This window comes from Aquarana catesbeiana, linkage group LG07 (genome assembly GCF_042186555.1).
Source record: "Aquarana catesbeiana isolate 2022-GZ linkage group LG07, ASM4218655v1, whole genome shotgun sequence".
In the NCBI taxonomy this organism is placed as follows: Eukaryota; Metazoa; Chordata; class Amphibia; order Anura; family Ranidae; genus Aquarana; species Aquarana catesbeiana.
In genome coordinates, this window is record NC_133330.1 from 144,521,073 (window position 1) to 144,665,251 (window position 144,179).

Below are 144,179 nucleotides of genomic sequence, written 5' to 3' on the forward strand. Positions count from 1 at the left end.
CACATAAAAGTTCATTGATAAAAACTGCATGGGAATTCCCCACATGGGAACCCCGAATCAAAATAAAAAAAAAAACTGGCGTGGGGGTCCCCCTAAATTCCATACCAGGCCCTTCAGGTCTGGTATGGATATTAAGGGGAACCCCGCACCAACATTTAAAAAAAAATGACGTAGGGGTCCCCCTCAAAATTCATACCAGACCCTTATCCGAGCATGCAACCTGGCAGGCTGCAGGAAAAGAGTGGGGACGAGAGAGCGCCCCCCTCCTGAACCGTACCAGGCCACATGCCCTCAACTTAGGGAGGGTGCTTTGGGGTAGCCCCCAAAACACCTTGTCCTCATGTTGATGAGGACAAGGGCCTTATCCCCACAACCCTTGGCCGGTGGTTGTGGGGGTCTGCAGGTGGAGGGCTTATCGGAATCTGGAAGCCCCCTTTAACAAGGGGACCCCCAGATCCCGGCCCCCCCCTGTGTGAAATGGTAAGGGGGTACAAAATTACCCCTACCATTTCACAAAAAAACTGTCAAAAATGTTAAAAATGACAAGAGACAGTTTTTGACAATTCCTTTATTTAAAGTCTTCTATTTTCCATCTTCTATCTTCTTTCTTCTATCTTCCTTCAGTTTCTTCCCCAATCTTCCTTTTCCTCCAATCCTCTGCTTCTTTCTCCGGTCTTCTCGTCTGGCTTCTCCCTCCACGGCATCTTCTTCTCTTCATCTTCTTTTCGGGCCGCTCCGCATCCATGATTGGATGGAAGGCTCCCACTGTGTGACGCTTCTCTCTTCATCTTTTTCTCTTCATCTTCTTGTCTTCATCTTCTTTTCGGGCCGCTCCGCATCCATGATGGCATGGAGGGAGGCTCCCGCTGTGTGATGCTTCTCGTCTTCTGACTGTTCTTATATAATGGAGGGCTATCATGGATGCGGAGCGGCCCAAAAAGAAGATGAAGACAAGAAGATGAAGACAAGAAAATGAAGAGAAAAAGATGAAGAGAAGAAGATGAAGAGAAGAAGATGCCGTGGAGGGAGATGCCGGACGAGAACACCGGAGAAAGAAGCAGAGGATCGGAGGAAGAAGAAGATGGAGGAAGAAACCGAAGGAAGATAGAAGAAAGAAGATAGAAGATGGAAAAAAGAAGACTTTAAATAAAGGAACTTTCAAAAACTGTCTCTTATCATTTTTAACATTTTTGACAGTTTTTTAGTGAAATTGTAGGGGTACTTTTGTACCCACTTACCATTTCACACAGGGGGGCGGGATATGGGGGTCCCCTTGTTAAAGGGGCTTCCAGATTCTGATAAGCCCCCCGCCTGCAGAACCCCACAACCACCGGCCAAGGGTTGTGGGGATGAGACCTTTGTCCTCATCAACATGGGGACAAGGTGTTTTGGGGGGCTACCCCAAAGCCCCCCCAATGTTGAGAGCATGTGGCCTGGTTCAGGAGGGGGGGGCGCTCTCTCGTCCCCCCTCTTTTCTTGCGGCCTGCCAGGTTGCGTGCTCGGATAAGGGTCTGGTATAGATTTTTGGGGGGACCATACGCCAATTTTTTTAAAAATTTTGGCGCGGGGTTCCCCTTAAAATCCATGGTATGAATTTTGAGGGGGACCCCTACGTCATTTTTTTAAAAAATTTTGGCGCTAGGTTCCCCTTAATATCTATACCAGACCTGAAGGGCCTGGTATGGAATTTAGGGGGACCCCCACGCCAGTTTTTTTTTTTTATTTTGGTTCGGGGTTCCCCTGTGGGGAAATCCCATGCAGTTTTTATCAATGAACTTTTATGTGTATTGTCGGACCGGCAATTCATTAATAGCCACGAGTAGTTTTAAATGACTTTTTTTCCTTTGAAATGTCATTTTGCTGTCAGACTGTTCTAAACACAGGAAACATGCGCCCCTTTACAGGCATACTATAGACACCCCCCAGGTATGAAATTTAAAGAAATATTACACTTTTATTGTTTGACTTTAAGCATTATTAAAATCACTGCTCCCGAAAAAACGGCCGTTTTTAAAACTGTTTTTGCATTGATACATGTCCCCTGGGGCAGGACCCGGGTCCCCAAACACTTTTTATGTCAATACCATGCATATAAGCCTTTAAAATTAGCACTTTTGATTTCTGCCATAGACTTTTAAAGGGTGTTCCGCGGCTTTCGAATTTGCTGCGAACACCCCAAATTGTTCGCTGTTCGGTGAACTGACGAACAGCCGATGTTTGAGTCGAACATGAGTTCAATTCGAACTCGAAGCTCATCCCTACTCACAACTGATTGGTAGGTTCTTTTTATCAACTTATTGTTTGTTTAGACGTTGACTGTATCGGTCCACCAGATGGTGCTTTAAGACTAGGAATTCTTGTTTTAGGTCTTCTGGAAATAAAATTGAATTTATTCAATTTAACCTTACATGAGACATAATATTTTTATCACTAGGTTAAATCTAGATATATTATTCCCGGTCCCCGATCCCTGATCCCCGGTATGGATCATTGTATTTGTGATGTTAATTGTTAGTGTTCTATCATTTTCGTTTACAAAAGTTTTATTTGGACGTTTGGATGAACAGACATTCGGTATAAAATGACATCAAAATATTGCATTAAAGTGATTGGTTGTATACAAAGAAGGAGGATATTTAACATCGTATAACAGATGTGGTCATATACAAGGAACGAAGGTTTGTATATATAAAAACAGAAAAAGGTAAGACATAACATAGCATTCTCATAGGGTAGTGAGAGAAGATGATAATAGTATGTTAAAGACAGTTAGGTTGGGTTCCAATAGGCCCATTTCTTTTTGTGAATGTGGATAGTATCATTAAGGGTGTGATAAATCCACTCAGATAGTCTAAGGAGTTCCATTCTATTTATTACTTGTTGCCATGACAAATTAGTGGATTTCCAATTATAGGCCGTCATCCAGTGTATGGAACTGCATAGGGAGTGGAACAGTCTCAGACAGGGGGTAGGTATGCCTGGTATATTAGCATATAGCAAGCATATCTGAGGGAAAAGGGTGATTTTTTGTCTTGAGGATTGTTCTATTAAATCAGATGCTTTGTGCCATATACTGTTTATATGGCTCCAGCTCCAAAAAATGTGTAAGAGGGTACCAGAATCCGAGCATCCCCTAAAACAATTGGGGGAGATGGATGGGTAGAAAGTGTGAAGTTTTGAAGGGGTAAGGTACCATCTAGAAAAAATCTTAATTGGAGTTTCTCTAAAGGTGATAGCTCTATTACATTTGCGTAGATTTTCTGACATGGAGTGCCAATCCTCAACATTAATCGAGACATCCATATCCTCTTCCCATTTAAGCATTTGGGTAGATTTATCTGGAACTCCAACACTATTAATATAACAATACAACCTGGAGATAAGGCCTCTGTCTCTAGAGGATAAAATACATATATGTTCAAAGGTTGTGTATGAAGGATGTGTATTTAGTGCAAAATATTTAGCATAGAAGGATTTGATTTGTTGGTATCGTGGGAGTTCATCTGCAGGTAAATTGTGTGTGGCTTGAAGTGCGGGGAATGAGATAAATTCCCATTTTTGCTGAAGAGATCTCAGTGTAATTAAATTTTTGTCAATCAAGGTAGAGAAAGATTGTCTGTTATTATAGGCACCTATGAATCTAGGATCACCTAAAAAGGAGGCCAAAGGTGGTGTGTCTGAGGAGAGTTTGTAAATGTCTTTATATTTAGTCCATAACTGATAAAATTGAGCTATTATAATGTTTTGTTTCATAAGTCTGCTATATGAAATAGAGTTGGACCATAGAATTCCTTGTAAATGGAATGGGAGGATTGAGATGGATTCAAACAACTTCCATGGGGTGTTTATTGAGGGAGTGAACCATTGGGTGAGTTGTGTAAGTCTTGTGGCTAGGTAATAAAGCCACAAATTTGGAAGGCCTAAACCACCCATATTATGTGGTCTATGCATTAAAGCATAACCGCATCTCGGTTTTTTATCTGCCCATATGAATTTGTTGATTTCTCTTTGAAGGAAAGTTAGTTTAGATTTGGGAACATTGATAGGTAGGGCACGAAAATAGTATAGAAGTTTAGGAAGGATCGTCATCTTGATAGCGCATATTCTACCAAGGAAGGAAATATGAAAGGAAGACCATGATTTTAGGAGGGATGTGATGTGCGAGAACAATGGGATATAATTAGATTTATACAGAAGGTTGTGAGATGAGGAGATTGTGACACCTAGGTATTTGAATGAGTTGGAACACCAATCAAATGGGAAATTTTTCGATAATAGGGATTGGAGATTTTGGGAGTAGTTAATTGGTAAAGCAGAACATTTATTGGAATTGATTTTGAGGTCTGAGATGGATTGGAAAGATTTAAGTTCTTTTAGGAGGGATGGAATAGAAGTGAGGGGGTCTGTGAGGAATAAAAGAGCATCATCTGCGTATAGGCTGAGTTTGAATTCTCTATCACCCTTAGTGTAACCTTTTATATCAATGCTATTCCTAATCTTGTGGGCTAAGGGTTCAATTGCCAAAGCAAACAGTAGAGGTGAAAGGGGGCAGCCCTGTCTGGTGCTTCTACTGAGGGGGAAAAAATCAGAGTTGTGTCCTGGGAGTCTAATTCTAGTTTGAGGGTTGTGGTAGAGTGCATTGAATCCTTGTAAGAATTTTTCTGAAATTCTGTATTTGGGTAATAGATAATTTAGATATGACCAGCTAACGCTGTCAAACGCCTTATGAATATCTAGACTGAGAAGGCATATTTTGTGGGAGGTTAGGTTGGCATCTTGGATAATATTGGTGACTAGTCTAGTATTATCGACTATCTGTCGACCAGGGATAAAACCGGTTTGGTCTATATGTATTAAATTAGTAATGACTGCTGCTAGTCTGTCTAAAAGCAACCTACCAAAAATTTTAAGGTCATTGTTAAGGACTGATATAGGTCGGTAGTTTTGGGGTAGAGAATGGTCTTTAAGTGGTTTGGGGATAAGGGAAAGATTTGCTAGAAGCATTTCATCTGGGAAATGATTACCGTTAAGAATATGGTTAAAGAGTTTGGATAGATATGGGGTTAGGAGGGAGGAATATTTTTTATAGTATGATGATGAGAAGCCGTCTGGGCCAGGGGCAGTAGATGTTTTAAGAGATTTAATAATTTTGCTTATTTCTGCTTCTGTGCATGGTGCGTTAAGGGATTCTATTTGAAGAGCATTAAGAGTAGGTAGTTGAATGTTGTCTAGCCATGATTTAGAGTGTTGATCAAGAGATGGTTGTGGGCTACAAATTAGGTCTTTATAGAAAGAGGAAAAGATTTCCAGCACACCTTGCGGATGGGTGATCATATTTCCAGTATGATCTCTAAGCTTATATGTATGAGGGGGTTTATGATCATGGTTAAGTTTTTTGGCGAACATGGCAGAGGGGGAGTTACTGTGTAGTATGAATTTAGCTTTTGAGAATCTCAGGGATTTTTCTGTGTTTGCTGATAATATTTGATCTAGAGCTTTGCGTTTATCTTGAATTTGTTTTGTGATTTCTTGGGTGGAGTTTTGTTGTAACTTGTTGTAGAGAAGGTTTAGGTCTCTGGTAAGATTTTTTATGTTTGTGAGTTTTTCTCTATTTCTTTTGGCTGCTATGCTGATTAGATGGCCGTTTAGAACTGCTTTGTGAGCTGTCCAGAGAGTTGTGGGGGAGATATCATCAATAGCGTTTTCAGTGAAATAGTTTTCAATGTGTGATGAGATAGTTTGTGTTATTAAAGGGTCAGTTAGAATAGAATCGTTTAGTCGTAATTGTAGGGGGAAGGAGTTAGTCCTATATGTGATGTTTCAAAGTAGGTAATATCATGGTCAGACCAGGGGCAGGGATGGATAAGGGCGTTGGAAGAATTAGCCAATAATATGGGGGTACAAAAGATATAATCCAGTCTAGCATAGACGTCGTGGGGGTAAGAATAGTGTGTATAGGCTCTAAGCCCTACATTGTGGGATCTCCATGAGTCTATAAGTTGAAAATTATTTAAATAACAGTTTATAGATTTGGAGAATGCTTTAGAAGAGGGGGAAGTTTTACTTCTGTCTAGGGTTGGGTGTGCAGTTAGGTTAAAGTCGCCACCTAGAATTATATGAGGTGAGCTGTATTGGTCAAGCTTATCAAAGAAATTTGTGAAAAAGGTAGATTGAGATTCGTTTGGGGCATAGACTGAAGCTAGTGTTATTACTTTATTATCAACAAGACCTTTAATGATAATATATCTACTATCGACATCTTTATATATGTTTTGTATGTCTAGGATAATGGTGTTGCGTATAAATATGGCTACAACTCGAGTTTTATTGTGGAAGGTGGTGTAATAAAATTGATTGTATGTCTTGTCAAAATAATTGGGATGGTTATTGGATGAAAAGTGGGTTTCCTGCATAAGGATAATATCTACTCCCAATCTTTTATAGTGTTGGAAAGCTTTTTTACGTTTGTGGGGTGAGTTAAAGCCCTGGACGTTATGTGATATTACTCTAAGGACCATTATATGTGAGGGGGTAAAAAGCTTATGAATAAAATCCAACATGAGATATGCTATATACAAAAATATTTTTGGTGTGTGTTTGGTAAGTGTAGTATTAATGTTTCTGGAATGGAGGGGAGAAAAGTAATGTGAATACACAAGGAATACTATGTATAGTAAAACATACCATGAGAGTAATGTGCCATAATAAGAGCAATAATACCAACATTAAGATCTTTGTGGTCGTAAGATGTCATGAAAACTTCAATTTTTTAACAAAATTATGTTTTTTGCCTTAAGGGCAATAAAAATGTGAAAAAACAAAATATAAAAGAGTAACAAAGGGACAAGAAACATCCTGTCACTAATAAATGAATTAACTTCAAGAGGACAATACAGTCCTAGTCCCGCGAGTGCCACCAGGCGCGACAACAAAAATCAGTGGTGCCGCAACTGATAACACAAGCAGGATGGGGGACAATCCAGCGGCGGCAGATGTCACAGGCCTTAATACTGAGATAATTTAAAGTTTCAAATACAAAACCATATAAAGTAACCAGGGGGGAAATGAAGATTGCAAAGAATGGGGGGGAAGGGAAAGGGAGGAGGAAGGGAGGAGGGGGAGGGGGAGGGAGGGGGGAGGGGGGGAGGGGTAAGGTACCAGATGGGAGGCGATGTTGTCACCTCCCCTCTCAATGATGTGTATGAGAGATATCAATTAACTTAAAACTCTAAACAAGGGAGGAGGTTTAAAGTGAAAGTCTGTTTAAACAAACAAAAAGAAAAAATAAAGAGAATCCTTCTCTCCTCTACCCTTTTCTTCTTCTTTCTTCTACCCCAAATTTTGAGGGGGATATGTGTTGCTGGGGACTACTGGACTTCGTCCGGGGGGAAAAAAAAATTCCTGAGAGAAGAGGAAGGGTCTTGAGATTCCAATTCTAGAGGAGGAGCTATTTAAGATGCCAATTGGACAAGGACAAACTTGATGGCAGTCAATTGGATAATGTTATGTGAGCATGAAAATCCATCCTCAAAATGAAAAAAAGAAAAAAAGAAAAAATAAGTCACTTCCCCCTGTCTACATTACCAGGGGAAAGAAATTCCTATACAACAAAAGGTTGGAGATGTGTTGTATGTGGTCATGAGGGGTCCTCTTGGAATGGTTGACGCCATCTTCTTTGGTTGTTTGCGATTCATCTGGAGGAAGGAGTGGACCAGATTGGGGATGGTCTAGGAGATGATGGGAATCTGTTGGGTGGTTCCGGGTCCAGGAGGCCCAGCTTTACAAGCAGTTCTTTGCCTTTGATTATATTGTAGACTGTGTATGTGGATCCGTTGTATGGGATAGTGAGCTTGAATGGAAAGCCCCATCTATATTTTATTCTTGCTGCTTGTAAGATGCTAGTGACATCCTTCATCCTGCGTCTCCTATCTAGTGTAGCAGGGGAGATATTTGGGTATATCTGCAGCTTTTTACCATCCAGAGAAATGTCAGGAGAGTTTCTTGCAGCACGCATGATGTCCTCTTTAACCAGGAAGTCCTTCATGCACATGATAACATCACTGGGTGGCTTGATAGGGGTGGGTTTGGGGCGTAGTGCCCTGTGGATCCTATCACAGACAAATGCTGATAAAGGTTTATCTGGTAGAAGGTTATGAAATATTTTAGAAACTGTAGGCATAAGGTCTGTGACCGATTCTGGAACGCCGCGTAATCTGATGTTATGGCGCCTATTTCGGTTATCAAGATCCTCAACCTGGGCTTGCATAAATGCAAAGCTGTCTGCTAATGTTTCATAATCCTTCCTTAGATCATTATGGGCAAGCGACAGTTCATCATGTTTTGTTTCTAGTATGTCAGTACGACTGCCAATGCTAGCAATCTCTTGTGACAGGGCTGTAGTGGATTTATGGACCTCACTTTCAATCTTGTCCACTAACTTCTCAAAAATGGTAGTCAGACTAGCATCTAAGTCAGCTTTGGAGAGGGGAGATGTGTACTCACTGATCCCAGCATTAGATGAGAGACTGGATGGGATGGATGCAGATTTTCCTGAGGCCGCCTGTGAGCTGGCGCTGGCGCCATCTTGAGACATTCTCCTGTGCTTTCTGTCTGCAGCGTCTAGCAGAAAGTTAGTTAAGTGGTGTTTGGAGCATTTAAAATGTCCCCATTCTCTTCCAGGCATGGACCTCTGTGTCCTCTAGCAGATGGTGTCACTTTCGCCTGGGTATGAGCGATGTAGCCCTGGTGTTTTAGGCCTGTGATAACCTGGACCGACGGAGCTGTGATCACCCACGTCCGTTCCGCATCGCGCCGCGCATGCGCCCCCAATGTTCTATCATTTTAACCCTGTGATATTTGTTAAGGGTGTCCGATTTATCCAGAGATCATTTTTTTAGGTATTATTAATCCTCGAAGGATATCTGGATGAATATCATATCTTCGCCTCACTTCTAAATCCATATAATTGAAACACAATTATTTCTTATTTTAAGTGATATTTTATGATAATACATATATATGGTGCTATATTTCTTGTCGTCATTGAGTCCTTTAGATAGTAATATGACCTAGATATGCATAAATCGAAAAGTGTTTTTAAAATTTTATAGTTATATTAGTATTCTTAAGCTATTAAATTAAAGAGTCCACCAGCGCACATGTGCCTCCCAGTCTCCCAAGTGACATCATACACTGGAACTGGAAGTACCCAGGTGGCCATTTTGAGTGTTGTATGTTTGTATACTGTGACAGACCTAGCCGGGACAGAGGCTTTTGAAGGGCACTGAATGCCAGCCTCTTGCCTACCGATTATGGGCCCTGGCATTTGGGGGAACAGTGCTTGTTGTGAGCTGTATGCCTGGGGACCCTGAAGATGGTGTTACTTTAGATTCAGGTCCATATCCCCCAAGACACACAGACTCTGGGGACCCTGGATATGCCATTGTGACGGGAGTCACTAATAGGGGCACAAGGTGAATGAGAACCCCACTATGATCTGTGCTAGTCAGACTCAATGCTGTATATATGTATATATAATGTGTGCTGTCTCATTATGTTGTGTACTATTTGCTGTGATGGTTGGGGTGTGACTGTATTCTATTGTCTATTGTGGCTGTCAGCCTCAACTATTATGGGATGTCTAAGTGTCTTGCTGTGAGGAAATAGGGAGTGGGGATTTCTCCAGCAGCCCCCCTGTTAAGACTGTTTTCTGATGAGAAGTTAAACACACCTGACCTGTGTGTCCATTGTCATTGGACAGTTTAACCTGCTCTTTTTTCCAAGGGTGGGGGGAAGTGTTTTGAAGTGGGATCTGTATAACATGTGTTTTAAAAAAGATTGATTCCTGCTTGATCCTCAAGACACACAGAGCCTCGTCTCGTACTTTGGGGGAGAATTATTTGTATGGGTTTCTTGTTCGGCTGATTGAAGTGTTCGGTAGCTGCCTTTGTGTTTGGGTATAGAACGTCCTAAATGACTTTAACCCCTTTCATACTCGGGGTGTCGTTACATATACCTTCTTACCTGTAAGCATATTGGTGGTGAATAAAGCTGTTTTTATGTGATTTTCTGCACTTCGTGTCTTTTAACTATTGATTTATGGGAAGGATGAGTACTGAGAAGACCGGGAGAGAGGCTTAGCTTACCCTGTGCCTTAAAGGATTCATTTTGGTAAGGTGTTTAGCACATATAAAGGTGGCAGGCAGTGTGGGAATGATGGATTTGCACTTTATGGCTGGTATTATTGTTGAGCACTGAGAAGATTGGAAGAGAGATCTAAGATTACCAGATTTTATGCCATAAAGGACCTATCTCTGGTAAGAGGTTAGTACACATTAAGCTGGCATGTGGTGTGAGAATCATAGATCTGCACTTTATTATTGATATAAATATTAACATGTTGTATTTATTTATATGGTTTGTAGTGTTAACCTTTACAGTATTGCACTATTTTGAGTAATGTTCTTTTAAATTATATCTAGAGGAGGAACACTAAAGATGTTTGTGACAGACCTAGCCAGGACAGAGGCTTTTGGAGGGAACTGAATGCAAGCCTCTTGCCCACTGATTATGGGCCCTGGCATTTGGGGGAATGGTGCTCTCTGTGAGCTGTATGCCTGGGGACCCTGGGGCTGGTGTTGCTTTGGATTCGGGTCCATGTCCCCCCCAGGACACGCAGACTCTGGGAACCCTTTATATGCCATATTAGAATAGTGAGTGATTTGTGAGTGATATCGTTGGGACTCATACTGTTAGATTCTAATGTCATCAACTTCAGTCACCTGTCTGTTGTCTGCTATAATGTGTTTATTGTAAATTAGGCCAGTGTGGGCTCTAAGAGTCGTTTCACCCATTGTTGTTTGTGTTAATTAACTCTGCTACTGTGTGAAGCTCGGTGACCACAAGTCTGCCCAAAAGGTCATGTCTCTTAGTCACCTAGGCTATCTAAAGGATTAGATAATTAGCTCATGTTAATTAGGTTAGGTTTTATTCATCCTGCTGTATATATTTGTGTACGATCTCAAATAAAAGGCTATTCCTGATGTACTCCAAGACTGGTGTTGTCTATTTCTTGGGGGTTCCTATAGCCAGATCCATTGGACTTGTGTTCCAGGACTTAGGAAATTGTATACTGACGGAAGCACTCAAGCAGAGTGTGGGACGTTCCGTCACAATTGGTGGCAAGCAGTGGGACGCTTCCTGCAGTCTGGGACATCCAAACCTCCACCTGGATCCAAGATCAGGATATCAGACTTCGGTCACCCCAGCGGAGATATGGACCTGGCATCAGAGTTCCTGGGGCTGCTGCAGATCGTCCTTTCAGCATACACCAGGACTGTGTCTAAGGATGAATACCTGGAGCTCAGGCAGCAAATTCGGGTGGAGCTCTGGATTGGAGCCCTCCAGCTCGCTGGTATAAAACAGGGCAAGTGCTTTCCAACCCAAGAGCAACGGGCCAGTGACCAACAGGCATTGCGGATGGCATTCCTGGGAGAGCGGCCCCAGGAGCAATGGGTGACTGAGTTGGACTGGCTGGTCCAGCAGGAGATAGAGCTGGACAAGCATTATCGGGCTCTGCAATGGCATGCAGAGCAGGGATATTTAGGGGAGACAACAGAATGCTCTCCAGAGGGATATGACTTTGGAGGACCTGGATTGCTGTGGGAGAGCCTTACAGATCGTTTTGTATTTGTCGATTAAGGGGAACCTACCTTTGAGGATCTGTGAGAATATAGAGAGGCTTTGCTCGGTATTGCACGGGTCTCAGAGCTTAAACCTTTTCTGGACCATTTGCTAAGGAAGGAACAGCATCTGGAAAGGACATACAGGAAACTGCCAGAACACGTTCAGCAGTATACCAGAAAATTGGCAGTGGAAACTCCAGAGATTGATGTCCTCAAAACTGAAGTGCTGACAACAGGGCAGAGCTCTGCTAACCTCTGCCCAGCACCAACAGTGGCTTCGGCCTTCTTGAGAGAAGCCTTTCTTCCACAACACTGACAGGGACATGTGATTTTCTGGCAACAGCATCTATGGAGTTACAACAAACTTCTCCAGCTGAAGATCTGGTAACTGAACAGAGGGTCCAAGACCTCTGTCCCACACTTTTAGCAATTCCAGAGACTGGGGATTTAATAGATGTTTCTGTAGAGCAGGAACCTAGCAAACCCCCAGCAGAAGTGCTGGCAACCGGACAGAGGGTCCAAGACCTCTGCTCTACACCTGCAGCAATTCTGGAGGCCCAGCATGAGGAGGTGGCAGTCTATCGTGAGCTGCAGATCAGGATCTAAGGAGAGAATGCAGTCGTCGGCTCACAACTGCAGCTTGATCTGGTGTCGGTGGATGGGCCTGTGGTCTCCACTAACAGAAAACTAGCAGAAGTGCTGGCAACCGGGCAGAGTGCTACCAACCTCTGCCCAGCACCGGCAACAACTGTGGAGTTCCAGGGAGCTGGGGCAGTCGGCCTCTCTCCCCAACAGTTAACTGGAGCAGATGATGTAGGGAAGCTCCTACGCCCAGCTGAACTGCTGGCAATGGAACAGAGCGCGGCTGGCCCCTGCCCTCCACTACCAAACTATGGATTTCCAGTAAAAGTGGATGAGACTTCAGTCTCCACCTGTCTACCCCAGGGATGCTGGGCAGTCAACCCAGATCCCCAACAGCATGACGGAGTGAGCCCTGTCACCCTGTCTTCTCTCCAGAGGCTGAAAGTACTCCAGGGAGAAGGGCCAGTTCAGGCCTGTCCCCAATGGCCGGCATGTTCTCTGAGAGAGGTAGAGGTTGGCTGGGTGAGTAATGCTTTGTTTGGAACAATTTGTTTGGGGTACTGTGTGGGTACAGGCATTAGAGGACTGGAACTATGGGCTAACTTCAGAGTCAACCCGTCTGGGGTCTCCTCCTGTGTTAGTCTTCTGCCGAAAGGGGAGAGATGTCTTTGTGTTTGGGTATAGAACGTCCTTAACAACTTTAACCCCTTTCATACTCGGGGTGTCGTTACATATACCTTCTTACCTGTAAGCATATTGGTGGTGAATAAAGCTGTTTTTATGTGATTTTCTGCACTTCGTGTCTTTTAACTATTGATTTATGGAAAGGATGAGTACTGAGAAGACCGGGAGAGAGGCTTAGCTTACCCTGTGCCTTAAAGGATTCATTTTGGTAAGGTGTTTAGCACATATAAAGGTGGCAGGCAGTGTGGGAATGATGGATTTGCACTTTATGGCTGGTATTATTGTTGAGCACTGAGAAGATTGGAAGAGAGATCTAAGATTACCAGATTTTGTGCCATAAAGGACTTATCTCTGGTAAGAGGTTAGTACACATTAAGCTGGCATGTGGTGTGAGAATCATAGATCTGCACTTTATTATTGATATAAATATTAACATGTTGTATTTATTTATATGGTTTGTAGTGTTAACCTTTACAGTATTGCACTATTTTGAGTAATGTTCTTTTAAATTATATCTAGAGGAGGAACACTAAAGATGTTTGTGACAGACCTAGCCAGGACAGAGGCTTTTGGAGGGAACTGAATGCAAGCCTCTTGCCCACTGATTATGGGCCCTGGCATTTGAGGGAATGGTGCTCTCTGTGAGCTGTATGCCTGGGGACCCTGGGGCTGGTGTTGCTTTGGATTCGGGTCCATGTCCCTCCAGGACACACAGACTCTGGGAACCCTTTATATGCCATATTAGAATAGTGAGTGATTCATATCGTTGGGACTCATACTGTTAGATGCTAATGTCATCAACTTCAGTCACCTGTCTGTTGTCTGCTATAATGTGTTTATTGTAAATAAATCTAGTGTGGGCTCTAAGAATCTTTTCACCCATTGTTGTTTGTGTTAATTAACTCTGCTATTGTGTGAAGCTCGGTGACCACAAGTGTGCCCAAAAGGTCATGTCTCTTAGTCACCTAGGTTATCTAAAGGATTAGATAATTAGCTCATGTTAATTAGGATAGGTTTTAGTCATCCTGCTGTATATATTTGTGTGAGATCTCAAATAAAAGGCTATTCCTGATGTACTCCAAGACTGGTGTTGTCTAGTTCTTGGGGGTTTCTATAGCCAGATCCATTGGACTTGTGTTCCAGGACTTAGGAAGCGGTATACTGATGGAAGCACTCAAGCGGAGTTTGGGAGGTTCCATCACAATGTTGATCTGCTGACCTACCAGGAATGGAAAAATATGCTGTTCTAATTTGATTATTTGGTAAGAGGCTGCACAATGGAGCACTTTATCTCTGTTGATATATTCACATGTGAGCACAATAAAAATATGTTTGTTTTCATTTATTTATAAGATACTACAGTATATGAGTTTTGTTTGGGTTTCATATTTGACAAGTTGAAGATATTTGGGAAGTAAAGGTGAATAAAGAAGAAGACATACAGTTGGTGGTTTTGACCATTTATTGGACCAATTTGGCATAAGTGAATTGGAAACCTGGTTAAAGGCTTGGAAGGTCATTCTCTTGAATTTTTGATCCTTGCGGTATAAACTGTTTTGTCTTATAAAATGGTCAAATTAGTTCAGTTCACTTCCATTTGACCCCTCTCTATTTTTAAGTCACTTGTAGAAAGATTCCAAGAGGTTGTACTTTATTAATAAATCCTTGTGTAACCTTTTCAGTTTATCTCGGTTCCTGAACAATGCAAGGAGCTGACAATGCAAAAAGTGTGATTTCTGCGAGCTGGGTAAACAGACTCAGTGTTATCCCAGTTATAAAATGTTTGTTGTCTTTTTGAGTATTCCATCTATAAATTGTCTAGGGATTTAATGTCCACTGTATGTTTCACTGTAATGTTTCACTGTATGTCTTTGAAGGAAACTCTTCAAGAATCCTTTGTTTTCACTTGTAACACGTGTGGTTTTGAGTTCATCTGAAGTTCAGTTATGCTTCCATTAAGATTTCATATTTGTAATTTGTTGGACCTTTATTGTCCTTTAGTGTTAACCCCTTCACTGCCAGTGACATTTTTACAGTAATCAATGCAATTTTATAGCATTGATCGTTGTATTAATGCCAATGGTCCCAAAAATGTGTCAAAATTGTGTCCACCATAATGTTGCAGTCCCGATAGAAATTGCAGATCGCCGCCATTACTAGTAAAAAAAAAAAAAATTATAAAAATGCTATAAATCTATCCCCTATTTTGTAGACGCGATAACTTTTGTGCAAACCAATCAATATACGCTTATTGCAAATTTTTTTTTACCAAAAATATGTAGAAGAATACATGTTGGCCTAAACTGAGGAAAAAGATTGTTTTTTTACATATTTTTGAGGGATATTTATTATAGCAAAAAGTAAAAAATAATGCATTTTTTTTTACAAAATTGTCACTCTTCTTTTGTTTATAGCGCAAAAAAACCACGCAGAGGCGATAAAATACCACCAAAAGAAAGCTCTATTTTTGGGAAAAAAAGGTCGTCAGTTTTGTTTGGGTAAAATGTCGCACGACCGTGCAATTGTCAGTTAAAGCGATGCAGTGCCGAATCGCACAAAGTGCTCTGGTCAGGAAGGGGGTAAATTCTTCTGGGGCTGAAGTGGTTAAAGGAAGCCACAAACTCAGGGTAACTCAAGACAACAGGTTTTTGCGTCTCCCATAGAGGGTTTGCCCAGGCCAAGGCTCTCTCAGAAAGCAAAGCTTTGCTTCTGTCTTTGGGAAAGGCCTGGGGCAGCATCTCAAAGTATATCTCAACCTGGTTGAGAAACACTCTTCATTGGACTGGATCACCCCCAAATCACTGGGGAAGCGGAGTGGAACCAGACATACACCTTATAGAGTTAATACACGAAGCGGGTGCCTGCACAGAGACTGGAGGAGCAGCAGGGATGGCCTGCAACACAGATTGTACCGGAGCAGTCAAAGTGGGAGATTCCAGGTGAGCCGTGTGACTCAGGAGTGTTTGTAACACCATGGAAAACTGATCCATGCGGTGATTCTGCTCATCCAATCTGGAAAAAATATTACCAACAAGTGGATTAACTGCATCTTCTGAATTCATGGCCTTCGCCTACTGTCAGAAACCATGAATCAGACAGAAGTACATTTAAATCTCACTTGTTTAATAATAATAATAAAAAAAGATAAACAGAGTAAGTAGTCAAAACATAGCCAGCGTTCAGGCACTGGAAAGGATAGTCAGACAAGCCAAAACGTCAGGGAGCCAGAGATGACCGTAGTAGAACAGCAAGCAGGATCTGGAGCCAGAAGGAATGTCAGCCAAGCAAGTCTTTAACAGGAACACAGGAGAGCATCTCTAGAGATGTGACCAAGGCAAAGGTAGAGATCATCTGGGCCGGACAGCTTAAGTAGGCAGGACTGACGAGCAAGATATCATCAACAAGTGAGTCACTGTGGAGAGATAGGAGCTGGCAATTAGCCAACAGCTGAGCAGCCAGCTCAGAGAAAGAAGGGCTGAGTCCAGCCCTGACAGGACATCTGTGATGGAGGGGATCTGTTATGGGGGGCTTTGTGATGGGGGATCTGTAATGGGGAGTCTGTGATGGGGATCTGTTATGGGGGGCTTTGTGATGGGGGATCTGTTATGGGGGGCTTTGTGATGGGGGATCTGTTATGGGGGGCCTTTGTGATGGGGGAATCTGTGATGGAGGGCTCTGTGATGGAGAGGAGTCTGTGATGGGGGAGTCTGTGATGGGGGATCTGTTATGGGGGTCTTTTTGATGGGGGGAGTCTGTGATGGGGGGCTTTGTGATGGGGGGATCTGTGGTGGAGGGCTCTGTGATGGAGAAGTCTGTGATGGGGCTCTGTGATGGAAAGGAGTCTGTGATGGGGGCTCTGTGTTGGAGAGGAGTCTGTGATGGGAGGCTCTGTGTTGGAAAGGAGTCTGTGATGGGGCTCTGTGTTGGAGAGGAGTCTATGATGGGGCGATCTGTGATTGGGGGGTTTGTGATGGGAGGCTCTGTGATGGAGAGGAATCTGTGATGGGGGAGTCTGTGATGGAGAGGAGTCTGTGACAGGGGCTCTGTGATGGAGGGGAGTCTCTGAAAGAGAGGGCTCTGTGATGAAGAGCTCTGTGATGGAGAGGAGTCTGTGATAGGGGGGCTCTGTGATGGGGGGAGTCTGTAATGGGGAATCTGTGATGGAGGAGTCTATGATGGGGGGCTCTGTGATTGGGAAGAGTCTGTGATGGGAAGGAGGGTTCTGTGATGAGGGGATTCTGTGAAATACTAATATCTTTAAGTTGATTAAAATTGTTCTTTATTTTAAATATTGTATTGTTTATTCTTGTTTTGTAGCATGACAAATAAAATGTGTGCATAGGAATTAGTTCATATTTTTTTCAAGCTGTAGTCCAGCCCCCCAACAGTCTGAGGGACCGTGAACTGGCCCCCTGTTTAAAAAGTTTTAGGACCCCTGCTCTAGGGGAATCAAAATGGAAAATGATCTGGGGGTCCTAGTAGATCACAGGCTCAGCAATAGCATGCAATGTCAAGCTGCAGCAAGCTAGGCCAGGAGACTATCAGCATGCATTAAAAAGCATATTCACTTAAGAGATAAAACTATAATTCTACCACTTTACAAACATTTGTGAATGTTTGGTAGAGTTGGGCGAACAGTTTGAGCCATGCAAAAGTTCGGCCCAAACATTGCCTGTTCGTATGTTCAGGGAACACCCGAATTTGCGGGAAGCTCAGCGAGATGTTCAGTACATTCTGGTGCTCTAATTTGATAAAGCAATTTTTTTTGCGTTTTTTTTTGTCTGCCCCCTTTTTTTTTAATTGTCAGCCACAGTTGACGCTGTTGCCCCCCCCCCCTTTTTTTTAATAGATTTTACATTTCTTTCAGCGGCAGTCCTCAATTTAAAGTGCACCAAACACATCTACATATTTCCCAGTAGCTATTAAATTTGGGTAATAAGCCCCCCATCATATCTGGGAGGCCAACAAGGAGAGGCAGACATTCCCTTGACACTATGAGGGGGCCAGCGGCATCTGTGTTCCCAGGCAAAGGTAGATGTGGTCCGTCCTTAGGCAGGGTATAGATAAAGAATAAGGGTTCCCCTAAGCGGACTTTATAGGCACTGATGTTTGAGCTTGATTGGAAATATATCAAAATGTGCAACAGTATAATAGTATACAATTTTTATTAAGAGATAATATTAAAAACAATACAACGAAACATAGAAGAATCTAGGTAGTTCATTTGTGTCATCTTACAAAAATAAGTATATAAAAGCTACTGAAACAATGAAACAAAGGGGAAACTCTTTTCACATCCATGGATTTTGTTGTTGGAATGTCTGATCAATGTCCGACCGTGTGTACGGGGCATAATGCCCCGTACACATGGTCAGATTTTCCGATGGAAAATGTGCGATAGGAGCGTGTTGTCGGAAATTCCGACCGTGTGTGGGCTCCATTGGACTTTTTCCATCGGATTTTCCGACACACAAAGTTTGAGAGCAGGCTATAAAATTTTCCGACAACAAAATCCGATCACGTCAATTCCGACTATGTGTGGACAATTCTGACGCACAAAGTGCTACGCATGCTCAGAAGAAATTCTGAGACGGAACAGCTCGGTCTGGTAAAATTAGCGTTCGGAATGGATAGAGCACTTTCGTTAGGCTGCAATGTTTAAAATTGTTTGTTGTGTCTTCCAAAATAGGCCTATTGCAGCCTCCTCCAGGTTACTCCTCTTCCTGTCACTTTGTCTTTGAAGGTGGAGGGGAGGGACCTGGATATCAGGCAGCCTGCTTGGCCCAGCCACCTCCTGGCTGAGACTTCCCTGTGTATAAAAAAGGGACATGGTTTTAGTTTTTGCTTCATCAATCACAATCATAAATTAGTACTCCAAAATAACATCTATTTAACCTCATTGATTGGACAACCAGAAATATTTAGAAGAATGCTATACCTGGCTCAAGCTGGGCTCCTCCACATGTTGCTGCCTGGAAGGCCCAGGTTGGACATCAGAAGCCTCAGCTGGGGGGGAAGGAAGCGTGGAAGGAAGAGTGGAGAGTGCTGGCCTGGGTTCAGTCTGACCTGCCAGAAAATGGAGCCTGTCATAGTACCACAGCTTGCGGACATAAATGTCATCTGCAGCTCCTGATCTCTGGGAATCCTGGACCTTCTTGTGCTCCCTTAGTGCTCCTCAGGCCACCAATTAGGATCTTCAAATAGGTGATGTCTGCCGTGGGGATCACGACTTCACAAATTGCATCAACTTATCCAGCGCTGCCTTCCTCTTTGTTTGTTTCTTATAATCAGGGTGGTTTATCTGCTACAGACAAGGCAGCTCCCTGAACATATCTATGAAGATTGGCATAAAGTCATGATCCTTCAAGATATCCATTTTAACTGCAAGACACAACACAAGACAAACCCTAATGTCAGCCTAAAGTCTTCTAAACTTGTGCAAATACAGGCCTAAATCTAGAAGCAGTATAGGCCCAATGTTAAATCTTACCTTCGATATCACAATCGGCGCCTCCATTACCCCTTCCTCCGCTCACAGATCGTACTTACTACGCACGCGTGTTACGCTTTATAGACACTGCGCATGTGTGAAACTCCGCCCGCCCCTGACGTTCTTTCTAGTCTATTCCCCGCCCCTTCTCGTTCGGCGCAGTGGGGGAAGAGCACATGGTGGAGACAGAGCAGGTGTCTGTTAATTACAGCAACGAGGAGGAGGAGGAAAGCCCGGAGCCTGAAACGTCCCGATCCAGAAGGAGACTGTCACGGACACTGGCTGCAAGGACCTTTTTCTGTCCACATTCACCCTGTTATTTGGTATTGCTATATTAATCTTTTTTTTGTTACATTTTTGAGAGACTATTTTCTGGGACTTGCCCAAAGACTATTCTTGGTTGTTAATTCTGAACAATACATGATTCTTGAAAGAGCTGATCACATTGACATGCGGAGACGAATTGTCTGGTCACCAGGGCTGCCTTAAGTGTTGTGTTAATTAACATGTTAATTATATAATTGTCTTTTAAGTTTTTGCTAGAGGGGAGGGGGGGAGTATCCATGAGTCAGCCCTACTTCGTTATCTAACCCCTTGTGTTAAATGTGTATAAAAAGGCTGTGTTCTGTCCAATAAAGGATTCAAGATTCTACAAGCTATTTCGGCTAGACTTGTATTCAGTGCAGCTATAATAATATATCTCTCTGATGGTCAGACTGGAGGAAGCAGTATTACTGACGGAAGCACTCAGCGGAGTGTGGGATAGGATCTGTCACAATTGGTGGCAAGCTGTGGGATGCTTTCTCTTGCCTAGGCACACCTAAATCACCACCGGGACCCCCTGCTCCTAACAGCAGATGGAACATCACTATGCCAGACTCAAGCGCAGCACCTTGAAGGATCTCTTGGAAGCCTGTGGAAAAGTCTCCAGCAACAAATCCAAAGCAACTCTCATCACCGAACTAATGGAGATTGACCAGGCCAGCAACCCACCAGCAGATACCTCAGAGGCGGCAGAGTTCCAGCGTGACGTCCAGTGGCGACTGGCCTTGTATGGTACTCACCCCCCGCAAGAGGTTATCAGTCAAGTGTTACGAGAGGTGTCCCAGCTGCGAATGGCTGAACTCCAGGACCAAGGAGCGTCAGTTATGTTGAACTGGGAAGCTCCAGCAGCCCGCAAAAAGCTACCCTATGCCGCCTTCCACATGTTTCAAGTTAGTGAAGATGAGATGGATGTTTACCTGCAAATTTTTGAGCGGCAATGCGGTCTCCAAGGTGTCAATAAAGCAGATTGGGTCATGCTCCTAGTCAGCCAGCTCACAGGAAGGGGTGTAGAGGCGTACAATAATGTCCCTGACGAGATCAGCCAGGACTATGACCGGGTAAAAGAAAGACTATTGGCTTGCTTGGGCATTACTCCAGAAGCACACTTTGAGGTTTTGCAACCTCCGCCAAAAGGAGAGAGAGCCTTACACAGAATAGGCTCATCAAATGACCCGAGCAGCGGAGAGTTGGATGACCGGGTGCCAAGCTGTTACCATGGCAGATGCGCTCCAGCTAATCCTCCTGGAACAATTCTACGATCATACCCCACATGAAGTTAGAGACTGGGTAAAGGATCGGCGGCCAGTCACAGTAGATGAAGCTGCCACCCTAGCTGACCAATACGTGGATTCAAGGCGGACTGTACAACCAGAGCCTAAGACCCCAGCTCGGCCTGTCCCCAACATTCCATGGAGTGTTGCCCCTCCACACCAGCCGTCGATCCCCGGCCCCACTCAGCTACCATCTTCATGAGGAAAAGGGGACCTCTGCTACAGATGCAACCAAGCAGGGCATGTTAGGAGGTATTGTCCGCAGAATGTTTCCCAGGACGCGCGGAATAACAGGCCCCTTGGACCTGCCCGGGCTGCTGCACACTGTCTGGAGAGAGATGATGTGACTTACCCAAGTGAGGAGAATATTGGAATTCTACATGAGGCAGACCCTGTGCAAGCTGCCACTACAGACAATCGTTTGCACCATCGACAAGCCATGTGGATCAATGGTCGGGCTGCCCAGGGACTGTGGGACACGGGAGCTACTATTACCCTGATACAGTCCCAAATGATAAACCCGGCAAAGCAGACGGGACGGTCTGTGGCTGTGCGGGTGGCTGGGGGAAATGTTATGCGGGTCCCCACTGCCAGGGTTCACCTTGATTGGGGTTCGGGGGACAAAGAAGTGGAAGTGGGAATAATGCAGAACTTACCTGCAGAGGTTTTGTTGGGCAACGATTTGGGACGTTTAAATTCAGCCTTCTCCCTGGATGTATCCCCGGAAGCCTACCCTGTTACCACCCGCCAGCAAGCCCGGGTGGAGGTGTGATCCCTTGAGGATGGGACCCAGGTAAGACCTGTCACCCCTGACCTAGACTGTACTACCCCAGCTATTCCTACCCTGACTTGGGCTTCTCCCCAAGACTTTGCTCAGGCAACTCTTAGCGACCCTTTCCTAGCTAGCTATAGGGAAAGAGCAGGATTGGACCCTGGTAGGTTAGAGAGGGAGCGGATAGAGTGGGTCCAGGGATTACTCTATTGGGTTACTGAGGGAAAGACAGCCTCCCATCCATCCAAGCAGCAGCTGGTTGTGCCGCAGAAATATTGGCATGACCTGCTGCGCATTGGGCATGACATACCCTTTGCTGGACACCTGGGGATGTCCCGGACCCTCCGCCATCTGACTCAGTTGTTTTTTTGGCCAGGGATTACAGGGGATGTCCGACAGTATTGCCGGACCTGTGACACATGCCTGCGGGTGGGTAAGCATGGGGGCCCGCTGAAAGCTCCCCTACACCCTTTACCAATCATTGATGAACCCTTTAGCCACGTTGCCGTAGACCTGGTTGGACCATTGCCCCGACCTAGTCCTTCTGGGAAGAGATATATCCTTACTGTGGTGGATTATGCCACCCGGTACCCGGAGGCCATTCCCCTGGCAAATATCCATGCAGAAACTGTGGCTGATGCTTTGCTCCGGATCTTTGCCAGGGTGGTTTTCCCTTGGGAAATCATCTCTGACCAGGGGACCCAGTTCACTGCTGAGCTCACTCAGCAGTTATGGAGGCTCTGTGGGATAAAGCTCCTACAGAGCTCTCCCTATCACCCCCAGACCAACGGACTGTGTGAGAGGTTCAATGGAACACTGAAACAGCTGCTTAGGACATTTGCAACCTCTCACAGGGATTGGGAGAGATATCTGCCACACCTTCTCTTTGCTTATCGGGAGGTGCTGCAGGAATCTACTGGGTTCTCCCCGTTTGAGTTACTGTATGGGAGGCGGGTGAGGGGGCCCCTAGATCTAGTCAGAGCCCACTGGGAAGGGGGAATTGATCCCCAAGGTTCCTCTATCGTAGCATACGTTCTTGAGTTTAGGGACAGACTGAAGGAGCTCACGGACACGTCCAGGAGAACCTTCGGGCTGCCCAAAGGTGGCAGAAATGATGGTACGATCGTACTGCTCGGAACCGCACTCTGGAGGTTGGGCAGAAGGTTCTTGCCCTCAGGCCAACCAAGCAGGACAAGTTACAGGCCACTTGGCAGGGACCTTACCGGGTTGTGGCAAAGCTCTGTGACACAACCTACCTAGTGGCTAAACGTTCGGATGAAAGAGTCCGACGGACCTTTCATGTGAAAATGTTGAAAGCATACTGGGAAAGATCAGGAGAGGTAGCCACTATATGTGCTCCAGCTGTGGAAGATTCTGAGAATCTTTCCTGCTGGTGCTCCCGGAGCTAAATAGAATTACTGCAGGGATAGAGACGATAAAGCTTGACGACCAGCTAGGGCCGACGCAGAGAGAACAAGCTAGACAGGTCCTTAGTCAGAGAAGGGAAATGTTCTCCACAGTCCCTGGGTACAATACTATGGCAGTGCACCATGTGGAGACCCCGGGACAACAGCCACTAAGACAGGCGGCTTACCGGATACCTGAGGCAGTGAGAGAGGGGATGCGTCATGAGATTAAGGAGACGCTTGAGCTGGGAGTCATTGAGCCATCCAGCAGCCCCTGGGCTTCCCAGGTGGTCCTTGTACTGAAGCTAGATGGCACAACTCGCTTCTGTGTAGACTACCGCAGATTAAATGAGTGCACCACCACTGATGCCCCGGGTCGATGATCTGTTAGATCGCATTGCTTGGGGAAAATTCCTGACAACCCTTGACCTATGCAAAGGGTACTGGCAAATTCCTCTGGATGCGGAATCTATTCTGAAATCGGCATTCATTACCCCATTTGGCTTATACCAGTCTAAAGTAATGCCATTTGGGATGAAGAATGCACCAGCAACTTTCCAGAGGATGGTAGACCAATTCCTTGATGGCCTCCAGGACTATGCTTGTGCATATCTGGACAACATTGCAATCTACAGTGATACCTGGGTGTCGCGTTAGACCGCATCAAAGCTGCAGGATTAACCCTTAAGCCAGAGAAATGCAGCATAGGGATGTCCGAGGTACAGTACCTTGGACATCGAGTAGGCAGTGGACAACAACGACCTGAGCCTGCTAAGATTGAGGCAGTTGCCAAGTGACTGACCCCCGTACTAAAACCCAGGTCCTGGCATTCCTTGGCACAGCTGGGTACTATAGAAAATTTGTCCCGCAATATAGTTCCATCGCTAAGCCCCTGACAGACCTGACTAAGAAGCACCTTCCCCGAAAGGTACTGTGGTCCCCCGAGTGTGAAGCTGCCTTCCAATGATTAAAGAATGCACTAAATTCAGCTCCTGTTCTAGCTGCCCTTGACCCAACCAAACGTTTTTGTGTCCACACAGATGCCTCTACATTTGGGCTGGGGGCAGTACTGAGCCAAGAAGGACGTGATGGTGGTGAGCACCCAGTGGCCTACATCAGTCGGAAGCTGCTACCCAGGGAAGTCGGTTATGCAGCCGTGGAGAAGGAGTGTTTGGCGCTGTTGTGGGCTCTCAAGAAATTCCAACCTTATCTTTACAGACGATCTTCTACGGTGCTCACCGACCACAATCCATTAATCTGGCTTAATCATGTCTCTGGGGATAATGGACATTTGTTACAATGGAGCTTGACACTGCAGCCTTACAATTTTACCATACAGTATCGGCCAGGAAAGCAGAATGGGAACGCTGATGGACTTTCCTGGCAAACTGAACTATAAAACTCTCCCGGACAGCTGACCCGTGGTGGATCTAGTTGGGTCTGCCGGACTATGGGACGGGGGAGGGCACTGTCACGGACACTGGCTGCAAGGACCTTTTTCTGTCCACATTCAACCTGTTATTTGGTATTGCTATATTAATCTTTTTTTTGTTACATTTTTGAGAGACTATTTTCTGGGACTTGCCCAAAGACTATTCTTGGTTGTTAATTCTGAACAATACATGATTCTTGAAAGAGCTGATCACATTGACGTGCGGAGACGAATTGTCTGGTCACCAGGGCTGCCTTAATTGTTGTGTTAATTAACATGTTAAAGTGGTGTTCCGGCCAAAATTATACTTTTTAAATAAAAATACCCCTGTAATACACAAGCTTATTGTATTCTAGTAAAGTTAGTCTGTAAACTAAGGTCTGTTTTGTTAGTTTATAGCAGTAGTTTGTTATTTTATAAACTTACAGCAGACCGTGGCCATCTTAAGTGTGGGCATCTGAAGCCAGACTGTATTTCTTCCTGGATCTCATCCATGCAGATCTCGCACATGCTCAGTGCAGCACAAGCAGTGTAATAAGTTTCAGGTCAGGTTTCCATAGCAATGGCAGTGTCAGAGGAAGTTGCTGCCCCTTCCCAGAAGGCATTGCAAACAGGAAATGATGCGATGGGCCACGGCCAGGGAGGAGGAAGTGAAAAATGAATACAGCAGATATACAGTAAGTGCTGAGAAAAAAAAAAATATCCAATTCGTTTACAGTGCACAGTTTAGTGAGGGATGCTGAAGAGTTGTAAAAGTGGGTGGAACTCCACTTTAATTATATAATTGTCTTTTAAGTTTTTGCTAGAGGGGAGGGGGGTATCCATGAGTCAGCCCTACCTCGTTATGTAACCTCTTGTGTTAAATGTGTATAAAAAGGCTGTGTTCTGGAGGATTCAAGATTCTACAAGCTATTTTCAGCTAGACTTGTATGCAATGCAGCTATAATAATATATCTCTCTGATGGTCAGACTGGAGGAAGCAGTATTATTGACAGAAGCACGCAGCGGAGTGTGGGATAGGATTCCTCACAGAGACGATTTAAGGTATCAAATATGTCCTTTGGGGAGATGTTGGAGATGGTCAACATCCTGAAGAAGGCAAGACTATGACGGGAAGTATGGACCTTACCCCAACCCCAATGTCCGAAAGGCCAAGATCATGGTGAAAGTGGTCAAAAGTCTGCACCGGAATTTCGGGGTACGACGATAGAAAGACAAGCTCAGGAAGTGATGGTCGGACCTGAAATTAAGGGAGCACGAGCAGTACAGAAGGATCTGGAGAGTGCTGCAAAAAAGTAAGTAGTTGTTCTGTGTTCCTATTCTTTATGTTTATTACGTTCGTGCTGCTCCATGTGCTTTTCTTAACTGTTGTCCAGTTTAAAATAGCAACTTTTATGTTCATGGGCACATTATTAGTTCGTATGAAACATTGTTCATTCGGCCTAGAAAACACCATTGTTTTGGCCATATGCATTTGAATACATTTTTTATGGCCTACTTGTCTTAAAATAATTTGGTTGTGTAGATGGGTTTGTAACTAGAATGTAATGCAAACTAGATTCTGTGTAAGGAGAGGACACTCAGCAGCAGTTTTCACAACTGGACGCTGGATCACTAGTGTGGGACACAAGAACACCCTTTTTATTAGGGGCCCACACAGGTGCTCCAGTGTATACTATAAGGGTGTCTCCATCTGTGAAGCTTGTACAAAACAGGTAAGTATTCAAGCTTGACAAAGTACAAAAAAATTTCTTCATCTTGGAACTCTGTCAAAAGAGACAATTGTACCCAACTTCCAAGCAATGTTTCATATTTCCATTTCTGCCATGAAATATCTGTGTGCTAAGTATACCTATTTTTTTTTACATAGGGGATAAAAGACTCGGAGGACACCCCTCATCCGAGGAGACCACAGACCCCCCACCTCTGGAAGAAGGGGAAATCCCACAAAGACAACAGGAGGAGGAGGAGGAAGGAGACGTGGTGGAACTAGTCACCACAACAGGTGAGTGTCTGCGACCACAGGCTCAGGCATATTTATAATACATGGTGTGTTTTTGTTTCTATCTTTTTAGGTGATTGTGATGTTGTGGATCGAGATCATTTCACCTCTGAAAGTGCACAGATCCTGATCGGGGAGATCATGGGGTGTAATAGGGACTTGGAAAACATTCAGAAAAACATCAATGATGTTCAAAAAAAAAATGAAGAACATCATTGATGTTTTAGGGAGAGTTTAAAACCCCTCCAAATCCCTTTTTTTTTTGTGCTTTTTGTGATCTAAAAATTTCTAACATTTTTTGACATATTTGCAAAAAGCCAAATTTTGAAGATGCACACAGTGTGTCAACATGTGCTATCTGCCATCATGGGAGATCAAAGGACGCGTTTTGGGGGTGCAACCCTTTCCTCAATAATAAAGTAGCTGGGAGGAAGGGGTTGCACCCACAAAACACGTCCCTTGATCCCCCGTGATGGCAGGTAGCACATGTTGACATTCAGCAATTTGTGTGCATCTTCAAAATTTGGCTTTTCCTGGGGTGACTTCACCCCATCTGAACGCAATATCAAACACAGTTTGTAAATACTCATGTCTGATATTGTCTTCAAGTTCTACAAAAGTTGAACTTTGTAAGTTCAAGATTTATGTCTTTCTTGTTGGTTTTAAACATGCCTGTTTTATCTTAAATGGACATTCTACTTTTTCTAATGTGACCCAGAAAATTGTTATACAACAAACATGTTGGTTTGTTTTAAAAACCTTTTCTAAATGCACATGTGATTGTGCTGGTATTAAAAAGATTGATAATCAAGAATGTGTGGATTATTGTTTAAACGCTCAAAAACATTTGTTATGCTCTAATTGGTGTTTTCTGTGACAATGGGGGTTATTTCCTAAGGGAAAATCCACTTTTACAAGTGCAGTTTCAGTTCAGTTTCAAGTGCACTTGTAGTGCAAAGTGTCTTTGCCTTTAGTAAATAACACCCAACAGTGCTTTGTAATGTTACACAATTAAGCCATTTTCAGGACTACCCACATTTCAGTCAGGGTCAGTTAAAAGAAACACAAGCAGTAAATGTCGCCAAAGATTTTAATAGTTAAAATGATTTTTTTATTTGAAAAAGGTTTCAGACATTGTCTGGCATATTGATGGCCCCCCCTACCCGCAAAGTATTCAAGGTATCTTAGACAGACCTCACGGGCACTCGGGGGGGCAAGCCAGGATGGCCACTTTCAAATGCCGTCAGGGTTGGTTCATTTGGAATTCCGGCCTCAGACCCAACTGAGCCAGCATAGTTGGCAGAATGTTGCCATAAAAAGTTGTGTAGAACACAGCATGCCAGGATGATATGATTCAGTTTGTACTCCGCCATGTGTATGGGTGTAAGAAATAGGTGGAACCAGCTAGCCATGATTACAAACGTGTTCCCAACCACTCTTCTGGCTCTGGCCAGCCGGTAATTAAAAACCCTCTGGTCCGGGGTGAGGGTCCTCATCGTGAATGGCCGCATAAGATGGTCCCCCAGTGCAAACGCTTCATCCGCAACGAAGATTAATGGGATTCCTTCCGTATTGTCTTCTGGAGGCGGCAAGTCCAAGCTGCCATTCTGGAGACACCTGTAGAACTCCGTCTGGGTGATGATTCCACCATCGGACATCTGGCCATTCTTCCCCACATCCACATACAGGAACTCATAAGTAGCCGACACCACTGCCAACATCACAATACTAATGAACCCCTTATAGTTGAAATAGTATGACCCCGAGTTGGGTGGTGGGATGATGTGGACGTGTTTCCCATCAATTGCCCCTCCGCAGTTAGGAAAGTCCCACCACTGGGCAAAGTGGGAGGCTACAGTCTGCCATTCCTGTGGGTTGGAAGGAAACTGTGGAGTCAAACAAGAAAAAAAAATTATTCATTTTGCACATAAACAGGGAAAGTAGATTAGACACAAACATTCTTGGCCAACATCAAGATAACATTTATTTGAGGGAGTTTTTAAAGACCAAGATATAAGGTACACCTATCAGATTCCCCCTCCCCCCCTCTTATGGCCCATTTCTAACATTATAGGGGGGAGCTCTTGGACAGGTAACCCTCTCCACTTCATTGAGAGATGAATGCCTAAATAATGTGTATTACTTTGGCCAGCCCTTCCTTAGTTACACTATTGACAGCCCACTGGACAGGTAAGAAGTGTCAGAATACAAAGATATAAATACACATTGTACACATTTGAGCACATTTGGACATTCTGCTATTACCTATCAAGATAATAATAGTATACCAAAACTTTAAACAGTACCATTTGAAAGTATACAGGCAGGCCCTTGCACTACATGCTTTGGGTAATTCATCCATACATCTGACCACAAAAGAGATGGGTATAGTGTGTATGGGTTTGGCAAAGTCAGCAGATAGATAATTGAGGATAGATAGAGAATTGGTATCAGCTGACTTAGCAGTTGGGGGGAGGGAGGATTCAAAATGATTTGGGGACCCCCAAAAAAAAGCCTCTGGCACTCTGCCTGAATTTTAAGCACAAATCACATTTTAAAACATTTTAGGGGGTGTTTGGGGTAAAGCACTACTATGGAGCTGATAAAATACATTGTTAAGTGACTACATGAGGTAAATATAGGGCCAGGAGAGCATGCTGGGGAGGTAAGTGAAGGCAAATATGTATGAAGGACAAAAAAATAATTACATAGTTACATAGTTACATAGTAGGTGAGGTTGAAAAAAGACACACGTCCATCAAGTCCAACCTATGTGTGTGATTATGTGTCAGTATTACATTACATATCCCTGTATGTTGCGGTCATTCAGGTGATTATCTAATAGTTTCTTGAAGCTATCAATGCTCCCCGCTGAGACCACCGCCTGTGGAAGGGAATTCCACATCCTTGCCGCTCTTACAGTAAAGAACCCTCTACGTAGCTTAAGGTTAAACCTCTTTTCTTCTAATTGTAATGAGTGGCCACGAGTCTTATTAAACTCTCTTCTGCGAAAAAGTTTTATCCCTATTGTGGGGTCACCAGTACAGTATTTGTAAATTGAAATCATATCCCCTCTCAAGCGTCTCTTCTCCAGAGAGAATAAGTTCAATACATAAAAGTACATAAGTACATAAAAATCCAGCATGCATGAGGACAAAGGGGGCATTCACAGCATATTGCAACCATGGTAATTAGGGAATGAGGAAAGAAATGCAATATATTATCAAACATTAAATACAATAAAATGTGATATTAAAGGATAAATCTTACCTTAATATACTCCTTCTGCAGGACCTGAATGATGGCAGAACAGGTCTCTGGGATAATGATCCCCAGAGCCTGGGGGGAGATGCCTGTCGAGAACTTGAGGTCCTGCAGGCTTCTCCCCGTCGCCGCAGGGTGGAGGCTAACCTCTGCTCTGGAGTGATGGCTTGCCTCATGCACGTATCCTGCCTGCTGATATAGGGGGTCAGCAAAGCCAACAAACGGTGAAATACGGGGTCCGTCATCCAGAGAAAGTTCCTGAAATCATCAGGATTATTCTCACGGAGCAAAGGCATATGACAGAACTGGTCACGCTGGAGCAACCAATTCTTGGTCCATGAACTCCTCCCCACCCTCTTCATGGACTGGACTTGTGTCAAGGTAAGGACCCCAACACCAAGCCCCCGCACAGCACGAACTCTACGAGGAGTACGTATACGCAACATGGCTAGAAAACGGCTCAGAATGAAGTAACAGAACGCACTGAAGAACAGCAAGGCCTGTGAAGAGCGACCTGAAAAACAGCAACGAGCGGACAAGATCACACAGAAAACTCCAATGCGAACTGACTACACGCACTGAAGAGCAGATACAAACCCACAAGCACAAACTGAACAGCAGAAAACGATCTGAAAACCACGAGTCTGAAAAAGCGCGAATCGTCTCTCACCAAACTTTTACTAACACGAGATTAGCAAAAGGAGGTCAAAGGGTGCCACGTTTGGTTTGGACCTGCCCCTTTCTAGTCTCGTCATACGTGGTGTACGTCACCGCGTTCTTGGCGATCGGAAATTCCAACAACTTTGTGCAACTGTGTGTATGCAAAACAAGTTTGAGCCAACATCCGTCGGAAAAATCCATGGATTTTGTTGTCGGAATGTCCGATCAATGTCCGACCGTGTGTACGGGGCATTAGAGTTGGTTTTCAGTCCCTAGAAACCTTGGAAGTAGTATGTGGCTAGGAGAAGGCAGTTCCAGCTAGTGAAATGCTCAGTGACCCCATGGACTCTGCTTCTCATGCCTCTACAAACTTGCTGCTTAAGTGATGCATTTAAAAAAAAATTTAGTCCACTGGCCAAAACTTGCCCAGTATGCAATTGAGCTTCCGGGCTGCCCCTGCATCCAGCGTGCTTTCTGAATGGGCATTCAGTGCTGCCGGAGGTTTTGTGACAAATAAAAGTGCGTATCTGTCCACAGACTCTGTTGGCCGGCTGACATTTGTCAAAATGAATTAGTCCTAGATTAGCAGCAACTATCAAGCCCCTAATGCCGATGTTGCTGATTAAATGTGTTTGGGATCTGGAATCTTTGCAAGACTGTCTACGCTGCCTAGCTTTGTAGGTGTTGATTTTATCTTGAAGTCATTTTTTGGTATAGGTTTCATGGGCACAATTAACCACTTGCCGACCGCCTAATGCAGATATACTGTGGCAGAATGGCACGGGCAGGCAAATCACGTATCAGGTACGTGATTTTGCCTGCCTGCGTCACGCCCCCTGGTGCCCGAGTCGGTCGGCATCATTAGGAGAGTGATCCGTGCTGAGGGGGAGGCCACTCATTCATCGCCACCCCCTCGCGATCGCTCCCAACGAATGAAAAGCTTCCTCTGCTGCTGTAATGTAAACAGTGGCAGAGGAAGTGATGTCATCTCTCCTCGGTCGGTCTTTTCGTTCCGGCGCCGAGGAGAGAAGACATCCAAGTAAGTGCACCAACAGTGGTAGGCCCCTTTAGGTCTAGGGTACCCCCCTAACCCCCCTAATGTAGGTTTAACCCCATGATCACCCCCCGTCGCCAGTGTCACTAAGCGATCCTTTTTCTGATCGCCGTATTAGTGTCACAGGTGACGCTAGTTAGGGAGGTAAGTATCTAGGTTCGCCGTCAGTTTTTGATAGCATCAGGGAACGCCATATACTACCTAGTAAAGGTTTTAACCCCCTGATTGCCTCCTAGTTAACCCTTTCACCAGTGATCACCGTATAACTGTTACGGCTGATGCTGGTTAGTTAGTTTATTTTTTATAGTGTCAGGGCACCCGCCGTTTATTACCTAATAAAGGTTTAACCCCCTGATCACCCAGCGGGTGATACAAGTTAGGTTTTAGGGTCAGATAGGGTCTGAGTTGCCCCAGGCAGTGTAAGGTTAGTGCCTGTACCGCTAACACCCATGCACACAGCATACACCTCCCTTAGTGGTATAGTATCTGAACGGATCAATATCTGACCTGATCAGATCTATACTAGCATCCCCAGCAGCTTAGGGTTCCCAAAAATGCAGTGTTAGCAGGATCAGCCCAGATACCTGCTAGCACCTGCATTTTTCCCCTTTTCTGCCCAGCTCAGCCCAGCCCACCCAAGTGCAGTATCGATTGATCACTGTCACTTACAAAACACTAAACACACATAACTGCAGCATTCGCAGAGTCAGGCCTGATCCCTGCGATCGCTAACAGTTTTTTTGGTAGCGTTTTGATACAGTCACTTACAGTCAGGAGCTTTTTTTACCTGTGAGTCTTACTAGTGTACCACTAAATTTAGAGCCCAAAATGGCAAATCGAAAGTACACTAGTGAAGAGGCCTACACGTTTCTGAGCATGACAGACAGTGAAGAGGAAGTCACTCATCTGTAAGATTCAGGCTCAGAATACGATCCTGTAGAGGACAGCAGCTCCATGACAGATAGCTGTGATGACGGAGTTGTGGTCCCTGCCAAGGTCAGGCGTACCAGACCCCGAACTTATTCTTCTCTCATTGATGTGCAAGAACTGTAGGTCCCTCGTATGGAGCAGAGCAGTACTAGCGCCGCTATTCCTTCTGGTGAACTGGCAAGCACCAGCGGCCTAGTACACCCTGGTCGTAGTCAATCCAGCACTGCAGTATCACGTGTTGATGTGGCGAGTCCCATAGGTGCAGTTCAAGCTGGAGAGGTGGCAAGCACAAGTAGTGTCACGCTGCCACCAAGAAGACGAACACAGGCCCGTCGTGTCCATAGTGCCCTTCCTGCTGCATTCGCCAATCCTAATTGGGAACCCACCACTTCTGCAGCACCCGTACTTCCCCCATTTACTGGCCAACCCGGCATTCAGGTGGAAACAGTTGATTTTATGGCACTTGAATTTTATTCACTGTTTTTCACCGAAGATCTCTATAGATTTATTGTGGACCAAAGCAATTTGTACGCTGGTTAACACATCGCCACTATTCCCCAGTCCTCCCTTGCCAGAGATTGAAGACCAATTACGGTTTTCAAATTTAAGCTCTTTCTGGGCCTTTCCCTCAACATGGGCATAACTAAAAAGAGTAAGTTGCAGTCATATTGGTCTACTGACCCAATTCACCATATTCCCTTGTTCTCTGCTTCCATGACCTGGGCATGATACAAGCAGATCTTGCGGTTCATGCACTTCAAGGACAATGAACTCTGTCATCCTCGTGGAGACCCTGCATACGATTGGCTCTACAAATTTCGGCCCCTCGTAAACCACTTCAACCAACGTTTTGCAGACTTGTTTACTCCCCATCAAGTTGTCTGCGTTGATGAGTCCCTGATTACGTTTTCTGGCCACTTGTCATTCAAACAGTACCTTCCCAGCAAGCGTGCCAAATACAGGGTCAAGATGTATAAGCTCCGTGGTGACAGGGACACAGGCTATACATGTAGTTTTATGGTTTACGAGGGAAAAGATAGCCACGTAGAGCCGACAAACTGCCCTGGCTACATAGGAAGCGCTGGCAAGATTGTGTGGGACTTGATGTCACCCTTATTTGGAAAGCGGTACCACTTATATGTGGACAATTATTACATGAGCGTGCCACTTTTTAGTCACTTGTTTGATCAGCAGATTGGAGCATGTGGCACCATGCGACCTAATCACCGGCCTGCTTCAAGTGTAATAAATTGCTCGCTATCAAGTGGAGGGATAATAAGAATGTTTTGGTTCTTACCTCCCTTCATGCAGACACGGCGGCCCAAATTACTACGGCTGCTGGTGTTGTGGAGAAACCCCTCTGTGTCCACGAATATAACCAAAATATGGGAGGAGTGGACCTCAACGACCAGTTGTTGGGGCCGTACCTAATTGCCCATTAGGCCAGACGCTGGTACAAGAAAGTGTCTGTTTATTTATTTCAACTGGCTTTGCTGAACGCTCATGTGCTATACAGAGCTTCAGGACAGACTGGATCCTTCCTTGAATTCCAGGAAGAGATCATCATAGCCCTTCTGTTTCCAGACGGTGCTCCACCTCACCTTCCCCAACCAAATGTAGTAAGCCGGCTGCATGAGAGGCATTTTCTTTATGTCCTCCGGAGTACCCCTACCCAACGAACCCCCCCAAAAAAGATATTGTGTCTGCAACAAGCGCAGATATAGGCGTGACACATGCTATTATTGTCCCTCCTGTCCTGACAATCCTGGTCTTTGCATTGGTGAATGTTTTAAAAGCTACCATACACTAGTTGAATATTAGCATAGGGTACAGCACTACACAGACTAGGCACACTTTCATAGGGTCTCCCAAGATGCCATCGCATTTTGAGAGACCCGAACCTGGAATCGGTTACAGTTACAAAAGTTACAGTTACAAAAAAAAGTGTAAAAAAAAAAAACACAAAAAAATATATAGAATAAAAAAACAAAAATAGTTGTCGTTTTATTGTTCTCTCTCTATTCTCTCTCTCTTGTTCTGCTCTTTTTTACTGTATTCTATTCTGCAATGTTTTATTGTTATTATGTTTTATCATGTTTGCTTTATAGGTATGCAATTTTTTCATACTTTACTGTTTACTGTGTTTTATTGTTAACCATTTTTTTGTTTTCAGGTACGCCATTCAGCTGCAGAGTGGATTTATTTATCTTGACAGCAACAGCGTTTGCTCCCACGATACATAAAGTCATGACTCCAGCACTGTAGGAGGTGATTTCACCATCACAGTTAAAAAAAAGAGCATATATGTCGAAGCATATATGTATATATAAACGGTGCATGTATGCCCATCATTAGAAGTGGGTGGATGAAGGGAGGTATTCTAATGGTGGGCATACCCACCGATCAATCTCTTTTTTTCGTTCAGCCCACAGGCTGCATGAAAAAAAAGTTTACAATATATGCCCAACAAGGACCAGCAACGTACTGGTATGTTGCTGGACTTTGAGTGGTTATACCAGAATGATGCCTGCAGGTTTAGGTATCATCTTGGTATCATTCTTTTCAGCCAGTGGTCGGCTTTCATGTCAAAGCAATCCTAGCAGCTAATTAGCCTCTAGACTGCTTTTACAAGCAGTGGGAGTGAATGCCCCCCCATCATCTTCCATGTTTTTCTCTGGCTCTCCTGTTCCAACAGGGAACCTGAGAATGCAGCCGGTGATTCAACCAACTGACCATAGAGCTAATCAGAGACCAGAATGGCTCCAATCATCTCTATGGCCTAAGAAACCGGAAGCTACCAGCATTTTATGACTTAGATTTTGCCGGATGTAAACAGTGCCTTTGGGAAATAGGGAAAGCATTTTATCACACCGATCTTGGTGTGGTCAGATGCTTTGAGGGCAGAGGAGAGATCTAGGGTCTAATAGACCCCAGTTTTTTCTAAAAAGAGTACCTGTCACTACCTATTGCTATCATAGGGGATATTTACATTCCCTGAGATAAGAATAAAAATGATTAAAAAAAATGAAAGGAACAGTTTAAAAATAAGATGCCTTTGGGAAATAGGGAAAGCATTTTATCACACCGATCTTGGTGTGGTCAGATGCTTTGAGGGCAGAGGAGAGATCTAGGGTCTAATAGACCCCAGTTTTTTCTAAAAAGAGTACCTGTCACTACCTATTGCTATCATAGGGGATATTTACATTCCCTGAGATAAGAATAAAAATGATTAAAAAAAATAAAAGGAACAGTTTAAAAATAAGATAAAAAAGCAAAACAATAATTAAGAAAAAAAAAGCACCCCTGTCCCCCCCTGCTCTCACGCATAGGCGAACGCAAGCGTCGGTCTGGCGTCAAATGTAAACAGCAATTGCACCATGCATGTGAGGTATCACTGTGAAGGTCAGATCTAGGGCAGTATTTTTAGCAGTAGACCTCCTCTGTAAATCTAAAGTGGTAACCTGTAAAGGCTTTTAAAGGCTTTTAAAAATATATTTAATTTGTCGCCACTGCACGTTTGTGCGCAATTTTAAAGCATGTCCTGTTTGGTATCCATGAACTCGGCCTAAGATTATATTTTTTATTTCATCAAACATTTGAGCAATATAGTGTGTTTTAGTGCATTAAAATGTAAAAAAGGTGTGTTTTTTCCCAAAAAAATGCGTTTGAAAAATCGCTGCGCAAATACTGTGTGAAAAAAAAAAAATGAAGCACCCACCATTTTAATCTGTAGGGCCTTTGCTTTAAAAAAACATATAATGTTTGGGGGTTCAAAGTAATTTTCTTGCAAAAAAAATATTTTTTCATGTAAACAAAAAGTGTCAGAAAGGGCTTTGTCTTCAAGTGGTTAGAAGAGTGGGGGACGTGTGACATAAGCTTCTAAATGTTATGCATAACATGCCAGGACAGTTCAAAACCTCCCCAAATGACCCCATTTTTGGAAAGTAGACACCCCAAGCTATTTGCTGAAAGGCATGTCGAGTCCATGGAATATTTTATATTGTGACATAAGTTGCGGGAAAAAGACACACTTTTTTTGCACTGTCACTAAATGATATATTGCTCAAACATGCCATGGGAATATATGAAATTACACCCCAAAATACATTTTGTTGCTTCTCCTGAGTACGGGGATACCACACGTGTGAGAATTTTTGGGAGCCTAGCCACGTACGGGACCCCCAAAACCAAGCACCGCCTTCAGGCTTTCTAAGGGTGTACATTTTTTATTTCACTCTTCATTGCCTATCACAGTTTCGGAGGCCACGGAATGCCCAGGTGGCACAAACACCCCCAAAATAACCCATTTTGGAAAGTAGACACCCCAAGCTATTTTCTGAGAGGTATAGTGAGTAGGGATGAGCTTCGTGTTCGAGTCGAACCCATGTTCGACTCGAACATCGGCTGTTCGATCGTTCGCCGAATTGCGAACGTTATGGGCCGTTCGCGCTAAATTCGTGTGGCGCGTCACGGCCCATAATTCACTGCGGCATCGCAGTGCATTGCTGGCTGATGATTGGCCAAGCATGCACTATGACCCGCATGCTTGGCCAATCACAGCGCCGTCAGTAGAGAGAGCTGTAATTGGCCAAAGCCAGGGTGGCTTTGGCCAATTATGGCTCAGGGGATTTAGTACACACCCCACACTATATAAGGCCGCCTGCACGGCGGCCCTGTGTAGTGTGTGTTCCGGTGTGCTGAGAGATAGAGAGAGAGAGAGACAGTGTCATTTGATTTGAGTTAGATAGATTAGGCAGAACAGTCAGTCAGTTAGCTGCACTTACAGTGTATTGTGTATATATATGCATCCCAGGTGTTGCATATATATATATACACTGTATTCAGTTTAGCTAGATCCGTTCCTGTTATCTTCTATCTAGACTATTTACATTTAATGCAGTGCGTCCTGCTCACAGTGTTCAGCTAGATCCGTTCCTGCTATTTACATTTAGTGCAGTGCGTCCTGCTCACAGTGTTCAGCTAGATCCGTTCCTGTTATCTTCTAGACTATTTACATTTAGTGCAGTGCGTCCTGCTCACAGTGTTCAGCTAGATCCGTTCCTGCAATTTACATTTAGTGCAGTGCGTCCTGCTCACAGTGTTCAGCTAGATCCGTTCCTGCTATTTACATTTAGTGCAGTGCGTCCTGCTCACAGTGTTCAGCTAGATCCGTTCCTGCTATTTACATTTAGTGCAGTGCGTCCTGCTCACAGTGTTCAGCTAGATCCGTTCCTGCTATTTACATTTAGTGCAGTGCGTCCTGCTCACAGTGTTCAGCTAGATCCGTTCCTGTTATCTTCTAGACTATTTACATTTAGTGCAGTGCGTCCTGCTCACAGTGTTCAGCTAGATCCGTTCCTGCAATTTACATTTAGTGCAGTGCGTCCTGCTCACAGTGTTCAGCTAGATCCGTTCCTGCTATTTACATTTAGTGCAGTGCGTCCTGCTCACAGTGTTCAGCTAGATCCGTTCCTGCTATTTACATTTAGTGCAGTGCGTCCTGCTCAGTGTTCAGCTAGATCCGTTCCTGCTATTTACATTTAGTGCAGTGCGTCCTGCTCACAGTGTTCAGCTAGATCCGTTCCTGCTATTTACATTTAGTGCAGTGCGTCCTGCGCACAGTGTTCAGCTAGAGCCGTTCCTGCTATTTACATTTAGTGCAGTGCGTCCTGCTCACAGTGTTCAGCTAGATCCGTTCCTGTTATCTTCTAGACTATTTACATTTAGTGCAGTGCGTCCTGCTCACAGTGTTCAGCTAGATCCGTTCCTGCTATTTACATTTAGTGCAGTGCGTCCTGCTCACAGTGTTCAGCTAGATCCGTTCCTGTTATCTTCTAGACTATTTACATTTAGTGCAGTGCGTCCTGCTCACAGTGTTCAGCTGGATCCGTTCCTGTTATCTTCTAGACTATTTACATTTAGTGCAGTGCGTCCTGCTCACAGTGTTCAGCTAGATCCGTTCCTGCTATTTACATTTAGTGCAGTGCGTCCTGCTCACAGTGTTCAGCTAGATCCGTTCCTGTTAAATTCCTACTGACCGGCAGGCTTGTCTGGTTACAGTATATAAAGCTACCTGAAGAAAATTACAGGTGTTCTATTTGATCCTATTAGTACCACGGTCAGGCAGCTAGACTATTTACATTTAGTACAGTGCGTCCTGCTCACAGTGTTCAGCTAGATCCGTTCCTGTTATCTTCCTACTGACAGGCAGGCTTGTCTGGTTACAGTATATAAAGCTACCTGAAGAAAATTACAGGTGTTCTATTTGATCCTATTAGTACCACGGTCAGGCAGCTAGACTATTTACATTTAGTACAGTGCGTCCTGCTCACAGTGTACAGCTAGATCCGTTCCTGTTATCTTCCTACTGACAGGCAGGCTTGTCTTGTTACAGTATATAAAGCTACCTGAAGAAAATTACAGGTGTTCTATTTGATCCTATTAGTACCACGGTCAGGCAGCTAGACTATTTACATTTAGTACAGTGCGTCCTGCTCACAGTGTTCAGCTAGATCCGTTCCTGTTATCTTCCTACTGACAGGCAGGCTTGTCTGGTTACAGTATATAAAGCTACTTGAAGAAAATTACAGGTGTTCTATCCCAGCTTAGTGCAGCTACAGGCCATTAGTATGTCTGGAAGGCCAAGAAGGAGAGGCAGACAGTCACAAGCCAATAAGAGAGGGCAAGCAGGCTCTGTGTCTAGTGCTGGTCGTGGAGACGGTGCATCCTCATCAGCACGTGGCCATGGGACACGCTTGGCCTTTTTTTCGGCAGCTGGCCATGTTGAGCCGCAACATGCGGAAGACTTGGTCGAGTGGATGACCAAGCCGTCCTCATCCTCCTCATCCTCTCTCACCCATGCCCAGGGTGCTTTGTCTGGCAAAGCAGCGGCCTCTTCCCTCAGCTCAATGTCATCAGTGACTCCTTCCCTAGCTCCACCATGTCCTCATGAGGATTCCCTCGAACTGTTTGACCACAGTGTTGGGTACATGCTCCAGGAGGATGCCCAGCGTTTGGAAGGCTCTGATGACGATACTGAGCTCGATGAAGGCAGTAACATGAGCGCGGACAGAGGGGGTGCCCAAGAAGGACAGCAATCTGGCAGTCATGCTCCCCCTGCTGCAGCATACTGCCAGGTTTGCTCCAGTGATGAGGAGGGAGGGGATGATGAGGTCACTGACTCAACGTGGGTGCCTGATAGGAGAGAGGAGGAGGAGGAGGAGGAGGAGGAGGAGGAGGCGGCAGCACATCACCAACGAGGCAGGATGCCCTCCAGGGGCCAGCCTAAGGGCAGCACATTGACTGCATCACACCCCAAAGCTCCACATGTGCAGGGCGCTGCAGTCTCTGCGCGTTATTCAAAAAGTTCTTTGGTGTGGGCCTTTTTTGAGACGAGTGCATCAGATCGCACCGCTGCTATTTGCAACATATGTCTCAAGCGTATCTCGCGTGGCCAAAATATCTCCCGCTTGGGTACCACATGCTTGACCAGACATATGTTGACCTGCCATGCAGTTCGTTGGCAAGCGTATCTAAAAGACCCACACCAAAGAACAAAGAGGATCTCTCCTTGCTCCTCATCAGCTGAGATTTCCAACCCCACTAGACCTTCAGTCCTCTCTGAGACCTGCAGTGAGAGGAATGAAGGTGTAGAATTAGGTGTGTCACAGCCAAGTACTTGTGGGCAATCTGCTTTTGGTACACCGACGTCAGATTGTACCAGGCAAATTTCCCTGCCCCAGCTGCTGCACCGCCGAAAGAAGTTTGCTCCCAGCCATCCACATGCCCAGCGGTTGAATGCTAGCTTGGCAAAATTGCTAGCACTTCAACTGCTGCCTTTTCAGTTGGTAGACTCTGCCCCCTTCCGTGAGTTTGTGGAATGTGCGGTTCCTCAGTGGCAGGTACCCAAACGCCACTTTTTCTCACGGAAGGCGATTCCGGCTCTCTACCGGCATGTGGAAGGCAATGTCCATGCCTCGCTGGACAGGGCGGTCAGCGGTAAGGTGCATATTACCGCTGACTCATGGTCCAGCAGGCATGGACAGGGACGTTACCTAAGTTTCACGGCGCATTGGGTGACTCTGCTGGCAGCTGGGAAGGATGCAGGACAAGGTGCAGTAGTGTTGGAGGTTGTTCCGCCACCACGCCTCCAAAATGCTGATTGTGACACACCTCTCTCCTCCACCCCCTCCTCTTCTTCTTCCTCCATGGCCTCTTCCTCGGAACCAGCGGTGCTCCGTAGGCGTTCAAGGGGCTACGCAAGTACGCAGGCCAAAAGATGCCATGCGGTGCTTGAGCTGGTGTGCTTGGGGGACAGGAGCCACACTGGGGCAGAGGTTCTGTCAGCTCTGCAGGGGCAGGTTCAGAGGTGGTTGACGCCACGCCAACTTAAGGCAGGAATGGTGGTTTGCGACAATGGCACCAACCTCCTCTCTGCCCTCCGACAGGGACAAATGACCCATGTGCCCTGTTTGGCTCACGTCCTTAACTTGGTGGTGCAGCGGTTCTTGGGCAGGTACCCGGGCTTACAGGATGTCCTGAGGCAGGCCAGGAAAGTCTGTGTGCATTTCCGCCGGTCATATAATGCCAGTGCTCGGCTGACGGACCTCCAAAAGGAGTTTAACCTGCCCAAGAACCGCCTAATCTGTGACATGCCCACCAGGTGGAACTCAACGTTGGCCATGCTGCAGCGGCTGCACACGCAGCAGAGGGCCATCAATGAGTACCTGTGCGACTATGGCACCAGGACAGGGTCAGGGGAGCTTGGTTTTTTTTCCCCACGCCAGTGGGCCATGATCAGGGATGCATGCACTGTCCTGTCACCATTCGAGGAGGCCACGAGGATGGTGAGCAGTGACAGTGCATGCATCAGTGACACTGTCCCCCTTGTCCACCTGTTGGAGCACACGCTGCGTGGAATAATGGACAGGGCACTTGAGGCAGAACAGAGGCAGGAAGAGGAGGACTTCCTTAGCTCTCAAGGCCCCCTTTATCCAGACAGTGTTCCTGCGTGCCCGCCGATCACACAGGAAGAGGACGAGGAGGAAGAGGAGGAGGAGGAAGATTGTGTCAGTATGGAGGTGGAGCCTGGCACTCAGCATCAGCAGCAGTCTTTAAGGGATCAGTCCCAAGAAACACATGGACTTGTACGTGGCTGGGAGGAGGTGGCTGCGGACCATGTCGTTCTTAGTGACCCAGAGGACTCCGGACCGAATGCCTCAGCAAACCTACGCTGCATGGCCTCCCTGATCCTGCAAAGCCTGCGTAAGGATCCTCGTATTCGTGGTATCAAGGAGAAGGACCAATACTGGCTGGCAACCCTCCTTGATCCACGTTACAAGGGTAAGGTTGCGGACCTTATCTTGCCATCGCAGAGGGAGCAGAGGATGAAACATCTTCGGGAGGCCTTGCAGAAAGGTCTGTGCAACGCGTTCCCAGAGACTGGGAGGTTACAAACTCCTGTTTCTGGACAACGTGTTGCTGAGGCTTCGGTCAGTCAAAGAAGGAGCGGTGGAGAAGGTGGCCGTCTGACCGATGCGTTCAGACAATTTTTTGGTCCGCAGCCCCAAGGTATGATCGGTTCCAGCAACCATCGCCAGCGTCTGTTTTACATGGTGCAGGAATACCTAGGGGCAAGATCAGACTTGGACACCTTTCCCACCGAAAATCCTCTGGGTTACTGGGTCTTGAGGATGGATCACTGGCCAGAGCTTGCACAGTATGCAATTGAGCTACTGGCCTGTCCTGCATCCAGCGTTCTTTCGGAACGCACATTCAGTGCTGCTGGAGGCGTGGTAACCGATCACAGGGTGCGTCTGTCCACCGACTCGGTCGATCGGCTGACCTTCATAAAAATGAATGAGTCTTGGATCACCACCAGCTACCAAGCTCCTGATGCTGATGTAACCGAATAATTTTTTTTGAAATCTCAGATCCCTTCAAAGACTGCCTATGCTGATGCTGAGTGACTATCCCTGAGTAATTATCCTCTTCCTCCTCAATCATCACGCTGATAGCTTGTAAGAACATTTTTGGTTCTGGGCGCCACCACCAGTGCCTAAGGCACACTTTTTCAGCCCCTGTTTAACAGGGGCGTGTAATTACAATTTTTGATGTAATACTTTGCAGCAGGGCTCGTTCCTGCATTCCAACTAGAGTGTCTGTGAGGGGTTGCAGTGTTGTGGCACCAGCACCAGTGCCTAGGGCCCAATTTTTCTGCCCCTGTCTAACAGGGGCGTGTAATTACAATTTTTGATGCAATACTTTGCAGCAGGGCTCGTTCCTGCGTTCCAACTAGAGTGTCTGTGAGGGGTTGCAGTGTTGTGGCACCAGCACCAGTGCCTAAGGCCCAATTTTTCTGCCCCTGTCTAACAGGGGCGTGTAATTACAATTTTTGATGCAATACTTTGCAGCAGGGCTCGTTCCTGCGTTCCAACTAGAGTGTCTGTGAGGGGTTGCAGTGTTGTGGCACCAGCACCAGTGCCTAAGGCCCAATTTTTCTGCCCCTGTCTAACAGGGGCGTGTAATTACAATTTTTGAAGCAATAATTTGCAGCAGGGCTCGTTCCTGCGTTCCAACTAGAGTGTCTGTGAGGGGTTGCAGTGTTGTGGCACCAGCACCAGTGCCTAAGGCCTAATTTTTCAGCTCCTGTTCAACAGGGGCATGTAATTACAATTCTTGATCTAATATTTCACAGCAGGGCCCTGTGAGGGCTTACAGTGTTGTGGCCACAGCAACACCTAAGGCCCAAATTTCTGCTGAGTATATAGGGCAGGACCCTACTTTCAAACATCTAACTTACAAACGACTCCTACTTGCAAACGGAAGGAGACAACAGGAAGTGAGATGAAATCTACCCCTAGGAAGGGAAATTCTCTTCTGTAAGAGTTAATATGGGAAAACAATTTCTCCTTTCCACTGATGCTTTCCAATCCTTGTTCCACAAAAAAACCCAAATTTTCAAAAAACATTTTTCATTGGGACAAAAAAGTGAGGTGAAATCTTCTGAAGAGGAGGAAAGACAGCAAAACAAATGTCACAGGGGTGATAACCCTTCCCTATGTTTTCCAAAAAGCTTAGAAAAGATTTTTTGGCTGGAGCTAAACACGTTAAAAATGTTCAAAATTACAAACAGATTCTACTTAACAACAAACCTACAGTCCCTGTCTTGTTTGCACCGCCTGTATACTGCTGTTCAGAGTATATAGGGCCTGGTGGCCCCACACCTTTCCTTATTTTAATTTGGGTGCGGGGTTCCCCTTAATATCCATACAAGACCCAAAGGGCCTGGTAATGGACTGGGGGGTACCCATGCCGTTTGTCTCACTGATTTTCATCCATATTGCCATGACCCGACATGACATTAAACCCGCAAGCAGTTTTAAATGAGATTTTTTCCTTTAAAAATGACATTTGGTGCAGGGACTGTTCTAAACATGGGAAACACGCGTCACTTTACAGGCATACTATAGACACCCCCCAGGTACGATATTTAAAGGAATATTTCACTTTTTTTTTTTTACTTTAAGCATCATTAAAATCACTGCTCCCGAAAAAACGGCCGTTTTTAAAAGTTTTTTTTGCATTGATACATGTCCTCTGGGGTAGGACCCGAGTCCCCAAACCCTTTTTAGGACAATACCATGCAAATTAGCCTTTAAAATGAGCACTTTTGATTTCGAACGTTCGAGTCCCATAGACGTCAATGGGGTTCTAACGTTCGTGCGAACTTTCGGTCCGTTCGCGGGTTCTGGTGCGAACCGAACCGGGGGGTGTTCGGCTCATCCCTAATAGTGAGTATTTTGCAGACCTCACTTTTTGTTACAAAGTTTTGAAAATTAAAAAAAAAATAAAAATGCATTTTTCTTGTCTTTCTTCATTTTCAAAAACAAATGAGAGCTGCAAAATACTCACCATGCTTCTCAGCAAATAGCTTGGGGTGTCTACTTTCCAAAATGGGGTCATTTGGGGGGGGTTGTGCTATCTTGGCATTTTATGGCCTTCAAAACTGTGATGGGTAGTGAGGAGTGTAATCAAAAATTTACGCCCTTAGAAATCCTGAAGTCGGTGCTTGGTTTTTGGGGGCCCCGTACATGGATAGGCTCCCAAAAAATCCCACACATGTGGTATTCCCGTACTCAGGAGAATCAGCAGAATGTATTTTGGGGTGCAATTTCACATATGCCCATGGCCTGGGTGAGCAATATATCATTTAGTGACAACTTTGTGCAAAAAAAAAGTTTGACATTTTCCTGCAACTTGTGGCAAAATATAACATATTCCATGGACTCAACATGCCTCTTAGCAAATAGCTTGGGGCATCTACTTTCCAAAATGGGGTCATTTGGGGGTCGGGTTTGTGCCATCTTGGCATTTTATGGCCTTCAAAACTGTGATAGGTAGTGAGGCGTGAAATAAAAAATTTACGCCCTTAGAAATCCTGAAGGCGGTGCTTGGTTTTCGGGGCCCCATACGCGACTAGGCTCCCAAAAAGTCCCACACATGTGGTATCCCCATACGCAGGAGAAGCAGCTAAATGTATTTTGGGGTGCAATTTCATTATCATTATTCAATAACTTGGGACAAAAAAATGTAATATTTAATGGGCTCAACATGCCTCTCAGCAATTTCCTTGGGGAGTCTACTTTCCAAAATGGGGTCATTTTTGGGGGGTTTTGTACTGCCCTGCCATTTTAGCACTTCAAGAAATGACATAGGCAGTCATAAACTAAAAGCTGTGTAAATTCCAGAAAATGTACCCTAGTTTGTAGACGCTATAACTTTTGCACAAACCAATAAATATACACTTATTGACATTTTTTTTTACCAAAGACATGTGGCCGAATACATTTTGGCCTAAATGTATGACTAAAATTGAGTTTATTGGATTTTTTTATAACAAAAAGTAGAAAATATAATTATTTTTCAAAATTTTCGGTCTTTTTCCATTTATAGCGCAAAAAATAAAAACCGCAGATGTCATCAAATACCATCAAAAGAAAGCTCTATTTGTGGGAAAAAAAAGGATGCAAATTTCGTTTGGGTACAGCATTGCATGACCGCGCAATTAGCAGTTAAAGGGACGCAGTGCCAAATTGTAAAAAGTGATCTGGTCAGGAAGGGGGTAAATCCTTTAGTGGTTAACACCCAAGGACCAATTTTTCCGCACCTGTTTGACAGGTGGATATAGTTTTAAATATTTTACAGCAAGGCCAATTCTTGCTTTCTTTTAAGAGTACCTAGATAGTGTTACGATGTGAAGGCACCACCAACACCCAAAGCCCATTTTTTCCCACCTGTTACTTCTATCCAAAGTCTGCGAACTAGACACCAGACTTTATCTAAAAACAAATTGTTAATCTTGGCCTGAGTCTACTATAAATTGGCTTCTTCACATAAGGCTTGCTCACTATGGTGCAAAAATGTGTTATTTCCATCCAAAATCTACCAAAGAGACACCAGAATTTATCCCAAAAAATTCTTGTTCCAAATGCACTAAATTGTGGCCTCATAATACATAATACATAATACAGACTGACCCCCCCAGGCACTGTATTTAAAGGATTTTTTCATTTTTATTGTTTCAATTTAAGCATCATTAAAATCATTGCTCCTTTACAAATGATTTTTGCATTAGTACATGTCCCCCAGGGCAGTACTTGGGCCCCCATACCATTTTTAGAGAAAAATGAGATCCCATCCAGATAAACCCAGGTAGCTGCCAACATCCCTATTATTGAGGAGCACAGTGCTAAATAGCAAAAAATGGCCTGGTCATGAAGGGGGTAAAACCTTTTGGAACTTAAAGAGGAGCCCCAGGCTCCCTCTGAAAAAATTTAGAGTCAACAGCTACAAAAAATATAGCTGCTGATTTTTAATATTAGGACACTTACCTGTCCAGGAATCCAGTGGTGTCCTTACCTGAACCGATTTTTTAATCAGCTATTGGGTGCTGCAGCCGCCATCTTCTTGCGGCTTCACAACCAGTTCCCTAATGCGCGAAGCATGCTGCGCTCTGTGAATGAGGCGGCTGTGGGGAAAGGAGGAAGGGGGGCTGAACTGTCAAAACCAGGTACCCGCTTCCCCCTCCCCCAAAAGGTGCCAAATGTGGCAGCGGAGGGGGGGTGGAAGAAACAGACAAGTGGAGCTTGCCCTTTTGGGTGGAGCTCTGCTTTAAGTTGTTAAAGAGTCTCCAAAAATTAGAAACAATAAGCTCAAATTTTTGAGGACACCTGAATGTACAGTACCTTGAAAAAGTATTCATACCCCTTGAAATTTTCCACATTTTGTCATGTTACAACCAAAAACGTAAATGTATTTCATTGGCATTTTATGTGATAGACCAACTCAAAGTGGCACGTAATTGTAAAGTGGAAGGAAAGCGATAAATCATTTTCAAATTTTTTATTAATAAATATCTGAAAAGTCTGGTGTGCATTTGTATTCAGCCCCATTGAGTCAATACTTTGTAGAACCACCTTTCGCTGCAATATCAGCTGAAAGTCTTTTTGGGTATGTCTCTACCAGCTTTGCAGATCTAGAGAGTGAAATTTTTGCCCATTCTTCTTTGCAAAACAACTCAAGCTCTGTCAGATTGGATGGAGAGTGTCTGTGAACAGCAATTCTCAAGTCTTGCCACAGATTCTCAATTGGATTTAGGTCTGGACTTTGACTGGGCCATTCTAACACATGAAAATGCTTTGATTTAAACCATTCCATTGTAGCTCTGGCTTTATGTTTAGGGTCGTTGTCCTGCTGGAAGATGAACTTTCACCCCCGTCTCAAGTCCTTTGCACACTCTAATGGGGCGTACACACGGTCGGACTTTTCGGCTACAAAAGTCAGACGGACGCCGACAGACCAAATCCGGCGGACAATCCGATCGTGTGTGGGCTTTCCCGGACTTTCAGCGGACTTTTCCAGTCGCAAATCTGACGGACTTTAGATTTGGAACTTGCTTCAAATCTTTACTTCGTAACTCCGCTGGACCCAGAAATCCACTCGTCTGTATGCTAGTCTGACGGTCAAAAATCGACGCTAGGGCAGTTATTGGCTACTGGCTATCAACTTCCTTATTTTAGTACGGTGTACATCATCACTTACGAATCTGTCGCACTTTGGTGTGATCGTGTGTAGGCAAGTCCGGTCGTTAGAAAGTCTGCCAAAAGTCCATCAAAAGTCCATCAAAAGTCTGTTGAAAGTCTGTCGGACAGGCTGTCGAACTTTTGTAGCTTTTGTAGTGTGTATGCCCCATAACAGGTTTTCTTCTAAGATTGCCCTGTATTTGGCTCCATCCATCTTCCCATCAACTCTTACCAGCTTCCCTGTCCCTGCTGAAGAAAAGCACCCACCACAACATGATGCTGCCACCACCATGTTTCACGATATGGATGGTGTGTTCAGGGTGATGTGCAGTTTTAGTTTTCCGCCACACATAGCATTTTGCTTTTAGGCCGAAAAGTTCAATTTTGGTCTCATCTGGCCAAAGCACCTTCTTTCACATGTTTGCTATATCCCCCATGTGGCAGCTCACAAACTGTAAATGGGACTTCTTATGGCTTTCTTTCAACAATGGCTTTCTTCTTGCCACTCTTCCATAAGGGCCAGATTTGTGGAGTGCATGACTAATAGTTGTCATGTGGACAGATTCTCCCACCTGAGCTGTGGATCTCAGCAGCTCCTCCAGAGTTACCATGGGCCTCTTGGCTGCTTCTCTGATTAATGCTCTCCCTACCCGGCCTGTCAGTATAGTTGGATGGCCATGTCTTGGTAGGTTTGCAGTTGTGCCATATTTCTTCTCTTTTTCAAATGATGGATTGAACGGTGCTATGTGAGATGTTCAAAGCTTGGGATATTTTTTTATAACCTAACCCTGCTTTAAACTTCTCCACAACTTTATCCCTGACCTGTCTCGTGTGTTCCTTGGCCTTCATGAGGCTGTTTGTTCACGGTGGTTCTCTAACAAACCTCTGAGGGCTTCACAGAACAGCTGTATTTATATTGAGATTAAATCACACACAGGTGGGCTCTCTTTACTAATCAGGTGACATGTGAAGGCAATTGGTTCCACTAGATTTTAGTTAGGGGTATCAGAGTAAAGGGGGCTGAATACAAACGCATGCCACACTTTTCAGATATTGATTTGTAAACATTTTTGAAACCCATTTATCATTTTCCTTCCACTTCATAATTATGTGGCACTTTGTTTTGGTCTATCATATAAAATCCCAATAAAATAAATTTATGTTTTTGGTTATAACATGACAAAATGTGGACAATTTCAAGGGGTATGAATACTTTTTCAAGGCACTGTATAGTAAGTCATTTGGTCCAAATGCTTTATTCACCATTGTTTTGTCCAAATGCTTCCGGGCCATATCAATTTTGAGCCATTGTGGATCATTTGGGGTTATGTCAATACTGTTACCATTTAGGTCTTGAGCTCCACTGTTTTTCTTTTAAATCCCTAGTTCTTTATCCCTAGACACCAACTCAAAATGATACTGTAATAGGACTACATGCTCAGGCCTGACATTTTACTATTAATATATTTGAAGAGTTTTTTGGGGTTTGTCCTGCTCTCGTTTGCAACCTGTTTGTTTTAGATTCTGTTATATTATGTATATAAAATGATAATGGTGTTCCTTCAATTTCATGTTTTTTAAATGTCCTTTTATATATATAAATAGCTTTTTCTAGCTTTGGACGTGAGCCACATATAGTAGGCTTTATTTTCAGCATTTTAAGCGTATTACCTATTTGAATATATTTTGGTAGTATGTTTGCATACAGTCCATTTGAAGCATTTCAATTTCCCCTTCCTACCCAGTCATGCAACGCTGTACCAAAACAAAATTGTTATTATTTTTTCACACAAATAGAGCTTTCTTTTGGTGGTATTTAATCACTACTGGGTTTTTTATTTTTTGCGATATAAGTGAAAAAAGAGTGAAAATTTTGGAAAAAATAACTTTTTTTTAGTTGTCTCTCTACCCTGATTGGGGATTGGCTGTGTCAGAGATTACCTCAACCCCAATCACCCTTTTTTGCTCTCCTAACATTAAAGTGGTTCCAAATCCTTAACATTTTTTACCTTGATGCATTCCTTGCATTAAGGTAAAAAAAAGTTTAGGCATTATCCCCCCCCTTTTCTTACCTGAGCCCTCATTCGTCCTAGCGCTACTGTCAATCAAAGCTAGTGACAAGGGGGCCGGGCCGAGTCACGCTCTCTGTGTCAATGGACACAGCAGCAGGGCTCAGACGTGGCTTGCCGTGGGGGGAACTGGACAGAGAGAAGGAGCCATGAGCGCCGGAGGGGGGCCTCAAAAGTGGAGATTTGCAGTTTCTCTGTGCAATGTAAGTATAGACATATTTTTTTTTAAGTGTTACCTTTACAACCTCTTTAAGTGTTTTTACCTTCCAAACATGTGCTTGTTTTTTATAGCTAACATTACATGATATTATGTTATGGTCACTGTTACCCACTGATACCTTTTTATATGAACATTAATAAGTAGGGATGAGCTTTGAGTTCGAGTCGAACATGAGTTCGACTTGAACATCGGCTGTTCGATTGTTTGCAGAAGATCGAACATTATGGGGCGTTCGCGCCAAATTCGAGCGCCGTGTCACGCCCCATAATGCACTGCATCATCGCAGTGCATTGCTTGGCTGATGATTGGCCAAGCATGCACTATGACCCACATGCTTTTTACCAATCACAGCGCCGTCAGCAAAGAGAGCCATAATTGGCCAAAGGCAGGGTGCCTTTGGCCAATTATGGCTCAGGGGGTTAAGTCCACACCCCACACTATATAAGGCCGCCTGCACATTGGCCTTGTGTAGTGTGTTTCTGGCAAAGAGAGATAGAGAGAGAGAGTGGCATTTCATTTACTTTGAGCAGGCATTTTATTCAGTTAGCTAGATCTCACTGCAGTCCGTTCCTGCTGTACTGTTTCTAATTAGGGATGAGCTTCGTGTTCGAGTCTAACCCATGTTCGACTCGAACATCGTGTGTTCGGCCGTTCGCCGAATTACGAATGATATGGGCCATTCTCGCCAAATTCGAGTGGTGCGTCACGGCCCATAATTCACTGTGGCATCGCAGTGCATTGCTGGCTGATGATTGGCCAAGCATGCACTATGACCCGCATACTTGGCCAATCACAGCGCCGTCTGTACAGAGAGCCGTAATTGGCCAAAGCCAGGGTGGCTTTGGCCAATTATGGCTCAGGGGGTTTAGTACACGCCCCACACTATATAAGGCCGCCTCCACGGCGGCCCTGTGTAGTGTGTTCCAGCGTTGAGAGAGAGATAGACAGAGAGACAGTGTCATTTGATTTAAGTTAGATAGAGTAGGAAGGCGAGTCAGTTATCTGCACTTACAGTGTATTGTGTATATATATACATCCTAGGTGTTGTATATATATATATATATATATATATATATATATATATATATATACACTGTATTCAATTTAGCTAGATCCGTTTCTGTTATTCTCTTCCTACTGACAGGCAGGCAGGTGTTTTTACAGTATTTACAGCTACCTGAAGAAAATTTCTGGTGTTCGTCTGATCCTATTAGTCCTATTAGCTACAATATTTACAGTTAGTGTAGTGAGTCCTCTGCACAGTGTGCACCTAAAGCTACCTGAAGAAAATTGGTGGTGTTCTTCTGATCCTATTAGTATCACAGGCAGCTGTAGTATTTACAAGTTAGTGTAGTGCGTCCTCTGCACAGTGTGCACCTAAAGCTACCTGAAGAAAATTAGTGGTGTTCTTCTGATCCTATTAGTGCAGTACCGCAGGCAGCTGTAGTATTTACAAATTAGTGTAGTGTGTCCTCTGCACAGTGTGCACTTAAAGCTACCTGAAGAAAATTGGTGGTGTTCTTCTGATCCTATTAATACAGTACCGCAGGCAGCTGCAGTATTTACAAATTAGTGTAGTGCATCCTCTGCACAGTGTGCACCTAAAGCTACCTGAAGAAAATTGGTGGTGTTCTTCTGATCCTATTAGTACCGCAGGCAGCTGTAGTATTTACAAGTTAGTGTAGTGCGTCCTCTGCACAGTGTGCACCTAAAGCTACCTGAAGAAAATTGGTGGTGTTCTTATGATCCTATTAGTATCACAGGCAGCAGCAGTATTTACAAGTTAGTGTAGTGGGTTCTCTGCACAGTGTGCACCTAAAGTTACCTGAAGAAAATTGGTGGTGTTCTTCTGATCCAATTAATACAGTACCGCAGGCAGCTGCAGTATTTACAAATTAGTGTAGTGTGTCCTCTGCACAGTATGCACCTAAATCTACCTGAAGAAAATTAGTGGTGTTCTTCTGATCCTATTAATACCACAGGCAGGCAACTACAGTATTTACAGTTAGTGTAGTGCGTCCTCTGCACAGTGTGCACCTAAAGCTACCTGAATAAAATTGGTGGTGTTCTTCTGATCCTATATTAATACCACAGGCAGGCAGCTACAGTATTTACAAGTTAGTGTAGTGCGTCCTCTGCACAGTTTGCACCTAAAGCTACCTAAAGACAATTGCTGTTGTTCTGCTCCTATTAATACCACAGGCAGGCAGACACAGTATTTACAGTTAGTGTACTGTGTCCTCTGCACAGTGTGCACCTAAAGCTACCTGAAGGCAATTGCTGGTGTTCTTCTGATCCTATTAATACCACAGGCAGGCAGCTACAGTATTTACCGTTAGTGTACTGTGTTCTCTGCACAGTGTGCACCTAAAGCTACCTGAAGACAATTTCTGGTGTTCCCATACTAATAAAACTACAGGCAGGCAGTTGATTCTGCTAGCTGCAGTATCAGTATATATATACATCCCGGCTTTGGGAGGGTCTGGAAGGCCAACAAGGAGAGGCAGACAGTCACAAGCCAATAAAAGAGGGCAAGCAGGCTCTGTGTCTAGAGCCAACAGTGCTGGTCATGGAGACGGTGCATCCTCATCAGCACATGGCCGTGGGACACGCTTGTCTTTTTTTTCGGCAACTGGCCGTGTTGAGCCGCAACATGCGGAAGACTTGGTAGAGTGGATCCAAGCCATCCTCATCCTCCTCATCCTCTCTCACCCATGCTCAGGGTACTTTGTCTGGCAAAGCAGCTGCCAACGCGGCCTCTTCCCTCGGCTCAATGGCATCAGTCACTCCTTCCCTAGCCCCACCATGTCCTCCTGAGGAGTCCTCCGAACTGTTTGACCACAGTGTTGAGTACATGCTCCAGGAGGATGCCCAGTGTTTTGAAGGCTCCGATGATGATACCCAGCTAGAGGAAGGCAGTAACATGAGCCCAGAGAGAGGGGGTGCCCTAGAAGTACAGCAATCTGGCAGTCATGTTCCCCCAGCTGCAGCATACTGCTAGCTTTGCTCCAGTGATGAGGAGAGAGGGGATGATGAGGTCACTGACTCCATGTGGGAGCCTGATAGGAGAGAGTAGGAGGAGGAGGCACATCACCAACGAGGCAGGATGCCCTCCAGGGGCCAGCTTAAGGGCAGCACACCGACCGCATCACACCACAGAGCTCCACATGTGCGGGGCGCTGCTGTCTCTGTGCGTTATTCCAAAAGTTCTTTGGTGTGGGCCTTTTTTGAGATGAGTGCATCATATCCCACCGCTGCTATTTGCAACATATGTCTCAAGCGTATCTCGCGTGGCCAAAACATCTCCCGCTTGGGCACCACATGCTTGACCAGACATATGTTGACCTGCCATGCAGTTTGTTGGCAAGCGTACCTAAAAGACCCATACCAAAGAACAAAGAGGACCTCTCCTTGCTCCTCATCAGCTGGGATCTCCACCCCCACTATACCTTCAGTCCTCTCTGAGACCTGCACTGAGAGGAATGAAGGTGTAGAATTAGGTGTGTCACAGCCAAGTACTTGGGGGCAATCTGCTATCGGTACACCCACGTCAGATTGTACCAGGCAAATTTCCCTGCCCCAGCTGCTGCACTGCTGAAAGAAGTTAGCTCCCAGCCATCCACATGCCCAGCGGTTGAATACTAGCTTGGCTAAATTGCTGGCAACTGTTGCCTTTTCAGTTGGTAGACTCTGTCCCCTTCCGTGAGTTTGTGGAATGTGCGGTTCCTCAGTGGCAGGTTCCCAAAAGCCACTTTTTCTCATGGAAGGCGATTCTGGTTCTCTACCGGCATGTGGAAGGCAATGTCTTGGCCTCGCTGGACATAGCGGTCAGCGGTAAGATGCATGTTACCGATGACTCATAGTCCAGCAGGCATGGACAAGGACATTACCTATCTTTCACTGCACACTGGGTGACTCTTCTGGCAGCTGGGAAGGATGCAGGACAGGGTGCAGTAGTGTTAGAGGTTGTTCCACCACCACGCCTCCAAAATGCTTGTAGACTATGGCACCAGGACAGGGTCAGGGCAGCTTGTTTTTTTTCCCCACGCCAGTGGGCCATGATCAGGGTTTGTATGCACTGTCCTGTCACCATTTGAGGAGGCCACGAGGATAGTGAGCAATGACAGTGCATGCATCAGGGACACTGTCCCCCTTGTCCACCTGTTGGAGCACACGCTGCGCGGAATAATGGACAGGGCACTTGAGGCAGAACATAGGCAGGAAGAGGAGGACTTCCTTAGCTCTCAAGGCCCCCTTTATCCAGACAGTGTTCCTGTGTGCCCGCCGATCACACAGGAAGAGGACAAGGAGGAGGAGGAGGAGGAAAAATTTGTTCAACAGGTGCATGTAATTACAATTCTTGATCTAATATTTCACAGCAGGGCCCGTTTCTGTGCCCACCAAGAGTAACTGTGAGGACTTACAGTGTTGTGGCAACACCACCACCACCAAAGGCCCAATTTTTCTGCCCCTGTTCAACAGGTGCATGTAATTACAATTCTTGATCTAATATTTCACAGTAGGGCCCGTTTCTGCGCCCACCAAGAGTAACTATGAGGACTTACAGTGTTGTGGCACCAGCACCACCACCACCACCACCAAAGGCCCAATTTTTCTGACCCTGTTCAACAGGGGCATGTAATTACAATTCTTGATCTAATATTTCACAGCAGAGCCCGTTCCTGTGCCCACCAAGAGTAACTGCGATGGCTTACAGTGTTGTGGCAACACCTAAGGCCACAATTTCTGCAGAGTATATAGGGCAGGCCCCTACTTTCAAACATCCAACTTACAAACGACTCCTACTTGCAAACGGAAGGAGACAACAGGAAGTGAGATGAAATCTACCCCTAGGAAGGGAAATTTTCTCCTGTAAGAGTTAATGTAGGAAAAACATGTCTCCTCTTCACTGATGCTTTATCACCAATCCTTGTTTCACTAAAAACCCCAAATTGTCAAAAAACATATGTCATTGGGACAGAAAGTGAGGTGAAATCTTCTGAAGAGGTGCACAGACAGCAAAACAAATGCCACAGGGGTGATAACCCTTCCCTATGTTTTCCAAAAATAGAATTGTTTTAAAAATAGATTTTTTAGCTGGAGCTACACTTTAAAAATGTACCAGTTCAAAATTACAAACAGATTCTACTTAACAACAAACCTACAGTCCCTGTCTTGTTTGCACCGCCTGTATACTGCTGTACAGAGTATATAGGGCCTGGGGGCCCCACGCCTTTCCTTTTTTTTTAATTTGAGTGCGGGGTTCCCCTTAATATCCATACAAGACTCAAAGGGCCTGGTAATGGACTGGGGGAGGGGGGGTACCCATGCCGTTTGTCTCACTGATTTTCATCCATATTTCCGGGACCCGACATTACATTAAAGCTGCAAGCAGTTTTAAATGACTTTTATTCCTTTAAAAATGTCATTTTGTGCAGGGACTGTTCTAAGCACGGGAAACACGTGCCATTTTACAGGCTTACTATAGACACCCCCCAGGTACGATATTTAAAGGAATATTTAACTTTTTTTTTCACTTTAAGCATCATTAAAATCACTGCTCCTGAAAAAACGGCCGTTTTTAAAACTTTTTTTTTGCATTGATACATGTCCCCTGGGGCAGGACCCGGATCCCCAAACCCTTTTTAGGACAAAACCATGCAAATTAGCCATTAAATTTAGCACTTTTGATTTTGAACGTTCGAGTCCCATAGACTTCAATGGGGTTCTAAAGTTCGCACAAATGTTCAGTCCGTTCGCAGGTTCTGGTGCAAACCAAACCGGGGGCTGTTTGGCTCCCTATTTCTAATATAATTCAGGCAGGCAGTTGATTCAGTTAGCTGCAGTGTATTTAATATATATATATATATATATACAGTCAGACTGGTATATATATATATATATATATATATATATATATATATATATATATATATATATATATCCACTGCATACAGTTTAGCTAGATCTCACTGCAGGTCGTTCCTGCTGTATTGTTTCTAATACACTTCAGGCAGGCAGTTGATTCAGTTAGCTGCAGTGTATTTAGTATATATATACATCCCGGCTTTGTATATATAGGCAGGTAAGTGATTCAGTGATCCGCAGTGCATTAAATGTATATACAGCCTCCAACATATATATATCCACTGCATTCCAGTCTAGCCAAGCCTATATCTGACTGCAGGCCATTGCTGGTGTACGTTTTCAAATACACTTTCAGGCAGGCAGGCAGGTGATTCAGTGATCTGCAGTGCATAAAGATATATATAGATACAGTCTCCTACATATATATCCACTGCATTCTAGTCTAGCCATGCCTATACCTGACTGCAGGCCATTCCTGGTGAAATTTTTCTAGAAAACTTCAGGCAGTGTTTTGCTAATTCAATTTCACAGCATGTCTGGAAGGCCACCAAGGAAAGGCAGACACTCACAGGCCACTAAAAGAGGGCAAGCAGGCTCTGTGTCTACAGCCAACAGTGCTGGTCATGGACATGGTGCATCCTCAGCACGTAGCCAAGGGGCACACTTGTCCTTTTTTTCGACAGCTGGCCGTGTTGACCCTCAACATGCAGAAGAGTTGGTAGAGTGGATCACAAAGCCGTCCTCATCCTCCTCATTCTCTGTCACCCAGGCCAAGACAAGTTTGGCTGCCAATGCAACTGCCAAAGCGGCCTATTCCTTCCCTAGCCCCACCATCATGTCCTGAGGAGTCCCCCGAACTATTCAACCACAGTATCAGGTGCATGCTGCAGGAGAATGCACAGCGTTTTGAAGGTTCCGATGATGGTACCCAGGTTGAGGATGAAGGCAGTAACATGAGCCCAGAGAGAGGGGGTGCCCAAGAAGGACAAGAAACTGGCAGTCATGTTCCCACAGCTGCAGCATACTGCCAGGTTTGCTCCAGTGGTGAGGCGGGAGGGGATGATGAGGTCACTGACTCTACGTGGGTGCCTGATAGAAGGGAGGTGGAGGAGGCACATCTCCAATGAGGCAGGATGCCCTCCAGGGGCCAGCTTAAGGACAGCCAACCGACTGTATCACACTGCAGAGCTCCGCATGTGCAGGGTGCTGCTGACTCCATGCGTTTTTTCAAAAGTTCTTTGGCGTGGACCTTTGTTGAGATGTGTGCAGCAGGTCGCACCGTTGCTGTTTGCAACATATGTCTGAAGCGTATCAAGCGTGGCCAAAACAGCAGCCGCTTGGGCACCACATGCTTGACCCAGACATATGTCGACCTCCCATGCAGTCCGTTGGCAACAGTACTTAAAAGACCCACACCAAAGAACAAGGCAGACCTCTCCTTGCTCCTCATCAGCTGGGATCTCCAACCCCACTACACCTTCAGTTCTCTCAGAGACCTGCACTGAGAGGAATGAAGGTGTAGAATTAGGTGTCCCAAGCACTTGCGGGCAATCTGTACACCTAAATCCAATTGTAGCAAGAAAATTTACCTACCCCAGTTGCTAAAGCGTCAAAAGAAATTCGGTCCCAGCCATCCACATGCTCAGCGGCTGAATGCTAGTTTGGCTAAATTGCTAGCACTCCAACTGCTGCCTTTTCAGCTGGTAGACTCTGCCCCCTTTCGAGAATTTGTGGAATGTGCGGTACCTTAGTGGCAGGTTCCCAAACGCTATTTTTTTTCTCGGAAGGCCATTCCGGCTCTCTACCGGCATATGGAAGACAATGTCTTGGCCTCGTTGGACAGGACGGTCAGCAGTAAGGTGCATATTACCGCTGACTCATAGTCCAGCAGGCATGGACAGGGACGTTACCTTTCTTTCTGGGTAACCCTGCTGGCAGCTGGGAAGGATGCAGGACAGAGTGCAGTAATGTTGGAGCTTGTTCCGCCACCACGCCTCCAAAATGCTGGTAGTGGTGATTCTGCCACAACTCTCCCCTCCACCCCTCCTCTTCTTCTTCCTCTATTGCCTCTTCCTGTGCAGATTTGACCTCGGAACCAGTGGTGCTCCGTAGGCGTTCTAGGGGCTATGCAAGCACTCAGGCAAAAAGATGCCATGTGGTGCTTGAGTTGGTCTGCTTAGGGGACAGGAGCCACACTGGGACAGAGATTCTGGCAGCTCTGCAGGGGCAGGTTCAGAGGTGGTTGACGCCACGCCAGCTTCAGGCAGGAATGGTGGTTTGTGACAATGGCACCAACCTCCTCTCCGCCCTCCAACAGGGACACTTGACCCATGTTCCTTGTTTGGCTCATGTCCTTAATTTGGTGGTGCAGCGGTACGTGTGCAGGTACCCGGGCTTATAGGATCCTGAGGCAGGCCAGGAAAGTCTGTGGGCATTTCCGCTGGTCATATAATGCCAGTGCTCGGCTGGCTGACCTTCAAAAGGAATGCAACCTGCCCAAGAACTGCATCATCTGTGACATGCCCACTAGGTCAAACTCAATGTTGGCAATGCTGCAGTGGCTGCACATGCAGCAGAGGGCCATCAATGAGTACCTGTGTGAGTATGGCACCAGGACAGGGTCAGGGGAGCTTGGCTTTTTTTTCGCCACGCCAGTGGCTAATGATCAAGGATGCATGCACTGTCCTGTCACCATTTGAGGAGGCCACGAGGATGGTGAGCAGTGACATTGCATGCATCAGTGAAACTGTCCCTCTTGTCTTCCTGTTGGAGCACACGCTCTGGAATAATGAACAGGGCACCTCTCAAGGCCCCCTTTATCCAGACAGTATTGCTGCAGGCCCACCTATCACACAGGAAGAGGAGGATTGTGTCAGCATGGAGGTGGAGCTTGGCACTCAGCATCAGCAGCAGTCTTCTAGGGATCATTTTCAGTCCCCAGAAACCCATGGACTTGTACGTGGCTGGGAGGAGGTGGCTGTGGATCATGTCGTCCTTAGTGATCCAGAGGACTCAGGACCAAATGCCTCAGCAAACCTAGGCTGCCTGGCCTCCCTGATCCTGCAAAGCCTGCAAAAGGACCCTCGGATTTGTGGTATCAAGAAGAGGGATCAGTACTGGCTGGCAACCCTTTTTGATTCACGTTACAAAGGTAAGGTTGCGGAACTTATCCATACAAATCATAGTAAAAAAACGCAATGGGCGGGGTCCCGATGACCAATATCGCTGGTCAATTCAGGTAACAGGTTACCGGCTCACCTAATAGGGTGGTGTTCCTTGTCAGAATGGAGAAGTAGTCAAAATAAAAGGGGAGTGGGAATAGGACCCAAGGTGTCCTTACATTCAGTGAAGGAAAAGGAACAAACTGCGGTTTAACCTGATATAACTTTATTAGAACAATTAGTAGAAAAACATTTTAATCATTGAAAGGAAAGCGAAAACAATAGGAGATTGCATAAGGTAAAAACTGACAACGTTGTCACTTAAAAACGCATGCCCATGAGCTCAGCCATATCCCAGTCATCCACACGTGTCAATCATCTCAAGTCATTAAGTTTGACTTAATATACAATGCTTATATATGTTTAGGCGAGGTGAGTTCCGGAAAACCTTGGTAGCACAAGTCGGTACCCATATTGTGCTTAACCATGAACCTCCAGACTCCCTATATGCCTATAGAGCTGCTGCATTAAGTCTTTACAATGTTGAAGAAAGCATTGGTTATCTCAGACAAATAAATGCAATTCTGGCTAGAAAGTATTCCTGATAGTTAGTGAACAGGACAGGTTTGATTTCTGGATGTAGCACTGTCAATCATAGAGAAAATATATAAAAAAAAAAATGCAGCACGCTGTGATGCAAGCATGCGTCTTGAGTCAAGGAGAAACAATAGATCCACAACAAGCCTGTTATTCATTCAGCACCATGTTTCCATGAAACATTAAAGATAGCACCGCATATAGTTTGGATAGGAAAATATAGTCAGCTAAATCAAAACACAGAGCTTCCAAAAAAAAAAAAATGTTCAGGCTGTAATTGCTTGCTGGATATACCAGTTGAAAAGAAACTCACTGTTTAGATGATATTAGATTGCTCCTCAATTGCAGCGACAAGGTGGTGAATCCAGAGTCCTTTTCAGGGATCCACAGGTGTGCAGGATGCGAATCTCTGTATTCCTAGTCCTGGTGACACGCACAGGATGTTATCAACTCAAAACCAGCATGGGGCCTGGCCATTTACTTCGGTTGTTTGTGGATTTCCAGTTTGCGGAGATAGGACGAGGGCTAAACAGTGATGAAAAGCCCAAGTTGGCTATCGGCAGAGGGCATGTGTAGGCGCACACACCGGAACTTATCCAGCCTTCGCAGAGGGAGCAGAGGATGAAACATCTTTGGGAGGCCTTGAAGAAAGGTTTGTGCAATGTGTTTCTGGAGCCTGTGAGGTTGCAATTTCCTGGTCCTCCTGGACAACGTGTTGCTGAGGCTTCGGTCAGTCACAGAAGGAGCGGTGGAGAAGGTGGCCGTCTGACCGATGCGTTCAGATAATTTTTTAGTCTGCAGCCCCAAGGTCTAATTGGTTCCAGCAACCATCGGCAGCATCTGATTTGCATGGTGCAGGAATACCTTGGGGCAAGATCACACTTGGAGACCTTTCCAACTGAAAATCCACTGGGTTACTGGGTCTTGAGGATGGATCCCTGGCCAGAGCTTGCACAGTATGCATTTGAGCTTCTGGCCGGTCCTGCATCCAGCGTTCTATCTGAATGCACATTCAGTGCTGCTGGAGGCTTTGTAACCGATCACAGAGTGTGCCTGTCCACAGACTCGGTTGATCGGCTCACCTTCATAAAAATGAATCAGTCTTGGATCACCAGCTACCAAGTACCAGATGCGGATGTAACCGATTAATTTTTTTATGAATGTGAGATCCCTTGAAGACTGCCTATGCTGATGCTGAGTGACTATTCTGTTATGCTAAGTGACTATCCTATTCCTCCTCAATGTTCATGTTGATAGCTTCTAAGAACATTTTTAGTTCTGGGCACCACCACCAGTGCCTAAAGCCCAATTTTTCTGCCCTGTTTAACAGGTGTGTGTAATTAAAAATTTTTGCTGTAATATTTTGCAGCAGGGCTCATTCCTGCACTCAACTAGAGTATCTGTGAGGGGTTGCAGAGTTATGGCACCAGCACCAGTGCCTAAAGTCCAATTTTTCTGCCCCTATTTAACAAGGGGGTGTAATTACATTTTTTGCTGTAATATTTTGCAGCAGGGCTCGTTCCTGCACTCAACTAGAGTATTTGTGAGGGGTTGCAGTGTTGCGGCACCAGCACCACCACCACCGCCGCCTAAGGCCCAATTTTTATGCCCTTGTTTAACAGGGGCACATAATTACAATTTTTGATCTAATATTTCACAGCAGGGCCTGTTCCTGCGCTCAACAAAAGTATCTGTGAGGCTTTACAGCATTGTGCCACCACCACCACCACCACCGCCTAAGGCCCAATTTTTATGCCCCTGTTTAACAGGGGCACGTAATTACAATTTTTGATCTAATATTTCACAGCAGGCCTGTTCCTGTGCTCAACAAAAGTATCTGTGAGGCTTTACAGTGTTGTGCCACCACCACCACCACCACCGCCTAAGGTCCTATACCTCCTCAATCTTCATGATGATAGCTTCTAGAAATATTTTCGATTCAGGGAACCACCACTGCCTAAGGCCCAATTTTTCTGCTCCTGTTCAACAGGGGCATGTAATTACAATTTTTGATGTAATATTTCTTGTACAAAGGTTTTTATTGAACATAAAGGTCAACAAGAAAATACAAAAACAGTAGTGGACACACCATGTAATCACATCTACATAAAACTGCAGGTATACAGAGAATATGATAGTACTGGACATAACAATTCACACACCTTCCTGATATTCAGGGGTGGTTACCCAAGGTCAACAGGTCTTATTGATATGATGGCATAATAGACTTTATTTGTGTGTGTTTAAGCTTATAGAGCCTATTGTAGTTTAATGGTCTAGAACTGAATGTATAACATAACATTACAAAAAGAGACTATAGGAAGCTGGGCAACATATTCTCTTATGCCATAAAAGTGTTCGCTCAACATGTGTCCAGCGCAACGTTGGGTTGGGCTGTAGGTCAAAAAATCAGGAGAGAGGAAAATAAAAAAATATGTAAGAGAGAGAAGGCTAAGAGAGAAGCAGAGGAAATAGTGCAGAAGAGGAAAAAGAAGTAAGAAGGCGGGGTCCCCGAGGTGGGGGGAGTGGAGGCATCTCAGAGGGAAAGTAACGATGGATTGAATCAGGAAGGGTAGACGTGGGACACCCAGGGTTGCCATGTCCGGAGGAATTTATCATGTGTATCTGACAGCACAGCTGTCAACTTCTCATTAACCATAATATCATTTACATGGTTTTTGACTGCTTCAATGCTGACAGCCGGAGTTTTCCAGGCTTTTGCTATGGCCAATTTAGTTGCAGTAAAAATATGTGATGCCAATTGGCGTTCTGGTCTTAGTAACTCTGTGATTGGTTTCCCTAGGAGGGCCTCATATGGATCCCTCTTTATACTCGTGTTGAAAAGGTTACAAAGAAGTTCATAGATTCTGATCCACAATCTGCATACCCCGGGACATTTCCACCAAATGTGTGCTATTGTGCCTTCCTGGGCACACCCACGGAAACATAAGGGGGAGTAGGATGGAACAAAACTCGCCAAACTAGCCGGAGTGTAGTACCACCTATATAGCACTTTGTAAGCATTTTCTAGGAATAGTACATTTCTGGAACATTTGAAAAGTGTAACAGTTATGACCTGCCAGTCCTCTGGGTCCAATCGTTTCCCCAATTCTGCCTCCCACTGGAGATGATACGGTCTCAAGGGTGGTTTTTTGGAGCCTATTATTGCTGCATATATTGAAGAGATTAAACCCGAGGACTGAGGTCATGTTCTGCATAGACTCTCGAAAGGGGTTAATGTATAGGGGGTTGGTTGTGATTTAATGAGTTGCTGGAGGAAGTGTCGGATCTGCATGTAGCTATAGTGTTCCCTAGGGGGGATGTCATGGGAGGATCGTAAGGCCGCAAATGGGATAATTTTAGCAGGGGTAAACATGGAGTGGATATCTACAAATCCGTTCTCAGACCACTACGCAAATTGCATCAGGTTGTCACGACCTGGTGGAAATAGTGGACAATGAAGAAGGTGGAGTAAAGGGAGGTGCGGGGAGATCAGGCTCGCAGAATATTTAATCGAGTCCCACAACCGGAGTGAGTGAGCCAGACATGGGCCTATATTGACTGGGCAGTGGGCTTTGGGGAGCCAAGGGAGAGAGGCTAGTGGTATCAGGTGAGAGTCCACCAGATCAATGGCTGCCCACAATGGCATCTGCTGTTTCTCATGGAGATGTGCTAGTGGGGCAATAGCTGCCACTGTGTAATAAGCTTGCAGATTGGGGACCATGAGGCCACCACCTATCCTGCGGGCATACATCACCTGTTTTTTTATTCTAGGACTCGTAGAACCCTATATAAGTTGCATAATTTTACGTTGGTGTATACGTATAATGTGGGGCGGAACGTGGACCAGTAATACCCTAAAATAGTAGTGCAGCTTTGGGAGATAGGTCATACGGATAGTTGCGATCCTCCTGAACCAGGACAGCGGGAGGGCAGACCAGGAAGCAAGCATAGCTGTCAGCTTCCCAAAAAGCATGGGGAAGTTGGCTTGATAGAGGCTTGAGTATCTTGGGGTGAGCTTAATCCCCAGATAGGGTAGTGCAGTCAACCATTGAAAGGAAAATGCTGATCTTAAGTTTTCCAACTCAGAGGGCGAGAGATTGATCGACATAGCTTTAGACTTAGAAGGATTGATGGCTAGGCCGAAAATGAGGCAAAGCTGTTTAAGAGGGACACTAGGTTAGGTAGGGTGAGTATAGGTTTAGTAACTGTGAGCAGAATATCATCCGCAAACAGGGACAATTTGTGAGAGGTGCCCTTAATTTCTACCCCCGCTATATCCGGATGGGATTGGATAGCCTCCACCAGAGGTTCCAGTGCCAAAATGAATAGAAGTTGGGAGAGTGGGCAACCTTGCCGGGTTTCTCTTTTAATAGGGAAGGTAGGTGACTCAAATCCATAATATTTCACTTTGGCCTGGGGGGGCATCATAAATAGCTGAAACCCAGCTCATAAAGGATGCAGCAAACCCAAAGTGATTTAATACCTGTATAAGATAGGGCCAGGACAAGGTATCAAAGGCCTTATTAATGTCTAGAGACAAGAACATTGTCTCCAGAGACCTATTGTGAATGATATGTTGTATTTGTAGGAGACGTCGGATAGTGTCGCTGGCCTGTCTCCTTGGGACAAAGCCCACCTGATCTTTTTTTATTAGTCGTGGGAGAAATGAGTTGAGGCAGTTGGTCAAGATCTTTGTCAAGATTTTCATGTCTATATTGATTAGGGAGATCGGTCTGAAGTTAGCCCAGGAGGAATGGTCCTTGTCAGGTTTGGGGATCATTACTATATTGGCAGTTAGCAGATTTGGTGTGAAGGAATGACCTTCTTTAACTGAGTTATACATAGTCGTGAGGTGGGGGGCAATAACATCTGCTAGTTTCCAATAATAAAGAGCCGTAAAGCCATCAGGGCCCGGCCTTTTACCTACCTTCAATTCCTTAATACATTGAAGGACTTCTGAGACTTGTACAGTCCCTGACAAAAGTCTTGTCGCTTGTGTACAAATTGACCTGAAGTGCCGCTAAAATATATTTCTAATCAAGATTTTGTTACAAGAAATGGGTCATTTTAATCCCAACAGCTTTTGTAATAATGTTTCAGTGCAAAACAAAACTGACAAAAAGTATCCTAATATTCACAGCTTGGTAAAGCCCATTGAGTCAATTTTTGCCAAGACATAAGTGTTGTCGCCTTGTTATATGAGCTTCACCTGTGACTAATAATGGATCAATTAGGTCTCAGGTGTGTATAAAAAGAACACCAGTACACTAGACCTTCTCAACTGCAACTAGACCTCTGCAAACATGCCAAAGATTCACCCGGAGACTAAAGTGTTGATTATCAAGAGGCTGAAGACCAGATCCACTGCTGATGTGGCTGACACCTTCAATGTGTCTCAGCGTCAAGTTCAGAGGATAAAAAAAAGATTTGAAGAGACTGGAGACGTTTTGGACAAGGCCAGGTCAGGCCGACCCCGCAAGACAACTGCTCGAGAGGACCATTTGTTGGCTCAAAAATGTCAAGGCCAGCCCCTTTTCCACTGCAGCAGAGCTCCACGAGACCTGGTCACCTGAAGTCCCTGTGTCAACCAGAATAGTTTGTCGAATTCAGTCTCAAAATGGCCTCCATGGTCGATTCAGTGCCCATAAGCCAGCAATAAACAAAAGACAATTGAAAAACCGTGTGGAATTTGCCAAGGGCCACAGCCTGCTAAAAGGATGGACTCTGGAAAAGTCGCAGAAGGTGGAATCTTCTGTTGAATTACACCACAGTCGCAGCAAATATTGCAGGAGACCTACTGGAACACGCATGGAGCCGAGATTCACCCAGAAAACAGTGAAGTTTGGTGGAGGCAAAATCATGGTCTGGGGTTACATCCAGTATGGGGGTGTGCGAGGGATCTGCAGGGTGGAAGGCAACATCAATAGTCTAAAATACCAAGAAATCTTAGTTACCTCTTATATTCCCAACCATAAAAAAGGCCAAATTTTGCAGCAGGATGGTGCTCCATCGCATACTTCCAGCTCCACATCAAAGTTCCTTAAGGCAAAGAAGATCAAGATGCTCCAGGATTGGCCAGCCCAGTCACCAGACATGAACATCATTGAACATATGTGGTGTAGGATGAAAGATGAAGCATGGAAGACGAAAACCAAAGAATATTGATGAACTCTGGGAGGCATGCAAGACTGTTTTCTTTGCTATTCCTGATGACTTCATCAATAAATTGTATGAATCCTTGCCAAACCGCATGGATGCTGTCCTTCAAGCTCATGGAAGTCATACAAGATATTAAATTTGGATCTCACAGCACCACTACTTAATTTGCTGACATATTTTTGGATTTTCAGTAAAGTTGTTCAATTTCTGTATAGGCGACAAAACTTTTGTCTTGCCAAAATTTGACCTGTCTGTCTTGATTAAATGATAAATCGTTTTTCAGTGAAACTAATTTATTTCAGTGCATTAAACATCATTTGGGAGGGCTTTAGCTTTTCATATGAGCTATTTCTAACACCAATTGATTAATTAAAAGTCAGGTTAATAGCAGGAGTTTCTACAAAATAGAGAAGCGACAAGACTTTTGTCAGGGACTGTATGTCTCGGTCCATGAGTGATGTGTGGGCCTCAGATAGGGAGGGTAAAGAGAGATTTGTCAGGAAGTCTTCGAGGGTTTGGGAGGGAGAGTGATCGGGGACTGAATAAAGTTTAGTGAGGCGGTGTCTGAATTCATCCAGAACTCGTTGTGGGTTACCCATGAGGATGTTGTTGTGGGTGCGCAAAGTAATAGGAGTGAATTTTGGGGTAAAACTACGTAGTCTATTAGCCAGCATTGCATTAGGTTTATTGGCCTTGGCATACCATTTTTGCCGGACCCAGCGTAGGGTGCGCTCTGCTTCATCAGTCAAGCACAGATCAAGATCCGTACAGATCTTGTCTAGAAGCCTGCGGTTGTTCGGGGTAAGGGATTGTTTGAAGGCCTCCGATAGGGTCTCCAATTGATGTTCCAAAGCACGGCAGACTTGCGCACGTTCTTTTTTGCGTTTAGATGCAATACGAATAAAGTGCCCTAGAGGACCGCTTTGTAAGCTTCCCAAAGTGTGACCAGGGATGAAACTGACCCTACATTAAGTTTAAAAATATTCCACAGAAGTTTCATGGATATCTTTAAGGATCTCTTTGAAAGAAAGGAGAGAATCGTTCATAATCCAGGGGAGAGTGATGGAGTTTACTTAGGATAGAGTGGAGTATAGGGATGAGCCGAACACCCCCCTGTTCGGTTCGCACCAGAACATGCGAACAGGAAAAAAGTTCATTCAAACACGCGAACACCGTTAAAGTCTATGGGACACGAACATGAATAATCAAAAGTGCTAATTTTAAAGGCTTATATGCAAGTTATTGTCATAAAAAGTGTTTGGGGACCTGGGTCCTGCCCCAGGGGACATGGATCAATGCAAAAAAAAGTTTTAAAAACGGACGTTTTTTTAGGAGCAGTGATTTTAATAATGCTTAAAGTCAAACAATAAAAGTGTAATATCCCTTTAAATTTCGTAGCTGGAGGGTGTCTATAGTATGCCTGTAAAGGCGCGCATGTTTCCCATGTTTAGAACAGTCTGACAGCAAAATTACATTTCAAAGGAAAAAAGTCATTTAAAACTACTCGCGGCTATTGCATTGCCGGTCCGACAATACACATAAAAGTTCATTGATAAAAACGGCATGGGAATTCCCCACAGGGGAACCCCGTACCAAAATTTAAAAAAAGAAATGACGTGGGGGTCCCCCTAAATTCCATACCAGGCCCTTCAGGTCTGGTATGGATATTAAGGGGAACCCCGGCCAAAATTTAAAAAAAAAATGACGTGGGGGTCCCCCTAAATTCCATACCAGACCCTTCAGGTCTGGTATGGATTTTAAGGGGAACCCGGCGCCTAAATTTAAAAAAAAATGGCGTGGGGTCCCCCCAAAAATCCATACCAGACCCTTATCCGAGCACGCAACCTGGCAGGCCGCAGAAAAAGAGGGGGGACGAGAGAGCGTCCCCCCCTCCTGAACCATACCAGGCCACATGCCCTCAACATTGGGAGGGTGCTTTGGGGTAGCCCCCCAAAACACCTTGTCTCCATGTTGATGAGGACAAGGGCCTCATCCCCACAACCCTGGCCGGTGGTTGTGGGGGTCTGCAAGCGGGGGGCTTATTGGAATCTGGAAGCCCCCTTTAACAAGGGGACCCCCAGATCCCCCCCCTGTGTGAAATGGTAAGGGGGTACGAAAGTACCCCTACCATTTCACAAAAAAATTGTCAAAAATGTTAAAAGTGACAAGAGACAGTTTTTGACAATTTCTTTATTTAAATGCTTCTTCTTTCTTCTTTCTTCTATCTTCCTTCATCTTCTTCTTCTTCTTCTGGTTCTTCTGGTTCTTCTGGTTCTTCCTCCGGTGTTCTCGTCCAGCATCTCCTCCACGGCATCTTCTATCTTCTTCTCCTCGAGCCGCTCCGCACCCATGGCATGGGGGGAGGCTCCCGCTCTTCTCTTCATCTTCTTCTCTTCTTCATCTTCTTCTCTTCTTCATCTTCTTCTCCGGGCCGCTCTGCATCCATGCTGGCATGGAGGGAGGCCCCCGCTGTATGACGCGTCTCCTCTTCTGACGGTTCTTAAATAACGGGGAGACGGGGCCACCCAGTGACCCTGCCCCCCTCTGACGCACAGTGACTTGACGGGACTTGCCTGTGACGTCACGGGGAATGCCACAGGGAAGTCCCGTCATGTCCTGTGCGTCAGAGGGGGACGGGGTCAATGGGTGGCCCCACCTCCATTATTTATGAACTGTCAGAAGAGGAGACGCGTCACACAGCGGGAGCCTCCCTCCATGCCAGCATGGATGCGGAGAGGCCCGGAGAAGAAGATGAAGAAGAGAAGAAGATGAAGAGAAGAGCGGGAGCCTCCCCCCATGCCATGGGTGTGGAGCGGCCCGAGGAGATAAAGATAGAAGACGCCGCGGAGGAGATGCTGGACGAGAACACCGGATGAAGAACCAGAAGAGCCAGAAGAACCAGAAGAAGAAGAAGAAGATGAAGGAAGATAGAAGAAAGAAGAAAGAAGAAGCATTTAAATAAAGGAATTGTCAAAAACTGTCTCTTGTCATTTTTAACATTTTTGACAGTTTTTTAGTGAAATGGTAGGGCCCTTACCATTTCACATGGGGGGGCGGGATCTGGGGGTCCCCTTGTTAAAGGGGGCTTCCAGATTCCGATAAGCCCCCCGCCCGCAGACCCCCACAACCACCGGCCAGGGTTGTGGGGATGAGGCTCTTGTCCTCATCAACATGGGGACAAGGTGTTTTGGGGGGCTACCCCAAAGCACCCTCCCAATGTTGAGGGCATGTGACCTGGTACGGTTCAGGAGGGGGGGCGCTCTCTCGTCCCCCCTCTTTTCCTGCGGCCTGCCAGGTTGCATGCTCGGATAAGGGTCTGGTATGGATTTTTGGAGGAACCCCATGCCGTTTTTTTTTTAATTTTGGCACGGGGTTCCCCTTAAAATCCATACCAGACCTGAAGGGTCTGGTATGGAATTTAGGGGACCCCCACGTCATTTTATTTTTAAATTTTGGTTCGGGGTTCCCCTGTGGGGAATTCCCATGCCGTGTTTATCAATGAACTTTTATGTGTATTGTCGGACCGGCAATGCAATAGCCGCGAGTAGTTTTAATTGACTTTTTTCCTTTGAAATGTCATTTTGCTGTCAGACTGTTCTAAACATGGGAAACATGCGCCCCTTTACAGGCATACTATAGACAACCCCCAGCTACGAAATTTAAAGGGATATTACACTTTTATTGTTTGACTTTAAGCATTATTAAAATCACTGCTCCTGAAAAAACGTCCATTTTTAAAACTTTTTTTGCATTGATCCATGTCCCTTGGGGCAGGACCCAGGTCCCCAAACACTTTTTGTGACAATAACTTCCATATAAGCATTTAAAATTAGCACTTTTGATTTCTCCCATAGACTTTTAAAGGGTGTTCTGCGGCATTCGAATTTGCCGCGAACACCCCAAATTGTTTGCTGTTCTGCGAACTTGCGAACAGCCGATGTTCGAGTCGAACATGAGTTCGACTCGAACTCGAAGCTCATCCCTAGTGGAGTACTGTCACAATAGGATCATGATCTGTCCATGGGGTGGAGAGGATAGAGGTCGAGTCTATTAGAGAGAGGTGTTTCCTTAGTACAAACATGTGGTCTATTCTAGAGTGAGAATGATGGGGATGTGAATAATGAGTATAATCCCTACCCAGAGGGTGTAATTCCCTCCATACATCCACCAGGTCATGAGTTTGTAGGGAGTTTGTAGGGAGTGTTCAAATGATTTGGCGGCAGGGGAGGGGAGCTTATGGTCTGATGGGTAGTTGTCAAGAGAAGGATTCAATGACACATTAGATTCTCCTTCTAAAAGGAGGGTGCCTTTCTGGTCTGATTTCAACAGGGAGCAGATGTGGGTCAGGAAAGGTCCCGGAATTTTGTTTGGGGCGTAGTAAGACATAATGGCTACGTCATTGTCTTGAATGGTGCCCTGCAAAATTAAGTATCTACCATTTGGGTCTGTTATTTGTTTACTGCAAGTAAATGGGACCAATTTGCGTATGGCAATCAGGACTCCTCTCTGTTTGGTGGGGCTATTAGCCAAATAAACCTGGGGGTATATTTTTTTTCTGATTACTGCATTGGTGTCATTTTGTGACAGTTATAAGTGGTAGGGCAGTTAGTGTTAGGCCCCTTTAGGTCTAGGGTACCCCTCTAACCCCCCCTAATAAAGTTTTAACCCCTTGATCACCCCCCCGTCGCCAGTGTCACTAAGCAATCGTTTTTCTGATCGCTGTATTAGTGTCACAGGTGACGCTAGTTAGGGAGGTAAGTATTTAGGTTCACCATCAGCATTTTATAGTGTCAGGGACCCCCATATACTACCTAATAAAAGGTTTTAACCCCCTGATTGCCCCATAGTTAACCTTTTCACCAGTGATCTCCATATAACTGTTATCGGTGATGCTGGTTAGTTAGTTTATTTTTTATAGTGTCAGGGCACCCACCGTTTATTACCTAATAAAGGTTTAATCCCCTGATCACCAAGCGGGTGATACAAGTTAGGTTTTAGGGTCAGATAGGGTCTGCGTCGCCCCAGGTAGGGTCAGATTAGTGCCAGTAGCGCTAACACCCTTGCACTCAGCATAAACCTCTATTAGTGGTATAGTATCTGAATGGATCAATATCTGATCTGATCAGATCTATCCTAGCGTCCCCAGCAGTTTAGGGTTCCAAAAACGCAGTGTTAGCGGGATCAGTCCAGATACCTGCTAGCACCTGCGTTTTGCCCCTCTGCCCGGCCCAGCCCAGCCCACCTAAGTGCAGTATCTATCGATCACTGTCACTTACAAAACACTAAACACATAACTGCAGCGTTGGCCCCTGCCAAGGTCAGGCGTACCCAACCCCAATCTTCTTCTGCTGTTGTTGAGGTACAGGAACCGCAGGTCCCTTGTATGGAGCAGAGCAGTACTAGCGCCGCTATTCCTTCTGGTGAACTGCAAGCACCAGCGGCCTAGTACACCCCGGTCGTAATCAAACCAGCACTGCAGTAACACTTGGTGGCGAGTCCCATAAGTGCAGTTCAAGCTGGTGAGGTAGCAAGTACAAGTAGTGTCCCACTGCCACCAAGAAGAAGACAAACACAGGCCCGTCGTACCCATAGTGCCCTTCCTGCTGCATTCACCAATCCTAATTGGGAACCCACCACTTCTGCAGCACCCGAAATTCCCCCATTCACATCCCCAACCAAACGCAGTCGGCTGCATGAGAGGCATTTTCTTTATGTCCTCCCGAGTACCCCTACCCAACGAACCCCCCCAAAAAAGATGTTGTGTCTGCAGCAAGCGCGGATATAGGCGAGACACCCGCTATTATTGTCCCTCCTGTCCTGACAATCCTGGTCTTTGCATTGGTGAATGTTTTGAACGCTACCATACACTAGTTGAGTATTAGCGTAGGGTACAGCATTGCACAGACTAGGCACACTTTCTCTCCCAAGATGCCATCACATTTTGAGAGACCTGAACCTGGAACCGGTTACAGTTATAAAAGTTACAGTTACAAAAAAAAGTGTAAAAAAAAAAGTAAAAAAACAAAAAAATATAAAATAAAAAAAACAAAAATAGTTGTCGTTTTATTGTTCTCTCTCTCTCTATTCTCTCTCTATTGTTCTGCTCTTTTTTACTGTATTCTATTCTGCAATTTTTTATTGTTATCATGTTTTATCCTGTTTGCTTTTCAGGTATGTAATTTTTTTATACTTTACTGTTTACTATGTTTTATTGTTAACCATTTTTTTTGTTTTCAGGTATGCCATTCAGCTGCAGTGTGGATTTATGTATCTTGACAGCAACAGCGTTTGCTCCCACGATACATAAAGCCGTGACTCCAGAGCTGTCGGAGGTGATATATGCCGAAGCATGAGGGCAGCAGGGGCGGAGGAGCGATTTGCTCCTAACTTTTGGGGCGCATGCCCCCATGCTTTGGCATATATAAATGGTGCATGTATGCCCATCATTAGAAGTGGGTGGATGAAGGGAGGTATTCTAATGGTGGGCATACCCACTGATCAATCTCTTTTTTTCGTTCAGCCCACAGGCTGCATAAAAAAAAGATTACAATATATGCCCCACAAGGACCAGCAACGTACTGGTATGTTGCTGGACTTTGAGTGGTTATACCAGAATGATGCCATCAGGTTTAGGTATCATCTTGGTATCAATCTTTTCAGCCAGCAGTCGGCTTTCATGTAAAAGCAATCCTAGTGGCTAATTAGCCTCTAGACTGCTTTTACAAGCAGTGGGAGGGAATGTCCCCCCCACCGTCTTCCATGTTTTTCTCTGGCTCTCCTGTCCCAACAGGGAACCTGAGAATGCAGCCGGGGATTTGGCCAGCTGACCATAGAGCTGATCAGAGACCAGAATGACTCCAATCATCTCTATGGCCTAAGAAACCAGAAGCTACGAGCATTTCATGACATTTCAACATGTAAACAGCGCCATTGGGAAATTGGAAAAGCATTTTATCACACTGATCTTGGTGTGGTCAGATGCTTTGAGGGCAGAGGAGAGATCTAGGGTCTAATAGACCCCATTTTTTTCAAAAAAGAGTACCTGTCACTACCTATTGCTATCATAGGGGATATTTACATTCCCTGACATAACAATAAAAATGATAAAAAAAAACAAAATGAAAGAAAGAGTTTAAAAATAAGATAAAAAAGCAAAAAAATAATAAAGAAAAAAAAAAAAAAAAAAAAGCACCCCTGTCCCTCCCCTGCTCTTGCGCAAAGGCAAACTCAAGCGTTGGTCTGGCGTCACATGTAAACAGCAATTGCACCATGCATGTGAGGTATCACCGCGAAGGTCAGATCAAGGGCAGTAATTTTAGCAGTAGATCTCCTCTGTAAATCTAAAGTGGTAACATTTGAGCAATATAGTGTGTTTTAGTGCATTAAAATTTAAAAAAAGTGTGTTTTTTCCCCAAAAAATGCTTTTGAAAAATTGCTGCACAAATACTGTGTGAAAAAAAAAAAAAATGAAACACCCACCATTTTAATCTTTAGGGCCTTTGCTTTAAAAAAATATATAATGTTTGGGGGTTCAAAGTAATTTTCTTGCAAAAAAAATTTTTTTTTCATGTAAACAAATAGTGTCAGAAAGGACTTTGTCTTCAAGTGGTTAGAAGAGTGGGTGATGTGTGACATAAGCTTCTAAATGTTATGCATAAAATGCCATTCCACTCGACATGCCTCTCAGCAAATAGCTTGGGGTGTCTACTTTCCAAAATGGGGACATTTGGGGGGGTTTTGAACTGTCCTGACATTTTATGGCCTTCAAAACTGTGATAGATAGTGAGGAGTGAAATAAAAAATTTACGCCCTTGGAAATCCTGAAGTGCTTGGTTTTCGGGGCCCCGTACGCAGCTAGGCTCCCAAAAAGTTCCACACATGTGGTATCCCCGTACTCAGGAGAATTAGCAGAATGTATTTTGGGGTGCAATTCCACATATGCCCATGGCCTGTGTGAGCAATATATCATTTAGTGACAACTTTTTGTAAATTTTTTTTTTGTCATTATTTTTTCTTGGGACAAAAAAAATAATTTTCAATGGGCTCAACATGCCTCTCATCAATTTCCTTGGGGTTTCTAATTTCCAAAATGGGGTCATTTGGGGGGGGTTGTACTGCCCTGCCATTTTAGCACCTCAAGAAATGAGATAGGCCGTCATAAACTAAAAGCTGTGTAAATTCCAGAAAATGTACCCTAGTTTGTAGACGCTATAACTTTTGCACAAACCAATAAATATAAGCTTATTGACATTTTTTTTACCAAAGACATGTGGCTGAATACATTTTGGACTAAATGTATGACTAAAATTGAGTTTATTAGATTTTTTTTATAACAAAAAGTAGAAAATATCATTTTTTTTCAAAATTTTCGGTCTTTTTCCATTTATAGCGCAAAAAATAAAAACCGCAGATGTCATCAAATACCATCAAAAGAAAGCTCTATTTGTGGGAAAAAAAAGGATGCAAATTTCGTTTGGGTACAGCATTGCATGACCGCGCAATTAGCAGTTAAAGCGACGCAATGCCAAATTGTAAAAAGTGCTCTGGTCAAGAAGGGGGTGAATCCTTCCGGGGCTGAAGTGGCATAGATAGTGTTAGCATAGAAACTGGGAAACTGGTAATAATACAATCTTCAAGAACCAATTCAAGCTATACTGCTTACAATGTTTAAGGAAAAAACCCACAAAAAAACCCACAAGGTTTAATCGCCTGGGACCCCCGGTCCCCCGAAGAAAACAGTCAAAGACACCCCGCCACTGGGCAGCCGAGCATACCAGCCCGGAAGTATCCTACCCCCAGGCCCCCCAAACCACCAGGCATGAGTGGGGAACCCATGGGCAGGAGCACAGACCACAACCACCCCAGCCAGCCAGTAAAAGATATATCTTCAAGGAGTACATTACCCCCTTGTTGTATGATAGTCCCGGAGGTAATTGTAAAAAGTATGTAAAAGTAAAAAAAAAAAAAAAAAAGAGGGGTGGGGGACAGTTCAGTAAACAAATTCCTGTCATCCTGAATATAGCTGTGTGGAAAGGGGTGTGAAGGTCTTTCAAAATCCGTGCCTCTGCTTATAGCTTAGATGAGGATGTCAACATCCCTGACCGCCATCTCTCAAATGGGGCAGTCCATGGCGGGATGGACATCCTAGGCATTAGAGCTAGGCACAGTGCAGAGAACAGGGATGGCAGGAGTTCCATTTCAGGGTATCACATTGTTGTGGAACAAATATTTGTGGAAAGACCAAGTTTGTCGGCTGCGGTAAGGGTCCAGGCCGCGAAGGAAAAATTTAAGGTCCTACAAGGATGTTGCAGAAGCCGCTTCAGCCATTGTTAGACTTATGGAACCGTTGGGCCTGGAGGTCCCATAGCGCCTGTGATCCAGGTAGGGAGCGCTGGGAGGCTTGTGAGGGTTGGCGAGGAGGCCTGGCAGTTCCAGATTTAGAGGAGGAGGATGGCGCATCTGTAGAGAGCGGGGGCAAGTCCAGTGGCGCCTCAGGTCTGATGGGGAGGTGGCATGGAACTGGCGGCCCAGGTGGGAGAAGTATAGCCTAAATGGAAACCCCCATTTGTACCTGATCCCCTGAGTTTGCAGGACTTGAAGGTAAGGTTTGAGGCCCCGCCTTCTGGCAATTGTGACAGGTGAGAGATCAGCGAATAGTTGTAGGGGGCTTCCTTGGAAGAAGATATCTTGTTGTTCCCTGGCAGCCTGTAGGAGTTTCTCTTTTGTATGGTAGTAGTGGAATTTAATGATGATGTCCCTCAGAGGACCGTCAGAGGGTTTAGGGGCCAGGGAGCAATGGATACAATCAAATTCCAACCTGTCTACCGGGATCCCGGGGGCCAGTTCCTGGAAAAAGGTGGTTGCTGTGCCTTGTAAGTCAGTGATAGTCTCTGGAATGCCTCAGATACGGAGGTTATCCCTGCAGGCCCTATTTTCTGCCTCCTCCAGTTTATCCTTCAGGGCTTCAATCTCAGTAGACATTTTGATAACACGTCGGTCCAATCTCTATTATGCAATAAAAGTTGTCAGAAGCTGATTATTTGGTTGAAGACATCATTTCCGCATAAGCGGTTGTATAGTTAAAGGCAAACCAGGGGGACCATATTTTTTTTGCTAGGTCAGATTTTTGTCTAAGGGAGAGAGTAAGATCTTCCATATAGTATAAATGATCTACCTCCACTAGCCAATGGCGTATGGTAGGTATGTTCGGTTGTTTCCAAAATCGAGGGATGAGAGCTTTTGCCGCATTAAGGAGATGTGGCGTTATAGATTTTTTATATGTTACCACCGGTTTGTCTGTACAATGTAGCAATACAGTCCATGGGTCATTAGGAATCTCAGTACCCTGAATCTCATTAATCCAATAAAGGATAGACAACCAATAAGGGCGTATAAAAGGGCAAAAACACCATAAATGAGCATGTGATGCGTGTTCCCCGCATCCTCTCCAGCACAGAGGTGATGTTTGAGGAAAGGTTTTAGGAAGCAGAGCAGGGGTATAGTGCCATCTCGTGAGCAGTTTATAATTCCCCTCTGCCACTTTAGATGCTCCAGAAGAGGCATGGGCCATTGTGAGAATAATAGCTTTTTGTTCCGGTAGTAATTCTTTTTGTAGATCTTTTTCCCAGTTATTAATGAAGATCGGATCTCTTGAGGGGGCTAAACTGTGCAGGGCTCGGTAGAAGTAAGAAACAGGTTTCTCCACAGGCTGATCTTCATTGAAAGCAATTTCAATGGGTGTCAATTCCGAGATGGACCGTAAAGGTTTTGGGAGAGAATGGACGAAAGCTGCCAATTGGCGATACTTCCAATGGACCATGGGCGGCACAGAAGAAATATGTGCAATTTTATTTAACGGCAATATAACCATTGGGGTGGTTACGTGATGCAATTGAGAGAATGATCCGAAAGACCATGAGTGCATCTTGGGGTCTATGTTCCCAGGTGGGAAATAGTTGTGGCCAGTTAGAGGTAAAAGTGGTGAGTTGTATGACCATTTATTCGCTTTGCATAATGAGTCCCATACCATCAGGGTGGAGCGTGTGAGTGGAGATACTGTTGAAGATACGCTCCTGTATCTCTTGGGTACCCATATTTGCGTGAAAAGGTCAGAGCCACTAAGTTCACATTCCAAGTTTACCCATAGCTTGGAATTTTTATGGTACTTCCAGTCAGAAATTCTGCTCGATACAATTGCCAGAAAATATCTTTTCAAATCTGGGAGGGCTAAGCCCCCGTCCCTTTTAGGTCTAGTGAGGAGGGATCTAGCAAGTCTAGGTCGCCTTCTGTTCCAAACATAGCGGCTAATTAAGGAACTAATAATCGTGAAAAAGCCTACCAGTATACCAAAAGGTATCATTTGAAATAGGAATAGCAACCTGGGTAGTATATTCATTTTTACAACTCCAATTCTCCCTAGCCATGTATGAGCTATATGAGACCACTTCTGTAAATCTGATTTAATCTGATTTAATAAGGGCAGGTAGTTATGACGAAAGAGGGCTGTCAGGTTCGGGGTAAGATATATACCTAGATATTTCATTTTATCAGTCTGCCAGCTAAAAGGGAAGGACTGCTTCAGGTGTTCTACACACTGGACCGGGACTGAGACATTGAGGATTTCAGATTTTGACATATTAATTTTAAAGTTGGATATGGCGCTAAACGACGAGAACTCAGACATAAGTTTAGGTAGGGAAATCAAGGGTTGTTGTATGTAAAACAGAATATCGTCTGCATATGCAGCGTATTTATGTTCGAAGTCTCCTATAGGGATACCATGTATAGAGGGGTTATGTCACACCGTTGATAAAAATGGCTCCAAAGAGAGGGCAAACTAAATAGGTGAAAGGGGACATCCCTGTCGGGTGTCATTATGTAGGGTGAATGAAACACTGAGAGTGCCATTTATGCGCAACTGCGCGGTAGGACAGTTATAAAGAGCAGCAATCCGTGACAGAAGGGAAGAGCCTATGCCGAAATGCGCCAGCATTGCCATGAGGTAGTCCCATGAGGTAGTCCCAGTCCACCCTGTCGAATGCCTTTTCGGCATCTGTGGATAGTAACAGGGTGGACTGGGAGGACCCACAGACCTTTGCCATTAAGGAGAGGGTACGTAGGGAATTGTCCCTAGCCTCCCTACCAGGGATGAATCCTGTTTGTTCATTAGATACCCAATGAGGGAGCAGGGGGAGAAGTCTATTTGCAATCGTTTTGGCATATAATTTGGCGTCTATGTTCAGTATTGAAATAGGCCGATAACTTCCGCAATTGGTTGGGTCCTTTCCTGCTTTAGGGATTATGGTAATATGCGCATGTATAGTCTCGGGTCGAAGGATACCACCATCAGAGGTAGTGTTGGCATAACAAGATAAGCGAGGCAATAAAATGTCTGCAAATGCTTGGTAATAGGCTACCGTAAACCCATCAGGGCCAGGAGCCTTGCCAGTAGCCATACCTTTCAAGGCAACACGTAGCTCAGAAACAGTGATCTCCCCCTCTAGGATAGCCAAGGATTCAGGTGACAATTTAGGTAGATTGGCTTTCTCTAAGTAATTTCTAATGAGAGTGGATTTAGTGACCTGATCTGGTATGGTGTTTTGGACGTGGTACAGGTGTTGGTAAAACGCTCTAAACTCTTTCGCCATGGCTGGAGTATCATATAGCAGAGTATCTGAGGAACCTTTTATTTTTGCTATAAAAGATGCAGATTTCTTCTGCTGTATTGACCGGGCTAGAAGCCTACTCGGCTTGTTTCCCCATTCATAGAAGCGTTGTGCTACTACGCGTGCTTGGTGTTTCTGTTCAGTGTGAAATAGGGCTTTCAGCTCTTCCCTCTTTGCAGTCAGAGTAGTTAGTATGGCTTGGGTTAAGCTTGCCTTGTATTGTATCTCCAGGGCCTCAATGTCTTTAAGTAACTGTGCTTGTTGGAATAAGCGTTCTCTTTTTTTCCTAGCTTACAATTCCATTAATTTACCTCTAATATGAGCCTTATGGGCTTCCCAGAGTATGCCTGGTGATATGTCTGAGTGGGTGTTTTCCTTAAAGTAGAATGATAAATCATCTGCTATTTGTTTTCTATTTATGTCCTCAGTTATGAGGGATTCATTGAGCTTCCAATTAGTGGCCCTAAGGGGTAGTGACGGGATTTTTAGCTCAAGCGAAATCGGGGAATGGTCAGATATGAGTGAGGATTCTATGCGAGTGTTGTTGAGTAGTGAAAGGTGGTGGTGATCTATAAAGAAATAATCAAGCCTGGAGTAAGTGTGATGAACCTGGGAAAGTGAGTGTAATCCTTCGCCCCTGGGTGCATAATCCTCCAAACATCCATCAATTGGGAGTCGTGTAATCGTTTGCGTATAAATGACAAACGATTATATGAAATACTAGATCTCCCTTTAGACGTGTCTATGCTTGGTTCCAACGGAACGTTAAAATCTCCAGCCAGGAGAATGCACCCTTGAGCGAAATCCCTCAATTTTTTTAAGGTGGTGGCCATAAATCCTGCCTGATCTCTATTAGGAGCATAAAGATTTGCTAAAGTGCATGGCATACTACCCAGGCTGCCTTTAAGGAACAGAAAACGGCCCATGGGGTCACATAACATCGTATCCAGCTTAAACGCTGTATTGCAACTAATCAAATGGCCACACCTTTTGCTTTATGTATATCGGAAAGACTATAATACCAAGTAGGGTACCTTTTGGAAAATAACTTTACAGTAGTGGTATGTATGAGGTGAGTCTCCTGTAGAAAAATAATATCTCCACGTAGGCGACTCAGCTCTCTATACAAATTATGTCTTTTCCCTGGAGCATAAAGACCCCGTACATTAAATGAAATAAGTTTTACCGTACCCATGGGGAGAAGCAGGAGGGTTCAGTTGACAATATCTTCTTAATGATATGGACCTGAGGCGGGGAAGAAAAGGTTAGGATAAGGATAGGGGCATGAGGGGGGGGAGGGGAAGGGAAGGAAAAGAGGAAAGAGATTAGCGAAGAGAAAAAGAGAGAGCAAGAAAAAGAGAAAAAAAAAGAGCAACATGTATTAATAGAAAAAAACGACCATGTAAAAAGATGGTCAACATGTGCACGCAGTAAACTGCCGTGCGTGGAAAGGGTGCAAGTGACGCCCAACACCCACACGACCACCGCCCCGATGGGGGCAGAACCCTATGTTGGGGGAGTGAGGAGCTCCAGGCATCCAACCGTGGATGCTAGGCTGGCGTGAGCATCGTCCCGAAGCTCCGACTCCGGCACCATACCTGAAAAAAGTAAAGCTGGTAAAAAGCACTCAATATATTATTTGAATGTTGTATTGTATACCCACAGAGCAACACTTGGCCCAGGACCTGTAAGCATCAACTTTAAATACAAGAACCTTAAAACGTAAAGTAGTCTAAAATATTAAAAATAAATAAAATAACAAAAAAGAGATGATGTCAGGATCAGAGCATGTCCACCATCATATACAGCCATAACAGCGTGGTTAGATGTATCAAAGTCTATGCACTCATCCAGGAACGCAGAACAAAAACTTAAAAAATAAAATTAAAAAGTCAAACAATAATAAATTGTAAAAAAGGGGATACTTGTGGGCCTAAGTGTTCTGGTATAATCAGGTAGTATGAATGGAGTAACCTTGGTAATAAACTATTCCCCCGGGGGTGAGCTCCCAGCGGGGGAGGCTCGGTGTTTGCGGTCCACTTCCTGCCATCTTGGTTCGGAGTTGTTGGGCAGGGTCGGGATAGCCTCCTGCCAGCCAGGTAGTTCAGGCAGTGATATGTTAACATCCATGCAAAACTTCTCAAGGTCCTCTGGGAACCGTAGAATCGCTATCTTACCATCTCTATTTGCGATCAGCGCCGCTGGGAAGCCCCACCTGTATTTGATAGAAGCAGCTCGCAGCTTCTCCGTCAGGGGACGCAAGGCCCTGCATCGTTCCGAGGTTTCCCTGGCCAGGTCCGGGTAGAAAGATAGAATGGCGCCATCAAAATCCAGTGATGTGGCCTCCTTGGCTTTTTTCATAATAAGTTCTTTTTCTTCATAATAGTGAACTCTACAGATGACATCACGGGGGATGTCTGAGGAGAGGTTGCGGGGTCTAAGGGCCCTGTGGACGCGGTCAATTTTTAGAGGGTAGTCATTGAAGATACCCCGGATGGATGGGAGGAGGTCTTCATCACCAGTCGCTTCAAGCAATCCTCTGATGCGAATATTGTTACGTCTGTTACGATTTTCCTGATCTTCGATTTTGTACAAAGCCATTTTATGCACTATTGCAAGTGTGCGGGTGGTGGACTGCAGGTTTCTTATAGCCACCACGTGGCGATCCAAACGTTGCTCTGTCTCCTCCACCCGCTCCAGTACCTGGGAGAGATCGGAGCGCACAGCGAAGACCTCTTTCTTAATGGCCCGCTCTAGGCTCAATAGCATGGAAGTAAGTTCCATTTTTGTGGGTAAGTCACTCACCAAGGCCGCGACCCCAGAATGTCTGGATGTGTTTTCTTCCTCCTCCGTGCAGGCTGAAGATGCCGGCGAGCAATGCCTACGTTCGGGTGTGTGCCGGGGGCGGGGCTTGCGCCGGAGCTCACGCCACGAGGTGAGTGGCCCAGGCCATCCATGTCCCCTGGATCGTCTGGATCCACAGCGAGGAATCCCTTAATCGAGCCAGTTGAGGGTCCTTTTTTAGGTAGGGGCTTGCCAGATCTCTTCCGCATCCTGGATAGAGAAAGGATGGTGGTGAGAGACAAAACGAGTGCTGAAAACTTGGTGTCGGCGCCGGAGCTCGGGAGAGATACGTCCTCACTGCAGCATGTCAAAACCACGCCCCTCTCCCAATACGTTCTGTGCTTTATTCGGCCAGTTTATTCGTCCGCATGGAGCGGAGGTCTCAGGTGGCCATCTCCTTCGCTCACGCGCATGCGCCCTTGATCTAATATTTCACAGCAGGGCTTGTTCACACGCTCAACAAAAGTATCTGTGAGGCTTTACAGTGTTGGGCCACCACCACCACCACCGCCTAAGGCCCAATTTTTATGCCCCTGTTTAACAGGGGCACGTAATTACAATTTTTGATCTAATATTTCACAACAGGGCTCGTTCCTGCGCTCAACAACAGAATCTGTGAGGGGTTACAGCGTTGTGGCACCACCACTGCCTAAGACCCAATTTTTCTGCCCCTGTTTAACAGGGGCGTGTAATTACAATTTTTGATCTAATATTTCACAGCAGGGCCCGTTCCTGCGCCCACCAAGAGTAACTGTGAGGGCTTACAGTGTTGTGGCAACACCACCACACCACCACCAAAGGCCCAATTTTTCTGACCCGGTTCAACAAGGGCATGTAATTACAATTCTTGATATAATATTTCACAGCAGGGCCCATTCCAGCGCCCACCAAGAGTAATTGTGAGGGCTTACAGTGTTGTGGCACCACCACCACCAAAGGCCCAATTTTTCTGCCCCTGTTCAACAGGGGAATGTAATTACAATTCTTGATATAATATTTCACAGCAGGGCCCATTCCAGGGCTTACAGTGTTCTGGTACCACCAACACCCAAATTTCTGCAGAGTATATAGGGCAGGCCGTATAGTATATACAGGCGGTCCCCTACTTTCAAACATCCGACTTACAAACGACTCCTACTTACAAATGGAGGGAGACAACAGGAAGTGAGAGGAAATCTATCCCTAGGAAGGGAAAGTATCTCCTGTAATAGGGCGTACACACGGTCGGACTTTGTTCGGACATTCCGACAACAAAATCCTAGGATTTCTTCTGACGGATGTTGGCTCAAACTTGTCTTGCATACACACGGTCACACAAAGTTGTCGGAAAAGCCGATCGCTCTAAACGCGGTGACGTAAAACATGTACGTCGGGACTATAAACGGGGCAGTGGCCAATAGCTTTCATCTCTTTATTTATTCTGAGCATGCGTGGCACTTTGTCCGTCGGATTTGTGTACACACGATCGGAATTTCCGACAACGGATTTTGTTGTCGGAAAATTTTATCTCCTGCTGTCCAACTTTGTGTGTCGGAAAATCCGATGGAAAATGTCCGATGGAGCCCACACACGGTCGGAATTTCCGACAACACGCTCCGATCAGACATTTTCCATCGGAAAATCCGACCGTGTGTACGGGGCATAAGAGTTAATATGGGAAAAAGGTGCCTCCACTGATGCTTTATTATCATCAATCCTTGTTTCCCTAAAAACCCCAAATTTTCAAAATCCAATTGTCATTTGGACAGAAAGTGAGGTGAAATCTTCTGAACAGGGGTACGGACAGCAAAACAAATGTTACAGGGGTGATAATAACCCTTCCCTATGTTATCCAAAGAGCTTAAAAATAGATTTTTTTGGCTGGAGCTACACTGTATACCTGTTCCAAATTACAATTATGCTGTGATTGGCTACAGCTCTCTTCCTGCACCAAAGCTTCAAGCAATCCTATTTTGCTTGGCAGGCCTCTGGCATTGGTGAACAAACACTTGTCGCATTTTTTATATATATCTTTGGAAACTCCTTATACCTATTATAGCCTTCAGTTACCTAGTTCTACCCTCTATTAGTGTCTGACCCCACACTGACTTGTCTGCCCCATTATAGATTAATCACCCCCCCCACACACACACACACCATCCTAGTTTAAATACTTCCCCAGATTTCCCATAAACCTATTCACAAGAACAGCAGACAACCTTCCATTTAGGTGCAAGTCATCTTTATCATATAGGTTGTATCCCAATGAAATGCCAGCTTAGTGCTTTACAAGTAGGAGGAGTTTAGGGACTTTAAGGAAGCCTAGACCTGGTAAGGTCACGTATTTCCATCCCTATGGGACTTTAAGTGAAATCATGACCCGGTAAGGTCATGTATTTCCATCCCTATTATATCGAGAAGACGGGAGCAAGGAAAGTGGGACTTTAAATGAAGCACATGGTAGCGAGAAGGTAGTTGAGCTGAACAAGGGAATTTTATTCATGTAAATAAACTTGGAAACATACATGTAATGTTAATATCAGGGTAAATGGTTAAACACAATAGCAACAGTCAATGGTGGAAGATTACACATGATAACAAAAAGATGGATACAGAAATGTCATGAACAAGACCATATTAAAATTCCATAGTTCAACAAGGACAAAGTTGGATAAAATTGTGATTGCAAGGTAATGCTTGCAGGACCTAAGGCCTCACTGAACCTGTATGCCCCGTACACACGGTCGGATTTTCCGATGGAAAATGTCCGATCGAAGCGTGTTGTCAGAAATTTTGACCGTGTGTGGGCTCCATCGGACATTTTCCATCGGATTTTCCGACACACAAAGTTTGAGAGCAGGCTATAAAATTTTCCGACAACAAAATCCGATTGCGTCAATTCCGATCGTGTGTGGCCAGTTCCGACGCACAAAGTGCCATGTATGCTCAGAAGAAATTCCGAGACGGAACCGCTCGGTCTGGTAAAATTAGCGTTCGCAATGGATACAACACTTTTGTCACGGTGCAATGTTAAAAATGGTTTAATACAGCGCACTCTCTTCTTCTTTATAATGTGAGAAGAATTAAGTAGTTTTGCTGCTCATATTCACACAGACTTCTCACAAACTTCTTTCTTTATTATTTATCGGGATTCCCTCAATATATTTTGATTTGTCACATCTGAGAAAATAATTTTTGTGTTGTTTTATTTTTTTTTTTATTTTAAGGCATAATTTTTTTTTATTTTTTTTTTTTTAGGTTTGTATTTTTTTAAAGGCTGATCTTTGTTTTATTTTATTTTAAGTTTTACTCCAGAATATTTTTGTGTGTGTTTTGTGTGTCAAGTTGCCACAACACCATTGATATCTTGTATTATTTCATCTCAATGAGATTGTTTGGTGTTGGTGTCTCTTGTTAATTTCACATTGTACTTTAGAAATGTACCTGAATCCTCACAAACAAACTATCCTTTTTGAAGGAAAAAACACATAGGCGAGTATAATTGAAACAAAAATTCCTTTATTAAGGGCTCAGAACCAAACAAAGAGGGAGGCAACGCTGGAGAAACAGCAGAAATTAGCGAAGCCTTGGACCCCCAGGGCAGACATCAATTCTTTAACATCAAAATTGGTAGCCTGAGGAGTCCATATGTAAGGGAGTACAGTCTGGTCCAGAAGTCCCCGAGATCCGGAAAGCAGCAGATGACATCCGTGTCCCCAGGCTGTGGTACTACAACAGGCTGCATCTTTTGCCAGACCAGACTGAACCCAGGGTCATCACTTTCTGGTCTTCTTTCCACCCTTCCTTCCTGGCTGTGACTTTGCTGTTGGAGATGTGGCAGGAGGAGGAGTAGGACCTGGAGGAGGAGGAGGACTATTAGGACCTGGAGGAGGTGGAGGAGGAGTAGTAGGACCTGGAGGAGGAGGAGGACCATGTGTGAGGTCACAAATGTGGGTAGCAGATGTTATTTGGCCCCTCAACCCCTTATTGAGAGCTTCCAACCTTAAGGACTCACACATGAGTTGTTGGCCCTCCTCCATCCGCTGCATTTTGCAGGCACTTATGCCAGCAAAGTCCTCCTCCACAGTGTGGGGGCTTCTCAGGGCCTCTGTAGCCTTCCAAAAGAGGCCTATGGCAGCCTCCTCCAGGGTACTCCTCTTCCTGCCACTTTCTCTTTGCAGGTGGCTGGGAGGGACCTGGATATCAGGCAGCCTGCTTGGCCCGGCCACCTCCTGGCTGAGACCTCCCTGTGTATGAAAAAGAGACATGGTTTTACTTTTTGCATCATCAATCACAATCATAAATTAGTACTCCAAACTAACATCTAATTAACATCATTGATTGGACAAGCAGAAATATTTAGAGGAATGCTATACCTGGCTCAAGCTGGGCTCCTCCACATGTTGCTGCCTGGAAGGTCCAGGTTGGGCGTCAGAAGCCTCAGCTGGGGGGGGGGAGGAAGCGTGGAAGGAAGACTGGAGAGTGATGACCTGGGTTCAGTCTGGCCTGCCAGAAAATGCAGCCTGTCATAGTACCACATCCTGGGGACATAGATGTCATCTGCAGCTCCTGATCTCTGGGAATCCTGGACCTTCTTGTGCTCCCTTAGATAAGTGCTTCTCAGGCCACCAATTAGGATCTTCAAATAGGTCATGTATGCCGTGGGGATCACCGTCTTCACAAATTCCAGCAATTGATCCAGCGCTGCCTTCCTCTTTGTTTGGTTCTTATAATGTGGGTGGTTTATCTCCCAAAGACAAGGCAGCTCCTTGAACATATCTATGAAGTCGGTATCTTTCAAGATATCCATTTTCACTGCAAGACACAACACAAGACAAACCCTAATGTCAGGCAAAACTCTCCTAATCTAGTTACAATATAGGCCTCAATCTAGAAGCAGTATAGGCCCAAGTTTGGCTCTTACCTTCGTTATCATGATCGGCGCCTCCTATACTCCTTCCTCCGCTCACAGATCGTACGTACTATGCATGCGTGTTACGCTTTATACACACTGTACATGCGTGTAACTCCGCCCACCCCTGATGTTCTTTCTAGTCTATTCCCCGCCCCTTTTCGTTCGGCGCAGTGGGTGAAGAGCACATGGCGGAGTCAGAGCAGGTGCGTGCTAATTATAGCAACGAGGAGGAGGAGGAGGAAAGCCCTGATCCGGAAATGTCCCAATCCAGAAGGAGACGATTTAAGGCCTCAAATATGTCCTTTGATGTTGGAGATGGTCGACATAATGAAGAAGGCCAACTATGATGGAAAGCCCCCAACCCCAATATCAGAAAGGCCAAGATCATGGCAAAAGTGGTCAAAAGTCTGCACTGGAATTTCGGGGTACATCGATCGAAAGATCAGCTCAGGAAGCGGTGGTCGGACGTGAAATTAAGAGAGCCAGAGCAGTACAGAAAGATCCGGAGAGTGCTGCAAAAAAGTAAGTAGTTGTGCTGTGTTCCTATTCTTTTTGTCTTTATTATGTTCGTGCTGCTCTATGTGCTTTTCTTAAGTGTTGTACAGTTTAAAATGGCAACTTTCATGTTCATGGGCCCATTATTCGTTCGTATCAAACATTTTTCTTTCGGCCTATAAAACACCATTGTTTTGGCCATATGCATTTGCCCACATTTTTTAGGGCCTACTTGTATGAAAAAAATTTGGTTGTGTAGATGGGTTTGTTACTAGAATGAAATGCGTGTGGAAATTGGCACCACAACAAGGTGAGTGTCTGCAACCACAGGCTCAGGTAAGAGATGGATACTGGCATATTTATAATACCTGTTTTTTTTTTGGTTTCTATCTTTTTAGGTGATCGTGATGTTGTGGATCCAGGGCATTTCACCTTGGAAAGTGCACAGATCCTGATCGGGGAGATCATGGGGTGTAATTTAGCATTGGAAAACCTCAAGAAAAACATCAATGATGTTATTCAAAAAAATAATAACATCATTGATGTTTTGGGGAGAGTTTAAAACCCCTCCTTTGTTTTTTGTGTGCTACAATGTTAAAAATGTTTTAGCTATTTTTAGAAAAGCCAAATTTTGAGGATGCACACAGTGTGTCAATATGTGCTATCTGCCATCACGGGAGATCAATGGATGCATTTTGGGGGTGCAACCCCTTCCTCAATAATAAAGTAGCTGAGAGGAAGGGGTTGCTCCCCCAAAACATGTCCCTTGATCCCCCGTGATGGCAGCTAGCACATGTTGACATTCGTAAATTGGTGTGCATCTTCAAAATTTGGCTTTTCCTGGGGTGACTTCACCCCATCTGAACGCAATATCAAACACAGTTCCTAAATACTCATGTCTGATATTGCCTTCAAGTTCTACCTAATGTGAACTTTGTAAGTTCAAAATCTGTGTCTTTCTTGTTGTTTTGAAACATGCCTGTTTTATCTTAAATGGACATTTCTATTTTTGATAATGCCACCCCAAAAATTGTTATACAACAAACATGTTGGTTTGTTTTAAAAACCTTTTCTACATGCACATGTGATTGTGCAGGTATTAAAAAGATTGTTAATCAAGAAAGTGTGGATTATTGTCTCAACGCTACAACACTTTTGTGGTGATGTAATTGCTGCTTTCTGTGACAATGGGTGTTATTTCCTAAGGGCAAATCCACTTTGCACTACAAGTGCAGTTTCAGTGCATTTTCAAGTGCACTTGTAGTGCAAAGTGGATTTGCCTTTAGTAAATAACACCCAACAGTGCTTTGTATAAGGTTACACAATCACGCCATTTTCAGGACTCACCACATTTCGGTCAGGGTCAGCTAAAACAAACACAAGCAGTAAATGTCACCAAAGATTAGCTTAATTTTTTTTTATTTGATCAAGGTTTCACAAATTGTCTGGCATATTGATAGCCCCCCTACCCGCAAAGTATTCAAGGTATCTTAGCTGGACATCAAGGGGCACTCAGGGGGGGGCAAGCTAGGATGGCCACTTTCAAGCGCCGTCAGGGTTGTTTCATTTTGAATTCCAGCCTCAGGCCCAACTGAGCCAGCATAGTTGGCAGAATGTTACCGTAAAAAGTTGTGTAGAACACAGCACACCAGGATTATATGATTCAGTTTATACTCCATCATATGTATGGGTGTAAGAAATAGGCGGAACCGGCTGGCCATGATTCCAAACGTGTTCTCCACCACTCTTCTGGCTCTGGCCAGCCGGTAATTAAAAACCCTCTGGTCCAGGGTGAGGGTCCTCATCGGGAATGGCCGCATAAGATGGTCCCCCAGCGCTAACGCTTCATCCACAACGAAGACGAATGGGAGTCCTTCCACGTTGTCTTCTGGAGGTGGCAAGTCCAAGCTGCCATTCTGGAGACGCCTGTAGAACTCAATATGGGCGATGACTCCACCATCGGACATCCGGCCATTCTTCCCCACGTCCATATACAGGAACTCATAATTAGCTGACACCACCGCCAACATTACAATACTATTGAACCCCTTATAATTATAATAGTACGACCCTGAGTTGGGTGGTGGGACGATGTGGACGTGTTTCCCATCAATTGCCCCTCCGCAGTTAGGAAAGTCCCACCGCTGGGCAAAGTGGGAGGCCACAGTCTGCCATTCCTGTGGCGTGGAAGGAAACTGTGGAGGGAAAAAAAATAAAATTAGTCCTTTGGCACATTAAAACATGGAAAGCAGATTAGACACAAACCTTCTTGGCCAACATCAAGATAACATTTATTAATGGGAATTTTTAAACACCAAAGTATAAGGTACACCTATCAGATTCCCCCTCCCCCACCCCCTCTCATGGGCCATTTCTAACATTATAGGGGGGGCTCTTGGACAGGTAACCCTCTCCACTTCATTGAGAGATGAATGCCTAAATAATGGGTATTACTTTGAACAGCCCCTCCTTAGTTACACTATTGGCAGTCCACTGGACAGGTAAGAAGTGTCATAATACAAAGATATAGATACACACTGTACACATTTCAGCACATTTGGACATTCTGCTATTACCTATCAAGATAATAATAGGATACAAAAACTTTAAACAGTACCATTTGAAAGTATACAGGCAGGCCCTTGCACTACATGCTTTGGGGAATTCATCCATACATGATGGGTATAGTGTGTATGGGTTGGCAAAGTCACCAGATAGATGATTGAGGATAGATAGAGAATTGGTATCAGCTGACTTAGCAGTTGGGGGGAGGGAGGGTTAAAAATGATTTGGGGACACCCCAAAAAAAAAGCCTCTGGCACTCTGCCTGAATTTAAAGCACCAATCACATTTTAAAACATTTTAGGGGGTGTTTGGGGTAAAGCACTACTATGGAGCTGATAAAATACATTGTTAAGTGACTACATGAGGTGAATATAGGGCCTGTAGACCATGCTGGGGAGGTAAGTGAAGGCAAATATGTATGAAGGACAAAAAAAATTTGATAAAAATCCAGCATGAATGAGGACAAAGGGGACATTCCCAGTATATTCCAATGATGGTAATTAGGGAATGAGGAAAGAAATACAATATATTATCAAACATTAAATACAATAAAATGTGATATTAAAGGATCCAAATCTTACCTTAATATACTCATTCTGCAGGACCTGGATGATGGCAGAACAGGTCTCTGGGATAATGATCCCCAGAGCCTGGGGGGAGATGCCTGTTGAGAACTTCAAGTCCTGCAGGCTTCTCCCCGTTGCCAAGTACCGCAGGGTGGCGATGAGCCTCTGCTCCGGAGTGATGGCTTGCCTCATGCACGTATCCTGCCTGCTGATATAGGGGGTCAGCAAAGCCAACAAACGGTGAAATACGGGGTCCATCATCAGGAGAAAGTTCCTGAAATCATCAGGATTATTCTCGAAGATCTCACGGAGCAAAGGCATATGAGAGAACTGGTCACGCATAAGCAACCAATTCTTGGTCCATGAACTCCTCCCCACCCTGTTCATGGACTGGACTTGTGTCAAGGTCAGGACCCCAACACCAAGCCCCCACACAGCACGAACTCTACAAGGAGTACGTATACGCAACATGGCTAGAAAACGGTCGGCTGCTCAGAACGAAGTAACAGAACGCACTGAAGAACAGCAAGGCCTGTGAAGAGCGACCTGAAAAACAGCAACGAACGAACAAGAACACAATGACTAATGAAAGTCACACGTAGCTTGCTTGCACGCACTGAAGAGCAGATACAAACCCACAAACACAAACTGAACCGCAGAAAATGATCTGAAAACCACGAGTCTGAAAAAGCGCAAATCGTCTCTCACCAAACTTTTACTAACACGAGATTAGCAAAAGGAGCCCAAAGGGTGCCACGCTTGATTCTGAAATGACAACTTTTTATCCAACTTTGTCCTTGTTAAACTATGGGATTTTATTATGGTCTTGTTCATGACATTTCTTTTTGTTATCATGTATAATCTTCCACCATTGACCCCAGTGGTCACATTTGAGACATATTGTTAGCATTATGGGTACTGTTGCTATTGTGTTTACCATTTACCCTGATATTAACATTACATGTATGTTTACAAGTTTATTTACATGAATAAAATTCCCTTGTTCAGCTCAACTACGGTCTCGCTACCATGTGCTTCATATAAAGTTCCACTTTCCTTGCTCCCCTCTTTTCGAGCTTAGTGCTCTAGAAACCCAAATCCTTCCTCTTACATTTGTTATTTAGCCATGCATTCAGATCTCATAGCTTCCCCTGCCTTTCCTGTATTAACCACTAGGCGTTCGCACTATAGCCGAAAGATGGCTACAGCATGGACTCCAATTGCTAGGAGGGCGTCCCTGGACGTCCTCCTGTTTACTTCCGCGATGCGTGCACCCGCGGGCGCGCATCAGGAAAATTCTGTGCTGGCCATGTCCCTTGGACACAGCCAGTCACAGATCTCTGTAAATGGCCAATCACAGCGGCCGTTTACAGCGCAATAACAGCTTCCAATGAGAGATGATCTCAAGTGTAAACATATGAGATCATCTCTCATTGCCGGCTCTCTCTCCTCACACACAGTCTCACAGTGTGAGGAGAGAGAGCCGGCAATGAGAGATGATCTCATATGTTTACACTTGAGATCATCTCTCATTGCCGGCTCTCTCTCCTCACACTGTGAGACTGTGTGTGAGGAGAGAGAGGATCTGTGCTGCAGCGTGAGTGTAAGCCGTTTTGTGATCACCATTAAAAACACACATGAGAGCCCAACAGTGCCCATGCAGTGCCACATCAGTGCCATTGGTGCCACAGTTCTCATCACTGTTAGTGTCACGGTGCCATCTGTCATCAGTGCCATCTATCAGTGTCATCTCAGTGCCATCTGTTGTCAGTGCCATCTGTCAGTGTCACCTACCACATCAGTGCCATCTGTCAGTGTCACTTGCCACATCAGTGTCACCTGCCACATCAGTGCCACCTGTCAGTGTCACCTGCCACATCAGTGCCATCTGTCAGTGTCACCTGCCACATCAGTGCCACATTTCATCAGTGCCACATCAGTGCCACATGTCATCAGTGCCATGTGTCATCAGTGCCATGTATCAGTGCCATATGCCAGTATTACGTGTCATCAGTGCCACGTATCAGTGCCATCTGTAACCAGTGCCATCTGCCAGTGTCATCAGTGCCACCTGCCACATCAGTGTCACCTGTCAGTGTCACCTGCCACATCAGTGTCACGTGTCATCAGTGCCACGTATCAGTGCCATCTGTCACCAGTGCAATCTGCCAGTGTCACGCGTCATCAGTGCCACATATCAGTGCCCTTTGTCATCACTAAGAATGTCACAAAGATTATTTGCAGCCGAGGAGGCATACAATATTCTTGCAGCTGATGAGAGCAACGGGGAGCTCTCCGCTACGGATTCCTCCTCATATACAGATTCTGAGTCTGACATGGACTACCAGCCTGTCCTAAGCAGTGGAACACTGACAGCCTCAGAGGAGGATGAGAGTCCGCCTGCCAGACGAAGGCGTACTGGTGAGGAGGCAGTGCCATCCACCAGCACCGCAATGCCATCCATCAGCGGTGGGGTGTCACCTCAGTCCCAAAGGGTTAGGTCCCATGCCAACCTTCCCTATTCCCTTCAGAACCCCTTATGGCCTCCTCCTAATTCAGGAGATAGTCCAGGTGGACACAGAAAGTTTTTCACCAATAGATTTTTTCAACCTTATTTTTACTGAGGACATGCTTGCATCAATTGTGGCCTAGTGCAACCTATATGCCCAACAATTTATAGCAAGTAACCCAACGTCCTATTATGCCCATCCCTACGAGTGGAGAGCCAGTGGAGAACAGTGGAGGAGTTTTAAAAAATTTTGGGCCTCACATTCTGTATGGGACTAACCAAAAAAAATGTTTTACTTTCATATTGGTCAACCCTCCCCATCCACCACATGCCCATCTTTTCCTCAATAATGCCCAGGGCCAGATATCTCATGATTATGAGAATCCTACACTACAATGACAATACCCAGTGCCCTCCCTGAAATTACCCAAATTTTGACAAGCTTTATAAAATTCGGCCACTACTAAATTATTTTTCTGATATCTTCCGACAGTTGTTTACCCCAGACCAACACATATGCGTGAATGAGTCCCTTGTCAAATTTACTGGCAGGCTGGGCATAAAACAATTTATTCCCACCAAAAGGGCCTGCTATGGGGTGAAGATGTATAAATTGTGCGACCGAGCTACAGGGTATACCTATGCCTTCATGGTATACGAAGGGAAGGACACCCAGCTATATCCCCCTAATTTCCCAGAATACATTGGACCGAGTGGGAAAGTGGTTTTGGGAACTCATAAACCCACTCCTGGAGAAAGGCTACCATTTGTATGTGGACAATTTTTATACTAGTTTGCCCCTGTTCCGCAACCTTCACAGAAAAAACACTCCAGCATGTGGCACCATAAGGAAGAACCGGAAGGGCTTTCGTCAAAGCCTCGTCAACAAGAAGCTAAGAAGAGGGGAGTTGGCGAGTTTACGGAATGAGGAAATTCTGGCTGTGAAGTGGAGGGACAGAAGGGATGTATACGTTCTTTCATCGATCCACAATAATACCTTTGTGAAGATCATCAGGAGGAATGGCCGAATCCAAAAGCCAACATGTATCCACGAATACAACATGTTCATGGGGGGGTGTCAACTTCAACGACCAAATGCTCGAACCCTACCTTGCCACAAGACGACCATACCAGTGGTATAAAAAAGTTTTAATTTATTTGTTTAATTTGGCCATATACAACAGCTACGTTATTTACCACAAATCCACTGAAAGCCCCAAATCCTTCCTTGGCTACCAGGAGGAAATCACCACTGCCCTTGTATTCCCAAACAGCCCACCAGAAACCATTCAATCCGATGTGATTAGCAGACTCTCTGAACGGCACTTTCCTGACAAATCCCTCCCAGACCAACAGGCCAAAAACGGCAGAAAAAATGCCGGGTGTGCACCAAAGGAGGAGTGAGAAGAGACACCACTTTTTATTGTCCCCAATGTCCTTCCCAACCAGGCCTCTGCATAGTTGACTGTTTCCGCCGTTACCATAATTCACTAAATTATTAATGAAGTATGGTAAACATAACCCTCACTTCCTGCCATTTACCTTCACACCCCTTATGCCTCAACTTGCTCTGTAACTGACCCTGGCTTGTTATTCAACCACTCTTCTGCCTACTGATTCTGTTCATACCTCTGCCTGATCTGGAACTGACCCTGGCTTGTTATTCGACCACGCTTCTGCCTACTGATTCTGTACATACCACTGCCTCATCTGGAAATGACCCTGGACTGTTTGACCATCCTTTTGCCGGCCTCTTGGACTGATCTTGCACCCTGCCACTGGACTAGTGGGATTCATAACACAGGGGTCTCACATATGTGAGAGGCTCCAGAATTGTTTTTCTGGACGAAGAAAACTTTTTTGTTTTCTCATTCCTAGATTAGGGTCTGGAGACTCGGAGGCTTCAAAGAGATTTGGGTGGGAGAAGCCTCTACCCCTGTCCCCATTCTGTCCTGGCCCTACTTCTGCCTGCTGCTTGTAGGACCTATGCCATCATGCCTCTGCCTGTCGCATGAACTGACCACACCACACCACATGGATGGACCATGTTCCTGCCTACTACTGGGATCAATATTTTGGCACTGCTGACAATGTCTACCTGCACTGACCCTGAACAGCAGGCAGGGATATGGACAGTATCCCTGCCTGCTGCCTGTACTGACTATAGACAGTGTTCCTGCCTGTTGCCTGGACAATTGTGTTTGTTTTTGCCGACCAAGTCCCTGCCTGCTGCCTGGACCAGTGCTATCCTCCTGTGGACAACTGTGCTACTAAAATCACAGGTAATCTTTTTTTTACCCTTTGCTCAGTAAAATGTATTTTGGGGTGTAATTCTTGGTATGTGCATGTGTCCCTAGAACACCTGACGGTGTTCCTTGTATGTGGCCAGGCTGTGTAAAAGTCTCACACATGTGGTATCACCATACTCAGGAGGAGTAGCAGAATGTATTTTGGCATGTCATTTTTGCTATGTACATGCTATGTGTTGGAAATATCTTATAAATGGACAACTTTGTGTAAAAAAAACTTCTGGAAAAAAAATGAACCATTCAAAAGACTCATTATGCCTCATAGATTATACGTTGGGGTGTTAGCTTTCCAAAATGGGGTCATTTTGTGGGCGTTTCCATTGTCCTGGTGCTCCAGGGCCTTCAAAAGTGTAATAGGTAGTCAACAAGTTAGATGTGTCATTTATGCTCCTAGAACACCTGATGGTGCTCCCTGCATGTTGGGCCTCTCTATGTGGCCAGGCTGTGAAAAAGTCCCACACATGTGGTATTGCCATACTTAGTAGGAGCAGCAGAATGTATTTTGGGGCATTATTTGTGGTATACACATGCCATATGAGAGAAATAACCTATTACAATGACAATTTTGTGGGAAAAAAAATTTCATTTTGCAAAGAATTGTGGGAAAAAAATGACAACATCAAAAACCTCACCATGCATCTTACTAAATACCTTGGAATGTCTACTTTCAAAAAAGGGGTCATTTGGAGGGTATTTGTACTTTCCTGGCTTGTACGGGTCGCAAGAATTGAGATTGGCCACCAGTACATCAGGTGTGATCAATTTTTTATGATTTGCACCACAACTTGTAGACTCTATAACTTTCACACAGGCCAAATAATATCCACTAATTTGGGTTATTTTTACCAAAGATATGTAGCAGTATAAATTGTGGCCAAAATTTATGAAGAAAAATTAATAATTTGCAAAATTTTATCACAGAAACTAAGAAAAATTGCTTTTTTAAAAAAAATTTCGGTCTTTTTTCATTTATAGCTCAAAAGAATAAAAAACCCAGAGGTGATCAAATACCACCAAAAGAAAACTCTATTTGTATGAAAAAAAGGACAAAAAATTAATTTGGGTACAGTATTGCATGACTGAGTAATTGTCATTCAAAGTGTGAGGGCACTGAAAGCTGAAAATTGGTCTGGTCACGAGGGGGGTTTAAGTGCCCAGTTGTCAAGTGGTTAAACATGACACAGGCAATATTTCAGAGAATATAACCTTAAAGGTCCTTCCTTTCGACTTGCAACCTAGTTCTTTAAATGAATTCTTAAGGATCCTCTATCCTATATGCACCCCAGTCCCTCCCTACAATTTATTAAACCCGGTCCACCACCTGCCAAACCCAGGGAGACAGTAAACTGTTTGGTTGAGGTGATCTTGGTGAAAATGTATCCTTCTGATTATAAAATCCTCAACAACCACCAACTGTTAAGGCCTCTTGCATTACCCTCGCCACGCCTAGAAGATGCTCTCCTGGCTGTTAAGGGCAGCATTGACTTGTAGGGCTGCCACCTTTGAGTTTGTCATCTTCATCCGACTTGGCAAATTTGTATGGGTGTTTAACCACTTCGGCCTCAGAAGGTTTTACCCCCTTCATGACCAGAGCACTTTTTGCAATTTGGCACTGCGCTGCTTTAACTGGCAATTGCGCGGTCATGCAATGCTGTACACAAACACAATTTGCGTCCTTTTTTCTCATAAATAGAGCTTTCTTATGGTGGTATCACCTCTGCAGTTTTTTTATGAAATAAATAAAAAAAGACTGAAAATATAATAAAAAAAATATATTTTCTACTTTTTGTTATAAAAAATATAATAAACTCAATTTTAGTAATACATTTAGGCCAAAATGTATTCAGACACATGTCTCTGGTAAAAAATAAAATAAATAAGCATATATTTATTGGTTTGCGCAAAAGGTATAGCATCTACAAACTATGGTACATTTTCTGGAATTTACGCAGCATTTAGTTAATGTCTGCCTATCTCATTTCTTGAAGTTCTAAAATGGCAGGCAGTACAAAATCCCTCCAAATTACCCCTTTTTGGAAAGTAGATACCCCAAGGAAATTGCCGAGAGGCATGTTGAGCCCATTCAATATTTTATTTTTTGCCACAAGTGATTGAAATTTGACAAAAAAAATAAAGAAAATTTTTTTACACAAAGATGCTAATTATTGAGTCCTGAGCTAAAACTAGCTATAAAATCCCAGACCAGAGGGAACAGGGTAAATAAATTAACAGGAGCTGCATATAAACCCTACTGCAATAAACAGGTTCACTGATTAAGATACAGCAAGGTGATCACAGAAATAAAGTGTGTCACAAGGCTTTAGATATACACTCAAAAAGCTATGGACAGCTGTAGGGATGAGCCAAACACCCCCCCGGTTCGGTTCCTGGCAGAACATGCGAACAGACAAAAAAATGAGTGCAAACACACAAACACCATTAAAGTCTATGGGACTCGAACGTGAAAAATCAAAAGTGCTAATTTTAAAGGCTAATATGCAAGTTATAGTCATAAAAAGTGTTTGAGGACCCGAGTCCTGCCCCAGGGGACATGTATCAATGCAAAAAAAAAGTTTTAAAAACAGATCTTTTTTCGGGAGCAATGATTTTAGTAATGCTTAAAGTGAAACAATAAAAGTGAAATATTCCTTTGAATATTGTGCCTGGGGGGTGACTATAGTATGCCATTTTGTTTTTTCTCCACACATAAAGCACATTACACTTTGCTCTTATCTTAGATTTATCCAGCATATAATAAAAAAAAGCATTCTGTCAACATTATCAAAAAGTGTAACACTCATTTTTGTAGTCTTTACATGCTATATCCTCAAATGGTCTTCTGTCTGCACCATACAACAACCTCCTAGCAAAGTTTTCGCTGCACTGGAACTCACATCCTTCTTCCCATACATATTGCCCCGTCTAGCTAATTCTCCTGCCCGAGATATATCTATGTTCCTTTTAATAACCTCATTTGCACCAGCTCCATGGGACTTATTCCTGGTACGTCGAGCCAAGCATCCCATAGTTTGTCAAATTTACCAGGGATCCCCCTATGCTGGTATATGTATTTTTCCATGATAAGCGTCCTACCCATGTGTTGTATCCAAGCTGAAGTCTTTGGCGGAACAGCTGATTTCCAGGTCATGAGGATTGTTTTCCTGGCTTGAAATAGAGCTCTGGAAAAGGCAATTCTCGTCCCCTCCTCCTCTATCACCCCCTCCAGAATTCCTAACAAGCAGCACCCAGGTTCTAAGGGAACATTGGTCTGGAACACTTGGTTTAGTGTGGCCAAAACCTCCGTCCAATATCTGTGTAACTTTGGGCAACGCCATAGGAGATGAATCAAATCACCCGGCTCCACTCTGCACCTGCTGCAGAGTGGGTCAGGTATCTTACCCATTTTGTATAGTTTCACTGGTGTGTAATGTACTCTTAATAGTATATATAGTTGTGAAACCTTTTGTGCTACATTCAGTGAACAAATGCTAACTGCCTGTAAAGCCTCTTCCCATAGCTCCTCCCCAATGGGTCCTAAGTCCGCCTCCCACTGTGCCACTACCTTCATGGGATATCCATCTAGAAAGGACCCTAGTAGCATATTGTAGCATTGGGAAATTACACCTTTAGTGTCGGTCGTGTCTTGCAATATATGAAAAACTGGAGTGGCCGACTGAGTCCACTCCACTGCCTCTCCCTGAGCCTTGACTGCGTGTGAGAGTTGCAAATAATAGAAGAACATGTTTGATGGTAAGGCATATTTAGACTGTAGTTCCCTAAAGGACATCAGAGCACCATTATGAAAAATATATTTCAGATGAGTAATGCCCACCCTGCGCCACCGAGGTCCCTGTTGAATCTTAGCTAATTCTGTATACGAACTGTTATCCCATATCGGACTATATGTCGTGAACCCATTTACATCTTGTAGCTGTTTGGTTTTATTCCACACCTTTTGAAGGAGGGTGTATGTGGACATAAGTTTGTTGGGTTTTTAAAATTTTTGCGCCTCTAATCCCTCGGGTATGGAATCTGCCCCTGTGCCAAGTAGCATAAGTCTAGCAGATGAACCCAACAGCAAGGGATCCATAGCTCCTACCAAGTGTAGCAGCTGTGCAGCAAGGTAATATACCCAAGGGTTGGGGAGGGCAAGGCCCCCCCTCTTTTGGACGCTGCAGCTTCTCAAATCTAATCCGGGGGGATTTAGTGTGCCACAGTAACCACCTGAACAGGGAGTTTACCACTCTGAAAATCTTCAGGGTGATAACCACTGGGGTGTTATGAAGCATGTAAAGGAATTGAGCCATCAAAATCATCTTAATAAGATTTGTTTTACCTGCCAGTGACATTTTAAGTTTATTTCAAACATTTATTTATTCAACTTGCAAAATTCTATTGGTTTGGGGGAGACCAGAATGCCCAGGTATTTGAAGGAGGTCACCATGGGGACTGGGCAAACCTGCCCTACACTCTCCTCATGAGCGCCATCCAGAAGCATTAGTGCTGATTTGGACAAGTTTATTGTGAGCCCTGAAAAGTGGCAGAACTCCGCAATAAGGGACATAGTTTTAGTGAGGGATTCTTCCACATCCTCCAAAAAGAGAAGCATGTCATCAGCATAAAGCATTATTTTCTCCTGCATTTCACCGTAGCGGAATCCCTTTATTTGAGTGCAGTTCCTAGCCTGCGCCGCAAGAGGCTCTATGGCCAGAGCAAAGAGCAGGGGGGACAGGGGACCCTGCCTAGTCCCCCTGCCCAACGCAAAGGCATGAGAAACCCTGTCTGACATGCATATGGCGGCCTGTGGTGTGTCGTACAGCAATCTCACCCACCTGATAAAATCTGGAGCCAAACCCAAATTTGGCCAGCGCAGCCCACAGATACCGCCAGCCCACACTGTCGAATGCCTTATTGCCCTCAAGAGACAACAGTGCTCTGTGGCCGACGGAATCTGATGGGGTCTGCATGTTTAGGTATAGGCGTCTTAGATTGGTCGCAGTGGATGTTCGCGGCATAAAGCCTGCCTGGTCTGGGTGGACAATGGACCTAATTATTTTGTTGACCCTCATGGCCATTACTTTGGCTAGTATTTTGACGTCACTCTGCAAAAGCGATATGGGCCTGTACGAACTAGGATCTAGCGGGTCTTTGCCTGCTTTAAGTAGTAAAACTATATTGGCCCTCGTCATGGTAGTAGGTAACTTCCCCGATTTAAATGAAGCGTTAAAGACCTCAAGTAGTTTGGGCAGCAGCACTTCTCCATATTGGGTGTAGACCTCCATGGGAATCCCATCATCCCCCGGCGCCTTGCCCATGGAGAAGGAGGAAGCGGCCTCACCCAGCTCCTCCAATGTGAATGGTGCCTCCAACTCCATGGATTCCTCCTGAGTCAGAGTCGGAAGGATCATTCCGCCCATATACCTTTCCAGCTCATCATCACTGAAATTATCACATGAATCATAAAGTTTTGCATAAAAGGTAACCAGTTCCTCCATTATTCGTTCAGGGTCATTAACCAAGTGTTCCTGGGAGCTGGAGATTGCTGGGATCTGGCAATCCTCTCCAGCATTCTACCTGTTTTTTCCCCCTCTTCATAGAATGCTTGTTTCGTAAAGAATCTTTTGCGTTCCGTGGTGGATGATCGCACCCGGCCCAAGGAAGCCTGGGCCGAGATCGATGCCTCCCTCGCGGATTCTAATGGATCCAACACATAAGCCAGTTCAAGCCGTCTCACCTGGTCCTCCACCTGTACCAGCAATGCTGATGAGTCACGCTTAACTGCAGCAATTTCGGCTAGAAACGTACCCCTTAGGCATGCCTTAAAGGCATCCCATCGCAACATCAGATTGATGTGCATATGGTTGTCTCTAAAGTAGTATTCAATCTGTTTTACTTCCCTTTCATGTGAAGTAAAAAGCTTCAACCAGAAGGAGTTCAATTTCCACGGTGCCCTAGGTAGGGTTGCTAAAGGACGGGTGACCAGGTGAGCGGCCAAACGCGAATGGTCCGATACCCCCCTAGGAAAATACTCCACCTTAGCGATCATGGTCAACAACTGAGGAGACCCCACGCACAGGTCAATGCGAGACAGTGACCCATGCGTATTTGAGAAACATGAGAACTGTTTGACATTTGGGTGTTTAACCCTCCAGACATCTGTCCAGCCCACCTCAAGCAGCAACCGGCTCAAAATAGTGCCCCTGTTCCCTGTTGGGGGCTGGGCCGGAGGATGCCTGTCCAGCCTGGGGTCCAAGTAACCATTAAAGTGGCCCATGATCAGCATGGGCGCATCAGGTTTATCACCCAAATACGACAAGGGAAGTTGTAGAACCTCTCTAGAGAATGGAGGTGGAATGTAAACAAAAGCAATTATCATAGTTACTGTGAACAGTTTGCAATACAAAAATACGTATCTACCCAGAGGGTCTGTAATTTCATCTAATTCCTGGTAAGCCAAGGATTTGTGTACCAGCACACTCACCCCCCCCGTGAATACGCGGTGTGAGTGGAGTGGTAGGCCTTGCCCACCCAGGAATACCGCAAGAAATCAGTTGTGTCTTTCGTAAGGTGTGTCTCTTGAAGACCCACTATAGCAGGGTGGAACCTCTTTAAACAGGCAGTTATCATTGTGTGCTTCAGCGGGTCGAGAACACCGCGGACGTTCCAAGTCACTATTGGAGTAGTTGCCATGATGGTTGTGTTGGGTTAATGCATTCAGGATCCATATAGCCTGCCACCCCTGACCCAGGCACCCACAGGGCAACAAACATGTCATGCATGCAAAGTTCCAGTATCTTGGCGTAGCTTGGTGGCGTGGTATGGCAATAACAGCTGTGGATAATAAAAATCAAAGTACAGCGTGGTTGTGCGGTGATCAAACAATTGAAGAACTGTTCAGAACTGATCTGTCAGGTGCAATCAGCATACCCGCATGAGGCATAGCCCTTCTCCTGCCCTCCAGCCTCACGCCAAGATATGTTCAAAGAACTCGTGCCAACAGGGCACCAAATAACCAGCCCTTTTAACATGGGCAAACTGTAAATTTGTGAGTCCTCGTGGGCTCGTCTTCCCCACCTCAACTCGAGCTTCAGGTTAATCCAGTGACGACTTGCAAAGCTCTAGACAAGCGCTAGAATATGAAGAATGGTAAACTGTATGCCGGCATATTGCGATATGCAATTATTGAAGAAAGAACATAGGAGAAGCAGTCCGTTTGTCACATACCGGACCTGACATGATGCCAGAGGAACTTTAATCTCCCCTGTCCACTTCTCGGAGCCTCCTGAGATCTTGTTCAATACGGTCCAGCCATGCAGATGCCTCCAGAGCCAATTCAAAGAAAGTGGATTGCCCCCTGGCCGTGACCCGTAGTTTAGCAGGGTACAGCATAGCATAGGTGATCTGAATTTTCTGCAGGCGTTTCTTCACGTCAGCAAACTTAGCCCTTTTGCATTGTACCTCCGCCGAAAAATCAGGATAGAAGGAAATTTTTTTCCCATTATAGTGCACTGCTCCTCTCTCTCTGGCCAGTCTGAGTATAATCTCCCTGTCTTTATAATTCAAAAGCCTGGCCAACATAGATCTCAGTGGGTTGCCAGGGGGAAGAAGCCTAGGAGGTGTGCGGTGTGCACGCTCCACCTCGAACAGCGACGTGAAGGCCTCTTTGCCAAATATGTCCTGAAGCCATGTTTCCACAAATGCCGTGGGGTCCCGACCCTCGACCTTCTCTGGGAGCCCGACGATACAATCATTGTTCCATCTGAGACGGTTCTCAATATCATCTGTTTTGGCATTAGCTTGTGCTGATTGCTGTAAAGCAGATCTGGTGTCTCTAGTAAGGGGGGGTAACAAATCTTCCACCTCTCTTATCCTGCCCTCCACCGCCATGGTCCTCTCCCTGATTTTCTGGAGATCATGTCTCATCAATGACACAGTTTCAGTGAGGCCCCCAAACTGCGCCTTTAAACCCTCTACCGATGTCGTGCATCGCTGTACCGCACGCAGGATCTCATTCAGTGTGGGCTGATGTCTCAAACAAATCAGGAGTGGGTACTGGGGAGCTCTCTAATGGCAGTGTATCATCCCCCGCAGGAGCGCCATTTGTTCCATTATGCCCAATGTCTGTTAGCTGTGACTGTGAGGGGGACAAGTGCTGTGACTCCTGCATTTTCTGTGCGTAGTAGAGCATATCTTTAGTCTGCTCCGCTCTATATTGTTTGGGAGGCTTGTGTGACTTACCGGTCCCGTCCTGCATTCTGTCGGCGCCTCGTGCTGTACGCTGAGGCTGAGGAGTTCCGGAGCCATCTTGGCTCTCCATGGCCGCCACGGCCGCCGCTTCCTTTCCTCCCTTTCAGGTCATCAAGGGCTCCCACAGGCTACGGTCGTCATTCGGCAGCAGTCTGTGTGAGCCAGGTGAGTCCTCGGTGCAGGTTCCGGTTCTGATCTGTGGCAGGATCAGGATCGGTAAAGGATCACTAGCGGGAGCTCCGTGCAGTGTGACCGCTCACATGTCTGACCAGGCCACACCCCCCCCTCCATTTGTAAGTAGGAGTCGTTTATAAGTCAGATGTTTGAAAATAGGAGACTGCCTGTATATACTATAAGCCTTGCCCTATACACTCTGTGGAAAATTGGGCCTTAGGTGTTGGTGGTACCAGAATACTGTAAGCCCTCACAGTTACTCTTGGTGGGCACTGGAACGGGAGCTGCTTTAAAATATTATATCAAGAATTGTTATTACGCGCCCCTGTTAAACAGGGGCATAAAAATTGGGCCTTAGGCGGTGGTAGTGGTGGTGGTGGCACAACACTGTAAAGCCTCACAGATACTTTTGTTGAGCGCAGGAACAGGCCCTGCTGTGAAATATTATATCAAAAATTGTAATTACGTGCCCCTGTTAAACGGGGGGCAAAAAAATTGGGCCTTAGGCGGCGGTGGTGGTGGTGGCACAACACTGTAAAGCCTCACAGATGCTTTTGTTGAGCGCAGGAACAGGCCCTGCTGTGAAATATTAGATCAAAAATTGCAATTTTGCGCCCCTGTTAAACAGGGGCATAAAAATTGGGCCTTAGGCAGTGGTGGTGGTGGCACAACACTGTAAAGCCTCACAGATACTTTTGTTGAGCGCAGGAATAGGTCCAGCTGTGAAATATTAGATCAAAAATTGTAATTACGTGCCCCTGTTAAACAGGGGCATAAAAATTGGGCCTTAGGTGGTGGTGGTGGTGGTGGCACAACACTGTAAAGCCTCACAGATACTTTTGCTGAGCGCAGGAACAGGCCCTGATGTGAAATGTTAGATCAAAAATTGTAATTACATGCCCCTGTTAAACAAGGTCAGAAAAATTGGGCCTTAGGCACTGATGGTGGTGCCCTGAACCAAAAATATTCCTAGAAGCTATCATCATGAAGATTAAGGAGGAATAGGATAGTCACTCAGCATAATAGGATAGTCACTCTTATGCAGTCTTCAAGGGATCCCACATCCATAGAAAAATCAATCGGTTACATCAGCATCAGGTGCTTGGTAGCTGGTGATCCAAGACTGATTTTATGAATGTGAGCCGATCAACAGAATCTGTGGAAGGCACACTCTGTGATCAGTTACAAAGCCTTCAGCAGCACTGAATGTGCATTCAGAAAGAACGCTGGATGCAGGACAGGCCAGTAGCTCAATTGCATATTGAGCAAGCTCTGGCCAGTGGTCCATCCTTAAGACCTAGTAACCCAGTAGATGTTCTGGTAGAAAGGTCTCCAAGTCTGATCTTGCCCCTAGATATTCCTGCACCATGTAATTCTGGCGATGGTTGCTGGAACCAATCAGACCTGGGTGCTGAGGACTGAAGAATTGTCTGAAGGCATCGGTCAGCCGGCCACCTACTCCACCGCTCTTTTTGTGACTGAATGAAGCCTCAGCAACAAGTTTCCCAGCACCAGGAAATTGTAACCTCCCAGGCTCTGGAAACGCATTGCACAAACCTTTCTGCAAGGCCCCCCAAAGATGTTTCATCCTCTACTCCCTCTGTGAAGGCTGGATAAGTTCTGCAACCTTAGCCTTGTAATGTGGATCAAGAAGGGTTGTCAGCCAGTAATGATCCCTCTCCCTGATACCACAAATCCTAGAGTACTTTCGCAGGCTTTGCAGGATCAGGGAGGCCATGCAGCGTAAGTTTGCAGAGGCATTCAATCCTGAGTCCTTTGGGTCACTAAGGATCACATGGTCCTCAACCACCTCCTCCTAGCCACGTACAACTCCATGGGTTTCTGGGGACTGCAAACGATCCCTCGAAGACTGCTGCTGATGCTGAGTGTTATCCTCCACCTCCATGCAGACACAATCCTCCTCCTCCTCTTCTTCCTGTGTGATTGGCGGGCCTGCAGGAATACTAGTATCTGGACAAAGGGGGCCTTGAGAGGTAAGGAAGTCCTCCTCTTTCTCCCACTGCTCTGCCTCAAGTGCCCTGTTCATTATTCCACGAAGCGTGTGCTCCAACAGGAAGACAAGAGGGACAGTATCACTGATGCATGCACTGTCACTGCTCACCATCCTCATGGCCTCCTCAAATAGTGACAGGACAGTGCATGCATTATTGATCAGTAGCCACTGGCGTGGCGAAAAAAAGCCAAGCTCCCCTGACCCTGTCCTGGTGCCATACTCACACAAGTACTCATTGATGGCCCTCTGCTGCATGTGCAGCTGCTGCAACCAACATTGCGTTCAACCTGGTGGGCATGTCACAAATGAGGCGGTTCTTGGGCAGGTTGCATTCTCTTTGAATGTAAGCCAGCCGAGCACTGGCATTATATGACCGGATATAATATGATAATATGAAATTTCTACAGACTTTCCTGGCCTGCCTCAGGAGATCCTGTAAGCCAGGGTACCTTCTCAAAAACCACTGCACCACCAAATTCAGGACATGAGCCAAACAGGGAACATGGGTCAAGTGTCCCTGTCATAGGGCAGAGAGGAGGTTGGTGCCATTGTCGCATACAACCATTCCTGGCTGAAGCTGGCTTGGCATCAACCACCTCTGAGCCTTCCCCTGCAGAGCTGACAGAATCTCTGCCCCAGTGTGATTCCTGTTCATTAAACAGACCAACTCAAGCACCACATGGCATCTTTTTGCCTGAATGCTTGCGTAGCCCCTAGAATGCCTACGGAGCACCGCTGGTTCCTAGTTCAAATCTGCACAGGAACAGGCCATAGAGGAAGAAGAAGAGGAGGGGGTGGAGGAGAGAGGTGTGGCAGAATCGTCACTACCAGCATTTTGGAGGCGTGGTGGCGGAACAAGCTCCAACATTACTGCACTCTGTCCTGCATCCTTCCCAGCTGCCAGCAGAGTTACCCAGTGCGCCATGAAAGAAAGTTAACGTCCCTCTCCATGCCTGCTGGACCATGAGTCAGCAGTAATATGCAACTTACTGCTGACCGCCCTGTCCAACGAGGCCAAGACATTAACTTCTACATGCTGGTAGAGAGCCGGAAAAAGAAATGGCGTTTGGGAACCTGCCACTAAGGTACAGCACATTCCACAAATTTACGAAAGGGGCAGAGTCTACCAGCTGAAAAGGCAGCAGTTGCAGTGCTAGCAATTTGGCCAAGCTAGCATTCAGATGCTGAGCATGTGGATGGCTGGGACTGAATTTCTTTCAACGGTTTAGCAACTGGGGTAGGGAAATTTGCCGGCTAAAATCTGATGTTGGTGTACCGCTAGCAGATTGGCTGCAAGTACTTGGGACACCTATTTCTATACCTTCATTCCTCTCGGTGCAGGTTTCTGAGAGGACTGGAGGTATAGTGGGGATCCCAGCTGATGAGGAGAATGGAGAGGTCCGCCTTGTTCTTTGATGTGGGTCTTTTAAGTGCTGTCGCCAATGGACTGCATGGGAGGTCGTCATATGTCTGGTCAAGCATGTGGTGCCCAAGCGGCTGCTGTTTTGGCCATGCTTGATACGCTTCAGACATATGTTGCAAGCAGCAACGGCGCGATCTGCTGCACATGTGTCAAAAAAGGCCCACACCAGAGAACTTTTCAAAATATGTGGGGAGTCAGCAGCGCCCTGCACCTGCTTAGCTCTGCGGTGTGATGCAATAGGGTGGCTGCCCTTAAGCTGCCCCCTGGAGGGCATCCTGCCTCATTGGAGATGTGCCTCCTCCTCCTCTTCCTCTCTTATATCAGGCACCCAAGTAGAGTCAGTGACCTCATCATCCCCTCCCTCCTCATCACTGGAGCAAACTTGGCAGTATGCTGCAGCTGGGGGAACATGACTGCCAGTTTCTTGGACTCCTCCGTGCATGATGGTGGGGCTAGGGAAGGAATGACTGTTGACATGGAGCCGATGGAATAGGCTGATTTGGCAGCTGCATTGGCAGGCAAACTACTCTGTGCCTGGGTGACAGAGGATGAGGTGGATGAGGAGGGCTTTGTTATCCATTCCACCAACTCTTATGCATGTTGTGGCTCAATAACATGGCCAGCTGCAGAAAAAAAGGACAAGCCTGCCCCACGGCCACGTGCTGAGGATGCACCGTGTCCACGACCAGCACTGTCGACTGTAGACACAGAGCCTGCTTGCCCTCTTTTAGTGGTCTGTGAGTGTCTGCCTCTCCTTGGTGGCCTTCCGGACATGCTGTAAATTTTGTTTATCAAAACCACACTACACCGTATTGTGTACTGTGTACACCACCAGAGATGTAGTAGCAAGTGCACTAAGGATGCACGGTACTGTGTACACCAACAGAATTGTAATAACAACTATGGGTGCACTGTATGTATTGTGTACACCACCAGGAAAGCAGTAGCAACTGCACTAGGGGTGCACAGTAATGTGTACACCAACAGAAGTTTAATAACAACTATGGGTGCACTGTATGTATTGTGTACTGTGTACACCACCAGAAAAGTAGTAGCACTAGCAACTGCACCACGGGTGCACGGTATTGTGTACACCAACAGAAGTGTAATAACAACTATGGGTGTACTGTATTGTGTACACCACCAGAAAAGTAGTAGCAACTGCACTAGGGGTGAACGGTATTGTGTACACCACCAGAAGTCTAATAGTAACTATGGATGTACTGTATGTACTGTGTACACCACCAGAAAAGTAGTAGCAACTGCACTAGGGATGCACTGTACTGTATACACTAACAGAAGTGTAATAACAACTATGGGTTTACTGTATTGTGTACACCACCAGAAAAGTAGTAGCGCTAGGGGTGCACAGTACTGTGTACTGTGTACACCGCCTGAAGTATATTAAAGTACACCAGGAACGGCCTTCAGTCAGATATAGCTAACCTGTATGCAGTGGATATATACTATATATATATACGAGATTGTCTATATATATATATATATATATATATATATATATATATATATATATATATATATTAATTAAATACACTGCAGCTAACTGAATAACCTGCCTGCCTTCTCAATCTAAATGACACTCTCTCTCAGTCCACGCCAACAACACGCTACACGGGGCCGACGTGCAGGAGCCATGATTGGCAAAAGTAGCTGAGGGCACTGGGATTGGCCAAAGCATGCAGGTCATGGTGCGTACATAATCATCATACAGCAATGCACTGCGCTCCTGCAGTGCATTATGGGCCATTACACGCCACTCAAATTTGTCAAGAACAGCCCATAATGTTCAGTTTTCGACGAACGGGCCAACCCGAACAGAAAGCTCATCCCTAGACAGCTGCAGTTAAACTATTTGAGACAAAAAACACAAGCAGAAGGCACTTCTAAGTGCAGTAATATCTGATCATTTTTATTGTCTCAAACAGATTAAAAACAGTTACTGGAAACAGAAGATTTTAAAGCTCATCAGATCACATTTGTGTCTAGCAGGTTCTGTCCCAGAAAAGTGTCTCAGTATTGGCAGCAGCACTGTGTAGGGGATCCCTGGCAAGCCAACAAAGAACCATGTGGTGTAGTAACAGCAAGAGCTGCTGCTCTGTCGGGACCAGTGTCGAACGCAGGACCAAGAAGTAATGTCAGAGTGGGCGGGGCATGTTTCGGAGCATGCCCATTAGCTCCTTCTTCATGCTGTGGACAGTACACACATGAAAACACTATATAAAGGAGCGGGGGGGGGCTATAGTCCGAGGGCCATGACAATAATCCTTAAAGGGCCTCAACACTCAGGAAATATGCAGCGTAAAGGGGCATATCACTAAAAGTAATCGAGTTATAAAAAGGACAGTAAAGAGAGCTGGCAATATGCAGCATAAAGAGGCAGGTTGCTGAGTATAAAAGTGATATCCTTAAGGTGCAAAAGAATACCACCAATCCCCCAGGCCAGCCCATTGTTGCAGCCATGCATAGTATTACTAGTGACATCTCCCAATATGTGAATCAGTTTCTCCAACCCTTCACCCAATCACTACAATTATATATTAGAGACGGTATACATCTGCTGGAATTTTTCACCCCATACTCCCGGGAACATCTGGATTTCCCTGGATGTACAATCTCTCGATACCTCCATACCTTACAATGTTGGACTATGTGCCCTACAGTTTTTCTTAAGTAATGATCCAATGCTTAACCCTAGACAGACTTCTTTTATTTTGGAGGCCATGTCTTTCTGCCTCACTCCCCATTATATAAATTTGAGGGTGAGTTTTTTGTACAGGTAACCGGTACAGAAATGGGAGCCAATTTTGATCCCTCCTAAGCGAGGCTCATCATGGGTTTTCTTGAAGTCCTCCTACATTTGGCACAATAACCCCTTTTCATCCAACATTGTGTATTATGGCAGGTATATAGATAATACCATCATTATTTGGGACGGCAGTAAATGTTTTGTACAATAATTTGTTACCCACTGCAATAACAACAACATGGGCCTTTATATCCACCTCTGTTGTTGACTCTGAAACTCTAGCATTCCTAGACCTAGCAATATATCATATTGGGAATAACAGCTATGCTAGAAATTATACTAAACAGATGGCTGGGAACTCATTCCTTCATTATAAAAGCTGTCATCACCCACAATGATTAAATAATATTCCAAAGAGTCAATTCTGTACACTTAAAAACAATTGTACTAGAGTGGACAATTATGATATACAAAGTGAGACCCTTGAGAACAAGTTCCCTCGACAAAAGTTTCCCGATTGATATTGATACAGTTTGCTCTATATATAGGGACAATGCTCCTACCGCACAACATTTAACCAACCTGCACAATCCAGACATACTCTTCATCACTCAATTCCACTCTCACCATAAACAAATTTTATCTGCGGAAACATTGTCCCCTGCACAGGATCAGCACATTTTACCAGTTTTATCTGACAGACAAAGGTTTACTTACAGACAAAAATGGTTTTCTGTAAGTAAACCTCAAGGTTAAAAAGTAAACTGGCATCCAGTAAACTTAAAAAAATAAAAAAAAAAACCCCCACCACCTAGATTGACACTTCCCACCTTTTTTCCATGACTGCCACGCAGCAATGTTGCAAGCCTCTTTGCAGGAGTTGCCAGTTTGTCAAGCATGGACAAAAGGAATTCCACAGCAAAGGCAAGACCTATCCCTTCAAGGAAATTCACACGTGCTCCTTCTGTAGGATGCACCATCAGACAAGCTACAAAAATGACTTGGAGAGCATTGTAGTTTTATCAGTGAGGGAAAAGATAAACACAGTGTACCCAGGCACTTCTTGGAACACCATGGAAAATCCACTGACTTTGAGAGTCTGAGTCATTGAGGCAGCATCCAGAGATCTCCCTGTGGCCGAGCGATTTTGCAAATTGTGCCAGAGGGGGACCTTTTGGATTTACGCCTTGGATCTTTTATCCCCTGGTGGCTTAAACGAGGAGCTGGAAACTCATACATTATTATAACTGGTAGTATTGAATTTCTTCATTCACCATTGTCCTGGCTAACTCGTATCCCCATTTTTTCTTTTCAGGCTACAACATTTAGTTTTCCTTTTAAGCATTTCATATATATATAGTCTTTGAACCATGCAATGCATCGGCCTCTGTAAGTTCACATATATTATAGAGTATATACATGCATTTGTACTAGGCATTCATTGACTAATTATTTGCCAGTTTTTGAACTGTCAGCACAAGAAACATTGGGGGTTATTTACAAAAGGCAAATCCACTTTGCACTACAAGTGCAAACTATAAGTGCAAAGTGCACTTGAAATTGCACTGAAAGTGCACTTGGAAGTGCAGTCGCTGTAAATCTGAGGGATAGATCTGAAATAAGGGGAAGCGCTGCTGATTTTATTATCCAATCATGTGCAAGCTAAAATGCTGTTTTTTATTTTTCTTGCATGTCCCCCTCAGATCTACAGCGACTGCACTTCCAAGGGCACTTTCAGTGCAATTTCAAGTGCACTTTGCACTTGTAGTTTGCACATGTAGTGCAAAGTGGATTTGCCTTTCGCAAATAACCCCCATTGCTACTTCACCATGTTTATCCTCTTAGAAGACATATACCACCTCTATGAGAGCGTATATTTGGTTATATAATGTTTACATTCTTTTCACCTCATTCTACATATGATCCATTTTTAATGTTTCTTTTTACTGTTCTAAATGTACTAGTACTGTTTTTTTTATGTTGTTCACATTTCTTTGTGTCCATTTTGATATACAAGTTGTGCTAGTACTTGTAGTCCCACTTGTTTCCTTTATGTTTTTTATATATCACTTTTATACTCAGCAACCTGCCCCTGCATATTGCCAGATCTCTTTACTGTCATTTTTATAACGCTATTACTTTTAGTGATATGCCCCTTTATGTTGCATATTTCCTATGTGTTGAGGCCCTTTAAGGATTAATGTCATGGCCCTTAGACTACAGCCCCACCCCTGCTATATAGTGTTTCAATGTGTATACTATCCACGGCATGGAGAAGGAGCTAATGTGCATGCTCTGAAATGCATCCCGCCCACTCTGACATCACTTCCGGGTCCTGATTTCCACGCTGGTCCCGACAGAGCCGCAGCTGTTCCTGTTACTACACCACATGGTTCTCTACTGCTGGCTGGCCAGGGATCCCCTACACCGCGCTCCTGCCAATGCTGAGACACTTTTCTGGGACAGAGCCTACTGGATACAGATGTGATCTGATGAGCTTTAAATTCTTCTGTTTCTAGTAAGTGTTTTTTAATCTGTTTGAAGCAATGAATTATCTGATGTTACTGCACTTAGAAGCTCCTTCTGCTTGTGTTTTGGTCTCAAATAGTTTAACTTCAGCTGTCCATAGCTTCTTGAGTAATTATCTAAATCCTTGTAAAACACTTTTTATTTTTTCTGGTGTTTTTGTCCCCACCAGAGAGTCGCTTCCCTTTCCTTTGAGTGCTGCTGAAAGGCTTTTATCAGGACTACTTGCCTGTTCTCCTCCCCACATTGTGGTACAGTGTCTGTTGGTCAGTTCTCCCAGAGCGCCCTATATTCACTTGTCTAGTTAAAATATTTGAACCTAGGAATACTTGCATAATAGTCTCTGCTTCTGATCTGGGTGAAAATACAGCACCAGTAGCATCCCCTTTGTGTTTAAGGTGATACGGCTGAGTTCTCTGTCTATCTCTTCACTTCCTTTTTCTGGGGTCTTGAAAGCTCCTCTCAGAGACAAGAAGTGTTATTACATAATTATACATTAAAAACACAGACTTCCAGCGCTCAATAGGTTAAGGTAGCAGTTCACAACAAGTGAAAGATCTTTATGTACTGAATAATTTTATTCCAACTTGCAGCTAAATAAAAACACAGTCCTGTTCAATCACTATAACATCAAAGGAAATAAATTGGAAAAGGAACAGCTTACATAGTAATCTCCTGTGTACTGTGCAACGAGGAGTTAGACAGTGTCCCAGTGAGAGTCATGCTCTGGTAATAAGGGGGGAAAAAGACGGGGGAATGATGGAATGAATGAAGAAGCAGCCACCTAAACCCCTGCTGCATAGAGGTGCACTCACAGATGTTCAAGCACTCACGGTTGGATGAGCACGCTGACGTGCAGATAGCAATCCAGCATGTGGAGAGGTGAACACCGTAGCAGCACTCAGTGGGAAGATGAAGGGAGCTCCGTCCTTTGTGGGTCAGTTACGTCAGTCCAGCTGAGACACTGACTCAGGGAGGGGGAAAACCCGGCATTGCTGAACTGGATCTGCTGTATGGTCGATCTTGACCCGCAGTACAATCCACTGCTTGGTTACTACTGTGAGGATGTTTAACTCACTGCTGGGAAATCTAAGCTCACAAGCTGGGATGGCTGTGTGAACTGCCAATGTTAGCCGGGGATGGAGGTTCCATGCGATTGTGGATTGTGGAAAGTGGTGACTAGTCCGTAAGCTGAATTAAAGTTGCCTTAATGACGAGTTTCGTGCGCATGAGCTTTTTCACAGTCAAGGAGGAGGGCAACTAAAGGGATTTAAATACTAATAATGGGTGGGGAATTAACCTTAGTGAAGGGGCGGGGTAAAATACACCACTAGCCTTAACCCCTCATTGCTCAATGGATTCACAAATACATAGATAATACTATAAAATATAACACATGCTTAATAAAGATAAAACCTGTAACAGCTGCACAATTAATTTTAAATAAATAATAAACAAAATCACTACCCACAATATATTATTAAGCCAGAAAGAGCATATCATCCCTTATTTTAATAATAAAAAAATTATAGAAACATTCTTTTATTCTTTAAATACATAAAATGAATAAAATTGAATATGGTACCACTATATAAAGCTGAAGAATAAAAAGAAAAAAACTGCGCTGAAAATAGATGGATAATGCTGCGGCTATAAGTGGGGTACACCAAATACAAAATATATAAAACAGAAGGCCGCGCTTTAAACTAATGTATACATATATACACTGTAATAAAAAATATATAAAATAAAAAGTTCTTTGAATACATAAAAGTCCCCAACAAAAGTGAATAAAAATCCTCAATAGTCCAATTGCTGGTACTGGATGCTCAATTGAATCAAAATAAACATTAAATAATAAGTAGAATGCTTACCAGATGGTAAGCCAAATAAAGCAAGTGGCTTAAACCCAGCCTGGGCCTTTGTAGAACCAATCTCGGTGAATTTGAACAAACTTCCACTCGTGAAAATGGACGTAGATTCATATAAATTCATCCCCCAAAAAATAAAAAAAACAACATAGTGTAATATTGTCAAAAATAGGAAAAAAGGAAAAGAAAAAGAAGAACCCTCACACAGTGATGAATCATATAAAAATCATAAAAAACACCCAGTGCCTATGGACACACATAGGGCCTCTGTGCGAGTGACATGCAATCGTGTAGATAATGGGTGTTATCCCAGTAAAAAATCAATATACACCAGCACCTTACAAAGTTTGTGCTTACCAGATGTATATAAACATATGTGAATAGACATCGATCACCGAATGGTTAATTGGTGAAGAGGTTTCAAACGTGCAGCGAAAAACACACAAAATTCCTGCTTACCAGATGCAAATCTTTAAATGTGCAAACTGACACAGCCTAAGGAAAACAGCCTCCTTGCATCGAATGATGTAGACCAATCATGACAGACATATCCAAAGCTCCACGATACCCATGTTGTAAAAGATATGGCAAGATAGTGTAATACCTTTTAAACTGTTTTATTCAAAAAGAAATACACTTACAATATAAAAGACGATAAAAGCGGTGCCGGCCGGCAAATAAACGAACTCCCATCCTCATGAGGTGACGAAACGCGATGAAACGCGTCTGGGAGGTACGTGCTGACGTCACCACGTCGCTCCATTGAGGACGGGAGTTCATTTGTTTGCCGGCTGGCACCGCTTTTATTGTCTTTTATATTGTAAGTGTATTTCTTTTTGAATAAAACAGTTTAAAAGGTATTACACTATCTTGCCATATCTTTTACAACATGAGTATCGTGGAGCTTTGGATATGTCTGTCATGATTGGTCTACATCATTCGATGCAAGGAGGCTGTTTTCCTTAGGCTGTGTCAGTTTGAACATTTAAAGATTTGCATCTGGTAAGCAGGAATTTTGTGTGTTTTCGCTGCACATTTGAAACCTCTTCACCAATTAACCATTCGGTGATCGATGTCTATTCACATATGTTTATATACATCTGGTAAGCACAAACTTTGTAAGGTGTTGGTGTATATTGATTTTTTACTGGGATAACACCCATTATCTGCACGATTGCATGTCACTCGCACAGGGGCCCTATGTGTGTCCATAGGCACTGGGTGTTTTTTATGATTTTTATATGATTCATCACTGTGTGAGGGTTCTTCTTTTTCTTTTCCTTTTTTCCTATTTGTTGACAATATTACACTATGTTGTTTTTTAAATTTTTTTTAGGATGAATTTTTATGAATCTACGTCCATTTTCACGAGTGGAAGTTTGTTCAAATTCACCGAGGCTGGGTTTAAGCCACTTGCTTTATTTGGCTTACCATCTGGTAAGCATTCTACTTATTATTTGCCATTTATTTTGATTCACTTGAGCATCCAGTACCAGCAATTGGACTATTGAGGATTTTTATTCACATTTTTTGGGGACTTTTATGTATTCAAAGAACTTTTTATTTTATATATTTTTTATTACTATATAAAGCTGCATGTTTCTAATTCCTCATTTAACCCTTTAGGGGCAAGTGAATCAAACATATAAATCCAGAACACTTTCCTTTTACATAAAAGGGAAAATCTCTTGTTTATAGTTAGTTTTCCTTGGGGGATAGTCTCTATAACGAAAACCTCAAGGCATTTAATATCTTTAATATCAAAGCGATGGAAATGCTGGGGTACGCTATGCTCATCACACCCCTTAGTGATAAATCTACGGTGGTCGCCTATCCTTGCACGTAATGCACGAATAGTGCGCCCCACATAGAGAAGGCCACACGGGCACCGTAAGACATAAATCACGTAATCAGTAGAACATGTGATGAACTGTCTGATTTCATAATTTTTACCTACATTGGTGGTGATGGTCTGGGTCCCATGGCAAATAAATTGGCAGGTCAGGCATCCTCTTTTTTTGCACTGGAAAATGCCTTTCCTGTCATGAAAATACGACCTAATATCCAGAGGGGATATGGTTGATTTATTCAATATTTTACTAGGTGCCAATAGGTTTTTTATAGTGCAAGCTCTTTGGAAGGTAACTTGTGGAACCACTGGTAGTACCGGAGCTAGGCGTTGATCCGAAAATAGAATATTGTAATTTTTATTATTTTGGAAATAGATTTAAATTTATCATTAAAAGTTGAAACAAATCTCACACTATGATTATTGTTTGCTTCCTCTCTAGAGTCCTTCTTTCTAGTGGGGGGGGGGGTTATATTCGATAGAAAAGCTTCTTTAATTAGCTCTTGTGGGTATTCTTTTTTTTTCAAATTTTTTTGTTATCAGAGCACCTTGTTCCATATAGTCCTCCACCCTTGAGCAGTTCCTTCTCAATCTATTAAATTGTCCACTAGGAATATTGCCTTTCCACGTGGGGTTATGACAGCTTTTGAAATGGAGATAGGAATTGCCACTAGTTGGCTCAACATGACTTTTTGTGATAATCCTACTCTGATCGTGAAACAATGCTAGATCCAAAAATATGAGTTTATGAGGATCAAGTACATACGTAAAGGACAGGCCAAAGGGTTTGGCATTACAATGGGCCAAAAAGGAGGGGAACAGATCTGGACCCCTGCTCCATATGAGTACCACATCATCAATGTATCGGCCAAAATACATGATGTGTTCAGCAAATCGATTGTTGGCCCAGATGCTGTTCCTCCCAGTAGCCCATGGTTAAGTTTGCATACACCGGGGCAAAATTTGCCCCCATGGCTGTACCCTTACGTTGTAAATAAAACTGTTCACCAAATGTAAAATACTTATGTTTTAAACAAAATTCAATAGCCTGGATCAAAAACTGTGACTGTAATGAATTGAAGTTTCCACTTTTAGACAGAAAATGTTGTATGGCCTTCGGGTCTACTTTGTGAGGTATAGATGTGTACAGGGAGTTAACATCCAGTGATGCCCACCAATATCCCTCTTCCCACATATAATGTTGAACAGCTTCAATCACTTCACTTGAATCCTTAATGTATAAGGGCAATTGACAAACCAGAGGTTGAACACAGAAATCAATATATTTAGATAAACCATTAATAAAACTATTAGTACTAGCCACAATTGGTCTACCTGGGGATTGATCAATGATTTATGGACCTTAGGAAGGTGGTAGAAGTATGAGGTGCTACACTCTGATGGTAGTATGAATTGTCTTTCTTTTTTGGTAAGCACCCTGTGACAGACCTACCCGGGACAGAGGCTTTTGGAGAGGACTGAATGCAGGCCTTTTGCCTTTAGACTATGGGCCCTGGATTTTAAGGGAACAATACTTTTTGTGAGGTGTATGCCTGGGGACCCTAAACTAATGTTACTTTGGATTCAAGTCCACGTCCCTCCAAAACACAAAACTCTGGGAACCCCGTATGTGCCATATTATAAATAGTGACTGCTTCACAATGTTGTGTATATATTGTGTGTTGTCTCATGCTGTTGTGTACTATTTGCTGTGCTAGTTTGGGGTGGGGCTGTATTCCACTGTTCTATTGTGCTTGTCTGCCTTGGATCACAGGATGTGTATTTCTATGGAGGGAGGGGGATTCCTCAGCAGCTCTCCTTGCTGATAAGACTGTGTACTGATGAGACATTGGACACACCTAACCTGTGTATTCATTGTCATTGGACAGTTTGGCCCGCCCAGTTTTCCAAGGGTGGGGAGAAAGAGTCTCTGAGTTATTTTATCTGTTGTGTCCATGAGTGTTGATTCCTGCTTGAACCTGAAGACAGAGCATCCTGTCTCGTATTTGGGGGAGAATTATTTGTATGGGTTCCTTGTTCGGCTGATTGAAGTGTTTGGTAGCTGCCCTTGTGTTTGGGTATGGAAATGTCCTAAACGACTTTAACCCCTTTCATACTCGGGGTGTCTTTATACACCCCACTTTGCCATGCCTCCTGTACCAAGGTCATGAGTTCCAACTGAAACTCTGGTAACGGGTCATTTCTTAACTTCAAATAAGTATCCGTGTCAGCCAATAGCCAGCTGGCTTCTTTAATATAATCTACACAATTTTGTATCACTAGGCTGCCTCCCTTTTCGGCCTGCCTGATGGTTCTTATTGGCCATTAGATTTTTTAAAGACTGACTCTCCTCTTTATTCAGATTTTGATGTTTCTGAATATTGGGTGTATCGCAGAGTGATATGAGGTCTTTATAGACGGCTTGATAATATGTTTTTATATAAGGGCCTTTCGAGTTGATTAAAAAAAATGTTGATTTGGGTTTAAAAGGGGTATGTGAGACAGGTGATTCAATCCAGATGTTGGAAAGTACCCCTCTGTATGACTCTCAGCCCATAGATCCTCGAGGATCTGTAGCGCCTCCTCATCAAGTTTGGTTGAAGTTACGGTCTCTACTGTAGGAACCAAAATGGGCTTATTCACACTCTTAATTTTATTACTAGCTTGAGGATTGGGAGCATAGTGACGTTTTAATGTCAAGGAACGTATAAAGCGGTGTAAGTCCTTGAATAGGCCAAATTTATTTGGTCCTATAGAAGGAGAAAAACCTAAACCCTTTTGAAGCCATAACTCTTCAGATGTGGTAAGGGTACGGAAGGACAGATTGTAAATTTTTATTGTACTAGCCCCTGTGTTGCCTCTGACCTCTCTTTTTTGTTGCTTCTTCCTAAAGGTTCCTCCTCTTCGTCCTCTTCTAGTTTTCTTTTTTCTTTGTGGGCTCCCTTTGGAGGCAGTGTCTGAAATTTTTGACTATTAGGAGGCATTATTTGACTAATCACATCCTGGGAGTGATGACTACCATTAGCCTCTTGAGATTTGGGCCTGGCTCCTAGTAGGATGTAATCCTCTAGGTCCCGAGATAGAGGACTATAACTATTATGAGTTGGTATATTAAATAATAGTTGAGATTGGGTTGGAGGAGGCGAAGCCGAATCCACCTCATGCATCATGATAGATGAAATTACTGGTTCTAGCAGGGAGGGGAGGGGTAGGGATGAGGAGGGGGTGGAATCTAGAATAGTGGTGACTGGTGTTTCATCGATCAGTCTAACCAAATTCATTATAGAAGTGGTAGAACTCAAGATAGACCTATCTGAGGGATACTCAGTGGCTCTCTGAGTAGGTGGAGGTGGATACTTTGGTCTATTGGGTTTGTCTTTATTGTGTTTATTGCCCCTGGATTTGAATTTATTTATAGGTTTAATTTGTGTTTTGTGTGTTATTGTATCTGTATCATCATATTTGGGACGTCTCCAATCGAATATTTGACCATTGCCATAATCAAAAAGATCTCATTCTAATTTATTAGTTTTCTTACTGATCAAATTATCTTCAACCTTTTTTACATTTTTATTTAGGACTTGTACCCTTCAGGATATAAACAGGAGGTACTAAAATCCTGAATATTGGCTTCTTTCTCTGTAGCCTGCTGTTGTGCTACTTCTAATTTTCTCTCCCTTTGGATGATAAGAATTTTGATCCATTTGATAGTGCAGAACTCTGCTAATGCTCTCCATTCCTTATGAAGGTCCTCATCCAGGAAGCTACATTGCTTCTTGATACGAAGACCTCTTGGTGTGATCCCTAGTTCTAGGTATTTTTTAAGGAAAGCTAAATCCCACCACTGGGTCTGTTCGTACTGTTTAGCATCCTGCAACTGCGAAGAGGTCTTCATATCAAGAAGCAATGTAGCTTCCTGTATGAGGACCTTCATAAGGAATGAGATTATTAGCAGAATTCTGCACGATCAAATGGATCAAAATTCTTATCCAAAAGGAGAGAAAATCAGAAGTAGCACAACAGCAGGCTACAGAGAAAGAAGCCAATATTCAGGATTTTAATACCTCCTGTTTATATCCTAAATGGGTACAAGTCCTAAATAAAAATGTAAAAAAGGTTGAAGATAATTTGATCCGTAAGAAAGCTAATAAATTAGAATGAGATCTTTTTGATTATGGCAATGGCCAAATATTCGATTGGAGACGTCCCAAATATGATGATACAGATACAATAACACACAAAACACAAATTAAACCTATAAATAAATCCAAATCCAGGGGCAATAAACACAATAAAGACAAACCCAATAGACCAAAGTATCCGCCTCCACCTACTCAGAGAGCCACTGAGTATCCCTCAGATAGGTTTATCTTAAGTTCTACCACCTCTGTAATGAATTTGGTTAGACTGATCAATGAAACACCAGTCACTAGGGATGGGCTATCTGTTCATTTGCTGAACACATCGTGTATTTTGGTTGATACATTGATGATGTGGTACTCATATGGAGCCGGGGTCCAGATCTGTTCCCCTCCTTTATGGCTCAATGTATTGCCAACCCCTTCGGCCTGTCCTTTACGTGCGTACTTGATCCTCATGAACTCGTATTTTTGGATCTAGTATTGTTTCATGATCAGAGTAGGAGTATCACAAAAAATCATGTTAAGCCTACTAGTAGCAATTCCTATCTCCATTTCAAAAGCTGTCATAACCCCACATGCAAAGGCAATATTCCTAGTGGAAAATTTAATAGATTGAGAAGGAACTGCTCAAGGGTGGAGGACTATATGGAAAAAGGGGCTCTGATGACAAAAAAAATTGAAAAAAAAGAATACCTACAAGAGCTAATTAAAGAAGCTTTTCTGTCCAATATAGACCCCCCCACTAGAAAGAAGGACTCTAGAGAGGAAGCAAACAATAATCATAGTGTGAGATTTGTTTTAACTTTTAATGATAAATTTAAATCTATTTCCGAAATAATAAAAAAACATTACAATATTTTATTGTTGGATCAACGCCTAGCTCCGGTACTACCAGTGGTTCCACAAGTTACCTTCCAAAGAGCTTGCACTATAAAAAACCTATTGGCACCTAGTAAAATATTGAATAAATCAACCAGATCCCCTCTGGATATTAGGTCGTATTTTCATGACAGGAAAGGCATTTTCCAGTGCAAAAAAAGAGGATGCCTGACCTTCCAATTTATTTGCCATGGGACCCAGACCATCAACACCAATGTAGGTAAAAATTATGAAATCAGGCAGTTCATCACGTGTTCTACTGATTACGTGATTTACATCTTACGGTGCCCGTGCGGCCTTCTCATTACGTGCAAGAATAGGAGACCACCACAGATTTATCACTAAGGGGTGTGATGAGCATAGCGTCCCCCAGCATTTTCATCGATTTCATAATAAAGATATTAAATGCCTGGAGGTTTTCATTATAGAGACTATCCCTCAATGAACACTAACTATAAATGAAAGATTTTCCCTTTTATGTAAAAGGGAAGTGTTCTGGATTTATATGTTTGATTCGCTTGCCCCTAAATGGTTAAACGAAAAATTAGAAACATGCAATTTTATATAGCAGTACCGTATTCAATTTTTTTCATTTTATGTATTTAAAGAATAAAATAATTTTTCTATGAATTTTTTTTATGACTAAAATAAGGGATGATATGCTCTTTCTGACTTAATAATATATTGTGAGTAGTGATTTTGTTTATTATTTATTATTTATTTAACATTTATTGTGTAGCTGTTACAGGTTTTATCTTTATTAAGCTTGTGTTATATTTTATAGTATTATCTATGAATTTGTGAAACCACTGAGCAATGAGGGGTTAAGGCTAGTGGTGTGTTTTACCCCGCCCCCTCAATCAGTTAATTCCCCACCCATTATTAGTATTTAAATCCCTTTAGTTGCCTTCCTCCTTGACTGTGAAAAAGTGCATGCAAGTGAAACGCGTCATCAAGGCAACTTTAATTCAGCTTATGGACTAGTCACCACATTCCACCATCCACCATCGCATGGGACTTCCATCTCCGGGTAACATTGGCAGTTCACACAGCCATCCCAGCTTGGGAGCTTAGATTTCCCAGCAGTGAGTTACACATCCCCACAGTAGTAACCAAGCAGTGGATTGCACTGCGGGTCAACATCGACCATATAGCAGATCCAGTTCAGCAATGCCGGGTTTTCCCCCTCCCTGAGTCAGTGTCCCAGCTGGACTGATGTCACTGACCCACACAGGATGGAGCTCCCTTCCATCTTCCCACTGAGTGCTGCTACGGTGTTCACCTCTCCACATGCTGGATTGCTATCTGCACGTCGGCGTGCTCGTCCAACCGTGAGTGCTTGTCCATCCATGATTGAACCTCTATGCAGCAGGGGGTTAGGTGGCCACTTCTTCCTTCATTCCATCATCCCCCAGTCTTTCTCCCCCCCGGTTACCAGAGCATGGCTCTCACTGGGACACTGTCTAACTCCTCGTTGCACAGTGGACAGGAGATTACTATGTAAGCTGTTCCTTTTCCGTTTTATTTCCTTAGATGTTATGGTGATTGAAAAGGACTGTGTTTTTACCCTGTTTCCCCGAAAATAAGACCTAGCGTGATTGTCGGTGATGGCTGCAATATAAGCCCTACCCCCCAAATAAGCCCTAGTTAAAGTCCTTGTAGGTCTTATTTTCAGGGTAGGGGTTATTTTCGGGGAAACAGGGTAGGGCTTATTTGGGGGGCTAGGGCTTATATTGCAGCCATTACCGACACTCACGCTAGGTCTTATTTTCGGGGAAACAGGGTATTTAGCTGAAAGTTGGAATAAAATTATTCAGTACATAAAGATCTTTCACTTGTTGGAGACTGCTACCTTAACCCATTGAGAGCTGGAACTCTGTGTTTTTAGTGTATGATCCGTATCTACCAGTTATGGCATGCTGGGCTCAGATCCCTCTCTATTGACTTTGATGGGATAAACAGTTCAATCTCTGTATTTGCAGACGATACTAAGCTAAGCAGGGCAATAACTTCTTCGCAGGATGTGGGAACCTTGCAAAAAGACCTGAACAAATTAATGGGGTGGGCGACTACATGGCAAATGAGGTTCAATGTAGAAAAATTTAAAATAATGCATTTGGGTGGCAAAAATATGAATGCAATCTATACACTGGGGGGAGAACCTCTGGGGGAATCTAGGATGGAAAAGGACCTGGGGGTCCTAGTAGATGATAGGCTCAGCAATGGCATGCAATGCCAAGCTGCTGCTAATAAAGCAAACAGAATATTGGCATGCATTAAAAGGGGGATCAACGCAAGAGATAAAATGAAAATTCTCTCACTCTACAAGGCTCTGGTCCGGCCGCACCTGGAGTATGCTGTCCAGTTCTGTTCACCAGTCCTCAGGAAGGATGTACTGGAAATGGAGCGAGTACAAAGAAGGGCAACAAAGCTAATAAGGGGTCTGGAGGATCTTAGTTATGAGGAAAGGTTGCAAGCACTGAACTTATTCTCTCTGGAGAAGAGATGCTTGAGAGGGGATATGATTTCAATTTACAAATACTGTACTGGTGACCCCACAATAGGGATAAAACTTTTTCGCAGAAGAGAGTTTAATAAGACTTGTGGCCACTCATTACAATTAAAAGAAAAGAGGTTTAACCTTAAACTACGTAGAGGGTTCTTTACTGTAAGAGCGGCAAGGATGTGGAATTCCCTTCCACAGGCGGTGGTCTCAGCGGGGAGCATTGATAGCTTCAAGAAACTATTAGATAATCACCTGAATGACCGCAACATACAGGGATATACAATGTAATACTGACACATAATCACACACATAGGTTGGACTTGATGGACTTGTGTCTTTTTTTCAACCTCACCTACTATGTAACTATGTACTATGTAACTATGACTTCCCCACTCCTAATTGCCACACATGTTTCCACTTTTAGCACTGGTGTTTTTGTGTTTTTATTTCATAATTATGCATAACACTGTGATATTAGCAGTTAACAGTAAAGGGCAGCAGATCCCTATAAAACAAATGCAGGAAGGCCCTAAGAAAGTAGTTGATAAAAAAACAATGTGCATTAGTGACGTCCCCACATCTGTGGCCTTTTAGGGACCTATTTTGCTTTTATGTCTGCTACTATTCTTTTACACTGAGGTGCCTGAATAGTGCTAATTAGGGATGAGCATGATGTTCGAGTCAAGCATAAGTTTGACTCTAACATCGGGTGTTCGCTTGTTCGCACAACAGCAAACAATATGCGGTGTTCGCGGCAAATTCGAAAGCCATAGAACGTTGTTAAAATCTATGGGACACTAACATGAAAAAGCAAAAGTGCTCATTTTAAAGGCTTTTTAGCAAGTTATTGACAAAAAAATTGTTTGGAGACCCGGGCCCTGCCCTAGGAGACATATATCAATGCAAAAAATGTTTAAAAACGGCCATTTTTTCAGGAAGCAGTGATTTTAATAATGCTTAAGGTGAAACAATAAAAATGAAATATTACTTTAAATTTCATGCCTGGGGGGTGTCTTTAGTATGCCTGTAAAGTAGCCCATCTTCCCCATGTTTAGAAGAGTACTACAGCAAAATTACTTTTCTAAAGCAAAAAATGTCACTTAAAACTTCTCGAGGCTGTAATGTATTGTCGTGTCACGGCAATATAGATAAAAAACATGGAAAAAACAGTCCATTACCAGGCCCTTTGGGTCTGGTATGAATATTATGGGGAACCAAAATTTAAAAAAAAAATGTCGCAGGAATCCTCCCAAAATCCCTACCAGACACTCATCCGAGCAAGCAACCTGGTAGGCCGCAGGAAAAGGGGGGATCGAGAGAGTGCCCCCCCTCCTGAACCGCACCAGGCCACATGCCCTCAACATGGGAAGGGTGCTTTGGGGTACCCCCCAAAGCACCTTGTCCCCATGTTGATGGGGACAAGGGCCTCATCCCCACAACCCTTGTCTGGTGGTTGTGGGGATCTCCGGGCGGGGGGCTTATCGGAATATGGAAGCCCCCTTTAACAAGGGGACCCCCAGATCCTGGCCCCCCCATGTGAATGGGTATCAGTTACATTGTACCCCTATACATTCACCAAAAAAAGTGTCAAAATGGTAAAAATGACAGTAATTTGGGACCTTTATTAAAAAAAAGTGTCCTGTGATGTGCATGCATCTTCGATCACAGTGTCCTGCAGACGGAAAAAAAACAAATAGGAAAAAAACTCTGCCTTTATGGGAGGCTCCCGCTGACTGCAGGCTTTCTGCATTGACAGCTTTTATATAGCTGAGGGCGGGGCCACCCGATGACGTAAACGGGTGACCCTGCCCCCTCTGACGTTACGTGATGTCACATGGCATCAGAAGGGGACGAGGTCACCCGTTTATGTCCCTAGGTGGCCCCGCCCTCAGCTATATAACAGGTGTCAATGCAAAAAGCCTGCAGTCAGCGGGAGCCTCCCATCCCTTTAGAAATGTAATTTTGCTGTGGTACTGTTCTAAACACGGCAAAGATGCATTACTTTACAGGCATACTAAGGACACCCCCAGGCATGATATTTAAATGAATATTTAATTTTCATTATTTCACTTTAAGCATTATTAAAATCACTGCTCTTTAAAAAATGTGTCCATATTGCTTGAGAAGAACCCCTTTGTGGGAGAATTTGTTATAGACTTTCTGTTTTCATTTAAAAAAAGGTGTGCTACCAGGCCCTTAAATATAGTTCCTGACTGTCGTGAAAATGTACTGTTGAACACCCTGCAACCCTGCACAGGGCATTCTGCTCCCTGATTGGGCAAAGCTTTGCCTAATCGGGGCACAGTGTAAGCTGGTTGTTAAGAAGTGGGGCTGGGAAGCCTGCTGCCGCGTCCTTAAAACCGATGAGTCATCAGCTGTCAATGGGATTCCCCGCTGACAGCTGAATAAAAAATAAAGTGTGGTAAAAAAAAAAATTATTTATTTTTTTAATAAAAGGACTTTTCAAAAACTGTTTCTTGTGGTTATTACATTTTTGGTGTATGGGTAGGGGAACGATGTACCCGATACCCATTCACATAGAGAGGGGCTGGGATCTGGGGGCCCCCTTGTTAAAGGGGGTTTCCAGATTCCGATAAGCCCCTTGTCCGCAGACCCCGACAACCACAGCCCAGGGTTGTCAGGAAGAGGCCCTTGTCCCCATCAACACAAGGTGCTTTGGGGTGAGGTGGCAGAGCCCCCAAAGCGCCCACCCAAGCTCAAAGCACCCATCCCCCCATGTTGATGGCATGTGGCCTGGTATGGTTCAGGGGGGGTTGCGCTCGCTCTTCCCCTCCCCTTTCCTGACCTGCTGGGTTGCATGCTCGGATAAGGGTCTGGTATGATTTTGGGGGGAGGCCATGACATTTTTTTTTTACATTTTGGCGTGGTCTGGTATGGACTGGTTGGGACCTCCATCTTTTTTTAAATTTTTTAATAGCCAGGTGCTGGCAATTGTCACTGTCAATAATTTTAAATGGGATTTGACTTTTTTTTGTTTGTTTTTTTCCTTTAGAAAATATACTTATATATACTTTATGCATGCTATAGATGTGCCACTTTACAGGCACATTAAGGGGACCCCCCAGTCACTATATTTAAAGGAATTTTTCATTTTTATAGTTGCACTTTATGCATAATTAAAATCACTGCTCCTGAAAAAAATATTGTTTATTTTTTTTTTATTATTGATACATTTCCTCCAGGGCAGTACCCAGACCCCCATACCCACTGTATGGACAATTACTTGCATATAACCCTTCAAATCGGGTACTTTTAATTTTTCCTGTTCAGGTCCCATAGACTTCAATTGGGTTCACCATTTGGGTTAGAACATTTCCCCTGTTCAGGAGTTCTGTTCTGCTAGGAACCGAACAAGGGGTTGTTAGGATTGAGTTCACCTGCTGGTGGCACTGTGGTGCTCTGGGCTGATTGCTGCAGTTCCAATGTCCACCAGAAGTCAGCAGGCTTTAAAGCAGAACTCCAGCTAAAAAATGTTTTCCATGTCCTTGTTGCTGATCTCCTACCTTCACCAACTTTGCTATCCATGTTCTTCTGAGCTCTGTATTTCCTCTGTAATAGGCTGCTGAACTTGCTGAAAAAACGTTATTGACTGGTGACTTCCTGTTTGTAAGACCGCTGGCTGCTATCCCTCTCCTCAGTTCAGCCAGCAGTCTGACATGCCCCCTTGTAGTCCTATGAAAGCAGCAGGGAGGAAGCAGACATGTTGTGGGCGGAAGGGGTCTCACAGCCCCCTCTCTGTGGCACCCATGGAAGAGGTGTCCTCCTTCTCCTCCCTGGCAGTCACCGCCCCCCACTCCGTCCCTGCTGCACAGCCCCCCAACACCCCCCACCTGCTATCTCCATGCAGAGTGGGGTTGAATATTATCAGTAATTACTTGTATTACACAGCGGGGATCTCCCACTGTGTCAGGTATAGTATACGAGAACTCCGCTCGCTGATGTCCCCCCGTTATTGGCACAGTGCGCTAATAATGACGGGGGCGGGGGCATCAGCACTCGGTGTTCTCGTATACTATACCTTACACCGTGGGAGATCCCCGTTGTGTCATACATGGAATTACTGATGATAATCCCGCTCTGCACTGATAGTCCCTGTCATGCTGGTCCTATGGTGGTCCTATGGTGGTCCCTGACATGCTGGTCCCATGCTGATCCTATGGTGGTCCCTGACATGCTGGTCCCATGCTGATCCTATGGTGGTCCCTGACATGGTGGTTCTGACATGCTGGTCCCTGCTGGTCCTATGGTGGTCCCTGACATGCTAGTCCCATGCTGATCCTATGGTGGTCCCTGACATGCTGGTTCTATGGTGGTCCCTGACATGCTGGTCCCATGGTGGTCACTGACATGCTGGTCCCATGCTGGTCCTATGGTGGTCCCTGTCATGCTGGTCCTATGGTGGTCCCTGACATGGTGGTGACATGCTGGTCCCATGCTGGTCCTATGGTGGTCCCTGACATAGTGGTGACATGCTGGTCCTATGATGGTCCCTGACATGGTGGTGACATGCTGGTCCCACGGTGGTCCCTCACATGGTGGTCCCTGACATGCTGGTTCTATGGTGGTCCCTGACATGCTGGTCCCATGGTGGTCACTGACATGCTGGTCCCATGCTGGTCCTATGGTGGTCCCTGTCATGCTGGTCCTATGGTGGTCCCTGACATAGTGGTGACATGCTGGTCCTATGATGGTCCCTGACATGGTGGTGACATGCTGGTCCCACGGTGGTCCCTCACATGGTGGTCCCTGACATGGTGGTGACATGGTGGTCTGTGACATGGTGGTGACATGGTGGTCCCTGACTGGTGGTCCCTGACATGGTGGTCCCGGACATTCGGCACTGGTAATCCCTGACATTCGGCACTGGTGGTCCCTGACATGATGGTCCCTGACATTCGGCACTGGTGGTCCCTGACATTCGGCACTAGTGGTTCCTGACTGGTGGTCCTTGACATTAGGCACTGGTGGTCCCTGACATTCGGTACTGGTGGACACTGATAAGCTGCACTGGTTTGCATTCATATTAAATGCATTAAATGTATTAATTTAATTTAAATGTATTTATTAAATGCATTGAATTAATATTATATTAATATGCATTTATATTAAAATGCTTTGTATTTATATGGCTGTAACGTATCATACCGTGTGTTATGTATGGCTTGCTGGCTGCAGAATAAGGGGTGTGATTTATGTTGAAGTGGGCGAGTTCATGTTTACATGTACAAGCCTAGTGTACCTCCCACATTCACTCCCATCCCAAGTATTAATGGGAAATGAAGACTGATTACAGTTAGAGAGAGAGAAGAGGATATGATGCAATCACTGTTCTAACACCTCCTACTTGCCAAAAAAGATGCTGCATTTTTTTAATCACAAAATTGACTTCCTGAAAATTCAATCAGTCATATCTCTTAAACGGTAAGAAATTTCACAAATGTAGTAACTGTTTAGTGTTTTATGTGGGGGGTGTACTAACGGGTGATTTTTTTTTAAAATCCCAGAGTTCTGCTTTAATGATCAGCCACACCTGTTTTTAGCTGCCAGGTGGCTATTTGAGGCTGCTCCTCCCTTTCCCCAGTATGTCATTATTTTGATTGCCCCCTTGCTGCCAGATCATTGTTCTTGTGTTTCCTGGTATGCTGCTCTTGCACCCTGTACCCTGCTGCCTTACTCCTGAACTCTGCCATAGTACCCAGTCTTGATTCCCTCTTCCTTGCATCCCTGTGTTCCCTGTTACCCTTGTCCTTCGTATTGTATATATTTTGTCTATAATCAGTTGTTAGGTTCTTTAGTTATTTTTGTCAATGGGGTTTGTTCTTGTTTGCTGGAGTTTCCTATGTTTGTTGTTTTCTGTGTATGCTTGTTTGTGTGTTTCACTGTAAATAAATCTCACTTTAAAGATGTACAGTCAGGTCCATAAATTTTGGGACATTGACACAATTCAAATCTTTTTGGCTCTATACACCACCACAATGGATTTGAAAGTTGATGGATGATTGTTAATCTGTCCCATTACTTTTGGTCCCTTAAAAAATGGGAGGCACATATACAAACTGTTGTAATTCCTACACCGTTCACCTGATTTGGATGTAAATACCCTCAAATTAAAGCTGAAAGTCTGCAGTTAAAGCACATCTTGTTTGTTTCATTTCAAATTCATTGTGGTGGTGTATAGAGCCAAAAAGATTAGAATTGTGTCGATGTCCCAATATTTATGGACCTAACTATACACATTGTTTTGTCTCAGTTTCCATGTGTACATATATCTGGTCTCCTCATCTGCTGAATCCTGACAGGGGTGTTCGGCCTATCCCTAGTCAGGAACTGTTGGCTGTGTCTGGGATGTGGGAAAAAAGCATTGCATGTTGCAGGTGGTGTAGCTGTGAATGGAAAGGAAAAAGTTCTGCTGTGAACTGTGTTACAAGTAGTTGTGTATGTGACTGCAAGGATGGGGTGGTCAAAACAAAAAAAGGATGCAAACCTTTCTGAGGCAAAGGAATGGATACTTGTCACAGTCAAGGGTCAGGCTCAGAGACCAGTAGCTTTAGCAGTAGAGGGACTCCCACCAACCAGTAGGATTGGTATACATGCAGGTCACCCTGGCAACAAACGCAGGCTCACCTGAGGTGTAGAGTCTAAGTACTAACTGGTGTTCACCAGAGCTCCTGAAGGTGGAGATGGGTTTTAGCTGCATGTTATTACCATGTTGCGGTCCTCAGGATCGCCCCACCAAGAGTTAAGAAAGCTGAGGTCCAGTAGTGGATATAGTAGGTAAGGATCAAACAGAAGCATAGTCAGTAAAGAAGCCAAAGGTCGGTAACCAGTAGTTGCAGGTTGAGATCAAGCTGAAGCGTAGTCAAGGAACAAGCCAAGGGTCAGTAACGGGTGATAGTAAAGATACAGACGGCAGCAGGAAAGACAAAAGTGAGATACTGGTTTGAGAGAACGACAATCTGGCAAACAGGAAGTGCAGAGACATGGCTTAAATCAGGAAGTTCATGGGAGGAGAAAAAAGTTTAGGGTTCAGGACAAACAAGGTTTAAGGCAGGATCATTCAAAGATTTGTCCAGGGAACTGTCCAGCATTCCAGGGGTCTCAGCAAGAAGCTACATTGCCTGACACAGCAGAGGTTCCAGATTCCAATCCAGGCCCTGACTGTATTCCCCTCCTCCAAGGATGTCCCCTGGCGGTCTTAGGGCCTGATTTCTCTGGTGGAATTATCTTGTTAATCTAAGGGCATGACCTTTCTTGTGGCCCAAATCCTTCCCATTTGACCAGATATTGTAATTTGTTCCTAAAGATCATGGAATCAAGAATTTTCTCCACCACAATTCCTTCTTCACCCTGAACCTCAACAGGTGGAGATGGAAGAATTCTTCCAGAAAAATGATTTTCACGAAATGGTTTGAGTAGTGCTATGTGAAAAACAGGGTGAATCTTCATACTGTCTGGAAGTTTTAACCGAAAGGTTACTAGATGGATTTGAAATGTGGAAAGGTCCTACAAACTTTTGGCCCAGTTTAGCAAATGGAACATGAACGTTCACGTTTTTGGTAGATAACCAAACTTTATCACCCACATAAAATTCAGGAAGTGACCTGCGATGTCTGTCAGCAGCCTCCTTATAATAGTCCTGAGCCTGTAATGTAGTTAGTTTATTGGTGACAGCTAGGGATGGGCAAACGGTTTGGCCTGGGCATGAGTTCGGTCCAAACATTGGCTCTTCGCACATTTGCCAAACAACAGAATTATCAGGGCGTTCGACCATTTGTTCGGCCTGCCACCACACAGTGCATTTAAAGCTCTGGTTGGCTGAAGCAGTGATAGCTTTGCCCAATCAGGGCACAGAACACTGTCAGAGCCATGATTGGATGCTGTCATGATGACTCTATCCAATGATGGCTCATTGCTGTTAGTCCCGCCCCACACTATAAAACTATTATTTTAATAGCAGCCATTTTCAGTGTGATATCGGCATGGAGAGAGATAGAACAGGGCTCTGTTCAGTGCTATTAAACAGTTAGTGTGCTATAGTGTGCTATTCTGATTCTTTTGTCAGTGTAGAATATCAGTTTAGTGTGAATCTAGGGATAATTCAGTAAGTGTGACTGTAGTGCGATCACTATTTATATTTACATTAGTGTGAATGTAGGGATAGTTCAGTCAGTGTGAGTGTAGTGACCCTTTAACACAGTATATTTCATTGTGTTACTGCAAGTTTAACGCCATATATTTCAGTACGTTACGTGCCGTTTAACGAAGTACATTTCTGTGTGTTACTGCCCACTTAACGCAGTATATTTCCGTGTCTTACTGCAAGTTTAACGTCATTCAGTTCAGTGCGTTACTGCAAGTTTAACGTCACATAGTTCAGTGCGTTCAGTGCAGTATATTTCAGTGCGTTACTGCAAGTTTAACGCTGTACGATTCAGTGCCTTACTGCAAATTTAATGCCATATATTTCAGTGCGTTACATGCCGTTTATCGCAAGAACATTTCTGTGTGTTAGTGCATGCTTAACGCAGTATATTTCAGTGTCTTACTGCAAGTTTAACGTCATACAGTTCAGTGCGTTACTGCAAGTTTAACGTCACATATTTCAGTGCGTTATCTCCATATAACACAGTATAGTTCAGTGCTTTCCTGCAAGTTTAACTCTGTATATTGCAGTGCGTTACCTTTTGTTTAACGCAGTACATTTATGTGCGTTAGTGCACATATGACGCAGTATATTTCAGGGTGTCAGTGCAGTTTTACTGCAGTATAATATAGTATATCAGTGGACTGTGTCTGTGTAGTAGTGAGTACTCAAAATAAAGTGCACCAAACACAATTTTCCATGGATTCAGGGGCGTAACTACCACCATAGCGACCCATGCGGGCGCTATGGGGCCCGCAGCCGAGTGGGGCCCAGTGAGGATGAGAGCACCGCCGGCACAGTCTCCCAGCCAGGGGAAGAGAGAGGAGAGAAAGAGGCGAGCTGTCCGTATCAGCAGAGAGCTGAATTGCCCAATGTAATAGCTTTCATTAGAACTTCCAGTGTTCCCAGGGCTCACGTCACATAACTCCACCTCTTGGCCCGGTGCCTTTGATAGACAGAACGCCGATCCAATGCGGGACATGTGACGTCATCAAAGGCGTCGGGCCAAGAGGTGGGGCTATGTGACGATGAGCCCCGGGAAGACGGGAAATTCAAATAAAAGCTATTACAGCGGGCAATCCCACTCTCTGCTGATCCGGGTGGCTTGCCTCTTCCTCTGCATAGGTGAGGCTGTATGGGGCACAGGCAGACCAGGCTGTATGGGGCACAAGTAACGCTGTATGGGGCACAGGTCATGCTGTATGGGGCACAGGTCATGCTGTATGGGGCACAGGCAGACCAGGCTGTATGGGGCACAGGTCATGCTGTATGGGGCAAAGGTCATGCTGTATGGGGCACAGGTCACGCTGCATTGGGCACAGGTCACGCTGTATTGGGTACAGGTCACGCTGCATGGGGCACAGGTCACGCTGCATGGGGCACAGGTCACGCTGCATGGGGCACAGGTCACGCTGTATGGGGCACAGGTCATGCTGTATGGGGCACAGGTCATGCTGTATTGGGCATAGGTCACGTTGCATTGTGCACAGGTCACGCTGTATGTGGCACAGCTCATGCTGCATTGACACTAGGGCAGCTGTGGGGGGGGGCTGTTTGCAGGGGGGCCCCATACAACATTTTGCTATGGGGCCCTGCTATTTCTAGTTACGCCCCTGCATGGATTAAAGTGCATCCATGTACATATTTTCACATGTTTATTACATGTTGTTAATGAGCAACCCCCATCATGTCTGGGAGGACAACAAGGAGAGGCAGATGTTCCCATGGCACTGTGAGAGGGCCAGCAACATATGTGTCCACAGGCAAAGGTGAAGGTGGTCAGTCCTCAGGCAGGGCATCATTTTCTCTGTTTAGTGATGTTGCCCCTGCTATCCAGCCACAGCATGCAGAGGAGGTGGTGGACTGGCTTACTAAACCATCCTCACCCTCCTCATTATCCATCACCCAAGCAGAGACTGGTGCACAGTCCACTGCAGCTGCCAGAATGGCTAAACCTGGGGGAGGGGACAGGACAGCTGTGAGAGACGGCAGAGAGGTTTCAGTGAAGCAGAGGACACATCAGGACAGCGTTTTTGTTATTTTTGGCTTGTATAGGATGGTGCACTATAGCACCTATGCAATGTGAGTACCCCTCTATAGGGAAGACTTTTATATATATTTTTAATACATTATTAAACGGGATTATACTATTTGGTTTCCTCTGTTTTCTATATGGATACATGTGCAAGCAACCAGCCAAGGATCTGAATGCTGATAACAAACCCAGAGGTGGTTTAAAAGCGTGGTTTGTCCAAGCTTAGGTGCGAGGTCACACGCTCTAAGGTGAGCGCATACACCAAACGGTGAGCACTAGAGTGGACATGAGCACCTGCTGTTTCACTATTTATTAATGTGGATTAGAAGAAAGAAGGAAATAGGAATGGACTTTTATACCGTGTCCTTTTCTAAGCACATTAATGCATGAATATTTTGCACAAGAGCACTTTAAGCACGTTATAGTGTTATTTAGTTTTGTATATTGGTTTATTTATGTGAATGCACTTTATATTGAATGATACATAGGCACATAGGTTGTCACCTTCATTATAGTACATGATTGCAATTTTTTAATCGCATGGGATTGCTATTCATGTTTAGTGGGTAGTCATGTGGGATTGCAACATTTCACAACACTTTTTGTAGATGGTCATGTCAATTCTGAATGTGATGACTATATGATTTAGTTTGGATAGCGCAGCATTTTAATATAATATTTTTTAGAATGGCTAAACCTGCCTCCTTGTCCACAGCTATTCCTACCATTGCCCCAGCATCAGGCATGGAGGAGTCAGCTGAGTTATTTGAACATAGCATCAGCCACTGGCTCCTTGACGATGCACAGCCATTATTTGATTCAGATGTTGGCTCTGAGGTTGAGGTTGAGAAAGACAGAAACATGAGCCTACAGAGAGGGGACAAATTGGCAGTCGTGTTCCTCCAGCCGCAGCATATTGCCAAGTTGTAGCCAGTGGTAATGAGGACGGAAGAGATGATAATGATGAGGTCACTGACACAACTTGGGTGCCAGATAGAGCAGAGGAGGAAAGTGAGGGTGATGCAGAACTCCAAAGAGGCAGCCATCATGGAAGAGTAGAGACCAGCAATCCTATTCCACCAGATTGTGGAGCTGTTATCTCCTGGCCCACTTCCCACAGCTTAGCTGTTTGGGCATTTTTTAGCACGTGTGCAGCCGATCGCACTATTGCAATTTGCAAACTTTGCCTCAACCACATCAAGCGTGGCAAAAACACCAGCCATTTTGGTACCACATGCTTGACAAGGCATTTAACCTCCCACCTCTTAGCCCATTGGCAAGAGCAGCTCAAAGCCACATAAAAGGGATTTTTGACTCTGTTCCTCCTCCTTACTCAGTCTACCCTCGTTTTACCTCATGACCTCTCAGCGGCCTTCACTGACAGGGATGATGGTATAGTGCAGGGTGTCTCAGGTCCATGCAACCTGTCTACCAGTAGCATACCACCGGCTGTAAACTACAGCTGGCAAATTTCTTTGCCCCCATGTGCTGCAGTGAAAAAATAATAGCCACACAATCACTGCCAACCACATGCCCAGCATCTAAATTCAAGCTAGTCAAAGCTGCTGGCTTTACAACTCCTGCCTTTCCATCTGGTGGATTCTGCCCCTTCCATGATTTTGCAGAATATGCTGTACCACAATGGTAGGTTCCTAGTCGATATTTTTTTTTTACGTAAGGCCATTCCAGCTCTGTACCATCACGTGGAAGGCATGGCTGTGGCATGGTCAAGGACAATATATTTTGTTCACAGCACACTGGGTAACTCTGCTTGCAACTTTAAAGGATGCAGGACAGGGCTCAGTGCTGCAGCTTGTTGTGCCGCCACATCTCCATACAGCTAGTGATGATGCAAGATTTGTCAGCTCTACTCTCTCCTCTTCCTCCCCCATGGAACCTTCTGCTGAATTGTCCTATGAACCACCTATACCCCCTAAGCATTCAAGGGGCTATTCAATGAGTCAGGCTAAAAGGTGCCATGCAGTGCTTCAGCTGGTCTGTCTAGGGGATAGGAGCCACACCAGAGCAGAGATTCTTGCAGCTCTGCACGGGCAGGCCCAGAGATGGTTCACGCCATGCCAGCTGAAGCCAGGAATGGTGGATTGCGATAATTGCACAAACCTGTCTGCCGTTAGACAGGGAAAGTTGACACGTGCCATGCCTGGCACATGTCCTCAGTTTTGTAGTGCAGCATTTCTTAAGTAGGTACCCAATGTTGGAAGATCTGCTAAAGCATACCAGAAGAGTCTGTAGCCATTTCAGGCAGTCATACACAGCCAGTGCCAACAAAGAGAAGGGATCTACAAATTCCTTCAGCCTGCGCATCCTGGAATTTAAACAATGTAATGCACAGTGCAATGTGACAAATATATATTGATATTATTAAAGCAGCATGTAGTAAAGCTCAAGGCCTTAAAAATGTGAAGAAAACATACTGTGATTTCATACCACGCTAAACACACAAATGTACAAATTAAATTAATTAATTATTAGATAAATATACATAAACAAATGTCCAATAATCCGCCACCAAACAGATATCCCACAAAGATGTGCAAATGGTGTCTTTTAATTCTTCAAACGATTGTGATACAAAGTATATTATTTTAAATTAAGGTGTCCTCAAAAGTGTGTTTCCTTCCACCAAATTCTAGGCTAGTATTCTACTCACTAAACAGAATTGACACAGATGACAGGTAGTCAAATCCAGCAAAGCAGACAGATCTCCAGAAATAGCAACTTAGGACTTGTCATGACCACAAAGTGAATATGGTATATGGCTCAAGAAGAAAGAACAAAGCTCCTCATAGTGCAATACTGTTAAAGAATTTGTTATAAAACTACAATTAGAAGACACCATTTGCACTTCTTTTTTGTGGGATATTTGTTTGGTGGTGGATTATTGGACATTTATTTATGTATATTTATCTATTTATTTATTAATTCATTTAATGTATACATTTGTGTGTTTAGCGCAGTATGAAATAACAGTTGTTATTTTTACATGTACAGCCAGTGCTTGGTTGGCTGAAATTCAGCAGGAACTCTACCTGCCCATAAACCGCCTGATTTGTGACCTGCCCACGAGGTGGAATTCGACTTTGGAAATGCTGCAGTGGCAGCACCTGCAGCAGAGGGCCATCAACGAGTACCTGGGTGAGTTTCGCACAATGACAGGCTCAGGCTTGCTCAGCTTTTTTCTGCATGCCAATGGCTGCTGATAAAGGATGCATGCACTGTACTGTCACCACTTGAGGCTACAAGGATGGTGTGCCGTGACAATGCATGCATCAGTGACACAATCCCTTTTGTGTTCCTGCTGGAGCAGACTCTGCGTGGCATTATGGACAGGGCACTCAGGGCAGAACAGTGGGAGGAAGAGAAGGACTTCCTTTCCTCTCAAGGCACCCTTTAAGCAGACACCATTCTTGCCATGCCACAGAGCACACAAGAGGAGAGGGAGGAGGATTCTGGTAGTTTTGGAGACATTAAAGCAGAGCAAGATATACGTCAACCCTTAACAGATGGCTTTCCTACCCCAAAACCCTTGGGAGTAGTACATGATTGGGAGGAGGCAGTTCCAGATACTGTAATCCTCAGTGACCCTGAGGACTCTGCTTCTCATGCGTCTGCAAACTTGCAGTGCATGGGCTCCCTCATTCTTCAAAGTCTTGTGACAGATAAGAGAGTGCATCTGTCCACAGACTCCGTGGTCCAGCTGACATTTATCAAAATGAATCAGCCCTGGCTTAGCAGCAGCTACCAAACCCCTGATGCCAATGTCACTGATTAAGTGTTTTCTGGATATGGAATCTCTGCAAGACTGTCTAGGCTGTCTAGCTTTGTGGGTGTTGATTTCATCTGGAAGAAAATTTTTGGAGTAGGTTTCATGGGCACGATTTACACCCAAGGACCAATTTTTCCACACCTATTTGACAGGTGCATATCATTTCAATTTTGGACAGCAAGGTCAATTCTGGCTTTTATCAAGAGTACCTCAATAGGGTTATGGTGTGAAGGCACCACAGACACCTAAAGACCAATTTTTCCGCACCTGTTTGACATTTGCATATCATTTCAATTTTTTTGACAGCAAGGCCAATTCTTGCTTTCATCAAGAGTACCTCTATAGGGTTACAGTGTGAAGGCACCACCAACACCCAAAGACCAATTTTCCGCACCTGTTTGACAGGTGCATATAATTAAAATTTTTGACAGCAAGGCTAACTCTAGTTTTCATCAAGAGTACCTCTATAAGGTTATGGTATGAAGGTACCACCAACGCCCAAAGACCAATTTTATTCCACCACTGTTTGGCACAGGCCAAACATAATTTACATTTTTGACAGCAAGGCCAATTATTGCTTTCATCAAGAATACCTCCATAGGGTTATGGTTTAAAGACACCACCAGCACCCGTAAATCATTGCTCATTTAAAAAGGATGTTATTTACAAACTTTTTTTTGCATTGATACATGTCCCACAGGGCCATACCCGGACCCTCATAACCATTGTATGCCCAATTACTTGCATATAAGCCTTCAAGATGGGCACTTTTGGTTTTTCCAGTTTGGGTTCCATACTTTTGCGATGTTCTAAAGTAAAAGTGGTTCTGAACTTTTGCAATGTTCTAAAGTAATGCCGCAAACTGAACGGGGGGGGTGTCGTTTGGCCCATCTCTAGTGGCAATGAGTGTATACATATTTACATGGTGTTCCCTGTGTTCAAGTCCAGATTTATACTTCCTGCCTTCCTAGGTCTGCTGTCTTGTGCTGCCCTCCTCCTAAGGAGAGTCTAAAAGTGTAATGCCCCGTACACACAATCGGAATTTCAGACGGGAAATGTTCGATGTGAGCTTGTTGTCGGAAAGTCCAACCGTGTGTATGCTCCTTTGGACATTTTCTGTCGGAATTTCCGAACACAAATGTTTGAGAACAGATTCTCAAATTTTCCAAAAAAAGCTTTGTTGTCAGAAATTCCGAGCGTGTGTACACAGGTCCAACGCACCAAATTCCATACATGCTCAGATTCAAGTACGAGACGGAAGCGCTCGGTCTTGTAAAACTAGCGTTCGTAATTGAGATAGCACATTCGGCACGCTGCAAATTTTTAAATCTTTCAATGCGCATGCTCTTCTTCTTTATAATGCTAGAATAATGAAGTTGCTTTGCTGCTGATATTCACACAGAGTTCTGGCAAACGGATTTCTTATTATTTCTCGTGATCTCCTGAATAATCTTTGTTTTTGTTTGTTTTTTTTCGCAAGATCTCCAGAATAATCTATATTTTTTTTTTATAGTAATCTACTTTTTTTATAGTGATCTCCATAATATTTTTTGTCGTTTTGTGTATCAAGTTACCACAATACCATTATTATCTTGTATTTATTAACCTCAAAGGTTGGTTGATGTTGGTGTCCCTTGTTAATTTGACATTGTATTTTTGAAATATACCTGCCTACTCACAAACAAACTGTCCTTTTTGAAGTAAAACACATAGCCAAGTATTTGTCAAAACAAAAATTAAAAATGTATTAGGGGTCCTAACAAAATAAAGAGGAAGGCAACGCTGGAGAAACAGTTGGAATTGGTGAAGCCTTTGTACCCCAGGGCAGACATCAATTATTTGACAGGCAAAATTGGTAGCCTGAGGAGTCCATTTAATATGGAGTACAATCTGGTCTAGGACTCAGAGAGATCGGGAGCAGCAGCAGATGACATGTATGTGCAGAGGCTGTGGTCCTACAACAGCCTGTGTCTTTTACCAGACCACACCAAACCCAGGCCATCACTCTCAAGACTTCCTTGCACGCTTCCTTCCAGGCTGTGGCTGTGCTGTTGGAGGTCTTGCTGGAGGTGGTGGAGGAGTCATATGGTCCAACTCACAGACATGGCTTTTATTGATGAGTTGGCCCCTCACCCCCTTATTTAGGGCCTGAAATATGACCTCCTCACAGATGAGGCGTTGGCCCTCCTCCATTACTTGCATTTTACTGGGCGTCATACATGCAAAGGACTCCTGGACACTAGGGGTAGTTGTGAGTACCGCAGTAGCCTGCCGAATCAAATTAGTCACTGACTCCTCCAGGTTTTTAACCATCCTGGTCCTTTTTGTTGGAAGGTGGAGAGGAGGAACCTGGGATTCAGTCAGGCTGCTGGGCACGGCCAGCTCCTGGCTGCCACTTTCCACGGCCACCTCCTGGCTCCCACTTTCCACGGCCTCCTCCTGGCTGAGACTTTCCTGTGTATGAAAATGGTAGTTACATGGTTTTAGTTTTTTGGTCATCAATCACACACAATTTTGAGCTCAAGACTGTTGCAAATTGAATGTTAACAAATAGAAAAGACTATTATTCTGACCCCAGCATTTTTCATTCTTGTCCCAATCATTTTTGGCTACTATTGTCTATTAACCACTTGATGACCGCCTCGCGCCGATGTACGTCGGCAAGGCGGCACGGACAGGTAAAATCACGTACATGTACGTGATTTGCCTTCCGCGGGTGGGGGGTCCGATCGGACCCCCCCCGGTGCCCGAGGCGGTCGTCTTTTGTCCCACGGCGATCGGAGGTGAGGGGGAGGCCATCCGTTCGTGGCCCCCCCTCGCGATCGCCGCCAGCCAATCGAATCATTCCTTTGCTGCTGTATGCCATACAGCAGCAAAGGAAATGATGTCATCTCTCCTCGGCTCGGTAATTTCCGTTCCGGCCCGAGGAGAGAAGACAGGTATGTGAGTGCACAACACTACACACACACAGTAGAACATGCCAGGCACACAAAACACCCCGATCCCCCCCCCGATCGCCCCCCGATCCCCCCCCCAATCACCCCCCCGTCACAAACTGACACCAGCAGTTTTTTTTTTTTTTTTTTCTGATTACTGCATTGGTGTCAGTTTGTGACAGTTACAGTGTTGGGACAGTTAGTATTAGCCCCCTGTAGGTCTAGGATACCCCCCTAACCCCCCCTAATAAAGTTTTAACCCCTTGATCACCCCCTGTCACCAGTGTCGCTAAGCGATCATTTTTCTGATCGCTGTATTAGTGTCGCTGGTGACGCTAGTTAGGGACGTAAATATTTAGGTTCGCCGTCAGCGTTTTATAGGGACAGGGACCCCCATATACTACCGAATAAATGTTTTAACCCCTTGATGGCCCCCTAGTTAACCCTTTCACCACTGATCAATAAAGGTTTAGCCCCCTGATCGCCCGGCGGTGATATGCGTCGCCCCAGGCAGCGTCAGATTAGCGCCAGTACCGCTAACACCCACGCACGCAGCATACGCCTCCCTTAGTGGTATAGTATCTGATCGGATCAATATCTGATCCGATCAGATCTATACTAGCGTCCCCAGCAGTTTAGGGTTCCCAAAAACGCAGTGTTAGCGGGATCAGCCCAGATACCTGCTAGCACCTGCGATTTTGCCCCTCCGCCCAGCCCACCCAAGTGCAGTATCGATCGATCACTGTCACTTACAAAACACTAAACGCATAACTGCAGCATTCACAGAGTCAGGCCTGATCCCTGCGATCGCTAACAGTTTTTTTGGTAGCATTTTGGTGAACTGGCAAGCACCAGCCCCAGGCAGCATCAGGTTAGCGCCAGTAGCGCTAACACCCACGCACGCACCGTACACCTCCCTTAGTGGTATAGTATCTGATCGGATCAATATCTGATCCGATCAGATCTATACTAGCGTCCCCAGCAGTTTAGGGTTCCCAAAAACGCAGTGTTAGCGGGATCAGCCCAGATACCTGCTAGCACCTGCGTTTTGCCCCTCCGCCCGGCCCAGCCCAGCCCACCCAAGTGCAGTATCGATCGATCACTGACACTTACAAAACACTAAATGCATAACTGCAGCGTTCGCAGAGTCAGGCCTGATCCCTGCGATCGCTAACAGTTTTTTGGTAGTATTTTGGTGAACTGGCAAGCACCAGCCCCAAGCAGCGTCAGATTAGCGCCAGTACCGCTAACACCCACGCACGCAGCATACGCCTCCCTTAGTGGTATAGTATCTGAACGGATCAATATCTGATCCGATCAGATCTATACTGGCATCCCCAGCAGTTTAGGGTTCCCAAAAACGCAGTGTTAGCGGGATCAGCCCAGATACCTGCTAGCACCTGCATTTTGCCCCTCCGCCCGGCCCAGCCCACCCAAGTGCAGTATCGATCGATCACTGTCACTTACAAAACACTTAACGCATAACTGCAGCGTTCGCAGAGTCAGGCCTGATCCCTGCGATCGCTAACAGTTTTTTTGGTAGCTTTTTATTTAACTGGCAAGCGCCAGCGGCCTAGTACACCCCGGTCATAGTCAAACCAGCACTGCAGTAACACTTGGTGACGTGGCGAGTCCCATAAGTGCAGTTCAAGCTGGTGAGGTGCCAAGCACAGGTAGTGTCGCGCTGCCACCAAGAAGACAAACACAGGCCCGTCGTGCCCATAATGCCCTTCCTGCTGCATTCGCCAATCCTAATTGGGAACCCACCGCTTCTGCAGCGCCCGTACTTCCCCCATTCACATCCCCAACCAAATGCAGTCAGCTGCATGAGAGGCATTTTCTTGATGTCCTCCCGAGTACCCCTACCCAACGAACCCCCCCAAAAAAGATGTTGTGTCTGCAGCAAGTGCGGATATAGGCGTGACACCCGCTATTATTGTCCCTCCTGTCCTGACAATGCTGGTCTTTGCATTGGTGAATGTTTTGAACGCTACCATTCACTAGTTGAGTATTAGTGTAGGGTACAGCATTGCACAGACTAGGCACACTTTCACAGGGTCTCCCAAGATGCCATCGCATTTTGAGAGACCCGAACCTGGAACCGGTTACCGTTATAAAAGTTAGTTACAAAAAAAGTGTAAAAAAAAAAAAAATATATAAAATAAAAAAAAATAGTTGTCGTTTCATTGTTCTCTCTCTCTCTATTCTCTCTCTCTATTGTTCTGCTCTTTTTTACTGTATTCTATTCTGCAATGTTTTATTGTTATTATGTTTTATCATGTTTGCTTTTCAGGTATGCAATTTTTTATACTTTACCGTTTACTGTGCTTTATTGTTAACCATTTTTTTGTCTTCAGGTACGCCATTCACGACTTTGAATGGTTATACCAGAATGATGCCTGCAGGTTTAGGTATCATCTTGGTATCATTCTTTTCAGCCAGCGGTCGGCTTTCATGTAAAAGCAATCCTAGCAGCTAATTAGCCTCTAGACTGCTTTTACAAGCCGTGGGAGGGAATGCCCCCCCCCACCGTCTTCCGTGTTTTTCTCTGGCTCTCCTGTCTCAACAGGGAACCTGAGAATGCAGCCGGTGATTCAGCCAGCTGACCATAGAGCTGATCAGAGACCAGAGTGGCTCCAAACATCTCTATGGCCTAAGAAACCGGAAGCTACGAGCATTTTATGACTTAGATTTCGCCGGATGTAAATAGCGCCATTGGGAAATTGGGGAAGCATTTTATCACACCGATCTTGGTGTCGTCAGATGCTTTGAGGGCAGAGGAGAGATCTAGGGTCTAATAGACCCCAATTTTTTCAAAAAAGAGTACCTGTCACTACCTATTGCTATCATAGGGGATATTTACATTCCCCGAGATAACAATAAAAATGATTAAAAAATAAAAAATGAAAAGAACAGTTTAAAAATAAGATAAAAAAGCAAAAAAATAATAAAGAAAAAAAAAAAAAAAAAAAAAGCACCCCTGTCGCCCCCTGCTCTCGCGCTAAGGTGAACGCAAGCGGCGTTCTGTCGTCAAACGTAAACAGCAATTGCACCATGCATGTGAGGTATCGCCACGAAGGTCAGATCGAGGGCAGTAATTTTTGCAGTAGACCTCCTCTGTAAATCTAAAGTGGTAACCTGTAAAGGCTTTTAAAGGCTTTTAAAAATGTATTTATTTTGTTGCCACTGCACGTTTGTGCGCAATTTTAAAGCATGTCATGTTTGGTATCCATGTACTCGGCCTAAGATCATCTTTTTTATTTCATCAAACATTTGGGCAATATAGTGTGTTTTAGTGCATTAAAATTTAAAAAAGTGTGTTTTTTCCCAAAAAATACTGCGCAAATACTGTGTGAAAAAAAAAAATGAAACACCCACCATTTTAATCTGTAGGGCATTTGCTTTAAAAAAATATATAATGTTTGGGGGTTCAAAGTAATTTTTTTGCAAAAAAAAATAACTTTTTCATGTAAACAATGAGTGTCAGAAAGGGCTTTGTCTTCAAGTGGTTAGAAGAGTGAGTGATGTGTGACATAAGCTTCTAAATGTTGTGCATAAAATGCCAGGACAGTTCAAAACCCCCCAAATGACCCCATTTTGGAAAGTAGACACCCCAAGCTATTTGCTGAGAGGCATGTCGAGTCCATGGAATATTTTATATTGCGACACAAGTTGCGGGAAAGAGACAAATTTATTTATTTTTTTTGCACAAAGTTGTCACTAAATGATATATTGCTCAAACATGCCATGGGAATATGTGAAATTACACCCCAAAATACATTCTGCTGCTTCTCCTGAGTACGGGGATACCACATGTGTGAGACTTTTTGGGAGCCTAGCCGCGTACGGGACCCCGGAAACCAAGCACCGCCTTCAGGCTTTCTAAGGGCGTGAATTTTTGATTTCACTCTTCACTGCCTATCACAGTTTCGGAGGCCATGGAAAGCCCAGGTGGCACAAAACCCCCCCAAATGACCCCATTTTGGAAAGTAGACACCCAAAGCTATTTGCTGAGAGGTATAGTGAGTATTTTGCAGACCTCACTTTTTGTCACAAAGTTTTGAAAATTGAAAAAAGAAAAAAAAAAAAGTTTTTTCTTGTCTTTCTTCATTTTCAAAAACAAATGAGAGCTGCAAAATACTCACCATGCCTCTCAGCAAATATACTCAGGAGAAGCAGCTGAATGTATTTTGGGGTGAAATTCCACATAGGCCCATGGCCTGTGTGAGCAATATATCATTTAGTGACAACTTTTTGTAAATATTTTTTTTTTTTTTGTCATTATTCAATCACATGG